Below are 124,284 nucleotides of genomic sequence, written 5' to 3' on the forward strand. Positions count from 1 at the left end.
TTATTTGTACAGAAGCTTTATCGAAAAGAACTCGAGGTTGAAGGTAGTGCAAATTGTTAACAATATTTATCCTCTTGCACAATTATTAATCATCATTTTCGCCGCCACTCAAATTTATTTGTTACCTAAAGAATAGGATAATTTAAAATATACATTTTAATTACGTAAATTAAAATTTGAATGATTTTATTCAAGTAAAATATAACATTCATTCGGATTGTTTAGTACAAAGATAAATAATGCAAGGATTACTAAAGCTGTAATTAGTAATGTATAAATTATAAGGGCAACTTTTATATATAGTAAATAAAAAATTTATATTTGTATGCTATAACAAAGTTTGCATAATTGCGCTCCATAGCAAATATAAAAACTGTATAATTCGCTATACATATACAGTTGAAGCAAATTGTATAAAACGAAGTGTATAAAACAAGAAAGAGAAAGAAACTTGGGCAGAGAATTGTATAAAAACAAAGTATATAAAACGAATTATATTATTATAAGTGTATAGAACGATTATATATAAGTTGAATTTGTATAAAATGAGAAAGAGAAAGACAAAAGAGACTTGACAAGGAATATACAATTGAATCGAATTGTATAAAACGAGAAAGAGAGAAATTAGATACAATTTGAAAATTATATAAAACGAGAAAGAGAGAAAGGCAAAAGAAACTGGACAGGGGAGTATTTTTACTGTAGAATTATTAGTGTATCGGACGAAAATATATGTACTTGCATGTGTATATACAATTTTCTCACGATTCATACGAACAGAAACGCAATTTATATGTTTCGCTTTTGTTTGTATAAGTGAGAAAGGCGAGGGTGGCGAGCGAGATTTGGGAGAGTGGCGAGCAAGATTTGGAAGAGGGGAGAGGGGAACAAAAATATACGTATTTATACAATTTTCTCTGCTTTATACAATTAGAAACAATTTTTATACACTTGTATTTGTATAAAAAGTGAGGAAGCGAGCGAGAGATTGGAGGAGAGTGGCGAGCGACATATTTGGGAGAGAGGAGCCTGACAATTTTTTGCAAATGTTTTCTATGGAACTCAATTAAATTAAACCCTAGCTATTCCATTTATTTTAAGTTATTAGTTTGCTATTATATACAATTTTCCCAAATTATAAAGTACGAATTGAAAATACAGGGTTTACTTTTACTAATTGTTTAGTTCGTAATTTCCTGACTCGTCATATGCTTGGTCAAAACTTTATAATTTTTTTTTTTCAATTATATCCTTAAAATTATTCTGTAATTGAATTAAGGTAAATAATTATCGGAATAATTGTCGGACAATATTACCAACATGAGAAGAACAAATTTGTCGTCGTGTTTGCCTCTTTTTTCCACTTAAATTATTTGAAGAAAAATAATTGTCCTTATTGATACTTGCAAAATGTAAATTTTCATTTTTTTAAAGAAAAAGTAGAATATTTACTTTTAAAATTGAAAAGACGGCATAAAACAGTAAATTTGAATAAATCATATACACTTACACATAAAAATTACACTTCGTAATTTTAATATATATGCAATTTAATAAATTGTTAGAAATACAATTAATTAGAAAACCACAAAAGTATTTATATATATTCAATTAAGATCATAAATGTTATATGGTGATATTTTTGTCTTTTTTATTAGTTAATGTTAAACAACATATTTCAAATTTTGTATTAATTTATTTAGTAACAAATCATTTTCTCTAAATAATTTGTAAGTCAATCTATTTAAATAAATCTACTAATAAAAATATAAATCATAAAATCAAGAAAATTTATAAAATAATAAAAATAATTTAAAATTACTTTTATCTTTTACCTAAACTTATATCATGATATTATATCTTATATTTTACTAATCTCTCTAAATGAAAGTATTAGTAATAATCCTATAATATCATGTAAGTGAGATAACTAATTAATATATTAATTATATATATTTAAATTCTTATCAAATATAATACTAAATTATACGATACACAAAATATGGACTCTTTATTTTATCGCCACCTACCAAGTAGCAACAACCGCTCAAAGTCACCGACCATTAGGAGCGGACACGTGTAGGTGTGTTAATAGGGAGGATAGCATTTTTGAGAAAATATTCTTATTTTTCCGACTTTTTAGAAAATAAAAGGAAATTGACGTTGGGCTGAAAATATAGTTAAACAATAAAAATATATTATTTTTAATAGATTAAATTTTTTAAATAATATATTCATACACTGTAACAATAATAATGCTGAGCGCACAAAAAAATTGAAATTGAATATCATCGTAAAAAAAATCTCTAATCAAAATTAGAGAATCGCGTTCATCATACAATAATTTTACCCAAAACCGTCTATTCAATGACCAATCATTTAAAAATTATTACATTGCAGATCTGGAGCTAAAGACAAAGTGAATTTCAATTAGTATATTCGTCATCAAATGATATAAAAATAATATCTCAGCTCTTTCTTTTTGACTCATATATCGTCTTGTATATGTGCACACCATATATACAATTTTTTTTCCTTTCAAATTTCTACAAGATCTTATCATTTAGCTGGCGGCTAAAATTGGAAAATAATTGTCAAAGCCATCCAACATGCTAGTATTATTTATTCCCAATCGTGATAATATTATCTTAGTGCATTTCTTCTGCTTATGTTACTTTAAAAAATAAGTTATATATAGAGAGAGAGGACGTTACCTTCCTGTACACTCCAAAAATCATATTACAAGTGATATTAATTTCTCGTATAAACAATGTCTTTTGTTATGCTCAAGAATCTCTTGCTATCCTCTCTCCGTAAATTCATCCACAAAGATTTCCATGAGATCTTTGACAAAATGACTCTCATCGATAAATTATTTTTTTTGGTAAAAAAGAGTTCAACCTAATGCTTTTATTTTATGTCTTAGACTTAATGCTTTTATTTTATGTCTTAGTCGATCCTGATTCGATATTATTTTTTAGTTTATTGTCTACGTACGTAGGTTCTAATAATGTGAGATGCATGCAGATTGTTCATTTTATTGATAAACATAACTTTTGGCACCGGCTACCGGTATTCTTCGGGTTACTTTATCTTGGAGCACGGCGGAGTCTTCACCAGCAATATAATTTGATCAACGTCGGTAGAACACCTACCGGAGTTCGATCAAATCCGGCAGATTACCCTTACAGAACTGCTGATGGAAAATTCAATGACCCTTTTAATGAAGGAACAGGCAGTCAATTTTCTTTCTTTGGCAGGAATATGATGCCTCTTCATCAGAATAATAAGGTACTCCAATTTGATTTTTCTCTATCAATATAATTAGTTAGACGAGATAAAAAAAAATGACCCTCATCAATATATGTTTTATTTTAAGTGTCTAATTAAGAAACAAAGAGAAAATTTTAAATCTTTCATATGGGCTTAAATTAAAAATGTGTACTTCTTCTATAAACTTTTTGCTATTAAAATAAAGAAAATGAATTTATATATGAGGCCCTCGGTAAATCATAAATTGATATGTGTCTAACTTTAACACGAGGGGTCAAACATCGATAAATCATAATTTTATTTTGATTTTACGTAAAAAAAAAAGTCAGCTTCAAATTTAACACTATCCTAAAAGTTTTAGCGCATTAAGTCATACTTGACCTAACAAACTAAAAAGAAAAATAAAACAGTTGAATTAGGATTAGGATGGAAGACTAATTAAATTAAAAAGAAATCTAAAAATTAAGAGAGGTAGGAGATGATAAAGGACAAGTAACTACTATTTTTTTTTAATAGACGGGTTAGCTTTTAGGTAATATAATGACGGCAAATTATTTAAACATATTCTTTTTACTTTTTTTTTCTAATAAAAATAAAATGACACGTGTGCAGTTAAAAAAGCCAGATCCAATGGTAGTAGCAACGAAGCTTCTAGCACGAAGAAAATTCATAGACACTGGAAAACAATTCAATATGATAGCTGCTTCTTGGATACAATTTATGGTTCATGATTGGATCGATCATTTGGAAGATACTCAACAGGTAAGCCTACTTTAATTTCATATATATATATATATATATATAGTTTGTGAGAATAAAATAATTGGTAAGCTTACGTATATGTACATAGCTAGTTCACCAATATGAGTGTACATTATTTATACACTTAATATATAGTGTATAATTACGTACTGTGTACATAATTTTATAAACTAGATGTCCCAAAGATATTAGATGGTAATTTTCTCAAAAAATATAATTTGTGACAAACTTTGTTGGTACTATAAATTTTGTGCACAGGTTGAGCTAAGGGCACCAAAAGAAGTTGCTAATGAATGCCCACTCAAGTCCTTTAGGTTTAACAAATCCAAAGAAACTCCTACAGATTTTTATGAAATCAAAACCGGTCACTTGAACAGCCGTACTCCCTGGTGGTAATATTTCTAAATATTTATCATAAATAATTCATTTACACAAACTAAATTATTATTTGGTCCAAAATAAGTGTTGCTACAGAATAATTATTTTAATTTTCATATGAAGGGACGGAAGTGTAATTTATGGAAGTAACGAGGATGTTTTGAAGAAAGTGAGAACATTTAGAGACGGAAAACTGAAATTAGGTGAAAATGGACTCATCCAACAAGATGAAAATGGAAAAATTATCTCTGGTGATGTTCGTAACACTTGGGCTGGACTTTTAACGCTTCAAGCTCTCTTTGTTCAAGAGCACAATGCTGTTTGTGACACTTTGAAGGTACGTACGTACTAATTAATCATATTGGAGTCTAACTATTAGCAACACGAAAAATAATAAAGACAGGTTGTTACCAATACACATTGTTTATATTTGAGATAGTGGATGATCTTGAATCTTTTTTTTTTTTTTAAAAAAAAAATTCGATTATCAATATTTCAGAAAGAATATCCAGAATTAGAGGATGAAGAGTTGTATCGTCATGCAAGGCTAGTCACTTCAGCTGTAATTGCAAAAGTTCACACCATAGATTGGACTGTTCAGCTTCTGAAAACCGATACTATGCTTGCAGGAATGCGTGCCAATTGGTTAGTATTTATCTCTCTATACATATCAATTGTACTATCGTTACGCATGAATAAAATTAAAATTAATTTGTATGATGAATTGACAGGTATGGATTACTAGGAAAGAAGTTCAAGGATACATTTGGTCATGTTGGTTCCATTTTAAGTGGTGTTGTTGGAATGAAGAAACCTGAGAATCATGGAGTGCCTTATTCCTTAACTGAAGAATTTACGAGTGTTTATAGAATGCATCAACTGTTACCTGATACACTTCAGCTAAGAAATATAGATGCCACGCCTGGGCCAAACAAATCTCTTCCTTTAACTAATGAGTAAGTCCTCATTATATACGCTATTTTAGTATATACTGACAAAATAATAATAATAATTTAATTTCTCATCGCGATACTGAAATTGCAGAATTCCCATGGAAGAAGTAGTTGGGAGTAAAGGAAAAGAGAATTTATCAAGAATTGGGTTTACTAAGCAAATGGTTTCAATGGGGCATCAAGCTAGTGGAGCTCTTGAGCTTTGGAATTATCCAGTGTGGATGAGAGATCTTATTGCCCAAGATGTTGATGGAACAGACAGGCCAGATCCTATTGACCTTGCAGCTCTTGAAAGTAAGTTTATTTTCTATTACAATCAGAATATCGAGTTTTACTGTTAATAAATTGGTCCAAAAATGTCTCTGCTATTTAATTGGTTTAACCGTAGTCGTATGAGTATTTTCTTTTTTTATTATTAATTATATTTTGATGGCAGTTTATAGGGATAGAGAAAGAAGTGTTCCTAGGTACAATGACTTTAGAAGAGGAATGCTTCAAATTCCTATTTCGAAATGGGAAGATTTGACAGATGATGAAGAAGCAATCAAAACACTTGGTGAAGTATATGATGATGATATAGAAGAGTTGGATTTATTAGTGGGACTCATGGCGGAGAAAAAAATTAAAGGATTTGCCATTTCAGAAACAGCCTTCAACATATTCCTTCTCATGGCTATAAGGTTTGTAACTAAAACAATAACATTTTATGCATTACTATTATATTTTTTTTTACACAATCAGATGACTTTCGAATTTACAGGAGGTTAGAGGCAGATAGATTTTTCACAAGCAATTACAACGATGAGACATACACAAAGAAAGGATTAGAATGGGTGAATACTACTGAGAGTTTAAAAGATGTGTTAGATCGTCATTATCCAGAAATGACTGATAAATGGATGAATTCAAACAGTGCCTTCTCTGTTTGGGATTCTTCTCCACAACCTCATAATCCTATTCCACTCTATTTTCGTGTTCCTCAGTAGTAGACCTCAAAATCATGTGTGTAACTATTTATTAATACCGTAATACGTACAAGTTTGTATTTAAGGTGTCTTGTTCTATTTCATCAAAATAATATATTGTATCTTGGTCTGTGAAAATAACTATTAGTTAGTAATTCGTATTATATATAGATCATGCAATGTCTTATTACTAAATCGTCGAGGAGATATAGCAATCCTATATATGGACCAGCTTGTTGTATGGAAAAGGCTGAATTCATCCGCAGACCCCTTTTCACTTAGACATTTCAAATAGGCTTTGTTCAGTTTAAGTATCTCAAATAGGGTTTGCTATGCCATTTTGACACCTTGTTGACAATCAACATATTTGCGGGTGACATGTCATGATGACTAATTAAAAGCTGACATGTGGTATTTGAATGTAAAAATAATAATTTTAAAATAAATTACTAAAAAAACAACTAATTTTTCAGCAAAAATAAATAATAAAATTACCTATTTTCTACCATCTCACTCCACCCTATATCACCCCACCCCTATCCCGTCTGCCTTACGTCCCTTTTACCTCCCCAACTCTACGACCATTCTCTTGGTTCTTCTTCCATTTTTTTTTTAAAAATCATTAGATTTTAGGTTTTTTTTAATTGATTTTGAAAATTATATATGACATTCCTCTAATTTTTTTTTGTGAAAAAAATGTGGTCTTCTTCTAAAAAATCTTTTCAAAATTAGTGTGATGATTTTTAAAATTTTTGTTCTTATATAAACGTTTTTAAAATTAGTATGATAGATTTTTATTTTATTTTTCATATTTTGTAATGTTCTTTTATCATGAATTTTAATGGGGTAAGGTGGAATAAGTGGTAGGGCTAAAAAGTGAAGAAGAAGAATAAATTTTTTTTAAACGTCCAAAAATTAATCCTCACGCACTCAAAATGGATACATCACACACAATATGTCAAGTTAGCAAAAAGTATCAAAATGGCATAGCAAAAATCAACATGAAATATCTAAAATAAAAAAGTCCAGTTGAGATTTCTAAATAAAAATCAATGCCAAAAGGGACTATCAATAGGTTCAGCCTATAAAAAAATATTTACATGGACCATGCATCACAATGCTTGAAGATTAATTCAACAAAAAGTAGATATTTATCTTTATGTAGAAGTTTAGAATTAGCGGTAGTGCATTATCTATTATACTTGATACTTGAAATTATCAAACGGTACATGTATGTTTCAATTTGATCTTTAAAATATTATGTACTATTTGATTCTTTGAAATTTTGAACAGCATGAGGCATCGATATAATCACATCGTATATTCCTGCGTGAACACGTCACAAGTATAATTGTTTCACAAATCTCCTTTAACGTACCATACATTATTAATATTATATTATTATGAAATTCACTACTAAAAAACACCGACGACACTAGTCCGTCGCTAATTTAAATTTGTCACTAATTCGTTACTAAGTAGGATTAGCAACAGATTTTGGTGTTCAGTTACAAAATTTTTGTGTCACTAAATCTAGAACTTGATTTTCTATTTTTCCAAAAAAAAATATTCAGAATTGAAGGACGAAGAGTTGTATCGTCATGCTAGGCTGGTGACTTCTGTTGTTATTGCAAAAAGTTCACACCACAGATTGGACTGTCGAGCTTCTCAAAACTGACACCTTGCTCGCCGGAATGCGTATCTCTTGGTTAATATTCTTATAAATTACTTCTAGCCGTTACATGTTATTCTCTCCGTCCATTTTTATTTGTCATGTTGTATTTTTTGAAAATTAATTTGATTAATTTTTAAAATTAAATTTAATTACATTAATTGGATATTTTAAACAAAAAATTAAGATATTCACAAAAATATATGAAAATTACTGTAAATTGCAATTTTTTGCATAGCAATATGATGAAAAAATATATCTTAAAATGTTATCCAAAGTTTATATAATTTGACTCAAAAAATAAAAACCATGATAAACAATTGTGAACGGTGACACTATTTGACTTCGCATAATGCATGTTCAAGGAGAATGAATAAATGAGAATTCTTAAGTTAAATTATATCTAACATTCTTTTGAAACAAAGTAAAAACTAAATGATGACAAAAAGTATCGATTAAAGGAGTGTAAAAATATGGTACGTGAGCTTACCTCAATTCCAAAAGTTAGTTCTTAAGAAAATATTTGTTCAAATCCATATAAGATATCAAATTCCTATCTGCCTTCTTACCGATGCGGGACTCTTCTAAAATATTTATTCACTTATTTGGATGGTACGTAGTTTATAGGGACAGAGAAAGAAGCGTTTCAAGGTACAATGAATTTCGAAGAAGGATATTCCAAATTCCCATCAGTAAATTGGAAGATTTGAGCGATGATAAGGAAGTTATTGAAACACTTGTTGAAGTATATATTGGGTTTTAAAATGTTGTGAATGAAAAATGAAGAGTTGCAACTTTAATAAAGAATTGTGACTTTTATGAAATGTTGCGACTTTTATGAAAAAATGTGATTTCTATGAAAAGTTGCGACTTTTATAAAAAGTTATAACTTTTATGGAAAGATTGTGACTTTTATGAAAGGTGACAACTTTTTTGAAAGATTGTGACTTTTTCAAAGGTTTGTGACCTTTCCGATAGGCACAATAAGAACTTTTTCGCATCATCCTTTGTTTTCTATAAATCGAGGGATTTCCTCTCATTTTAAATATAGAATTCATGGACTTCTTCTTCAACTATTAAATCTAGTATTCTAAGTGTACTTTACTGTCGTTGAGTGGTTCGATGACACCGGAGTTTTTGGTATCTATACTCTGGTGATTGAGATCATTTTACCCTGAGAGGTCATATTCCAAATCAAACCTTGGATACTAGAGGGAAATAATTTCCTTAAGGGGACATTGTGAGTTTAGTGGACTTGATCTTTTTCCTATTAAAATTTTTTCAAATTCTGTTACGTGTTTTACAAATTTTAGATTTGTGAATTAATTTCAGTTCTTTTATTCCTTTGTTCTTCACTGGTTCAATAAACTTGGTAACTTCGTGTTTCTGCAAAGTTTGTTGAAATCAATAAGATTCTTTAGACATATTAACAATAATTCTTCTTTAAAGAAATATTTCGTATATTTTTTTTTAAAATCTGTTTCTGATTCTAGTTTCACTTATAATTTTAATTTTCTAGTTGTGAAAATGTCCGTAAACTTTGTTGTCTTAGAAAGATTTTGTTCTAAGTATATGGCAGGAGGCAGATACATTTTTCACAAGCAATTATAACGAGGAGACGTACACAAAGAAAGGATTAGAATGGGTGAATAAAGGTTTAAAATTAAAGATGTGTTAGATCGTCATTACCCAGAAATGACTGATAAATGGATGAATTCGAGTAGCGCATTCTCTGTTTGGGACTCTTCTCCACAACCTTACAATCCTATTCCACTTTATTTACGTCTTCCTTACCACTACATCTCTCATCTATATATATATATATATAGTATATAATAATAATAAACGTATTCTCCCAAGTTTGTATTGTATTTATGGTTCCTTGTTCTATTTCTAATAAGCCAGCTTGCACTACTGTTTCAGCTTGTAACATTGATGTTCTTTTTTATTTTTTAATAAGACACATATATCAAAGTTTCATGTTTTACCAACATGGATTGTGGTGCAGTGATAATTTTGAATTCAACCTTGAATATAGAAAAATTATATTGAGAGTGCACCATTAAATGGGCGATTAGATTTCGTGCTATGGACATCTCTGGTGAAATAAGAAGCTTCATGTGTTTAACAAATTCTTGTAACATGAGTCTTCTTTAAAATAAATAATAATTGAAACTTAACTGAGCCGAAAAGAAACAAAAAATATTTGAATTAGTTAGAAAAATTAATGTTATATACGATAGTTTAAGCAAAGTAAACTATATGATAAGATTTTCATATAAATAATCAAACCAAACTGTGCGTTCTATAACAGATTTACATTCTAAACTCATTTAGGCCCATTAATTATGGAGGCCGACTTCCATAATTAATTAGCTAATTTCAAAGTTGAGATTTATGAACTTTGTAGGACAATGATGTTTCATTTATATTTAGTTTTATATTATTCATATTCTATATGAAATTAAAATAGAAAATACTAGTACACATTTTCTCTTTATTTTCTATTGATATACAAATATTGAAGGTTAAAGAAAATATATAGTGCCCGTTTGGATTGACTTATTTTAGATACTTTTAAGATAAAATAGTTTTTTAATTATTTTGAAGTGTTTGAGTATAATTAAAAAGTGTTTATAAACACTTATTTTAAAGTTCAAATAACTAAAACAAATCAAAAGTCATAAGTTAAAAATCTTAACTTATGAATTTTAACTTATAAGTCATAAGCAAAAGTCTATCCAAACAGGCTCATATATTATAGGTAATTAATTAATGAGAAAATTGTATAAAATAACAAACTAATAACCTTAATTAAATATAATAGCTAGGGTTTGATTTAATTGTGCTCCATAGCAAACATAAAATTAAAACTTGTCAGCGTCTCTCTCCCAGGAATCTCGCTCGCCACTCTCCATTCTTGCTCGCCTCTCTCACTTTATACACAGAAGTGTATAATTCTGTTTCTGTTTTGTATAAAGCGAGAGAAAATTGTATATACACATGCAAAAATGTATATCTTCATGTTATACACTTAATTATACAATTTACAAACATTTTTACTTCAAAAATTGCAGAGAAAAAGGCCAACGAATTATACAATTGCAGTGAAATACAATTTTCTCTAGCTTTATACAACAGAAGTGTATATATTGTGTTTCTGTTTTTGTATAAAACGAGAAAAACATATATCTTTTTGCTATAAACTTATAATTATGCAATATACATACATTTTAATTCGATTCAATTATATGCAAAGCAAATTATACAATTGCAGCGAAATAGGTCAGTGAATTATACAATTTAGGCCAGCGAATTATACAATTTAGGCCAGCGAATTATACACTTGTATATGTATAGCGAATTATACAGTTTTTATGTTTGCTGTGGAGCGCAATTATGTAAAGTTTGCTATATTATACAAATATGATTTTTTTATTTGCATGGGAGAGTGGCGAGCGAGACTTCTGGGAGAGAGACGTCTGGCAAATTTTTGCCAACGTTTGCTATGGAGCACAATTAAATCAAACCCTAGCTATTTCATTTAATTTAGATTATTAGTTTGTTATTTTATACAATTTTTCCTTATTCAGACCGGGCTATGAAGCCCTTTTCTTAAATGGGCTTCAAAAATCTTAGCCCAGCTCTATTAAATCCCAGGTTAGGCCAGGCCGGCCCAACAGGCCTAGCCATATTGACGGCTCTAATTATGAGTTTATATGATATATACTTTTCGGTTATTATTTTAATGGGAAACGGCTAATTATTGTAAAACTTTTATTGGGTTAAATAGTTCGAACATAGTAAATTTGTCAATTTTTGAACCATCATTTCCACATTCACCAAATAGTGTATACTTTCTATCCTATCAGTCTATGACGACTTACGTAACAGTCATTCTAAATTTAAATACAATTAATAAAATCATTTTTAAGTCAATTGTTAATTGTTATACTCCATTTAAATATTAAAATACTTTTATATTAATAATAGTGTACACCAAAGTGATGAAACGTCAATTTCGTGACCTTTTCTTAGATTCAGAGAACAAAAGAGGTACACTTTGGCACGTCTATCTTCAAAATATTTCCCATTTGGTGCTTTTCAATAAAACATTGGAACTTTTGACTTATAAAAAATAGTTATAATTATTTAGTTTTTCATAGCAATTGATAAATGGGGAATCAAAAAGGAGTTGAAAAACATTATCTATTTCTATCATTTACAATCGATAAACTATTTACTATCTATATAAAATAAAAATTCATAAATATAGACATGATTCTAGAATAATATCATATCATATCTCGCACAAAAATAATGTAATTATGCGTAGTTAAAATAATATATCGTCCCAAATGAAATCAAAGATATGGTCAGCCGTTTTATTTTTGTAAAGATGGCTTTCTAATTTTATACTTAATTTCAATATTTAAAAGGATCGCTAAACTTAAAATCTAGTAGTTTAATTACCAAGTAAATTATTTCTATTAAAAAATGAAATGACTACCAGGTGGTACAAGTTACTTGCCTGTACAAGAAACTAAAATACTTTTATTTATTGATTGAATCATTCAATAACTAATTAAGAAAGTGGAAATAGAAATATCAAAGTTGACTTTATTTATGTTTTGCTCATTCAAAGGATTTAAAAAAGAGATTACAAATAATAAGTGAAAGTGACAATCTTTTATTAATTCAAAGTTTAAAATATTTAATTTTATCATATAATTATATCCAGTATTCGAATCAACCAGCCATAAATATTCCAATGTGTAAATACCATGTTACAAATTTTGAACAAGAAAATATCATTTTCCCCTTCATCCAATCTTTAATGCACCATACAGTAATCAAAAATGAAACTTTTATTTACATAATAAAATTATGATTAAAATGTGTCAGTGTTTATGTTTCCTCAGGAAGAATAAGTTATGTATTATTGTAAGTCAATTTTTAATTGGATAAGCTAGACAAGGAAAATTTCAAACAATTCATACGCGTAAGATCAAAATTCTTATTGTACCATCATAAATTAAATTAATGAAATCCAAACGAGTTTGAATGGGTGGATTAGTTGTGAAGAAGTTAATTAAATGACTACCTAAGTATTTGTTAGAAGATTAATTTAATGCTAATTTAAGTAATTTTCAATTGGTTTCACTCCAAACTTGAGAGTTGAGACCATTCTTGTAATCTAACTGGTATTGAAGACTTTAGATTCCGATGTATTCAAATTCTTTTGTTTGTTATTCAAATTAATACAAAATTCGTTTTCATCCACAGAAATTTTTTATGAGCAATTGGGATCACTGACCAGTACAAATCGAATAGAAAGAAATGATATTTTCGGATCTCTTATAAGTATAGGTGTATCAAGTCTAAATTTGATTAGTAAAAAGGAAGCGAGAGAGTAATATATCTATTTTAAGAAAAAATAATGATTGGTATAGTGAGTTTATTATTTAACCTTATTAATTAATAGAGTCTTAAACATATATACTCACTAAGTTTTTTAAACACATTAACTCAATGTTAATAAATTAAGGATATAATAGAGAAAAAAAACGTTCTTTCTTGATTTGATTTGTAAAAATAAAAAACAAATTAGCAAATATTTGAGAAGTAAATAGGAATGGGGAGGGTATATTGATAGGAAATTTAATGAAGCAAATGTGATTGGCTTATTAGGCTGGACCGATCTCTGTTAATATTCTTCAACTCTATTATCATTTTATGGCATTTTTTTAATTTGGTATTCGATATTCATATTGAAATAAAGTGTTTCTAGACAAAGGTGAATCTATATTTAAATGACTCAAACCAAAAACTCTAACTAAGAAAGGTTATTAACTACTCCATCACAATCCTATATGACACACTTTTTATTCCATATAATTTATATTAATTATCCACAATTCAGTAGATCTAGTTTTTTGTTGGTATAAATCAAATTATTATTTATAATATAATGAGTACGTACAAGGCGTAGTTGAAACTGCAGCATATACAAACATTGACTGGGTAGTTAGAAAGTGTACAAAGTCACACGACATGATTTCATTTCTATATATGTTATTTTTCTCTTACACAATTTTAAACTGTGACTATATATAAGTAATTTTAAAATATTTCGTGTATCTCATGATTATGAACATTCAATCGTTGTTCACATTTGACACTTCCATATTTGAAGTATGACGAAGCAGATTAGGTCACTTTGAATATGAATGTAAGAAATAGCTTTAGATTTAACCTAGCTAGCTGCCTGCATTGACTAACTCATGAGGTGCCATACTATCCTACAATTTTCTTAAGAAATCTACCTAAATAAGTAGTTCATCCAATCGATCAAATTGAAAATAGATGACACTTATTCACCTGTATGGTCAATATATAAATCAGGAGCGGCTCACACAGGCCTAAAGCAAAAAATCAAACAGGGCCTTAAACTTGAATTGTTGATAAATTCTTTTACAATTGATTTCTTCTAATTTCCAATTGATAATATAATCATATTCTTATTTTAAATTATTTTTCATGAGATATAGTTCTCCAAATATGTCAAATAATTTCTAATAATTCTTTCATTTTTCATGAGAAGTTTACTTTTTCTTCTAATAGTATTCAATATTTGTTAAAAAATAATAACTTATTACCTATTATTTTTAAAAATGAGGCCTCTTAAATTTAGGGGTCTAAGGCACATGTTTTTTTTTTTTAACACCGTCGACGAGCCACCTGTGTATAATCTATGTATATTAACTAGAAAGGTAAACATTGAATTCAACTAACTATTTGTATTTTGTAATATAATCATATGATATTTAAAATTCAGTAGGTCGACTAATTAAATTTCACAGCATGAATTAAGGGAAAATCTCTACTTATCAATAATTTGTGCATTTACAATTTGAACCCAAGGCTTTTGAGATACATTTCACCAGACGTCAAAAGTAAAGTATAATTTGCAAATTTCATGTTGATCTGCTTCATTTAATTTGGAAAAACAATAGAATTGTCAAAGGACCATATCCAACATGATTTTACTTTTATTTGGGGGTCTCTGTGTGTGGGGCAATCGTGCCTTATGCATCTGTTACGTATCTTACTATAAAATGAGGAGTTGCCTTCATATATACTACAAAGCGTATCACATTACATACATTTTAATTACTATCATATATATATATATAAAGTAGGAAACATGACTATGATTATGCTGAAGAATCTCTTGTTCTCCCCTCTTCGTGGTTTCATCCACAAAGATTTTCATCAGATACTTGACAAAATGAATCTCCGCGACAAACTTTCATTTCTGGTAATCATTTATAGTCACTGAACCATTGATATATATATATATATATATGTATGTTGTTTTTATTGAGAAATTAAAAATGTGTCTGAAGAAAGAAAGATCAATATTATTAACCATATTCTGTGAACATGAATTTGCAGATAGTTCATATCATTGATAAACATAACTTGTGGCACCGGGTACCGGTGTTTTTAGGGCTAGTTTATCTTGCACTTCGTCGACATCTTAATCAGGAATATAATTTGATCAACGTGGGTAGAACACCGAGCGGAGTCCGATCGAATCCGGGCGACTTCCCTTATAGAACAGCAGATGGAAAATATAATGATCCTTTCAATGAAGGAGCAGGAAGTGAATTTTCTTTCTTTGGGAGGAATATGATGCCTGTTGAGCAACATGACAAGGTACGTACGTACGTACTATAACACTCACGAAATTCTATGGCATATTAATAAATGTTGTGTTTTTCAAATTTATAAAATGCATATGCATGCAGTTAAAGAATCCAGATCCAATGGTAGTGGCAACAAAGCTGCTAGCACGGAGAGAATTCATAGACACTGGAAAACAATTTAACATGATAGCTGCATCATGGATACAGTTTATGATTCATGATTGGATCGATCATTTGGAAGATACTCAACAGGTATAATTCACAATTTAATTAATAATGACAAAGTTTTGTTAATTGTAACCATAAATTTTGAGTACAGATTGAGGAGCTTAGGGCACCTGAAGAAGTTGCAAGTCAATGTCCTCTCAAGTCCTTTAAGTTTTACAAATCAAAAGAAACTCCTACCGGATTTTACGAAATTAAAACCGGTCATTTGAATAGGCGTACCCCTTGGTGGTAATAAGAATATTTTCCACAAAATATAGTATTATACTAATATGTGTATTTAAACGTTAAGTAATTTGTGTGTGTACAATACATGAAAAGGGATGGAAGTGTTATTTATGGGAGCAACGTAGAGATCTTGAAGAAAGTAAGGACATTTAAAGACGGAAAATTGAAACTATCAGAAAATGGACTCCTTGAACAAGATGAAAATGGAAAAATTATATCTGGTGATGTTCGCAATACTTGGGCTGGATTTGTAACACTGCAAGCGCTCTTTGTACAAGAGCATAATCTTGTTTGTGATGTCTTGAAGGTACGTAAGATTACTTTTAAAATTCAATATTTCATACTTTAATTTAATTTTCAATGTTGTTGCAGAAAGAATATCCAGAATTGGAAGATGAAGAGTTGTATCGTCATGCAAGACTGGTGACTTCTGCTGTTATTGCAAAAGTTCACACAATAGATTGGACTGTCGAGCTTCTTAAAACAGACACCTTATTTGCAGCAATGCGAACCAATTGGTTAATATTATTTATTCTCATACAAATTAGTTAGTTTTTTTAGCTACTTAATTATTAATGATATTATTTGGATACACAGGTATGGATTGCTAGGGAAGAAATTTAAAGATACATTTGGGCACGTTGGAGGTGCAATTTTGGGTGGTTTAGTAGGACTAAAAAAACCCGAAAATCATGGAGTGCCTTATTCCTTAACTGAAGAATTTGTGAGTGTGTATCGAATGCATCAACTCTTACCTGATAAACTTCAGTTAAGAAATATAGATGCAACTTCTGGACCAAATAAATCTATCCCTTTGACTAACGAGTAAGTCATATATATATATATCATTGTGATTTTTGTGTATATATGATAATTATTTTACCTAATATAAAATTACAGAATCCCAATGGGAGATTTAATCGGAGGCAAAGGAGAGGAGAATTTATCAAGAATCGGATTTACTAAGCAGATGGTTTCAATGGGGCATCAAGCATGTGGAGCTCTTGAGCTTTGGAATTATCCAATATGGATGAGGGATCTTATTGCTCAAGATGTTGATGGAACAGACAGGCCACATCATGTTGACCTTGCAGCACTCGAAAGTAAGTTTTTATTTTTATGCTAGAAACTTCAAATATGATTTCTCAAATCCTGAATCCATGTGATTTGCAGTTTATAGAGACAGAGAAAGAAGTGTTGCTAGGTACAATGAATTTCGAAGGAGAATGTTGCAAATTCCCATCACTAAATGGGAAGATTTGACGGATGATATGGAAGTTATTAAAACACTTCATGAAGTTTATGGTGATGATGTAGAACAATTGGATCTGTTAGTTGGAATGTCCGCGGAGAAAAAAATTAAAGGATTTGCCATCTCTGAGACTGCATTTTTCATATTCCTTCTCATGGCATCAAGGTAATTGGTATTTGCTACTTAATTTATAACTTTCAATTTTAAACGCAAAGTATGTTGATTTTATAGAACTTATTGCAGGAGGTTAGAGGCAGATAGATTTTTCACAAGCAATTACAACGAGGAGACATACACAAAGAAAGGATTAGAATGGGTGAATACTACTGAGAGTTTGAAAGATGTGTTAGATCGTCATTATCCAGAAATGACTGATAAATGGATGAATTCAAACAGTGCCTTCTCTGTTTGGGATTCTTCTCCACAACCTCACAATCCTGTTCCACTCTACTTTCGTGTTCCTAAACATTAAACTAATAATACCTAATTTATTTACTTATCGAAAATGAAATATGAAGAATTGTGTGGTATATTTCCGTTTTTACGTAATTGTTTCAGTTTGTTAAATTAATGATGTGTATCTATCTATCTTTATTTAATGTTTCTTGATAAGATAATTGTAATCTTTATATTTTATGTATAATGTTCTTGTGTTACTCTTCTTATTTAACGTCAAAAAACTTTTTTTTTTATATCAAAATTTAACTAAAACTAAGATGATTGGAGAGTTTAGAGTATTTTCTTTCTTTTTTGAACAATAAATGAATTGGAAATTTTATTAAAATCAAAGAATGATTTTGAAGTTAATAAATAAAAAGTTGAGGCACATTTTAAATTTTTAATAATTTAATCGGAGCTAAATCACAACAAATCATTTTTACGCCCATTTACTCTCCTAGGTCTCAACTCATTTCTGCATCACAACTTCACAAGTTATAACTCGCTCTTAAAAGAATTTATGTTTCGTTAGATTTGTAAGGACCCAAATTAATATTTAACTAATTTAAAGGACAGGGACCAATTACAACATATTTAAATGCAACGTTTTCTTTAGATATTCTTATCTAAATACACGTACAAATTATTAACAAAATTAGTTGATGTTGTTCATATATACTCTATACCTATGAATCCGATAACTTAATTTATATGTTCTATTATTCTACTATGACAGAGTCTCCATTATTTTATCTGTTTAACCTGCAAAACTTATAGGTAAAAATTAAAATTAGTAGCATAATTTTTTTTAAATAAAGTGAAATAATTGTTTCGAACATAAAAATTGTACACTATTTATTTTTTTTTCTTTATAAGCATGGATACACAGTTTATAGTTAAGTTACATTATTTGTCTTGAGATTTTCATATTTTGACCAATAAAATTACCAAATAGGTTAAATCAATTTTTTCTCCGAACTAAGTAGAACATTTATTAACCTTTCCCCCCTAAAAGTCCAGTATTCACGAGTATCAAAAATAAATTACTAATACTCATTTTATTATAATACAAAATCTAAGTTTACTTTTAAATAAACACAATTCTAAGCATACGAAACATAAACAAATAAATTAAAATGAAGAGACTATAAATTCAAAAATTGTCTTTATCGGGTAGGTAAACTATGTCACTATTAGTGTTGTGGATTATTATATAGGTATAATATATAAATGCATCATTTAATTTGGCTTCAAATCACATTTATGTCCTTCAACTTTGGATGTACATAAATAGATATTTAAACTTGTATAGAGTAATAAATAAACACACATGTCATTTTTATCCTACGTGATATCCTACATGTATTGTGCCATGTAGGACTCATGTGTTTATTTATTTAAAAGTTAGATAGTTAAAGTGTCTATTTGTGCATTATAAAAATTGAAAATAGAGTAAAAGTGGTAATAGAATAAATTTGTTTGTCAAGATTAGTTTTTTAATTATTTTTTAAAAGTTGACAAAGGAAAATAATCACATACTTTTAAGGTAAAATTATCATTTGTCTCTTATAAGCTTATAATTACAAAAATCCCTTAAATTGACACAATAATATAAGTGTTGATACCTTAATCTGATACTCGAGATATATTAATCGTTAAGTCACTAAGTTGATATACATTTTATACATGACCCACTAATTTGATACGCGAGATACATTAATTTGATGTGCGAGATTCATTAATTCGATGCGTGAAAATAAGGGATTTTGAAAATTTGTAAAACTAATAGAGAATAATGGTAATAAGAGAACTTAATTCTGTCATTTATTCATTGGGTAAAGGACATAAATCATTTGTCCCTTATAAGTTTATCATTACAGAAATTCCTCAAACTGATATAATAATATATGCATTTATACATTAATTTGATGGGCGAGATATATTAATCGTTAAGTAAGATACATTAAATTTTATACATGATACACTAATCTAATGTACGTTTTATATATGATACACTAATCTGATGCACGAGATACATAAATCTGATACGCGAGATACATTAATCTATGCGCGAGATACATTAAATTGATGTCGCTGATCCATTAATCTGATACATGAAAATGAAGGATTTTGGAGATTTGTAAAACTATTAGGGAATTATCCAATATGTTTGGAGATGGTTTCAATGGGGCATCAAGCATGTGGAGCTCTTGAGCTTTGGAATTATCCAATATGGATGAGGAATCTTGTTGCTCAAGATGTTGACCTTGCAGCTCTTGAAAGTAAGTTAACGTTATTGGAATTTATCTCTTCTTTCGAATTTTGTTTGGATGGCATGAAGTTTATAGGGACAGAGAAAGAAGCGTTGCTAGGTACAATGATTTTCCAAGGAGAATGTTGCAAATTCCTATTTCAAAATGGCAAGATTTGAGTGATAATGAGGAAACACTTGGTGAAGTTTATGGTGATGATGTACAACAATTGCATCTGTTAGTTGGACTAAAGATAAAGGAATTTGCCCATCTCTGAGACTGCATTTTTCATATTCCTTCTCATGGCATCAAAGTTGGTACTAAAAATAATAAAATCACACTTTGTTATGATAAAGTTGGATTTGAAAAGCGAAGAAAGGACTTAAATGGGTGGTGAATACAACAGAAAGCTTAAAAGATTCACTTGTTTAATTTCATCTGCTCTGCCAACTGTTCAGCTCGTAATAAGTATGACTTTTCAACGTTAGTATTAATCAACAAATTATTGGTATAGCTGATCAAATACATAATTTGCCTTGCAAATTTGATCACTTATTTAATTTGCGTGCTTGCAGCCGCCGGCTTGACTCGTTTGAAAATATTAAAGGTATAATCGTATTTCATATATTTAGCAGCAACCCCTCATTTCCCTTTGACCGTACTTTTTTTTTTTTAAAAAAAAATGATTTAATAAAGTAAAATGTATATTAATTCTTAAGTAAAATAAACTATAAATTAAAACACATATCATGTATCGATTGAATTGGTATAAACACCCAGATAAATTTTATCTAGATTTAAATCGTAGATAGAGCAAGAGAAAATGAATTTTGATTACACTACTACCTCTTACCTCATAAGTTTACAACAAAACTAATGTTTTTAATTTCTTTTAGTCGGATTTGATGTTGTCATTCATACTCGATGGTAAGCTTAACATATATCGTGGTTGCCAAATGAACCGTTTGCCCTAAAGTTGGGATCGGTTAAAATGGGCTGAATCAATAGATAGGTTAATGTACAGCTCCATTTAACACTTTTTAAGGCCGTGAGCAATAATTTAATCCGTCCAAAATTGATTCAAATCTGGCCCGCTAATATGTCAACAAAGCTAATATTATGATTTACATATAGAATTTACTAATAGATGGTGTATTAAAATCTCTTTTTCGCTAGTTTTTATTTTATTCGTAATATGACTTTTCTGATTTAATCATTTAAAGATGATGTTGCCTATCCTATCATTCATCCAAACCTTATTATTTTTTGTTTTATTTTTAAATACAATATAAAGATAAAAAAAACTTTTATTCTTCGCAAATTACTATCATTCAAACCTTAAATTGCAGACCTAGAACAAGGCAAAGTGAATTTCGATTACAGTATACATCATAGCATCACAATTCACAACACGTCAAATGTAATTAATTTTGTCTTGTCGCATTTGATGTTCTCGTTCACATATCTTACCATAATCTTTCCTTTTCATCCATCTGATATTTTTCTCATCGTGGTCCTATCCTCCAATGGCACGTATGGTATAATTTTCACATAGAAAATGTTAAAGAATGACAAAAGTCTCACATCGGTGGTTAATGAAATGGGTGAACTCATTATAATGTTTGGGCAATCCTCCTCCTTTTGAGCTAACTTTTGGGTTGTGAGTTAAGCCTAAGACCTAATTTCACAGAACACTCCTTTTTTTTCGTTTTATCTTTGACTAACTATATTAGAATTGTCAAAGCTATAAAACTTTCTATGATTTTTAAATTTTATAAAACGTGCTAATACATTATTTACGAGTATTATTTTTGTAGGATACTCGTGCCTCTCTACTCCATCTCTATATATAGAAGGATGTGTTCCTCCAAAATCAAGCATTTAGAACCAACCCCATATATATTTCTAGCTTGTAGAAAATTAAACTAACAACATGTCTTTTGTTAATCTTTTTCTATTTCCTCTTCGTTGTTTCATTCACAAAGATTTTCATGATGTTGTTGATAGAATGAGTCTTCTCAACAAACTTTTGTTTATGGTAATATATATATTCTTTACTAATCAAGTTAATTTTTTCTTTGTTTTCCACCCAAAATAAGTTTTTTAATGCTATTGAATTGAAGAATAATTTTTTAGATACCAAACATGAGCTAGTTGATTAAGAGGCCCATAGTTTTACAAAAATAATGACCTCTTTATCTGAATTTTTAACCAAATTAAGTCATTATATAAAACAATTTACCAAAGTAATACATTTTTCTAAATTTTTACAAAACTAGTATAAACGTATTTCATGGTAACGTTTTAGGGTATATTTTATTTTTTAAAAACTAACAACATTAGGTTGATACACGGTACTGTATAACGTTTTACTTTTAAAACGTTATTTTCAGTAACGTTTTACTCCTAAAACGTTACTGTGAGTAACGTATCAATCTGACGCCATCAACTTTTAAAAAATAAAATATATCCTAAAACGTTACTATGGAATACGTTTATACTAGTTTTGTAAAATTTTAGAAAAATATATTATTTTGGTGAATGACTTTATATAATGGCTTAATTTGATTAAAACCTCTCTTTATCTCCACTAGGTAGTGGAGATAAGATATCTACGTACTGATCATTCCTTGTCATACCTTAGTTATGAGATTACATTGGATTTGATGTTTCGTAATTGGTTGCGTTCCTCGATTGTTCTGTTAATAAATTTATTTAATTTGCTATAGAGTCAAGTTATCACAATTGTTTTTAATTAAACCTATGGTGTACGTACGTAAATTTTAATTTAAATTGTGACATGCATGTAGATGGTTCACTTGATTGATAAATTGAACCTGTGGCACCGGCTACCAGTGTTCTTGGGGCTACTTTATCTCGCAGCACGGCGACATCTTCATCAGCAATATAATTTGATCAACGTCGATAGAACATTTACTATCGATGTTACATCAAATCGGGTCGTCGAAAAATACAACGACCCCTTTAATGAAGGATGTGGCAGTGAATTACCTTTCTTTGGTAGGAATATGATGCCTGTTGTTCAACATGAAAAGGTATAAACATTTTCTAATTTATCTACTCATTTCATAAATACTTGTAAGCTAAATTTTAACCAAAAGTTATATATTAGTCATCCCCAATTTATAGGGGCCTGTTGATATAATTGTTTGTGTTTATTTAAATATATAAATAATGAGTGTCATATTTACAATCTAAAAAATTGAACTCATTAGATATAAAATTTGGAATCCACCTTGCTAGACTTGGTAACGATTTTGATTTGATCAAGGTTTTACTTATTTAAGCGTTAGAGTCTGTTTGACATACTTATTGGAAGGTCAAAAGTGATTCTTTTTTTTAAAAAAAAAACATAGTATTTGACAAATCTTTCGAAGTGCTTTTAAATGAAAGCAAAAATTATTTTTCTGTTGGTGTAAATTAATAAGCTAAAAATTTCGTCTTTTCAACAAAAATAGGTTAAAAGCAGAAGAAGAAACTATCTTTTCCATATATACATATTTATGAATATACCCTTATTGATTAATTGACATATCTCATAATTTAATTAAGTTTCAATCAAAAAAAAAATATTTTATTTTCATTACCAGGATACTATTAAATTTACAAGTTTTATAAAATTAATTAAGGGTACATACTTCAATCATTCTAAGAAAGACAACTTATGGCACTTTTCATTTTTCCAAACACGTCATTATTGTTATTGAAAGGTTTAACTCATTGGTGGCCTCTTAAATTTGAAGCAAACTTTCACTTAGACGTCTTAATTAGATTTTATTTATTTTAGACACCTATATCATATTCTATTGTGTCATTTTGACACTTTTTGCTAACATGATATGGTGAGTATAATAAAATTATAAAAAGCACATGAAAGACATTTTAAACATATTTTTATTTAATTTTTTCCTTATTCTTTCCTATTTTTGGGCCACCATTTTCTCTATCTTAAGGTCCTTCACTGGTTAAAAGAGTTGAGAGTGATTTTAGAGTTGAATAAACCTCTCTACGTAGATTAGGTTTGATGGTTAAATTGGTGAAGAATTTATTGTTAAATCATGTCAGTTTAGATTATTTTGTTGAAAGTCAATATTACGACTTCACTAACAAATTTTTTTCTAGATTAGACAATTCATTGTGTGATATTTAGCCTTAATTACTTTCTCAAATTCTTCATTAAAATAACAGTCCTTAGTTTAGAAGCTGAATAAATGACCACTTTGTTAGTGTATAATGGAATCCTCTGACTAATAAAGCTAAAAAGCATTGAGATATGACGATCAACGGAGAAGACGAAGGGGGTTGGGTTTAATTCGTTAGAGAAGACGACTAGGGTTGGGGGTGGGGGGGGGGGAGTTATGTAAAGTAATTTCTTTTTTGAAAAAATAATTTATTCAAAGTTCATAATTAAAGAATTGTTTTTGTGTTAAAGAACAAACGTTTTCGTTTAATTTGGTATTTTGACACATCATCAGCGAGTGAGTTATACTCACTTTAAATTTTTGTTGACTATGAAAAAAGTATCAAAATGACACAATACAACATGATATAAAGCGTCTAAAATAAACAAAATCTAGTTAAGATGTTAGTCTAAATTTAAGAAATCACTGATGAGGTAGGCCTTATTGAAAATTGACAATATATACCCTTGATTGCCCGGCAAAAGGAAAATGACTGTGAGTACGTCTTTTTAGTAGCATCGTTTTCCTTGCTATCGACCGTTTTATATATATATATATCCTTGCATTGCATGTATGGTCCCAATTCACAAAACTTCATTTATAAAAATTGCAAGAAATTAAATTATAAATATGAACTAATGATAACTTTAAAGATATCATATATACAATACAAAAAAAATTAAAATTTAAATCCATAATAATACTTAAATTTGCCTTTGGGTGAATGCCAGGCATGACTAAAACAGTACTTGCAATGCACCATCTCATGATCTTATAAATAATTTATGTTAGTATAAAACTTAAATCAATTAAGCTGATTTGAGTCCCTTTTTCTTTAAAAATAAATTAAGCTGAATTTTCAAATGCTGAAATCAAATCAAACTAATTACATTAATTTTTAATATTTTATTTTATTTTTGTTTGTATTTTTGGTTACTTAACTTTTATCAATTTTTTTTAAAATATAAAATCAATGACTTTTTTTTGTGTGTGTGCGTGTGTGAGCAAAATTTAAAGATCTACTTGTGAGTTGTGATAATTTGAATTAAGCATTAATGATGAATAGTTTATCAAAAGAGAAATATGTAATTTTCTTTCTTAAATTACAGTTAAAGAATCCAGATCCAATGGTAGTGGCAACAAAATTGCTAGCACGCAGAAAATTCATCGATACTGGAAAACAATTCAACATGATAGCTGCCTCTTGGATACAATTTATGATTCATGATTGGATCGATCATTTGGAAGATACTCAACAGGTGAGCAATGAGTTAATTAGCAATTTGGTAATCACAATTAATGATTCGTTACGTACTGTAATTTAATTAATTTGGTGCGCGCGTATATATATATATATAGATTGAGCTAAGGGCACCTGAAGAAGTTGCAAGTGAGTGTCCTCTCAAGTCCTTGAAGTTTTTCAAGACCAAGCAAACACCTACGGGTTTATGTGATATCAAGACGGGTCACTTGAACATACGTACTCCACAGTGGTAAGATTTCATTACTAAAATTTTAACGGTCGATTTGGAATTGAAATTTGTACTTGTAAATGAAGGGATGGAAGTGCTATTTATGGGAGCAGATCTGAAGTTTCAAAGAAAGTGAGGACATTTAAAGACGGAAAATTGAAACTATCAGAAAATGGGCTCCTTGAACAAGATGAAAATGGAAAAATTATATCTGGTGATGTTCGCAATGCTTGGGCTGGACTTGTAACTCTGCAAGCGCTCTTTGTACAAGAGCATAATCTTGTTTGTGACACCTTGAAGGTACTAATCTTAGTGATCTTGGATTATTTTATTTTTTTCGAGTATTTTTACAACCTGAATTGATTTTCAAATTTTTCCAGAAAGAATATCCAGAATTGAAAGATGAGGAGTTGTATCGTCATGCAAAACGTGTCACTGCTGCTGTAATTGCTAAAATTCACACCATAGATTGGACAGTTGAACTTCTCAATACAGACACCCTTCTAGCAGGAATGCGCGCCAATTGGTCAATAATCTCAAATTAACACAAGTTATTTTCATTTTGTCAACTACGTAGTACTGAGCATGACTCAAATGAATTAATTTTATGTTCGCAGGTATGGATTGTTAGGAAAGAAATTCAAGGATACATTTGGTCATGTTGGAGGTTCCATTTTAAGTGGTTTTGTGGGAATGAAGAAACCTGAGGATCATGGAGTGCCTTATTCCTTAACTGAGGAATTTACGAGTGTCTATCGAATGCATCAACTCCTGCCTGATACACTTGAGCTAAGAAATATCGATGCCACGCCTGGACTAAACAAATCTCTTCCTTTGACTAATGAGTAAGGCATCGCCCCTTTCAAATTATTGTAAGTAGCTCATTTATTCCTAATCTATTTAATTGCTTATTGAAACTATAGGATCCTGATGGAAGATCTAATTGGGGGTAAAGGAAATGAGAATCTATCAAGAATTGGGTTTACTAAGCAAATGGTTTCAATGGGACATCAAGCTAGTGGAGCTCTTGAACTTTGGAATTATCCGATATGGATGAGGGATCTTATTGCCCAAGACGTCGATGGAACAGACAGGCCAGATCCTATTGACCTTGCAGCTCTTGAAAGTACAGTTTATTTCTCAGGACTAAAACTACTTCAAAATAAATAAATAAAACAGAGTATATATAATTGATATTGTTGTTTGGATGGCAGTTTATAGAGACAGAGAAAGGAGTGTTGCTAGGTACAATGAATTTCGAAGGAGAATGTTGCAAATTCCCATCACTAAATGGGAAGATTTGAGTGATGATATGGAAGTTATTAAAACACTTAATGAAGTATATGGTGATGATGTAGAACAATTGGATCTGTTAGTTGGAATGTCCGCGGAGAAAAAAATTAAGGGGTTTGCTATCTCTGAGACTGCTTTTTTCATATTTCTAATCATGGCATCAAGGTTCGTACTAGAACTGAAAAAAAGAAGCAATTATCATTTATGCATAACAATATTATGCCTTTGTAGATTGACTAATATTGAAAGTTGATTTATAAATTTACAGAAGGTTAGAGGCAGATAAATTTTTCACGAGCTATTACAATGAGGAGACATATACGAAAAAAGGACTTGAATGGGTGAATACAACTGAAAGCTTAAAAGATGTACTAGATCGACATTATCCAGAGATGACTGAGAAATGGATGAACTCCAACAGCGCCTTTTCTGTTTGGAACTCGCCTCCAGAACCACACAATCCAATTCCAGTCTACTTTCGCGTTCCTCGGACATAGGCTCAAAATCAAAATAAAAAGAAGTAATACGTGTGTTGATTAGTTTTTACCTGCAAATGTGTAATAAGATTCCATGTACTATCCTCACTACCTGTTTCATTCAGTGAGCCGTTTTATGAAACTATTTCAGAGTGTATTATATGATATTTTTGTCCAATAAAAGAAGAGAAACATGTGGTTTTGTTGCATATTTTTCTACATTTTTATTGTTTCAAACACATACTTTTTAACCTACAAACTTGTATAATTGGCTTAATTGAACAATTCGCATTATTCTTGTATTATACAACATTAATTTAACATCATTTACAATTATTAATCCATTTAGGCCGAAGGCCACTTCCCCATAACTCAGAAGAAAATTTTGAATTGAATAAAATGAGGATGTTATTCTTTCACTAAAATCAATGAAAATTGGGGAATTTTCTTCTAAGAATTTCCTGTAAAAATTCATTCCATGTATCAATCGGCCCTGGCAAACACCAATGTATACAATCACTGTAGCCCTTCATCCATTTATTGCCCCAATAGGCTCCTGGATGTCCATCTGGTCTCATTAACATGGCTCTTGTCACGTCCATAAGTTCAAACATGTTACCAAATTTTTCTCCATCTTTTCTTGCTCTTTCAATTTCTTCTATTTGAATGTTCCGAAATTCCCAATCTTGATCACCAATTTTAACTTCATCTCTAGTAAACGGTCTTGTTCTGTTGCAAAATCCTCCTTCATTCCATGCTCCTTGCTCGAATTGACCGGCGGAGAATGTCCTCAAAAGCACAACAATACCTGAGCATTCCACGCATTGGTTTATGTAGTTGAAAGCAGCTTCAAATGCTCTTCGAATGGCATAACCAGGGCCAAGATCTTGAACCCCTGCTTCCCCACAATAAACACATCCAATAAGGTTGCCATTTTCGTAAAGGTAATTAGGCCGAAGAAACCAATGTCCATCTGAGAAAATAGCATAATCTATGTTGGGTAAATGTTGAGTCCAATTCCCATTTAATTTGTCTAAATGCAAGTCAAATCCGCCTGTGAACGAACCATTGATACTTCTCTCAGTAGCAAAGACAAGAAACTCTGTGCGGAGGACCATGAGAGTGAAGTTATGACGAGGAAATAACCATGTTCTGAATTTGTCTTCAACATCCTTGTACATGTCTCTTGGACTTTCTTCCTGCAAGTCTTTGTACCAAATTAAATCTTACTATTATTGCTGCATAATTCTCTTTTGTACCAAATAAAAAGATGATGATAGCTTAGTGCTTCTTTGCGGCAATTTGTGTAATAATTACTAATGTGAAGATAAATCTGAATATAAAATCTTTGTTGCATGTGAAGGGAGCAGTTGGAGAACATAAATTTGACATATTGCTCAAAGTCAATTTTTTTTAACACTTCTACCATTTTAGATAAAATAAAAATGTAAAGATGTTACGCCTAGCCTAAGCCCTGCTAAATCTCAAGAATTAGCTTCGCAAGGATTGTTTAAGTACATATAAATAAATTAGTAAGTGCAAAAAAAAATTTTAAAATTGATAAAAATAATTAAAAGTGTTTTCTATATTTCGATCCATGTGACACTTTTTATTTTTTAAATAAAAAATTAAATTTAATAAAAGAAATTATAAAATAAAATCTGTAATTTTTTTTAATAAAATTAATATATTTATAAATTACATTAAAAAAAAATATTATAAATCAAAAATAACATTAAGGTAAAGACGGGAGCGTACCATAATAATGTGTTAATTGCTAAATTAGCGTTCGAAATAAACGGAACATGGGGAAACGATTGTCCTCCAAGTTTCAAAGTCAAACTGACAACAGAAACCTACTCAGTCACGTCTTTTCATAATTTACCTCATTTTAAGACCTTTGGAAAAAGAGCAAAGATCACGCATCTCTATGCAATTTTAATCGTTTCAATAATTATTGGTGCACCAAATTACGCAGTCCCTAGAGAGATAACACCAATAACTATGTTCATTCTTTGTATTCTATTTTTATAAAATAAAAAAATTAGCCTGAATTTTGACATGTAACTAGTTAATCTTTATAAATTATGCGTGTATCGAATAATTATAAATTTAGTTACGAATAGCTAAGAAGAAAAGTAGAATAACTAACCGAAGATAATATACAGAGTAGGGACTCCATATGATTCCTTGCGAGGGAATCGCCTATAAACGCCATCGTCTTCCCTTTAACAAATGTTAAAAACGTTTTAGCATTGAATCGCGGAAGCGTACATTCTTCTGGTTTCCATCTCCACTGCATAAATCCTTCATCTGCCCTTCCGTTCAACAAACAGTTTTTTGAATGCGGAATTGTTGGACAGCTAAAGTTTGTATAATACAGAGAATAATTACCCTTCTCCTCTAAAACCCAATTACCATTCAACAAGTCACAATCGGATGTAATGTTGTTGTGAACTGCCAAAAATATGAGCAAAGACGAGGTTGACATCCAATGTAAAACTAGTGAGAAATACGTACAATAAGTGATTAAAAAACTTACTTACCTGCAGGTTGAGAGTGATTTGTAACGTGTGAGGATTTAGTAGGAGGAGCTGAATCTTGTTTGGTTATGAAGTTAACGTTTGGGCTGAAGGAAAAATGAAGCATGTAGCAGCTGAAAATCACGGTTAGAAAGAGTGAATAGATCAATAAGAAACCTGGGCTACGAAACTTATCCTCTTTAAATAGATTATAATTGTGAAAATTCATCTTCATTTGATATACATTAACAACAAGGAGAAGAGAGAAACAGAGAGAAATGTGGTGCTTGTTCTACTTTAAGTGAAGAATGGGTTAATTTTTCTAGAGTAGGTGATGGTTAGGTACACTCCTCACTGAACCCATCTGCACGACAGGTCATAATCCATCTTATACACACATGACCACTTCAGACCAAACATATATATAGCTGCATAATCCTAGCTGATACACATATTTAGCAATTTATCATTAATCTTCGCCACGTGAATTTAATTTTATATATTATTAATGTTATAGTGGAGTGGCAAATACTTATTCATTTTTAATTAAGAGATCTCGTCGAGTCTCCTTAAATATGAAATCACCTTTCAAGTGCGAATCTAAATTTAATTAAGCTTCATATATTTATAATATTGAACACTAAAATCTAAATGAGAAAAAAAAAAGAATTTTAACATATAAACTACTCTATGTTCATCTTTATTTTGACTACTATAGCTCTTAACTATTTGAAAATATATATTTTTATAATTTATAAGAAATTATTTTTTCACCATGAGAATTTTATCTATTCAATTAATATGATTTGGGAACCCTTTATGAAATTTACAGCTTGAGTATAGCGAGGACCTTTTTTTATTATTTGACTTAACTTTTATATATGTACATTGTTCAATAATTAAGGAATTTGTGCCAAATACGATTTGATTTATGATCTGATAAATTTCATTTTATTTTTATGAAAAAGTAATTTTAATTAAACACTAGTAGAATGTGTTGATTGATTATCTAAAATTTTATCATAATAACGAACATTCGATTCTCTATCTTTGTAATTCCCTTTTCCACACCCACAATTTGAAGAAATTGAAGAAAAATCACCAAGAACTTCACATTAGTCAACTTTATTTTATGTTTTGGTTTGGTATGTAATATGTAACAATAAGAAGAACTACTAAATGATTTTAAATATAATAAACAAAATAAAACAATAGATAGGGACTTGATATAGCCCTTAATTTTGTCATTTAGAGGTAAGCTATTTCTCTTAATAAAAATCATTTATAGTTACTCTTTTAATTATAAAGATGACTCACATATACCCTTCATAAGAAAAGTGAAAATAATAATTTTAAATTGTTTTTTTCCATAAAAATTAAAAGTTCAAAATGATTGTGTTATTTGGGCTCATTATAAGTAGGAAAAATTGTGTTTTATAGCAAATTATTATTTTAAATAGATGTTATAGGTACAGTTTCATTTAGTTTTAATTCGTAATAAACACTTTGATATTCTCGAATCTCACCCCGGAATCTCGCTCGCCACTCTCGATTTTCTTTTCGGCTCTCTCACTTTTATACAAACACAAACGTATAAATTGTGCTTGTATAAAGCGAGATAGAGTACTGATATACAAATATACATACATATCACTCTGTCGTATACACTTATAATTATATAAATATAAATCTTCCCCAGTTCAATTTTCTTTTCCCTTTCTTTCTTGCTTTATACAACACAAATTATACAAATATAATATACAATTGTGTTTGTATTAAGCGAGAAAAAATTGATATATAAATACAAATGTTTTAGCTCGATTCAATTGTAAACAAATCTAAATTTTATGTGGATATACAAACACAATCATTATACATAGTAGTCACATATATACAATTATCTAACCGATATACATATACAATTTACCTCTCTACACTCTCCACCCTCTGTCCTCTCTCTTCTAATCTCGCTCACCAACCTAGTCTAATTATACTATTTGTTAATTTCTAAAATTTACTCTTATAAATACTAGGATAGTTGAGGAATATTTTTGCTTGTGGAGTAGCCTATGGGCCGGGCCGGTTGAAAATAATCAGCCCAATTGATGTTTCCGGCAAAACAGCCCAAATATGCAGTTTCGGATCAAAATTAGCTGAAATATTACACGACTTCCCAAAATGAAACTTGAGAGATCAGCTACTGACAAAGACAAAACTCCATTAAAACTCCCTTTCTTCACCTTCCAACCAACTACACCCTTCACTCTCCTCTTCCGCTCGGTAAGAAGTTTCCTTCTTTTCACTTTTCTCTGTTTTCGAATAAATCCTAATTCCATATATCTGTCGGAATTCGGGTCTATTTGAAAAAAAGTGTGAAGAAAATGCCCTAAATCATATAGTAATAATACGTAGACCGTACATTGTTCTCTGAGTCTTCAAATCGTTGAGGAAATTGGGCACTTGTAGTTGTTGTTTCGTTTCGTCTTTTGCTAAAACTTATGATTGTGTTGATACAGTGCTGGAGTTACTTGCAAAGTCAAGTCGAAACGTTGGAGTTGGAAACATAAAATGGGGGACGAGAAGGATGCGTTCTATGTCGTGCGCAAAGGGGATGTGATCGGGGTTTATAAGAACTTGAGCGATTTGCAAGCTTTGCTACGAACATCTGTATGTTTCTTTTACCTTTTAAGGTTTAAATACTTTTCTGCTTTTGGGCCAAAGACAGTTTCCTTTATAGTCATTGTATCTATTGTACTGCTACTTTTTTTTTTTTTGGTCTTTTATAGCTCTAGTATAGGAAGAGTTCAATTATTCCAGCTTTTGAACAATGATGAAGAAATAGTTGGATACATTATAGCCAATCCCATTAGTGTAGTGTTGATTGATTAATTAGACCAAAAGTAATAATACTATCAGATGTTTCTTTTTTTAAATGTATTATTTTAATTCTAATCTTTCAGATTGGTGAACCAGCCATAAGCGTTTTTAAAGGGTATCGCTTGACTAAGGAATCTGAAGAGTATCTGGCCTCTCATGGACTCAAGAATGCAATGTATTCTATGGATTTCAGTGATGTTCGAGACGATCTCTTTGGGACTCTCATCCCATGCCCATTTCGGGTTAGAAAGTTAATCATTCTGCTGTTTTTGAATTGGCATTAGATGCAGTTGTCTTATCTATTTGGTAGTAATGTCAATTTGATGATAGTTGGGTCAAATTTTGGCTATTTTCCGGCTTTGAAAGATATATATAAATCCTTCATGATTTGGACTATAGTACTGCGCCACTAGCTTGACTGACTGCGTGAATTTCTCGGTCAGGCTGATCTCCCCCCCTCCCCTCCCTTTTTTTTTTAGAATGTTAGGCCAGTGTTTTAGACGGCGATAGGCGATAAAAGGCGACAAGGGTCTGCCTCGCCACAAGGCGAGGCGAACGGCGAGGCGCTCGCCTTTTTGAAGTGCGGCACCTTTTAATACCAAAATATTTAAAATTTTAATTGCATATGTAAATAATCAAACAATAACATATTAGCAATTTTTTCAAATTAAAAACTAAAAATAGATAGTACGTACTAAAAGCCTAGAACATGAAAGAGAAAAAAAAGAACAAAAGTCAAAACAAAGGTAAAAGTGACCAACTCTGAAGAAGAAAACAAGAAATATGTATTGGTTAGACTTTGGAGTCGCCGGAAAAGCCTGGCAAGTTACCGGAGGAGTCTAGTCGAAAATCCTAAAATTACCTTTTAATTTTTAAAAAATCCTAAATTTGTCGCCTTTTTTTTTAAAAAAAAACACAAAAGGCGACACCTTCCTAGCCTTTCTCGCCTCTAGCCTTTTGTCGACATGACGTCGCCTTTTGAAGATTGCCTCGCCACAAAGCTAAAAGGCAATGAAGGGTCGCCTCGCCTCGCCTCGCCTCTTGCCATTGGCGACGAGGCAATCGCCTTTCACAATACTAATGTTAGCTTTTCTACTATATATCCACAGGTACTAGAAAATTGAAATAATAATAATATTTACTGGCGACGATTTTTTTCGGTGATTTTTGAACGGATGACACATTAAATAGATGTGATTGGATAAACTTTTACCAAAAGAGAACTTTGAGTTAAGATGCATGAGAGGGGAAGTGAAAGTTGAGCTAGATTTATATGTATATATGTACATGAAAAGTAAAATTGACTGGTGGAGAACTGGGAGGAAATCGTTTCTTTGCTGCACTGGATAAGAGAGCAAAGCGATTGAATACTGTTGAAAAGCTAGCAATTAAAAACAACTAAATACTATTGAAAAGCTTAATGTGAATAAGCTGAAGAATAATTTTTTGAAGTATTATCTGGTTATGTGATACGTAGTAGCATTTCAAAGAGAAAATGTGATACTTGCCTATTCTCGTGGCACACACCTTCCTGGTGATAATGCTACTGCCATAAGTTATACTGCTTCAAGACTAATTTTCATATTTGGGGGAGGGGGTCTGGATCTGTCTCAAATGCAGAACTGTACTACTATTTCCTCATGGTCACGAAAGCTTGCTAATAGCTGTTCAAATGTGATTATTGGGATCCAAATTTGATATTGATGATAGGTTTTGTCTCTTTGGATTTGTTAGCTTTTTCTTGCTTTGTCATTGCCATCATGTCGAACTACTTCCTCCAGTGTGTCTTGCAACCACTAACTGGTAACTAGAAAGTGAGCATAATACTGCTTTTACAATTTTCAGCTAGACCCAACTTGAAATGCTAAGATTTTTTTGGTATCCATTATTGAAATGTCTGTCTCCTGTTGCTCTATTGAATACATTTTGTTCCATGAAAAGAAACAACAGTAGCATGTTTATTTAGTTATAATTTACATCAAACACCATTCCATGCTGATGGATTTTAATGTTTCATGTTTTTGCAGCAACCCGGCTCTTCAAAAGATAAAATTGTGGGGAAGAATGTTCAGGAAAAGAGGATGCAGGTTATCTCTTAATGGCCAATCCATATATTCTTGCATTTATTAGACGGGGCATGTCTTTCTTGAAAATCATAACTGATATACTTCATTTAGGCCCCAGCTTAAGCCATCAAACTATATCATCAATTATTGCGAAGCATTAATATATTCTGAAGTAGGATAGGATGGAAATTTTGTACACGTTGTCAATTATTAGGCTTTTGCTTTTCCTGGAATAGGAAACTAATTGTCTGGCCTAGTGATGGTGGTTTCCTTAATAACTCTTTTAGTGTAATGAGAACTAACATCTAGTAGTAGAATAAATGTCGTGGATAAGTCTTTGATATTCACTTTGTTTTATTCCTTCGTTCAGATGGAGTTGGTGGCATCTCCTTCATTTGCAGCTGCTGGTCAGCAAAAACTTGCTAAATTGGACAATTTCCTAGAAGCTCCCCCAATTTCGTCATATCCTGTAAGTTAAATTTTTGTTGTATCAAGATATGCAATTTTTTTCATTGTCTGCTTTACCTATATGTTGATATTCTGAGGGATAGGATCGTGTTAGCCTGTCACAACAGAAACCACTCAGTGTCCTTCATCGGGCAAACAAACAAAAAATAATTCTTCAATCACTTTGGCAATAAGAGGTAATAAGAATGTAGAACAGTGAATATAGCATAAATATAACAATATCTGATCAGCCTCAGGAACTCATGTCACAACTCACAAGTCATGATCACTAAGAATATGAGATACAATTCTGTATGAGACTAATGCATAATCAATCTGAAGTACAAATCAGAACAAAAAGACCCTAAGTTACCATGAACAAGCTGATAGCTCAACAGCTCACACTGGGATGTTGATAGATCTTGAGTGCTCACTCACGTACTCTGCTGAAGCTTGAATCTATATCTGCACACTCGGTGCAGAAGTGTAGGGGAGTAAGAGTACTCAGTAAGTATCTTTGACCTCTCCAAATAAGATAGTGGCAAGAGACAATATAGAAGGTTCTCACTTTTAAACCTGTGCAATTACTATCTACAATAATTACAGAAATAGTAATGTGCTTTGAACTTATATTTTGAGCCACTGTATTTATTTTGTGGTACTTCAGTTCCAAGTCAAAATATCATGTCTCTGCGACATATGTAAGATATTGTAGCTGAGTTGGTCTTATTTCGCCAAATAGGGTGGTGTGACTCGCTTGTAATATGATGAACACACTGTTTTCTTTAAGTACTAGTATCTTTATGTGATCTTTGCTTGAAGCTTGGAAGAACAATTTTGTAAATAGATGCCTTCAGTCTCCCTACATGCAGTGTTCATGCATCCTTGAGTTTGATGGGGCTTCAAAGGGGAATCCTGGTCTAGCTGGTGCTGGGGCTGTGCTGCGTGCTGCAGATGGAAGTATGGTATGCTCCCTATCCTTTTAGAAGATGTGGTTTGTCACCACAAATTTACAGGTTTTCGACTTTGTGATTCTTTTCTGTAGGTTTTCCGGCTGCGTGAAGGTGTAGGTGTGGCAACTAACAATGTTGCTGAATACAGAGGCGTAATCTTAGGACTAAGATATGCTCTTGAGAAAGGTTTCAAACACATTAAAGTCAAGGGCGATTCGAAACTTGTCTGCATGCAGGTCTTCTTTCTCTACTTCTTACAGCTGTTTTTTTTAGTTTTATTCATTTTTAATTTGCTTTTAGTAAATTAGTCAATTTTTCTGCTTTCTCACTTTAAATATCCTGTCAAATTTGTATATCTTCAGTAATTTATTGAAATCACTGATTTCTAAAACAATTGCTGAAGAGTCTTTTCAATTGAGTGTCAGAGACATATTCATTGAACTGGGCTACACCAACAGAAAGTGGACCGTTCAATATAAGGAGACACATGGTTTTTAACCAACTAGTTTTTGGACATGTACATCCCAAATTAACTAGAATATGATTTTGCATAATCACATAAAATTATTGAAAAATATTTTTGAGTAACAAAACACACATTAATTAAGATTCATGAATGTGATTCTTCATTTGGGACTTCATGGTTGAGCCCCCCTCCCCCCCCCCCCCCCCCAAAAAAAAAAAAAAAAACCACCATACACACACAAAGATAAATGAATGTGTGTGTATAATTCATTTAATCATAATTCATAGTCATAGCAAAATCAACCGAATGTAACATCAACAATACTTTCAGTTCTATAAAGGTCTCTCCGGCTGCTTTTTAATGCACAATGTTATCATTTTTTTTCTTGTTTTTTCAAGCACTAACCATGTCTTCACCTCAACTTTTTCCTCACGAATTGTAATTCTGCATATCATCTTTTTCCTTTTGATGAGTCAGTTGATTAGGCCAGCTACATAAAAACATGAAATACTATGATAAAAAAGAGAGAGAGATGATCAAAGAAGGCTTTTAAACAGAAATGACAAAACCTAAGCAATATCCACCAAGTTTTGAATTGTGCATCACTGGCCCTCGAGGATTTCTCGGTTATAATTAGAAAATGGCAAAGCTAAGAGCTGTTGTGGCATAAAAGAATGCAGCAGCTGGCTAGCAGTTTGGCAACCCGCATTGTGTTGTGAAAACTTGCTTCTCAATATCCCAATTTGAATCCCGGAGAACATATGGTGTAGGTTAATGATTAATTCAAGAAACTTATTTTACTTGGCTTTTATTTTGGCTTTATTACCAAATGCCTAAGATTTTACAGTGACAGGTTTAGGAGCGACTATAAAGACCCTATAGGATTTGAGACATATTCAGCCTATATGTAATTTGATAGGAATTATGGGATGGCATAGCTTGCCTTCTTGATGGTACCTCATCCTATCCATCCCAAGAGACACCTAAACCAGTTTAAAAGTGAAGCTATTCTTCCCTTGCAACCTATGTGATCTTACGCTGAGATCATATGTGCTTTTGCCGTGCTATTTATATTTTTTTCAGTTTTATGTTTTAGCTGGAACTGCTTCTGGGCCGGTCTCTTGTTTTTACAAATTTCTTCATGGAACAGACTCAAGGAATCTGGAAATGCAAGAATCAGAACATGGCTGAGCTATCCAAGATTGTTAAAGAGCTTAAAGATCAGTTTATGTCTTTCCAGATCAACCACATGGACAGAGTATGGCCAATTTTTCCTCTTTTGCTAATTTGAAGCTCACTGAGCTGGTCTATCAGAATTTTGATTTTCGAAGTCCTTATTATATCTTGCAACTGCATGTTGTTTTTGTGATAAATATGGAGTAGTGTGGTCTCCTGTGACCAAAAGAGGTGCAAGCGGTGGTACCTGGACGTCATGTTTAATTTATGCAATATATATAGTTTCTCTTTTCTTGCTAAGCTGTTCTTCGAAATTGATTTTATCACCTTGTTGCTAGAAGTGAATAATCATGCTTCCCTAGTCAATCAATTCACTCTGTTCTGGTTGCTCTGCATGAACAGTTCAGAATTTTTCTGCACATAATTGTTCCGTTCTTTTTAATCATTTAAAGCCTTTTTTCATCCAATTCCAAGGGTTTTTACTTGTTTAACATATCAGGAATCCAACACTGAAGCCGATGCCCAGGCAAATTTAGCCGTGTATCTCAAGAGTAAGGGTCTTTTGTCTTGTGAGTTTCTCTTTTTCCGTGAGAAATCTAATAAGAAATATTTTGTTGCAGATGGCGAAATTCAAGTGGAATGTGACATGATAACTTAATTAAGTCACCAACTACTACCTCAACTTGTTGGGATTTAGGAAATGATGAATGACCGCCAAGACAGACCAATTTGGATATTCAGTTGTCTGAAACTACACTTGTAACATGTAGATATATGATCTGAATTATGTGCATGTAACCTAATTATGTATCTGGATTGAAAGTAGCTTCTGCTGTAACCTAATTTGCAATGAAAATTGGTTGGGACAAGTACACCAGGCTTCTTCTTTATAGTACGTTGAAACCTCTCTTACTGTTGCTCTAATTAGTATCACTGACATTCATTCACACACACAGTTGTGTTTTAACATTGAATTATTATGCGAAGAAAATTCAAAAAAAGCTTTTATATGATTTTTCTTTTCCAGATCTTGCTTTTCATGGGGAAGCTTACCAATTGAACATATAAATTAAGTACACTAGTTGTTTAGATAAAAAAATAAGTAATTACTGTGTAATTGCGCAAGTACAAGGACAGAACATTAATTAAATATTCAGAAATTATAACTGGACAGCCCAAATAAGTAGTTTCGGACCCAAATCAGCTGACCCGTTTACCCGGGACTAAACGAAATTGAAAGTATTGAGACCTGAGATGAGCTGCTGGCAAAAAAAATCCAATTCTCTCTCTCTTCCCAAGTCCCAACTACTCCCTTCACTCTCTTCCTCTGCTCGGTAAGAATCTTCATTGTATTCTTTCACTTTTCTATGTTTTCAGAAATCCTAATTCGTTTATCTTTGTGTCTAAAGTACGATTTTTATTCAATACAAAAAAACCCTAATTGAGATGGTAATTGAGTATCATTGCTACTATATTAACTGCAACTGATCATACATGCAGGGTAATATGTATACTGAAAATTGTTCAGTGAGTTTAGAATGTAGTTTTTTTTTTTTCTGGAACTTGGACTTTAAGTATTTGTTTCTGTGTTTTCACTAAGTAATACTGTGTTGTGTTGATACAGTGGTGGAGTAACTTGCAAAGCCAAGTAAACGCGTTGGAGTTGGACACATAAATGGGGGACGAAAAGGATGCTTTTTATGTCGTGCATAAAGGGGATGTGATCGCTGTCTATAAGAACCTCAGTGATTTACAAGCTCTGCTACGATCTTCTGTACGTTTCCTTTAATGTTTTTTCTGCTTTTGGGCCTTAGACGGCCTTATCTGTTGGACTACTTTTTTTGGAGTCATGTAGAGCTCAAGTATAAGAAGAGTCTAATTATTACAGCTTTTTAACAATGATGAAGAAATAGAGCTTAGTTGATTTGAGCACAAGTAATAATATTATCAGATGCTCTTTTGATGTATTTTCTATTATTTTCTGTGATCTTTCAGGTTGGTGAACCAGCTATAAGTGTTTATAAAGGGTATCACCTGGCTAAGCAATCAGAAGAGTATTTGGCATCTCATGGACTCAAAAATGCAATGTATTCTATGGATTTCAGTGATGTTCGAGATGATCTCTTTGGGATACTCGTCCCATGCCCTTTTCGGGTTAGAAAGTTTATCATTTTATTATTATTGAACTGGTGGTAGATGTAGTTGTTTAATCTATTTGACAATTTTGTCTTAACTGTTTAATAATAGCTGGGTCAAATTTTGGTTAATGTGGATGCTAAAATTTGTCCGGCATTTAAGTTTCATACCCATCCTTCTGTTATCATGATCTAGACCCAGTAGTGTGCTGCAACCTTGACTGACTGCATGATTGTTCGCGATCAGGCTGAACTAATCCTTCTCTTGATCTTCCAACTATGTTATCGGCAATTGAGTAGGATCAATTCTCCAATTAGTGACCTTTTACTGGAAACGGAGTGGTAGTGATTACCAGTCGTATCTACTCCATTTAGTGACTAGCAGTTGTATCTACTCCATTTAGTGAGTTTTTATGTCTTTAGGTGTATGTCTTTTGCGTAGCTTTGATATCTTCTTTTGCGTGGCGCTGGTGCTTCCGTGTAGCTCCTTTTTCTAAAGAAAATGGACAAATATTGAATGCAACTGTTATTTACCGCTTTGACATGATATCCATCTCATTTTTCCTCTTTGAAGCACTTTCATCTGATTGTTGAGATAAGAGATAGCTCTTCAGCGCTCTCTATTGTCTTTTCCTTCCAATTTGTCTCATGACACATCATTTTGGCGCTGCAGAAATGGTTTTGAGCTCATGAGATTAATTTTTCCTATGTAGCATAGGTTCTAAATAATAAAGTGCCCTTGTGTTTTGGAAGAGCAAAATATCGCTCCATCTTAGACCATCATAATAGGACAATCATTACTGGAAGAATTACTCTGGGATGATGTGTCTTTATATCTTTGCTTATACAGTTTTTATTGAATTCATAGCTGAGGCCCATATTTGGTAGAGATTCTGATTTTTTTTTTAACTAAAATATATTTAGGTATATAGAAAATAAAATTAATATTGTTTTGCTAGCATTGATTCTTTAATGGTGATTTTTGAATGGATGACACATAAAATTGATGTCATTGGATAATTTTGTACCACCAGCAGATGCATGAGAAAGGAAGTGAATATTTACTTAGATTTGTATGTATTGAAATATAGAAATTGAAAGATGTAGGACTGGAACTGGGAAGAAATCATTTATTTTTGCATTAGATGAATAAATACTGTTTCAAAGCTAAAAAAAACGATGAATACTATTGAAAAGCTTAATGTGAATAAACTGCTGTTTTTTTTAAAAAAATCTTAAGTGTTTTTCCGATTATGTGGTGCGTGGTAGCATTTCAAAGAGAAAATGTCATACATGCCTACTTTTTGTGGCGCATACTTCTTTTTGATAATGCTACTGCCATATGTTATATTGCTTCAAGGCTAATTTGGTTCATGGGTGGAAAGGGGTCATATATGTCTCTGACGCAGAACTGACTACTGTTACTTGTGGTCACACAAACTTGTCAAGTAGCCTTACATATGATATTCTTGGGATCCAATTTGATATCTTTGATAGGTTAATTCACTTGGTTGATTTGTTAGTTTTTCCTCGCTTTGTCATTGCCATGACACTACTTCCTCTATTGTGTCTTGCGACCACTGACTGGTAATTAAAGAGTGCACATAATACTGCTTGTACATTTTTCAGCTATACCTACTTGAAAAACTTAGATGTTTTAACATTCAATTATTGATATGTTTGTTCCCGTTTGCTCTGTCAAATTCAGCAGTCTATGGTTTATAATTGTGCCTTGAAGAAAACCAAACTTTCAGCATGTTTTCTAGTAACAATTTTACATTAAAGACGATATCATGCATGCTGATTTTTCATTTTTTTTTTCTGTTTTTGTAGCAACCTGGCTCTTCGAAAGATAAAATTATGGGGAAGAATCTTCCGGAGAAGAGGATGCAGGTAATTTCTTAATGGTCAATCCAGATTATTCTTACATTGATAGGATGGGGTATGTCTTTCTTGAAAGGTTCATAACAGTTATACTTTCTTTATGCCCAACTTCAGTCATCAAAAAAACTATATCATCAGTTACTACAATGCCCTAACATGTTGTGAAGTAGGATGGCATGGAAATTTCGGATGGTGTTTATTATTAGGCTTGTGCTTTTCCTGGAATAAGAAACTAATTGTCTGGTCTAGGGATGGCGGTTTCCTCTATAGCTCTTGAAGTAAAATGAGGATACTCATCTAGTGGTGGTATAAATGTCAAGGATAAGCCTGTTTGCTGCATGTAGTTGCTCTAATAACGAAGTTGTGCTTCACATTTATAGTTTCTAGTATAAAACTGATTTATTGTCCTAAGAACTCAATTTTGTCGATGGTTCAACTCACAGGTTTTAGTTAATCTTGTCTCGCCTTATGATAATTTGTTCGGTCCTCTATTTTGTTTAATATACTTTTCTAATTTAATTGAGTCAGCATGTGAAAGTCTTCCTATTATGAAAAGGTGTGTGTAGTGTATTTGATATTCACATGATTATTTTTCTTACATTCAGATGGAGGTGGTTGCATCTCCTTCGTTTTCAGCCGCTGGTCAGCAAAAACATGCCACATTAGACAATTGCCTAGAAATTCCCCCGATTTCGTCATATTGTGTAAGTATATTATTTTACCTAACAATTCTTTGTATCAATACGTTTAAATTCTTGTCATTGTCTGCTTTATCTGGATGTTGACATTCTTGGGGTGGGGTGAGGGTGGTGATTTGGTGGGTGGTTAGCCTTGGAAAGGGCTTGCTCCTATGTTTTGACTTTATTCTGCTGCTGGCCGAAACTAGTGAGGATAGTGATGCGTATTGGAGCTGATTTGGAAAATAAAAGGTTGAGAAGTCCTGATTCGGCAACCACTGATCCAAGGGGGACCAAGTGATTCTTAAATCAAACTGTAAGGGCAAAGTGGAACATTGTTGGTTAACGTTGCGCAAAAGTCCAAAGTTGGAAGATGGTGACAAAATTTATATGTAATCTATGTTGCTGGGATTCTCCAAGAAATAGTGCTGCACCCATGCTAGATCCTCCAAAATGCACTACTTTTGAAGGATTCGACATGCTCTCATCAACATTTTAGAGTCCGAGCAACATAACTTGTATTAAGTTTATTTTAGAATGTAAGGGGTCGTTTGGTACAAAAATTAATGACACACTGATTAGTAATGCAAGGATTACTAATGCAGGGGTAAGTAGGGGTTAGTAGTGCAGGAATATGTAATGCAGGGTTTACTTTTACCAAATGTTTGGCTCATTGTTTCCTACCCCATCTTGTGTTTGGATTAAAACTCTATAAGAAGTTTTTTTCCAATTATACCCTTGAATTATTATGCAATTGGGTCAAGAAAGATAATTCCCTGCAGTCTTTTGTAACTTCTGGTTTTGGTACCTTTTTGGTACTTTAGGCAATAAACCTTTACCTTATAAACAAAAAAAAAATATTTTTCTATGGCTCCCTAACTTGCTAGGGGTTGAACAATTTTGTTGTCATGTTTGCTATTTTTTCTCTTGAATTATTTAAGGATAACTAGTTGTCATATTAATGAATTGATCACTCACAAAATGTCAATTTTCAATTTAAAAAAGATAAACCCCATCTACTTTTAAAACGAAAAGACGGTAAACAATAAGAAAATTAAATAAATCATCTACATTTATATATATATATATATATATATATATATATATACACACACACACACACATAGATGATTGAAGAAACAGCGTAAAAGAATCTATTTGGACTTTGTTCTTATGTGCTAAAAAAAGAAAAAAAGGTTCCCGTTAAACTTATCTTTTGAGACATTTTGTAGTGTATCGGCACTTCAGTTCCAAGTCGATATCATTCTACTATCTGTATGTGATCTTTGCTTCTAACTTGGAGGAACATTTTGTAACTTGATACCTTCAGCCCCCCTACATACAGTGTTCATGCATTCTTGAGTTTGATGGGGCTTCAAAGGGGAATCCTGGACCAGCTGGTGCTGGTGCCGTGCTGCGTGCTGCAGATGGAAGTATGGTATGCTCCCTTTCCATTTAGGAGATGTGGTTTGTCACCATAAATTTACAGGTTTTCGACTTGTAGTTCTTTTCTGTAGGTTTTCCGGTTGCGTGAAGGTGTGGGTGTGGCAACTAACAACGTTGCTGAATATAGAGGTGTAATCTTAGGGCTAAAATATGCTCTTGAGAAAGGTTTCAAACATGTAAAAGTTAAGGGTGACTCAAAACTCGTCTGCATGCAGGTCTTCTTTACTCTTCTTACTTCTGTTTTTGTTTTATCTTGATCTTCCCTTAAGCAAATTAGTCAATTATTTCTGCTTTTCCACTTTTAATATCCTGTCAGATTTATATATTCCAGTAACTTGTTGAAACAACTGAGTTCTAAAGCAATTGCTGAAGAACTTTTTCCGCTGATGTCCTAGCAATTAAGAGTGTCTGAGACATACTTATAAACCCCAGGCTACACAAAGATGCCCCAGAAAGTAGACCATTCCAAATAATGATAAAGTTGATCTCTGTTTATGGACTATGGTATTAAGTATTATCATCTTAAGTCATCCCTAGTTAGCCTGGGATGGAATAGCCGAAGTATTATCTTTAGTGTATACTCCACAGGTTGTATATGTATACTCCAAAATCACACAGTGGAATCCACACTGTGGATAACATGACTGGGTATGTTAGGGAGTACTAGATAGTTTAGAAGTGCACTCGAATAAGGTGAACTACAAAAACTAATTTGAGTTTATTATTATGTAATTCTGCATATAACTTTTTTCTTTTTATGAGGCAAAGTCGGTTCAGCTACATAAATCTAGAAATCAATTAATACTATATTACATTCAACACTTGACAGTGTTTTAAGAAAAGAAGAGAGAGAAATGATCCAAGGAAGCTTTTAAAAAGAAATGGGAAAAGCTAAGCATTATCCACCAAGTTTTGAATTGTGTCTCATTGATCCTCGGGGATTTCTGTTATATTAAAAAATGACAGAGCTAAGAGATGATGTGGCATAGAAGAATGAGCAGCAGTAGGCAAGCAGTTTGGATCCCCACATTGTCTTCGGAAAAATTGCTTCTGTTCATCCCAAAGTGAGCTGGAGAATAAAGGTATAGGTTAATTTGATTGTTTTGCAGAATGCCTAAGAGATTTTGCAGTGACAGATCTGGGAATGAGTATAAAAACCTTATATGATTCGGTATAAGCTTCCTTCTTGATGGCACCTTGCCCCTTCCATTCTAAGAGACACCCAAACCAGTTCAAAAGTGTAGCTATTCTTGCCCTTGTAACCTGTGTGACCTTATTCTGGGATCATGTGTTCTTGCGGTGCTATTTATATTGCATTAAGTATTAAGTTATTGCTGGAACTGCTTCAGGGATGATCTCTCATTCTTTAATTTTTTTTTTAATCATGGAACAGACTCAAGGAATCTGGAAATGCAAGAACCAGAACATGGCTGAGCTATCCAAGATTGTGAAAGAGCTTAAAGATCATTTTGTATCATTCCAGATCAACCATATTTACAGAGTATGGCCAACTTTCTCCTCTTTTGCTAATTCAGAGCTTACTGAGCCTGTCTATCAGAATTTTGATCTTTGAAGTCCTTATTATATCTTGCATCTGCATCTTATTTCTGTGGTGAAAATGCTATAGTGTGTGTTATGTGTGGTCTCCTGTGACCAGAAAAGGTGCAAGTGGTGGGTGCTTGAATGTCATGTTTAATTTATGCAACAATGAGTTTCATCCATCTTGCTTATGAGCTCTATGAAATTGGTTTCATCACCTTGTTGCTAGAAGTGAATAGTCATGTTTGTCCGGTCTATTAATTCACTTAGTTTCGCATTTCTCTTCGTGAAACGTTTAAACTAAACTTGTACATATGTACTAAACTCATGATTGTTTAAAAAGCCATCTTCTCATCTCATTCTGAGGGGTTTTACTTGTTTGACATATCAGGAATTCAACACTGAAGCTGATGCCCAGGCAAATTTAGCCGTGTATCTTAAGAGTAAGGGTCTTTCTTTTGGTAGTTACATACATCTCTCTTTCCCGGTGATAAGAAAAATTTCTTGCAGGTGGTGAATTTCAAGTGGAATGTGACAAGAAAACAACTTAATATTGTGAAGTCACCAACTACCCCAACTTGCTTGGGGGATTTTGTGAAGGATGAATGACACTCAAGACCGATGCATAATGGATCTTCTCTGGTCTTGTTTTTTTTTTTTGTAGATATATAATCTGAATCATCTGGATTAGAGAAACTTCTGTTTAGGGGCCTGCTCGAATCCATTATTCTCTTCTCACTTGCAATGGAAATTAATTAGTTCTCTAAAGCTAACTATTCTAGCACTTTGAAATCTGTCTTGCTGTTACTCTTCCCCAGTATACATACTTTTTAAATTTAAATGGGATATCTTGGATTGCCGTTTCTACAACTGGGTTTCAACAATGTCAATAAAACAAGCATTATATTTAAACTAACAATATCACGATAACAACCATTCAAACGAGTGATTTCTTGAGTGAGAATAAATATACTACTTTAGTAAAATTGGAGAAGATATCACTTTAGCTCAAAAAAAAAATAAAAAAACTACATTGTAAGACTAAAATTGTTAGTTATTTTTAATGTTACTCTATTTTTTAAAAATAGTTGTGATAAATACAAATAATTGAATAAATTATACTTATATTTATTATATAAAAATATCATAGGATGAAATAATCTACTATCAGTAGTATAAATTTACTGACTTCAACATTATTTTGTCCCAAATATCCATAGGTTCCTTCCATTTGTAATCTGGCTTCTGGATAAGAGTGAAAAATCACTCTGAGGAATTTGCGTCGGAAAAAAAAAATATGGCGACCGTCTCAGCATTTTCCGTTTGTAGAGCCAAATCTCATTCTCGAATTCCCCATTCTTCATCTAATGCAATTCCCCAGCTTTTCCCAATGCAATTTCTTCGGTGTCAAAGCAACAGGAGCATTGGCGGTGGTTATTCTTGCTCTTCAAGTTCGGTGAAAGCGAAGGTACCTTTGAGAACTACCAGGATATGTTCTGCAACTGAGGAAGATGGTGCTACTGCTGTTGCCGAAGAAGAATCTGCTGCTCCCACTACATCTGATCAAACTGTTTCTGTTTCCGTCTCCCCTTCCGACGTTCTAACTATGTTCTTTCAGGTTAACCCCTTCTTTTCTATTTTGGTAAAGTTTCTAGTTTTTTCATTAAAGAACTCAACCAATGTGAACCCGAAAGGGTTGCTGTAGGTTAATAACTAGTGTAGGAATAGTTAATTGTGGTTGTAATGAATTTCAGTGGTTTGAACTTGGTTCTTGTGAAGTTTCTAATATTGTCAAAAAAATCAACCAGTGTGAATTTCTGATTAAAGTGAAGAGGGTTGCAGTAGGTTAATGCCTAGTGTGTACGAATAGTTTATCTGGTAGTAATGAATTTCAGTCTGTGCTCATATTGGTATGAAATGGGTTCTTGTGAGGTGAATTTTATCCAAAAATTCTAAGTAAGTGAATTCGCTAAGTTAGGATAATGGAGGAGGAGGAGGTTAATTCTCAGTGTAAGGCTGTAAGCATAGTAAATTTATTAAGAATTCTGATAGTACTGGTATTTGATAGTGCTTGCTCATATTGGACTATTGGAGTGAAATGGGTCGGATAAGAACGCATATACAGGATTGGTATAGCCCAACTCCAACTAGTTTGGCAGTGAGGTTTAGTTAATTTATTGATTGATTGTCTGATTAGTGCTCAATGTGCTAGTTTTGCTTTATTTTTCTTTCAAATTGTTAGTTGTCTGTAACCCTTAAACTTCTTGTGGATTCTTCTGTGAATGGTAAACTGAACTTATACCTTTCTTATCACAGGCAGAAGGAACAATGAATGAAGCTGCTATTCCTTCCGTGACTAACTCTTTAGAGGTAAATTGAGTGTGTAAAATTCAAAGCTTCTTCTGGTACATGCTAATTTGTTGACACTTCACAAAACACATTACTTGTCTGCTGCATTTGAGATACAATGTAGTAGCAGTTGCAGGGACTCTGAGTTTTTATTTTTCTGTGTAATATTAATGCTACTTGTGAATCACCAGAAGACTCGCTATTACATTGAAGAGTGAAATAAACAACACAGGTTGTTTACACTTTAAAGGACAAATTAAAGAAAGGAAAACGTTCTGATCTTTCTGAGGGATTTAAACTCTTTTTTTCTTGGAACTAGGCATATCTGAGATCTTATAATCTAGAATCAAAGAATCAGATACAGATATTCATCTGATTCTAGTTTTTCAGAAGCTGCAAGAGAGAACTATTGATTTTGTGAATGTTTGATGGAGAGCTATATCTCTTTCTCCACCTCTATCAAAACATCAGATTTTAGCTAATAATTGGAATTGAAGAATAATTGCAGGTTGCCCTAATTAAAAAAGAAAACAAGTAGTTGTAGTTTGACCTTTATCGTCTGTCCATATGTATACAGGATATTGAAGGCATTACAGGTCTCAAAATTCAAGTTGTCGAGGGCATTGCAAGTGTCGAGGTGATTCACATATATAATGCTTCTCTTACATTGACTTATTAGCCTATTCTGTTACAGGAAATTTCTTTGTAGAAAGTTTACAGCTCAATCAGCATAATGCACCTTAGAGATATATTAAAGTACTAAATTCTGAAGCATGCTTTAGGTTCCTTGTAGTTTCCTACATTCAATATGCAATATAGTGGACAACTTCCAGGTGGACTATCTTGTGCTGCCTTTTTGTGTTTGGAGTTTCTCTATAAATGATAGGAACAGTCTATCTAAATGAACGATATCCTTTAACTTTTCATGGTGAGGGAAAAATAAACTTTTAGTTCTTCAAAAGTAACCTAAAAAATTATTATTTGTGAAAAGAAGGCTGTTTAAGTACTTATTACATTTTAATCTTTAAAATATTCTGTAGAAAATCTAACAGTGTCAAAGCGCTATCCTTTGAAGTTTCTATTTCCCCTAGCATACAAATAACCTCAAATCCCAAAAAGTGTAAGAATTTCATTTACATAGATCAAGCATATAAAATTGGAAAGTAAAGTTGCCATCTATTTCCATCAGGATTCAATTCTGAGTTCCTTATTTCAGCTTATTGCCTGATCTGCATATTAGTATCCTTGGTGGCATGTAAGTGTCTAGGATCTTGATCATCTAATTGTGCATCCAATATAAGACCTTAGGAAATTGATGAGATTAGGGCTAAAGGTAAGAAAGAACTCCCAGTGTTGTCCTAAATTAGGAGAAATCACCTTCCCTTCTTATGAATAGAGAACGAGAGAGAACCATTATTGTGGTGAAAATTTTCCTCTAAACTTACTGTTACCTAAGAATATAAGAAGCATTTAAGGACATATCAGATGTCTCTATTTTCTTCATTCAGAACTTCAATAAGGCATTTGAAGAACCAAGAAATGAAACATGGTATGTCCTTGGTTCAGTGTTAACCTCTCTTTTTATTTGATGTAGTTAACAAAGCAAACGACAATACAAGCTACAGGGGTGGCTTCAAGTTTGGTTGAAACAATACAAGGTTCAGGCTTCAAGTTGCAAACATTGAATCTGAGCTTTCAGGATGAAGAAGATATTAGCTAAGTGGTGGCTTGTAGAATTCAGAGACATGATAGGCTGATATCTTTCACGGGCATCCTGAGAGATCTCTGTTTATTTGTATGCCAGTAGTTTCAGTAAGCCTATATCTGTAACATTTTTGTGTTATGCAGTTCTTTGATCTTTTTCTTCCTTAGCATATGTTCCTTTCCGCAACTTATAAAAATACTTGTGAATTACTAATGATCAGCAGAATCATTTTGTTTACTTGTTGAAACAAGTGGTATACGATTGGAAAAGGTACTTCTTATGAGCTGTCGAAGTCATAATACTAGCAAGTCAGGCCCAAATAGGAGGAAATGACATGTTAAATTAGATTATTCCTGGATGTATCTTGATTTGAATTTAAGGTCAAGAGCAAGAGGATAAACTTGATTATTGAAAACTGACCCAAATGGACAACCCAAAATACCAGTAGCAACTGTACCAAATTACTCTATGGAATCGATCCAAATGGTAACCAGTAGTAGCTCATTTCTCAAATTGTTAATGAATCTATGACATCGATCGATTAGAAAGGCCAGTAAACAGCCTTGATTAATTGATAATTCGATATTATAAGTCATCAGCTTCTGCCACTTGGTGATTTTTTTGGTCTGTTATCAAGAGTTTTACTGAATGCAACTATCGAAAAGGACAATAAGAATTTGTTAGGAATTGTCTATTTCTAATGCCAGCAACTCCATTAATTAAACAATTGTGAATGACATGCATTTTCCTATAAATAGCTCGTTTGAGAACCTGGGAAAAGCAGATTTCGAACAGCTACCTTAATTTCCTTCAAATAGACAAAGATGGCCTTCCAAAGGTTTGTTTTTGTAGCAGTAATTATGCTTGTCTTCATGGCTAGTTTATCTGTGAGAGCACAACAAGTAGAAGCACCTACTCCAACTCCAGGGGGTTCTTCAGACAACTCTAATGCATCACCAAATGGACTCGTTTTGACTCAGCAAATATTGCTTGGTTTTGTGAGCATTGGCATGTCCATGTTTCTTTTTTTCCTCAAACACAGAGTTTGACACTTGGATTTTCGATCCTCCAATGTTTCAAGATTCACAAGTTAATGTGTTGCTGTTAAAGTGTTACCTATGTCTGTTTTCTTGTTATCAGTTAAGGTGTATTTTGTATCATTTCAATTTAAGTTCACTCAATGTTTGATCTCACGTTTGGTTGGGTTAAATGTTTTCTAGTGAAAGCCATAGTCATTTTGCTTGTGTTTTTATTATGTCTATGAATACAAACACACGACATTGCCTCTTATTTGAAAAAAGAACTTAAATCACCTCGAACTCGTGGACAAGATTGTGGTAATAAGTTGATAAAGCTAGTGTAAAATTGAGCATTCTCCCAAAGTAATGCTGATCTTTTTTCCTTAACAAAACAGAACCCTTTTATTAACGAAGTGACTAGTTTAAATATTTTTTTTTATCCAACTTGAGAGAAACTCCTCCAAGAGATTTTATTCAAAAAAGAGATAAAGTATCGAGCAAAAGTATTAGCTATTTTGTTTCACATATTAAGAAATATGTATAAATTCAACGTGGTTGAAAGCTTCCAAATGTCTTATTGATAAAAAATAATAATTTGCGACAGTTTTTATGTCTAACTTGACAACAGAATCTCCCAAATTTGTCCTCTCTTTTTATTAATATTTGAGTTACCTAATTATATTAAGAAAAAAGACATGGGTCAAACCAGACCCCTAATACTAAAGGTTTTGATTAAAAAAGAGAACAGAAACAACTGCCATAGATCGACCAACTTGGAAATTGGAAGACGGAGAAGTGATAGTAGATACGCAGGTCATGAGGACCGATGGGATCTTGGGAGCCGGAAAGAGAGATGGCCGGAGATCCGCCATTAATACTGCTCGGAATAAGCAGAAATGGCTCAGCAGAAAAGAGAAATGGCTGGTGGTTCTTGGGGTTGTACTTCATGCAGTCTACATGCTAAGTATCTTCGATATTTACTTCAAAACCCCTATTGTTCACGGAATGGACCCTGTCCCACCTCGTATGAGTGCCCCAGCTAAGCGCCTTGTTCTTCTGGTTGGTGCGTTGTACTTGCACACAACTTGCTCGATGATTTGACACAATGAAATATTTTCAGCTCATGTTTTTATTTTTCTTGCATTGAATTGGCCAGTGGGTGATTTTTTTTTTCTTTTTGGTTGATAAATTGCAGCCGATGGTTTACGGGCTGATAAGTTTTACGAGCCAGATTCAGAGGGAGGTTACAGAGCTCCGTTCTTGAGGAACATTATTAGGAAAAAAGGTCGATGGGGAGTGTCTCATGCTCGTCCTCCAACCGAATCTAGGCCTGGACATGTTGCTATAATTGCTGGCTTTTATGAAGATCCTAGTGCTGTCACTAAAGGTAAGGCTTTTATATATTTCTTGTTTAACCAACTGCCTCTCGACCTCAACAAGCTCAAAATTTCGCAGGTTGGAAGGCAAATCCGGTTGAGTTTGATTCAGTATTTAATCAGAGCCGGCATACATTTTCCTATGGTAGCCCAGATATTGTTCCCATTTTCTGTGGGGCCTTGCCTCATAGCACTTGGAATTCGTATCCACATGAATTTGAGGATTTCGCAACTGGTGCGTTACAGTTTTAAGTTTTAAGTATCCGTTTTGATTAAATATATATTACATGCTAGTAATTTTAACAAGGTTATGTGGTTACGAAAATGATATTATGTTTCATTTGGTAGAGCCCTGATTTCCTCTCCTTGGAACAATCAGTGTAGCCACCAACTTTTTGATTTTTGCTAGTTAGTTAACCAAATACCAATATATCAGTTCGATAGTGTTTACTTGCAGATGCTTCTTTTTTGGATGAGTGGTCATTCGATCAATTCCAGAACCTCTTGAATAGTTCCAATAAAGACCCAAAATTGAAGCAGCTACTACAACAAGACAAACTTGTTGTTTTTCTTCATCTGCTTGGCTGTGATTCCAATGGTCATGCACATAAGCCGTTCTCATCCATCTATCTAAATAATGTTAAAGTGGTTGACAAGATAGCGGAAAAGGTTTACAATCTTGTGCAGGAATACTTCAAAGACAATCAGACTGCATATATATTTACAGCAGATCATGGAATGAGTGACAAAGGTTTGAATTGACGCTCAATTGTTTTTCTGTTGCCTAATGAGTGTAAATAGACATTTGACCATGTAAACACTGCACACAAAACGGTATATATATATATATATGATCATTTGATAAGTACACTATGCACACAAGATAAGCTGTTTTCATGATAGAAAAATTCTTCACCTTCCCAGCAAGTGATGTTTGTGTTTAATTACTTGGATCTTTTACTATGTTTGTTTTTGAGATTGAACAACTACAGTGTAATATAGCATATTTATTCATACCAATTTTTGGTACAGGGAGTCATGGAGACGGACACCCAACAAACACGGACACACCTCTTGTGGCATGGGGAGCAGGTGTCGGAAAACCCTTGCCAATTTCCCGCAGTGACCATCACGAGAATACTGCTCGTTTTATTGATGACCATCTGCATGATACAGAAACACCTTCAGAATGGGGCCTCAGTGGCATGACGAGGTTGGATGTTAATCAAGCTGACATAGCACCACTGATGGTCGATTACCTTGTCCTCTTCTGACAGTCCTATCTTTGAAGTGTCTTTCTATCATATCAACTTCGTCTAAAGTCTGACTCTGATATGATCTCTAAAAATTGCAGTCCACTCTTCTTGGTCTGCCATGTCCTATCAACTCAGTTGGCAATCTGCCTCTTCAGTACATGAATCTGAACAAGGTAGCTGCATTACTATAAGTTCTCTGTCTATTTTGCACTGTACGACTGTGTGATGGATTGGGAGAGATATACTGGTTTGCTGGTTCTTTGGGGCTATTTTGTTCTTTGTATTGAGATAGAATGCAGGTCTTAAAATCACTTTTATGTCCAGGCAGAAGAAGTTGAAGCTGTGCTGGCCAATACGAAGCAAATCCTCAATCAGTTCCTTCGAAAGTCACGTATCCTTCCCTATAACTTAGATTGTTTTTCACTTCTAATTTCATTCTGCCTCACTCATCTTACATGTTATTTCCTAATTTTCTTTTTGTTGCAATTCACAACTTTCAGAGTTTTAAATGTCAGTTAAGATAGAACCTTATTAAAAGAAAATGTCAGTCAAAATAGAAGTAACTGGTAGAACGATTTAAGTATAGCATATACCAGAATTAGGACAAGTTACCAATTATTAGACCAATAGAGGGGCAAAGTGATAAAATTAATTCCTGTGCTGTCATTCCAAACTGCTTCATCAATGTAACTGGGTTCTGGGGCTTGTCCTGTTTTCACATTCTAAATTGATTTTTGGTTTCATCTTTTGAGCATCCTTGACAAATATGTAGAGTTAAAGCAGTCGACCTCATTATACATCAAGCCTTTCAAGCCCTTGGCTAGTTATTCATCACTATTGCGTGAAATTGAGCAACTGATTTCTCTCAAAGAGTATGAAACTGCAGTGAAATTATCTGAACATCTTAGGAGCTTGGCACTTCAAGGACTTCACTATTTTCAGACATATGATTGGCTGATGCTGATGACTGTAATCACTCTTGGCTATGTTGGTTGGATGATCTATGTCATACTCCATATCTTGCAATCTTATACATCCCTACCTGCAAATATTTTTAGCAAGGACCAAGTGCCTAATCCAAGAAGTACAGTTAAGGTACCTGTTTTGCTCTATATGCACGTGCTGTTGTGTATTTCTTTGTCTGTGTTGGTTAGAAGAGGGTTGTAAAGGGAAGGTTCAAAATAAATTATATGTCTGTTTGGTGTTGAAAGTGTGATAGATTAGTAGGAAAAAGGGAGGAGGAAATTGACATATAAAAGCATTTATGTATGAAAAGTACTCGTGTTGTGCAAGTTCAAGTAATTTTCTCTATTTATACTAAAACCAACAAAAATATCTTGACTGTTGATATATGATTTTAATTCGAGGCGGAGATATACAAAGGGTTGTCCCGTTGTTTTGCTACCTCTTTGAGATAGAGTACATCTAGTGACAAATATTGATATGCCAAAATTACACATGTTCCTAAATCATATAATCTATTTCATAGCTCCAGAAAGTTCAAAGGTGAGACCATAATCAGTTTATCTATGCATTGTAAGTGGGAGGAGCAGGTTTTCCACCAAAACTATAGAAAGTAAAGACTTACTAAGGAAAGAAATTGAAATGTAAGAGCAAAGTGGGAGTAATGACACCTGATGTTCATTTGGACATTAATTCTCTAGGTTTTTTTTCTTTCAACCCCCAAAGGTTTCTCCTTTCTTCTTTTTCTAAAATGTCCCATGAAAGTCATACCCATCTTGGAGACCATATTTGGTTATATTTTGTCTCTATTATGCCTGATCTCCAAAGCTATTGTATCTAGTGTTGTCAAAGGCACGCTAAAGCCTGATATGAGGCTCTAAACGTGTTGAGTGCTTCGCGTCACTTAGTATGTGCTTCACTGTCGTCATCAAGGTTTTAAGACATACAAACCTTGCCAATGAGTGGTTCTTGAAGAGACGGCACTAAAAAATTAATCTTTCAGTGTCTTTGTATGTTATATATGTTATTTGTGCTTATAATATTAGTCTTGGACTAAACATATGTAATTTTGTATCCATTTGCGTCTTTTTCATAAAAGCCACACTTTATTTGCGCTTTGCGCTTAAAGACCCAACAGACGTTAGAGTTATTTTTGTGTTTTTTGCTTTTCATAACACTGATGAATCAAGTGTTCATCTGGGACTTCTCATCAGGGAAATTCTTAAAAACTTATATTATCACGGTCCTCTATTGGCGTATTCATGCCTCTTCTTATTATACTATTTTGGCATTTAGAAATTGATGTTATTAGCACAAGTGTCTTCCTCCCATAAAAATAGATGGATATTCTTGACCGTCATTCGTAAGGTGATACTAGAAAGAATTGCTATCTGACCAATTGATTCCCATGTTCTTGCTTATATTCTTTTTCTATGGCAGATACATCTTTTAGGAGGGTTGTTGATGGGAGTAGCGTGCACTCTTCTGTTGGTTGAAAAATCTCCTCCCCTTTATCACGCATACGTAGTGACGACAATGTTTTTGTGGACACAAATATTTAGTGAATATCATTTTCTCAAGGCATTCTGCAGATACTTGTGCGGGAGAGTTAATGATTACTATCTTAAACTCATTGCAACTGGTGTTTTTTCCGTCATCATTCTTGAGCTTCTGGTGAGGCTGTATTCCTCGTCTATATATGTTCCTTTATTCAGCAGTGGATTTGTCCTTTACCATCTGGATTCTTTAATCATTATGTGTGGTTACCTTACAGGTGAAGAGCTTCACAGATAGAAAGCTCTATACTTGGTGTTTCTTAACTACAGGGATTTCTGTTCCTTTTTATCTGTATAGATCATTACCTATGAGATCCGGAGTACCATTCTTTGTATGGCTGGCATGTTGGTTTTTGTCGGTTTTTACTCTCATGCCCCCACAAATTCCAGAAAATACCCTGCTCGTGTAAGTAACTTCATATTGAATATCTGAACTTGCAGATCCACTTGTAGTTGGAGGATTGAATTTGATGTACTGAACTCCTGTATGTAGGGTTGCTGGGGCGGCGATGATTATCACAATTGGCATAGCTCTTCGATATGTGGAATTGCATGCTAAAGATAACAAATACTGGCTTAGTCTTGTTGCACAAGACTCGAAGAAACTCAAGTTCCCCTTGCTCTTTCACTTGCAGGTAAGCAATGTCGTTTATGAGCAATCTTGTCTAAATTATCTTAAGCTTTTACTGAGAGATTTTGGAATTTTTTTTTCTTCGTCGGGAGAAGATCCTTTTGGTTGGCTTGGCATCTCTCATGGTTTGGCTTTCAACTATTCATAGAACAGAGAAGCAGGAATTATTAGTCCTCCACCAACTGTTGAATTGGTCCATAGCTGGTATTCTTTTTTTCTTTTCTCCGTATGCTAGTGTAGCTCAGTCTTAGAATTGTTCTCGGATGTCCTATGAACAGAATTGATGTAGCCTTTACACCCATTTATTCCTTCAATTTTTTGTTTTGTTAATGCAATGGGATGTTAAACAGTGAATTCGAAAATGGTGAGATTTTACATTTTCTTAATAATTGTTCTAGTAAAAGGCATGCTATCCAGACTTACTTTTCAAAATTTCTCTTCTCCTACTGGGTGTCTTACAGTTGCCCTCCTCACACAGCTGCTTGTCTTCATCAGCATTGGTGTCCCATGTCAAATGTGTAAGACATGAATATGGCATTAACTCAAACAAGAGTCTGTGTCATGTAGGTTGCATCCAGTCATACAACAGCTACACCTCAGTCCCAATCAAAATGGGATCGACTATATGAATGCTCACCGATTATGTTCCTCATTCATGTTCATCTCAGGCCAACATTTTACAAAATTTCAAATAACTAACTAAAAGTTTTCTATATTTCCTACTGGCATAAGAATCTCTAATAGGGCTTAAAAAACTCTGAGAAAGCACAAGACCTAAAAACTTGATAACATTACTAGAATAAATACTCAACTAATTGGTATCACCTATATAGATCATTTTCTTCTATTGTGCCCATCCACAAATTACAAAGAGATTGTAAAACTTCATTGACTCCTTCCATGTGATTTTATGAATAATTAGTAGGCTGTATCCCTTCATAAAGAAATAATATCTTTGGTAGACGTCAACTAGTTTATGGTAATGTATCGCGTTGTTGCATATCAGACTGTCCTTTGTTACTCTTGCCCTCATTTTCGGGCTCTTTTGGTTCATTTTAGTGATAAACTTTTATGAAGCTTTTCCTGACTAATTTTGTTTCTTTATAACTATTTGTTTCACTATTTTCTGTTCTTCAGCCTGAAATTTCACATATTTTGTTTTCTTTGTGAACATTTTAACAACCCTGTATTCATCATTTGACTTGTTTCTTTAGGCTTCTCGATGATACTCCCACTCTTTTCAGCTACTGGTCTCTTATCCAGGCTGACTTCCATTTTCCTTGGCGTTGCACCTCCCTTCCTGCTTCTATCAATCGGGTATCTCCATCATTTTGTTGCTTAGGCTAGGAGTAAATTCAATTTTATAACTTTATGAGTCAGAATCTATAAGCTTTTGAATCTCCTGCAGTTATGAAGCAGTCTTCTATGGTGCTCTCAGTCTTGCACTTATAGCATGGATACTGGCGGAAAATGCTTATCTCCATATAAGCAAGTTCAGATCATCAGCTCCAGTCAAATCCATGGAGGATGATAATAGGTGTCTGGAGTTATCCGATATGAGGATCCCATTAACTTTTGTAAGTTTTACGTTCTGTTTAGCTTAATGATGTTCTACTTATGGAAAAAAGAAAGACAGTGACATTGTCTTTAGCCTTGTTAATTTAACACTTTTGGGGTGTAAGCATCTAGCTCTGTTGTCTTTCTATATATCCAAATAGTGAAGTGTCTTAAATTGCTGATGAAATTTCTTCTTTTTAGATGGTCTTTTTCAATATTGCATTCTTTGGAACTGGTAATTTTGCAAGTATTGCAAGTTTTGAGATCTCCTCCGTGTATCGATTCATTACAATTTTCAGTGTAAGTGGAACTGAACATCCTTGTTTATGAATCCTTTGTTTCTTATTTTGCCTTTCATTTGCATATGGTGACAGATGCGATTGTTCCTTTTTTTGCAGCCTTTTCTGATGGCGGCATTACTTATTTTCAAGCTGTTGATACCATTCATACTTGTCATGTAAGTACAACTTGCAAATTTTCCTTCTTAACAGTTCGAATGGAAAACTACTGTAATTCAATGATTGTGGTGGAAATCTTTTCTTGGAGTTTCTAGGGCTTGGAGGTTGTTTTTCTCCCTCAAATTCATCCAAATTAGATGTGACAATTACCGACCACTCTTACATATCTAAAATATTGGTTTGAGGGATTGCCTGTTGCAGCGCTCAACTTTCACCTGTTGAGACACTCCTCGCTGCCTGGAGCAACTAGAAGATATTGTTAAAGCGTTGCAGCGCCCAAATTTCGACCGGTGCTACGGTGGCTGCTGTTTTCCACGAATATATCTAAATTATTTCCAACTCCAAATTGTTCTCCACTTGCTTCAATCCACTCCTCCTCATTTCCAAACATCCATATTACTTTCCAAATACAACTTTTGAGTGCTGAACACTCTTGTGGCAACTTAACCGCGTTATTAGTTGTGTTAGCCATAACTAGAGTGTAGAAATCTTCAGGGTATTTTACCATCTTTCTGTGTTGGGTGGTTGGGTTCTTCTTGGTATTACCTTGCAGCCTTTACATGTAGGCTGTAGCCCTGCAATTTCTTCTAGTGTGGGTGAAGTTCATTTGGTCATGATTACTCCTCTCTTAAAAGTTATTCAGTGCATTCCCTGTTTTAAAGTAATTGTTGGCTAATTCAAACTTTTAAGATAACAAAGTGCAGAGCACAAGAACTACCTGATCTTCACTGAGAACAAACTGCAGTATAGGAACCTATATTTATACGTCAAGAAGCCTTTAGAATTTTTGGAGACCAAGAAAATTTGTATTTGATATGCAAGTAGAAATATTTTGGAATTCTTGGTCTTGCTGAGATCAGTTGTGTACCATGGATGACTTTTATTTTTTTGTTGTGCATTAACTGCAGATGTGCGTTCAGTGCAATCACAAAATTGGTGCAAGTTCCATTGTTGGGATGCTATTTTCTGGTGATCTTGTGCTCTGATGTAATGACAATCCATTTCTTCTTCCTGGTAAGACACTATTATTCCTCCTATGGTGCAATTCTCATATGTTTCTCCACCTACTTTCCATCCAATGTGTCTTGTTTGAAAAACTTAGGATTCCAGTATCAATATGCTCTTCTCTGTCATAATCTTCAACAGCTTTGAATTTTTCTGTTTCATGCTTCCGACTGTTTTATCTCCAGAAACATGATTCAGGGGGTTCATCATGGTTAGGATTCATCTTACTTGTTTTCTGATTGGTAATAGGTCCGAAATAAAGGAAGCTGGATGGAAATTGGCAACAGCATTAGCCATTTCGGAATTATGAGTGCTCAAGTTGTGTTTGTCCTTATGCTTTTTGCTGTTACAAATGTATTCACGAAAGACATCCAAGTTGGATCAGCTCAGCAGTTTTCTCGTAAAAAAATGTGATTCGTTTGAAGCTTCATCCTTTTTGAGATCCCACATTTCTGGGTTGCAATTTTGGTAGAGTAGCAATTAGTTCTCACACAAATCGTTGTATTGGGCGATGCTATATGAAGTAAATCATTCCTTTGGATATCCCATATTTTAGGGTGGCAAAGCGTATAGTTTCTTGCCAAACCAGAGTGGATAGTTGTATCGAATATATGATGATGAGATGAAATGGTGTTGAGCTGCTTTGTTGGATGTATTAAAATTGGTTGCTTCTTGTTACTTTGAATTTCGAGATGTGAAATCATTTCAGCAGCGAATGCATAAAATTATCAAAATTCATTGATCCGACTAATATAAATTTACCGAGCGTTTTCCTCTCTCCCTCCGTTTGGTTGGCAGTGGACAAAATTTATTCTCTCCTTCTATGCCTCATACAAAAAGAAGTGGAACATCTTTTATTTCTTCTCAAATTGTAAAAATAAATTCCCAATCCAATGCTATTGTATCTTTTAAATTCATTTAATGACGTCATATATTTCTTTATCAAATACTCTTTTCAATATTATGGTGCTTCGTTAAAGTACGTCTAATCAAATCACTTTACAATCCAACTGAATCATTTTTGGCTCATTGGTAAAGAAAAAACAAGAACACACATATGTTTACGAAGCCAAAAGTCACTCATGTAAGCTAGCGAATCCAAATTCTACTCATTTTACTTTTCAGGTATATCATATAACAATATTTTATTTCATGTTTTAACTATATTTTTCTGAAATGTGCTTTATAATAAGGAAATGTTTACCAACTATATATTTTGCATGTTGGAGTTCGATGTATAATTTAAGCAAGAAAGCTGCAATCAAATAGGATTATACCGCAGAATTAAGGGTTAAAAGAAGATGTGTGATTTATGTATATATTGGCTAAATAAAAATAAAAATAAAATAGTGGATTTAAGAGGCCCAATTTAAAGCCGTTCCAAGTCCGACTTGTATCATTCGCCAAATTTAATCCGTCCTTCAGATCTCCCTCTCCTCTGTGTTAGGGCAGAAAAATCTGAAGCTGATTCCTCCATTTTCTTCCACAAACGAAAGGTATACGCTCTATTATTTTTCTCCTTCCTTGTACGTTAACTCTATTTTCCCACTGTTTCCAGTTCGACATTTGTAGTTTCTTATCTCTGTTTGTTTCAGTTAAGTCCCAAATATATGATGGGTCATGCGATGCTTTCTGCATTTTGCGGTTGTTTTTTGGGATATATAGATGTTTATTACTTCTTTTATTTGCCTTTGAAATAAAATAATTTGTAATTTGATGGTAAAGATAAATACTCATTGTAATTTGTAAAACTTACAGATTCCATACATTGAATCTAATGCTTGTTTCTAGGAAATTGAATGTTGATACTGAAAAATTGCAAGTTCAGTGTCCATTAACTTTAAAGTTTGAATTTTTGAAGTATTTTCTCCTTTTTCGCATGTGTATGTATGCTTTTCCCTCGGATTGCTATTCTTACCATCGTTTAGTAATATGGTGATTCATGCCTAATGTTGTTTATTGATTTTATTTTATTTTTAACTTTTACCATTTCTAGTTTTTTCAATCGTGGTCTTTGAAGATGTTACAGAATGTTCAACACCAACTTCTGCAATCGCCGGCACGGCTAGGCCTGCCAACTCCCAGTTCACCTTCTCTACAAAACACAACTCCTCCTACTAAGTTCTCCTCGCAAGCGTCGCAACCCAATCAACAGGCAAATATATTAACTACCACTACCACCTCATCAACGCTCCTTCCTCTTCTCCCACCTCTCTCTAGAGCTCAGTCTCTTCTCATTCAAATGGCGTCTCTTGCGTCAAGGCTCTTTGAAGTCTCACCTAACCGGTCCCATTGGCTTAGTGCTTTTCGTGGCTCTTTCCCTTCATTTCTGCCTTCTACAGCACCAGTTCCACAAGATTCCAGCCCATCGTCCTCAAAAGAAATCCTCTCAGCGTTTACTTCTCTTCAGACACAGCTGTTTGAAGCAGTTGCTGAACTACAAGAAATACTTGATCTTCAAGATGAGAAGCAAAAAGTCACCCGTGAAATTAGGTTAAATGATTCTGCAATTCTTGCCTTCGCCAACAAACTCAAAGGAGCTGAGCATGTTCTTGACAATCTTGTTGATGACTATGCTGACTATCGTCGCCCCAAACGGGCCAAGTTGGAAAACGATACTGAAGAATCTTCATTAACATCTGTGGCGACCCAGTTGAAATTATCTGACGTTTTGTCATATGCTCATAGGATAAGTTACACTACTTTTGCACCACCTGAATTTGGTGGCGGACAGGCTCCTCTCCGGGGAGCTCTCCCACCGGCTCCACAGGATGAGCAATTGCGTGCATCACAGTTATATATTTTTGCTGATCTTGATGTTGGTTTACCTAAAACAGATGAAGGCAAGGAGAATATTTTGGAGCCACTCATTGAGCCTCCGGCAGAAAGTAATCCACTTGCCTATCTATCATCAATTCAGGGCCTCGTCCCTCCAAATATTGTAGTGCCATCTGGTTGGAAACCTGGTATGCCTGTTGAGTTGCCCACTGATCTCCCTCTTCCTCCACCTGGGTGGAAGCCTGGTGATCCAATTGCTCTTCCTCCAGTGGATTCTCGTCCACCTCAAAAGGTTGAGGAGGCACCTGCACGACCAGTACCTCCTCCGGGACTTTCAAGAATGCCCGAACCTATACAAGTTCGACATGTGCAGCTTGATATTGATGATGATAGTAGCGATTATAGTTCTGATGAGGCCAGCTCTGATAGTGAAGATTGATGTGGTTTTAGCTGTTTTGAGTAGCTAATAAAGGTTTAGCATCTGCAGCTTGATATTACTTCTCCTTGCACAAAGCGATGGTTTCTCTTTTTGCCTCGCTATTGGATAACTTCTCTTCCCTCAAACAAAAGGTACCCTGACTCTCTTCTGTCTGCATAATTGGGGGGCATTTTAGTTTCAATTTTATGTTCTTTATCTTTCTCTGCCGTGTGTGTTGTTTAGTAACAGGTCTTATGTCAACAAACTCTTCGCTGCTAACTGTGTCATATTCGTCCCGACAGTGTTTGGAGAGTCAAGATCAAACTGTGAGCTTCTCTTTTTACGTGAGAAATGTTTCTTGTTTATACTAGTTAACCTGAAGAGTAAGATCATTATGACAAAACAAAAGTAATGCATCTCCAATACTGACTCTATCGGGAGTTGACAAGCACCCTTGGATGTGGCCTAATAGTCACTGAAGTGTGATCAAACCTATGAGGTCTCATGTTTAATACTCAGAGGAGAAAACAAACATTGAGTGATTTCTTCCTGTTTGTCCCTGGTGAGTTACTTTTTATTGGGTACTGGTGGAATGTAGCAAGTCACTGATGGAATAGTTGATTGTGCTCAGGGTGGTACAGAAATGCCGTTATCCGGAAAAAGACTTATCGACTTAGCAGATAGTGAATTTGATATTCAATTTGACCAGTAGGGATTTCTTTTTGTGATACCTTTATTTTGATGTTTTAATTTAGGCTTAGGGAGCCTGGAGCCAAGTTTCCCTGCTTCACTTTTGGTTCGCTGCTCGTGGTGTCACGGTTTCCTACACGTCGTATCAAAATGTCAATCATGGAATTCATGTTTTTACAGTCTCAAAACTAAATTCAGTCCAGATAATCAATCTAATTGTGCATTTGCTGATTCTGTCCCTTTTGTATATTTACAAGCCATATGGTACATTTGTGTCGTGCATGGAATCAGAATCCTTGGTTTGAGAAACCTGAATCAGTTTGGCAACGCAGTTACTATAACATCTTGAATGTAGCATTATGGGACTTCGATAAGTGATTTCAGAGTGGAGTGGAGATGAGTTTACAGCTAGAAGAAGTTGGAATTATATTCCGTTAGACTAAGTCATTAACTTTGAAGTGGGGGTGCTGCTAACAGAGCCCCTTCCTATGCCCTGATCCTCCATGTAATCTTAAAAGTTATTGAAAGAAATAAAAGATGTGACAGACAGTAAATGGATTCTATCATTAGACTTGTACTCAATTCTTTTTTCCAATTAAGATAGCAATACGTTTCATGTACTTTGGAGTAATAATTTTGGAATGATAGAAATCAAAACTTTCAAAAGAAATAAAATTGACCTCTTACTATAATGGTATCCCTGCTGCAACATGCAATCAGTTTGTACCTGTGGGAAAGCAAGCTATAGTTTTTACTCCCCTTTACCTAAGTTAGAAAAATCCCTGCTACCAGATAAACAATAATGTACTTGTGAATTGGCTTTTGGTATTGTTAAAAAGGACTAAAACAGAAAGGAATCTGAACTTATTCAACAAAAGGAAAATATTTTGAATCAAGACAATGAAACAAACAACAGATGTCAGAGGCTGATTTACAGTACTCCATTATTTATGAGTTCCATGAATTCAAAAGTTTCTGTTCTAGCGGTATAATGTATTATAAATTACTATGTACAGTTAACTATGAATTTTATTATTAATATCATATATTATTTAAATTATTGAACAAACTCATAAATTACAAATTTTGAATTCGGGTCATACATCATATTATATAGCTGTCAATAATAAGAGAAAACGGTGCATGAGCTGTGTGATAACTGTTATAGCAGAAATGGACGTTTCATTCTCTCATGGCAATGGGACCAGCCTCTTCATTTCCCCATCGTCCTATCCCCAACACTCTGTCTGTTATCACCTTTCATGCTATCGTTTTTCGTTTTAGTTTATGTGATTTTTTTAAATAAACTATTTTAAATGATAGAGAAATTATTTTTATAAAAAGTAAACCTTACAATTTTTTAAACTACATATGTATAAAGAAACATATATAGTTTTTTTTTTATATCATTTTTGTCCTTAATTTGAAACAAGTGCAACATTAGTTAGATTAACACTATGTTTGGATCATTGTTATCCATTGTATTGTATTGTTACTATACCTACAATGTTTGTTTTGACTGTTACTTAAAATGTACTGTACTGTATTGTTAAATTTCGTTATTAAGTAACAATGGAAACCCCTATTTTATGGAACAACCAATTTGGTGTGTTCCCATTGTTACTTAATTTCTTTTTTCAATTATATCTTTACATAATATTATATTTTACCATTTACCTTAATTATTTAAATCTAGTCAAAACTCCTATCCTAAAATAATTAAGAATATTTAAGTAAATTTATAAATTATAATACATTACGATACAATCAAACCAAACAATTAAAATGTTACCAAACAATACAATCTAGCCAAACGTTGTATTCACCATACAATATAATACATTATGAAACAATGGGTAACAATGATCCAAACAAAGTGTAAGATTAATGACAATTAAGAAGAAAAAAAGAAGAAATAAGGTTCAATTATAAGTCATTTTAAATAAGCTATGAATTAGTTGAAGGTTATGAGCGGAATTAATCAGTAATAAAATAGCACATTCTTTTTGGGCAGTGCCTACGATTATACTATCTAGAGCCACTAATTCGGTGATATGAATTGCTTTTAATGAATCCTACCCCGCAATCTTTAATTTAAACTACAATAATAGGAACCCTAAATGAAGGACAAAACAAAATTAAAGTTTTTTCAAAATAATCCCCGATAACGTGAAAGACCATATCCATTATTTAAAATAGATGAATATATATATTTATCAATGATATATAAAACTAAAGTAGAGAAAATAATAGAAGCAGCATGTGATTAAGGGCGACACATACGGCGCCGACTCCGTCCTTAATTTCTCCTATGTATACTCTGTCCCATATTTGCTTTGCTAATAAAAGAAAAGAATTAATTTGATGTTCTTTTCAACAAAATTCTAAAATTAAAAGTACAACTCGAAAGTCACAAATCACATGTTTACCAACTTTAATTAGAGCTTAACCCCTTGGATTACATTCTGCTAATGACGCCTATCCCTACCCCAAACTCCAAACCCTCAAATGGTTGGATCTCTTTTCTTTTGCCCTCGCCCTAACTTTTTTTAGTTTTTATTTCGTTTTTCGCAAATCGACTCTTTTATTCTAAGATAATATATTTTAAGAATTTTTTTATATCCGAAGTTCAAAGCACTACATTATTAATGATATCTCACTCGACTAGTCCAATATGAAATATACAAATTTTTATAACACGTATATATTGTCGCTTTAAAATTTTACTATGATATACTTTAGTTTATAATAGGGATAAGATTTTAATGGGTAATCAATAAAGATTGCATTGCTATGATTCCTAGGGCTCGTTTGGTCATGCGATAAGGTATCATGATATTGGAATCATGAGATAAAACTGATGTTTTGTTTGAACATGCGATATGAAATTTTAGTGTTGTATATTTTCTCATAAACATAAAAATCCAATAAGTTCTAAATCTATTAAAAATGCCTCCAATTGTTATTCAATATTATTAAATAAATAAAAAATCATAAAATCATATAATAGATTATTACAAATTAAATTTATTTATTCTCCACTCAAGTAATTATTTCATCAATATATTTGAGCAAAAATGAAACACCTTTCACAAGATCTTCAAGATTTTATAACTTAACAATTGTGAAGTGTGAGTTAAAGTTACTATATGTTGGTAAGAATAATACATTTTTAAAAGTAATGATGTGATTATAAATTTTATTTACTTGTGAAATAAATGGTTAGTAGATATAAATGGTAGATTGTTTTAATAAAATATAAATTCGTGGATCAATTTTTATATTAAAATAACTCAAATCATGATATGGTATTTCCATATGATTCCATATCATGGTTTTTGGAGAATATGGTAACACATCTAATGAGATGAAATCAGCTTAAAATCACATGTTCAAATGCTGATTTCATCTCACGACACAATATCGTGATATGGTATCACATGACCAAACGCCTACTTAACTGTTGTATTGTATTAGTTGATCCTCGGAAAAATTTACCCACCTTTAATATTTACATTAAATTAATACAATATCTATTATTACGTGATTAAATAGAGTAACATGAAAAGTAAATTAATATATATATATATATATATATATATATATATATATATATTGATTTAGTATAAACATTTGAAATTTTTGGGGTTGGTCTGATGGCCATGCCATCAAGTCGAGAAAAAACTCAACCCAAAATGCCAAAATGCAGTAACAGCACCGACGAGAGTAGCGGGTTTTTACATGTGGACCCATTCCGTGATTGGTGGTTCATGCAACTCATAGGATTCTCTTGATAAATTTCACATTCATGTGACAATGTCTTCTCTTTCGTTATTCCATCGTTTTAAAAAAAATGACCTAATTTAATTTAAAATGAAGTTTAAGAAAAGTAAAAAGATTTTTTATATTTTTGGTTTAAAATTAAAGTTATGTGAAATATATCAAATTGTTTTTTATTTTTGTGATCTTAAATATGTCATACAAGAAAATTAAAATTAAAATATTACTAAAAAAAATACATTATTTTTAAAACAAACTAAAAAGAAATAGAAATATGAACGGAGGGAGTACTGTTTTTCATTTTTTATTTCTGCTTAATGATGACATTTGAATATGCTTAAACCTCAACTTAAAATTACTTTACCAATTTCCTTTCCTTCTGTCTCATTCACATACTAGAATATCCTTTCATTTTATGATACCCACCATGCCTTTTCTTTATCCTTATATAGGAAACTTTATACAAAACCTAAACCTTTTACAATATTTTAGAGCTTAATTTTATTTACCTCTAAACTCATAGAAACATTATACTTGGTGCACTAGGGTGAGGTTTATTCTACTAAAACATTAAATATCTACGTTTAAAGATATATTCTGAGGATCAATAAAGTTATTGAGAATTCTGATGTCTCAGATTTAAAATTTAAAAAAATAAACATATTCTTTTCTTTTTATTTTCACCTCATATTTTCAGAGCTCTAATATCTTATTATCTAATTATTTTATTTTCAAAGCTTAAAGATAACATGAATTAGAATGAATGAGTATTTAGGGGTTTTTGAATGTAGCTAAAAGAAGAAAATATAGTGAGTTGTAAACAGAAAAGCACTTGGACTTATGGAAGAAAATGAGAGAGGAACATGTTTCATTAAATAAAAAATAAAAACATATATCATTGAATGAAGAGAAGTGAGAAATATGAAGACCCCATTGAAGCCCTCCAGCTATTTCCCATCCCCCATTTACCTATTTCCCTCTCCTTTTTTTAGCCATTTTTTTCTATTAACTTTCCCTTCTCAAACACTGAGCTGAAAAACAGAGCAAATGGGTTTAACTCTTCTGCTTTTTCTTTGCTTCTCTGTTATCTTAACTCCTTCTTTATCACAGCACCATTCGCCGCTAAATACTGCTTATTACCGGAGATCATGTCCAAGATTTGAACAAATTATGCAAGAAACCACTACAAACAAACAGATCACTTCACCTACTACCGCCGCCGCTACCCTCCGTCTCTTCTTCCACGACTGCTTCGTCGGCGGCTGCGACGCGTCCATCCTCGTCTCCTCCACTCCTTTCAACAAAGCTGAACGTGACGCAGAAATCAACCTATCACTCCCCGGCGATGGGTTCGATGTAGTCGTACGCGCCAAAACGGCGCTTGAACTTGCTTGCCCCGGCGTTGTCTCTTGCTCCGACATTCTCGCCGTCGCTGCCCGGAATCTCGTTGTTCAAACCGGAGGCCCGTTTTATCCAGTTAATTTGGGCCGTAAAGATTCTTTTACTTCTAAAGCTTCGTTGGTTGAAGGAAATCTGCCCCGACCCACAATGTCGATGGATCAAATCATACAAATTTTCGGGTCAAGAGGGTTTTCGGTACCGGAAATGGTAGCGTTATCCGGTGCTCACACAATTGGGTTTTCCCATTGTAAAGAGTTCAGCTCAAATCTTTACAATTACAACAAAACTTCCCAATATGATCCTTCTTACAATCCCAGATTTGCTCAAGCTTTGAGAAATGCTTGTAATAATTTCCAGAAAGATCCAACATTGTCCGTTTTCAACGACATCATGACTCCGAATAAGTTTGACAACATGTATTACCAGAACTTACCCAAGGGTTTGGGTCTGTTGTCTTCGGACCGGGGTCTGTTTTCAGATCCGAGGACAAGAGTTCATGTTGAAGAGTATATTAGAGATCAAAATGCATTCTTTAAGGCGTTTGCTTCAGCAATGCAGAAGCTAAGTGATCATGGTGTTAAAATTGGGAGAAGTGGTGAGATCAGACACAGATGTGATGCTTTCAACAATTAAACTATTTGAGGGGTATTGATTATGTTACTGTACGTTCGAATTTTTTGTTGAATTTAATCACTCACAAGACGAAAGTAAAACTTATAATATGTATACAATGTTTTTTACTATCATTTTTATTAAGATTACAAGGCTCTGCTTCAGTTCTGCTTTTAGAACAACTACTACTACTACTACTTGTGATTAGTGTGTGTTGAGATGCAGGTAAGAGGCTGTTTGTTCGTCGAATTTGATTCAATAAGAAATGAAACCGTAAATAAAGTTTGCTACTTTTTCTTCCTTTTGCAGCTAGTTTGAAATATTTCCAGTTTGCATTTGGTTCGTTTCCTTTTGGAACTAACAAGTGTTGAAAATGTTTGATTGCTTTGTTGTTTGTGAGCAAGTGTTGGAAAAGGTGGAATCGTGTTTTCCGGTCTCTGTCTCCTTGGCAAGGGCATTGCCAACTCAAGTTAACTTACTAAATGAACAATAACATAACGCGTTTCGCATTGATTCTTGTAGAGGTGTCCAAATCAAATTCATTTTGGTGTTGATTCGATATATGACTTAAAGAAAGATAAATTAGTTTTAACTCTTTTTCTTTCCAAAAAGCTAAATGAAAAGGAATCATTAATTTCAACATGAAACATAAATTTATCTGAAAAAATTCACGAAAATTGCAAAAACTAGGAGATATGAAGACATCACTTAAAAAAATATTGTGGGTTCAATGCGAAGAACCTTAAATGTTGAACTCATACTTAGTAGAAAATTAGAACATTTGTCAATGGTTAAGTAAAGTTCGCACAAAAATCCTAAATAGCATGGAGATATTTCAGAAGGAGAAGCACAGCACACAGTTGTAAGGTCAATCTTTTAAAGATGAAGATCAACCATCTCACTCAGACAAACATATCAATTGAAGATATAAGGCATAAATAGCAGGGCCTGTTCATATCTTTCATCAATCGAACCAAGTAATTGAAACGAAAAAAATGACAATACAATCTGTAATGAAAAATCTTTCAAAATTGTTGGCATGTAAAAGTCAGCATTAAGGAAATAAAAGAGAATGGAAGGGCTAAGCAGGGTTCAGAAGTTATACATTAACTTATCCCAGTGTAAAAATACTTGAGCAATTGTAGCTATTGCTCATGCACTAAAAGTCCAGTGTAAAAATTTTAGTGCAGAAATTGTAACCTTCCCAGTAGCACCACACATCACATCAGAGTAAAGATTGTGTCAATGGTACACTCTCTTCATTCTTGCTTTCACTGTTTGAGCATCAAGATGCTCAAAAATGAAAAACAACTCTGGAGTTCATTGCATTTGCTCTGCAGCAATGTTTATTGCAATGCAGACCTTAAAGAAACATGAGAATAACAATTCTCTAACAACTTCCGCAGTTGCAGCAATCAATCAACTCCAGCATAAATACCAAATTACTAGACAGCGGCTTGTGGAAGCCACGAACAGTGCATAGAATAAGCCTCAGGCACACAAGAAAGTGAAAATAGCATTGCTTGAAGAGTATTAGGAGACAATGAGTTCATGTTAAAGACAGCCTCTTTTCTCCAAAAACTAAAACACACTGTTCAGAATCTTTCTTTACACCTCCAACATTATTTACCATGTCAACTGTCACATGACCTCAGAAGACACGACGAGCAAAACCAAAACCAAAATCATGCTATCCGAAGCTATGCAAAGAGAAAACCGTGCCTAATTACAAGCCATTTCTCAGAAAAAGGAATGAAATAGCATACAGTGAAGAAACAGAAACAAACAAGAGCTATGAAGAACTTATCCGTGCTTGACTGATATCATCATCCGAATTAAGCAACTTCTCCCAATCAACTTCCTCCTCTTCATCCTTCTGCCTCAAAACCTCCAATATCTTTCTAACTTTATCCTTGGCCCTTTCACTTCCCATTTCCTCAACTTGTATCAACAGCTCCTCCGCAGCAGCCTCTTTTGCCAACCCTTTAAACCTAAGGCCACCATGACTAAGTCCATATAATGCAGCAAGACAATTCTCACGAGTCGACTCCGATTCAAACTCTCCCTTTCTCAACATACATACAAAACACTCCACTGCACCCCCATCAAGCATTGCTGCTCTCCCTTCAGAGCTCGCAGCCAGGTTACAAAGTATCAACAGAATCCGACCCATCATATGACCCGTTTTAACCATGCCTAGTAATGCCTGAACCGCCCCGAGTTTCACCAATTTAGCCCTGTTACTCTGAACTAAAGTGAGGTGATATAGAGCCAGAGCCGAATCATGCCTAGTTCGTTCCGATTCAGATCGAAGGGCATGAAGAAGTGGAGGCAGAGCTCCTAATACCCCAATTGCAGTTTTGTTCTGATCATCTAACGCTAAACTGAAAAGTGCACCAGCAACATGTTCCTGTGATTCTTGGAATCCACTTTTCAACACGTCAATCAAAGACGGAACAATTCCAGACCGTAAAATTTTCACCTTGTTTCGATTCTCTAACGACAAATTTACCAATGCCGCTACTGAATTTACTTGTACAGAAACATACCTTGAAGTGATGAGTACACGTAGAGCTGAAAGTATACGCGGAGTGCATAACTGGAACCGGGTTTCTTCACGGGTTCGGGTCAATTTTCGAAACGAGATGACAGCTTCTTCTTGTTCAGATATTTGGGAACTCTTCAATTTCACAAGTAGTTCATCTTCTTCAAAGGAATTTGGGTTTAGGGTTTCAAAGTCAGAGGCTGACGACGAAGAGTAATAAGTGGGTCCACTTCTAGGAGTCACAGATTCCTCTGAACTCATTGATATGTGACTCGGTACCCGGTTCAGTTCAGTTTCCGTCTGCATAACCCGGACGCCATTAAATCTTGTAGCATCTTGGGGTTTTCGGGTGGCCTTCAATGTGAAAACGAGATTTTCAGCTGTGAGAAAATTGATGGGTTTTGGTGGGTCAAGAAAAGAAGAACGGCAAAAATTGAGGATTGTAGACTTGAGAGCTAAGTTAGGGATCACAGTAGAGAAATCAGGAACAGAGCCATCAGGAAGAACAGGGGTAAAAGAAAGTGATTTGCAGGCATGAACACAATGACGCTCAAAAGTATGGCCTGAAGAAACGATTACAGGGTCAGCCATGAGAGAACCAGAAATAGGACAGACAAATTCTATAGGAATAGGAGGTTGTTTTGATGGAGACTTGTGAAATGAAATTCTCCATCTTTGCTTGCTAGTACCCATTTCAATGAAGAAAAAAAAAAAGAAGTTTCAAGATTCAATCTTTGAGGTTCAAATATGAATGAAAACAAAAGGTTTCAAAAATTCAACTTTGAGCCTGTTGAGGAGATGAGCAAAAGTGTACATCTTCATTATGACAGACTGAGATTTGGAGAGAGGAAGCTGATAGTGAAACAGAAAATTGGATGTTTAGTACTGAGAGCTCTGTACTCGTATTTTCTTTTTCCAACCATTTTTGTTTTTTAATCAAATGGCTCCTATTAAGATTTAGGATTTGGAACATATTGGAATTGAGCTTTTAACTCAAATTACGGTCTTGAGTTTTTACTTTTTAAGCAGGATCATTACATTATTGGAGGGTGAATACTTCTCATTTTTAATAAAAAATGTATAAAATACAGATTTGTTTTCGATATTAAATATTAAATTTGATCGGACTATGACATAAATATAAAAATCTCAATTACGTAAATAGGGTCCTAAGTTTGAAGGTAGATTTCTTTTTTCGTTATTATGTTACAATTATAAATTGAATTTTGTTAATTTTGATCAAAGAGTGGCTACTAAACTCAAACTTAAAAGGATCGTATAATGACCAGGAATTCATGATATAAGACTCTTTTTAAGTTATAAATATTGGAAATTAAGAACTTGTCTAACTTGTAATTTACACTTCAATTTTGAGAAACTAAAAAATAAGTAGTAATGAATAAGTAACTTTTAAGAACTATGTGACGGAGGACAAGCAAATTATACGTTGACAAATATGAAAAAAGAACTATGAACAAAAGTAACTTTTTGAACTTCTATTTTTAATTTTACTTGTCATTGAAAATAAGTAATTCATATTGAGGAAATATAATAACATGAAAAAATTTATCTTGTTCTTAAAATAATAAATAATTAAAAAGTGAATCGAAAAAATAATAAAGTATTTAAAAGGAAGAGCAATTATTTTATGGGGTGAGAGGTAATGCAATTGGTGCAAAGAGATGAGAATGAAAGAGATATATTGGTGTCTTTATGACTATATTTTTTTTTGGTACATTCTTGATGATTAAAGATAGCACATGAAGTTGCTCCTTTCATAGAAAAAACAGCAATTAAACTTTATGATATTAAAAGTCTAAAAAGTGTTAAGGCATTGATATGACACCCTTGCAAGTTGAGTGAAACCTCCAAGAAGAAACAACACTCGTGTAGTCTCATCATTCTTCTTCTTTTCCCTTTTTTTTTTTAATCACTATTAGCATTTACCGAATACTGTTAGGGGTCGTTTGATTAAAAAATGAATAATGCAGAGATTATTTTTATAAAGTGTTTGATTCATTGTTTCTTATATAATTTTGTATGTGGTTTAAAAGTTTTTTAAAAAAACTTTTCAATTATACCTTAGAGTTATTATGAGATTTTGTATTTCATGTAATTGAGTCAAAGCAGATAATTAACGGAGAATATTATTTTCTTTATAACATTTTTAACTAGTTAGGAGAATAAAATTTTTATTGTCATGTTCACTATTTTCTCACTTAAATTATTTGAGAGTAAATAATTGTCATCTTAAAAAATTAGAGTTAATAACTCAAAAAGTCACACAACTATAATGATTATAGAGAAAATTTATTGAACTTTGTTTTGTATCAATAAATTTTAAAAAACTCTTTATCATAAAATAAAATAAAAATATAGAAAAATAAATTAAACTATTTTTATACTCGATATGTGTGTATATATATATACACATCTCTTGTTTTAGACTACTTGTGTAATGTTTAATAAACTTTCATTAAGAGACAATATTTTACTTATGAATTGTTAACATATTAGTCGGATTATAATATTTTATATTAATAATAAATAGATTAAGTCATTCATATTTTAGAAACAAAAAATTATTATCTAAATAATACAATTTGTAAGCTAATTTATTTAAATAACTTTATTAGTATAAATATAAAATATAAAATCAAAAAAATAAATAAAATATTAAAAGGATTTGAGGGGTATTTTTGTCTTTACTTTAAGATTAGTCTCAGCTATTAGAGCTAATACCTCCAAATGGAAGGTATTAGTAATACATCACATAATATCATGTAGGATGTATTAACTAATCCATGGATTAGTTATACATAGGCTCACATTCCTACCAAACACAGTATTAAATTATATCACATCTAATATATGAATTATTTTTTTAAATACAGCCTACCGAACGCCCCTTAGTAATTATTATTCAGAAAAAAAAATAAGAAATAAAACTATTTGATTTAATTCGTTCCCAATAATTATGGAATAATTAATCATTTTAGAGGATTATATATCAATGAATGTTTTTATTACACTTATAATCTTTGGAATATGAGGATTAATTTATATAATATATGCATCGAGAATTCAATAATTTATTTATTAATATTATGTTATTATTATGTGTAAGAAAATTGACCTGATGAATCATATTTTCTTTTCTCCTAGTTGTATTATAAGTTCGTTTAATCAGTCTTGAAAATTAATTTTCGTAGTAAAGTCTCCATCAAGAATTCTTAAAGTCTCATTAATTATGTCATCTAACAATTATTGACAAGTAAAGTTCATATATATATATTATGGATGGTCCTTAACCCTTTTGTCTTTAATTTGCTTTTAATATATTCACGTAAATGTCACAAAATAATCCTCCTTAATTTTGAAAAGCAAAAATGTTCAATTAGTTAACATAACAACCACTAAAATAGAGAGATCCTTTTTGACTTTGTCGTGTATCATATTTACTAATAAATTAATCTATTCTACCACGACAAATGACAATTCATTTTCATAATAATTGTGGGACATTAACCTTTTTCAAAACCACCACAATCTGTTTTAATTCAATCGACAATTAATTGGTTCCAATTGAAATATTGGTTGAAAATTGAAACTTTATTGTGGGATTAGATTTTTGTGTTGGCTTCTCGAGAAAAGTATGACCATAAACTATATTAACAAAATGAATATCAAATCTACTCTTTAATTCACTTTTATGTATCACTTTATTTATAAAATAAATTTTTACTTTTACTTGTTATTTTTGACATAATTATTTTTTTCATATTTTTACCCTTAGTATTAAATACTTATTCTCAAAATATTTCCCAAGATCAAATACTTCAGTATACACATCAATTAATAGGAATAATTTGATAAATTACTTTCTTAATGAGTGTGTTAAGATAAAGAGTAACAAGTAAAAATAAACTAATGAAATATTTAACAAAATAAATCTAATAAAAAATTCGTACTAAACTATAAGATCTGATATTGCATAGACTAATAATAAAGTTGAATCTAGTAATATCATATTAAGAAAATAAAATTGTGAAATTAATAATTCAGTATAAAAAAATCAGTTCATGGGGTGATATAATTATGAAGAAGCATGTAAAGAGACAAAATTTCATTCCCTCAGCTTGGAAAATTTTGTCAAAAATTGTATTATTCATTATTGCTTAATTAATACTCATGCAATAAAAATTTGTTATGCTATAGAGCTAGTAAATAATTATTGATTGACATGAGTATACATATATAAAACTTTACGCACGTTGCTTATACTTTGATAATTTATGAGCCTTAACTGGCTCGCATTTGCTTCATGAAATATATAATAATTACTTACCTACCAATTTATTTTGATTAAAGGTAGTAATAACAATTTTACGCTTGACATCTGGAACAAAATATTTATTAGTAATATTAATCTGATCTACCATATTTGACGATTAATAATAATATTTCCTTTTTTATTATGGATGTTGTGGTCCTTTACACCAAGCTAAAAATTAAAGAAAATATAGATATAACACTGTATATAATAAATAATATACGAGAGAGCATTTATGCTTTAGAAGAAACTTTATAAAAGCAAAGGAATTTCCACTTTACAAATGGGCAAGGGACTTTATTTATTTATTTATTTATTGATATGGAAGAGCTATTATTGACTTTAAGACCAAGAAGGATGTGAATTTTGTCAAGTCAAATGTTACCCTTTTTTGCGCTCTTCAATTGAATTGCTTTTTTTTTTAAAAAAAAAAAATGTTGATAAATTAAAATTTGACCAATGATGTTTCATAGTCACTCCACGTCTGTTTATTATGTTTTATAAATTCCATGAATTTTTTCCAATGATGTCTCGTGCATGATTGCATGTGCATCTTGTCTCTTGATTTTGTTAATTAGAAGTGAACAACACACTAAGGGCCCGTTTGGATGGGCTTAATAAAAGCAGCTTTAAAAAAGTACTTTTGAAAGTGCTGAAATTTATTTTTAAAATAAGCAGTGATGCGTTTGGATAAAAGTGCTGAAGTTGTTATGTCAAACGTGAAAAGGGAAAAATAGAAGAAAGAGATGTTAGGGTTATATGGGTAATTTGGAGATTGTATAAAAATATTAAGGGAAAAAACATAAAGATGTGGTCAACTTAAAACAGCTTATAAGCTAAAAAAAAAAAAAGCACCCGTACCCCAACTTTTAACTTTTGGCTTAAAATAAGTTTTTTTAACTTAAAATGAGCTATTTTGAGTATTGTCAAACAGTTAAATAAGTCAAAAACCAGCTTTTAAATCAGTTTGACCAGCTTTTAAGCTGAGCCAAACAGGCTCTAAATAGAGGAAGGGTGGGAAAATAATTAGAGCATGTATTAAAATACATTAGCATCAAACTTTTTTGGCCTACAAGTGTATGACAAACCTTGGAGTTGGTGAATTTGGACTTTGAAATTACTGTATACAGTGACTTATAATGCAAAACTTATTGCAAACAAATTATTGTTTTTGTATGACAAAAGTTATTTTTTATTTTTAATAGTATTTGATCAGTTAATGGATTCACCTCCTACCTCGTTCAATTTTTTTTGAATTAATCCACCCTTTGGAGGATGTTTTGATAAAATTCATAGTAGTAAGTAGTAATAATCAGGAGTAAAGAAGGTAACTTTGGTAAATAAGTAAAGTAATTTATTTTTCTCCTTTTGATATAAAATATCTTGTTTGATTAATAATTTCTACCTTATTAAACACAAATCTTAGTACTAATGTTGTCATACGCAAAGACGAAAATTTTGTGCCATTATTGGGCCTTGAATGGATACAGGGCTTCGTTCAGGCCCAGAAGGCTAACTTTCCGGATCGTATTGGGTCACTTACATTGACCGACCCGAATCCGATTGATGACGAAAGCGCGTATGCAGCGTCTCCACGGCTTTCACATATGAATTAGGAGAGCCGACCTGTAAATTGTTCTGGCTTATTGCCCAAGCCAAGCATCCTAAAATCTTATATATATATATATCCATGAAAGCTCTATTCCAGGCAACTAGAAGAACAAAAATACACGAAAGAAGAAAATGGAAGGAGGAACAGAAGCCTATCCAGATTTAGGTAGACATTGCCAACTATCTGATTGCCATCAACTCGATTTTCTCCCTTTTACCTGCCATGCCTGTTTAAAGGTTTGCCACTTTTATCCGTCCACCTTCACTTTGCGATTTTGCTTTTGGACATACACTACTGTATAAAATATTCAAAGGTTTTGATAATCATTGTTGCGATGTGCAGGTATTTTGTGTGGAACATAGATCATGCAAGTCTCATGAATGCCCAAAATCTGACTTTAACAGCCGAATCGTTTTGGTTTGCGAAATTTGTTCTATGTCCATGGAAACTACCGGCTGTAAAGTTGAAGACCACAAAGCAATATTACAAAAACACGAGGAATCTGGGGATTGTGACCCTAAGAAGAAGAAGAAGAAACCTACCTGTCCTGTCAAAAGATGCAAGGGGATTTTGACCTTCTCAAACACTAGCACTTGCAAGATATGCCGGATTCAAGTTTGCCTCAGACACAGGTTCCCTGCTGATCACGCCTGTAACCCCACTTCTTCATCATCACAGCTGTTGCTAAAGGAACCCAATAACAAGTTTTTGACTGCTTTGCTTGCAAGGAATGGGAAAGATTGTGGGAATAAAAGTCGTGCCTCATCTCCAAGCCCTGCGAACCCTTCTGTGAAAGCTTGTTGATCGTTTCACAGCACATTACTATTCATTTGTCTTTTGTAATTACATTATTTTATGGAAAACAATGTTGTTCTATTTTCAATTTCTCCCTCCCTTCTATGATAAAACAACGAATTTAAGAATGACATAACAATTCGGAATCATATAATCTTCTCTATATGAATAACTTCAAACCGCATCTCATGTTGAACAGTTCTCTAAAATAAATTCACAAAAAGATCAGCCTCTCCCAAAAACGAAAGAGATAATTTCACTGTTATATACTGTCTATTATACAACAAATATCAGCCAAATACTCCAGCATTATACCGCTACCCTTTATATACATTTCCCAAGAACAGCCAGCTTGATAACTTCAGCTTAGAAACAGGAGCATTGAATTGAATAAATATAACTACCATACTACACAGGTCTTCTAAGTTTGGGAAAGCATAGCCAAGAGAATCTTCTTCCTGGGTCCCTGCAAATCCCCAGAATGCAACAATTAGAGGCTAAAATGGGACAAGCGTAGCAACTATCCAACAGTTCAGTATAATCAAGAGAAGCTTAGCCTTCTTCCCACCCCAACGAGATAATATCCCATTATTTTCAGGGAAGTGAATAGGTGTCACCATGCATAGCAAAATTAGCATATATGAACTTGCAGTAGAATTTGTGAACAGTGTGATCCTCCAAATAAGGTGACTGAAACAACACGTACCATTGGTATCCCCAATTCCTTCAGGTCACGGTCCCCCATTTGCTTCAGTGCAGCCATGTCTACCTGAAATGGGTAAAACAGGCATCACATCACTAAAGAAAGGAGTTGAACTAGGATATCTCAGGTTCTTGGCAAAGTTAACTAAATCACTTAATCAAAAACATTAAGCGAGGCACGTGAACAAACAGATAAAAGAGATGGGCTGATTATTCAGTTGAACCGTGTCACTAAGGACATGGATGGGGAAAATACAGGATGATTGAGAATGTTATGGGCCAATGGTGCAACTTTCAATTTGTGAACAGCAGTGAGGCTACTATCCTTTACACAAGTAATAATCTCATATTAGAAGTCCAAGATGAGCACATGATCAGACAGGAGGACAACAGAAGAGATGAAGGGCTTCGAGGTGACAAATAATACCTCAGGAGGCATTATAAACAACAAAAGACATTTATGTAAAGAATTTGAAAGGCCCGTAATGTATCTATTAACAAGTTGATTAGTTGGGAGGACAGACAAAGAGGTAGATCAAATGGACTAAATAGGAAATGTCATGGGATAAGTAACATGTGACATAATTAATTTGTGATGCAGACAAACGAAGAAACTTCAAAGATTGATTTGGGTTCGAACACGTAAATCTAACCAACTATTAGAAGATTTGTCACATAACATATTCATCACACCAGGGTGCAAGGGGAATCAATTGAACCCCCTCCATTGAAAAACTACACTGTAGATAGGGAAGAACCATTTTTTTGTATATATTTGAGCTGTTGAATCTCTATGGCAAAAGAACTTTCTTTGAATTCCTGGCTCCTCCGCCACCGCACCACATAACAGAAGGTACTTCTCTAAATAATGAGCAGCCTGCTAACTGTATATATGTGTGCAATAGGAATCAAGTACACCAGGAGAAAAGATTTAATGCAGAATATTAAGTACCATTTTATCTTGCTCCTCATAAAAAATAATCCTTTTATTGTGAAGACGAGAAGGTTCTCTATTCAACATGAAACTACATGCCATGACCTTGTTACTTTTTGCAGTGAAATCTAGTTCAGCCTTGAGACTTTTTCAGCCACAGTACCAGAATTGATATTTAAAATGCTCATAATGCTGAGATAATGTAATAACAAAGAAACGATATAAAAACTAAAACATGTGCTTCATCATTTAACAATAGTACTATTCACCTCCTCGGCTTGAAAGTGGATAGTGTATTTCCCCAAACCGAGCGAATTTAATAGACTGGCAACGGTCAAAGGAGGTTGATCCTGTACAACACCAGATAGAACAATGTTTAAGATATTCATATAAATTCTGTCCATTTACAAATATTTCTTCCCTTCTCCTTCATACCAGGCATAAAGGGAAATGAGACAAAAATCCATAGTAGCTAAGAAAAGATGGTGTTATGAGAAAGACATTAATTGTGAGAACTAACAACTAATTTGGACTTTGTTGACAAGCAATGCAGAAATATTGACATATGAATAAACATAAAAGTTTTCAATATAACTCCCTGAAATTTCAATATCATTCAAAGGAATGCAAAGAATGCTATGTTGCAGGAAGGAGAAATAGAAAAAATTGTAGGAAAATCACACAGATAATAGTAAAACAACGCAGACAAAAGAAATTTCCAATGAGCATTAGCAACCAAGGCAATTCTTGAACATGGTCAAACAATGCCATAGTAATTTAACTTCCATCAGCAATCTGTCATTTTAAATATAAGCAGTGCTAAAGTCCAGCATACAGAGAAAATATAGGCAACAATTTGGCTTGACAAAAAATAGCAGGAAGCATGTCAGGGTGGAGTAGAGCCAGAAAAACTATCTCGAGTAAAAACTGATCTGCTAGTTTAAGTAACACTGTCTGTGTTGTTCCCCAGAAGGAGAACAACTAAAGAGGTTACAGCCGAGCTCATGATCTTGAGTGTCACATAAAATACTAAAGAGGTTACAGCCGAGCTCATGATCTTGAATGTCACATAAAATACCTACTTCAGTTATCCAGTTCAAGATAAGACAAGAATTCTACCAGCAATGATTCAAGATAGAAATTCAGTAAGATGAACAATAAGTAGGTTCGTACAGGATATGGTCTGTGTAGCATGCCTCCATTTGCAGAGGGAAGACCTGTCAATGGATTCCTGGCACCCAGTGCTGACCTCATGGTCACAGGGGTAAGGACTTTTAGCTGAGAAGAGTCGATGAGGTCATATCCTGCCATATGAACCATTCTTGAAGCTTCGGCTGGCCTTACTGACGGTACATGCTGAGCTGCAGTGATATTCCTTGAAGAAGAGACTTCTTTAGAATCGTTTGCAAGTCTATAAGGGGATCTTGATCTAACACCAGCAGCAGTTTGTGATGTATAGGAGGATCTAATTGCCTCTATCTGAAGCAATTCGCTAGCTCCTGACGACGGTTGGCTGCTGGTGACAAGCCTCTTGTGAGATTGTTCTGCAGATTGAACACTTCTTGTCATCCTCTTATGCTGCTCCTTTTTTCTTTCTTCAATCTGCAGATGAATTTCCCTTTGCCTTCTTCTGTGCATTAGTTTCAGTCGGAGGTCATTTTTCCCAATGCGTGCACCTTTACATCACAGTAACAGTACCAAACATGAGCTAATATGCTAGACCAAAGAATGACACAGGAAACTGGAATCATCCAAAAAACAAAACAACATGTAATGACAAATATTTCAGATAATACCATTCTGTCTGCCATATCTGGAACCTCCTGCATCTTTATCCCCTCGCACACTTGCAAAAACAATAGCAAAACTTCCACTATCAAATAAAATCAAAACTACCACTCTAACTTTGATAGTTTTTTTATATTCCTTCCATTATTCTGAAAACAATAAATTAGATACAACCTACATTAGCTCAACCAGAACAACAAACAAAAGATTTTACCGTTTACGAAGGGATTTTGTAGGATCCTCAGAGTCAGTCCTATAGGTCTCTCCTAATGACCTTTTGCCTCTTGACAATGTCTGTTGACTAAAACCATTACCCTGAGAAGCTGATGATCGCTTAACCACTTTCTGCAAGTTTAACAGTAACAAATTAAGAAAAAATTGAACCCACAATTAAGAAACCTCCAAACAGATCCATAAAGCGAAAAACAGTGGAGAAAGCTTACTTGACCCGAGCGTCCCAAAGTGATGGTGACCTGTGGCCTTGACATTTGAGATGGTCAAAACTTATGCACAGCTAAATCTGAAAGGATTGCAGCAACAAGATGCAACAATCGATAGTCAATAGAAATGAAGGAACCCTAAAAAATGGGAGGTGAAAGAGAATGAGATACCTACCTGGTTATACTCCATATGTCTATACTCCAAAACTCAGCGAGCAAGGTCGCTATAAGAATTGTCCCTCCTCTTTTTCCTCATTTATTTTGTCTACTGGTCTCCATGACACGTCATCCGTAATCTTCACTTGCGCAGAGAAAAAACTTGAAATACTCCCTTATCTTTTGGTTTAGATTCAAACACATCCATATTTTTTTTCACTTTCAGCACTAATAGTCCTTTTTATTTAACTAACTACGATAAAATTGTATGTTTGTTTGTTCTTTCTCCCTTGTTATCTTAAAGATGTGATTTCTATAATTTCTTAATCACATTAGATTCTAACATACAAAGAGAGTATTATTAATTTGTAAATAAGTGAAAGTTGAAGTGATTTATGATCGAGCGAGCATTACTATTAATTATGAAATTGATTAAAATTAAGGATTAATAAAAGTTCGTTTAATATGCCTCTTTTTATGTGTGAGTTCTTGCTCCAATCTAAAGTGTTAGGCTCAATCTTGTTATGTTACAATACTTTCAGTTTGTTCATTCTTTATGTATGAACTTTTGAATCTAACCGTCTATTATACTTGTAAAACATTCATATGATTACTTTTAAAGCAATATTATAATATCTTGAAAGTGCTGGAAATAATCCAAAGACAAATATGGATTCTTTATTTAGCTGCAACGATGTTTAAATTGAACAAAATAAGAAACATTTTTCTTCTCATATTTTTCTCCTGGAGAGTTTTTTTTTTTTACTAAATGAAAAAGACGATAACTGAAAATTTCTTAAGCTAAATTGTTGACAAAACCAATAATTAAAAAAGATAAAGTTTGGAAGAGGACAAATGATGCACTAATATTATAAACCATAGAGATTATTAATAAACAATGAAAAATAAAAGATGTTCTTAAATCTCAGCCCAAAAACGAAGGGACTACTTTAGGCTTTTTCTCTTTTAACAGTCATACTTGGCAATATTGTTCTAGACTTCTAGTACTTACAATTTCAACTCCTACTCCCACTTGGCTCCATGTTCTTTACTCCATTTTGATCCCATAAGCAGTTAGATTTTGGGTGTAATTTCAGAGACATAATCCAGATGGTCCCTTATGACTACATTGGCCTTTTAACATTTATTTTTAGATACAGATTTTTTATCTTTTGTAAAAAAAATTTAAGTTAATAATTAATAAGGTAGGGATCAGTGTCAAACCCTCGTTTATACAAACAAGCATAATATTCCTTTTTTGTAGTTCCTTTGATGATTAATTCATAAGGTAAGGTTCAATATCAAACTCTTGTTAATACGAACATGATAGTGGAATTGATCTAATTTTTTTTCCCTTTCATAAATTAATCTTTAATATTTGCTATAAATTGATACGTCAAGGCGATCTCTAGTTCTCTCTAACTTCCTTTAAGTAATGGTCTATCCAAACCTCAACAAAAGGAAAAAGTCATTATATTTACAACTGTGAGAAGTGTTTTTAATTTCAAATGCAAATATTTGATCCTTAGGGTGAAAGAACTCCAAAGTGTCTTAACTAGATGAAACAATTTTCAAATAACTCTCAAGTAAAATTTTACAAGACAGGTTTTCATTTTGTGAAGCTCATTTCAAATAAAGAATCATTGATCCCGATTGTTCCTTTTTGATGGATCCTAAATTTTCATCATGATTTGTACCTTATTTTCCTCTTACCTGGTATCAACTTTTTTACCTAATAATTGGTCGCTTTTTTCCCATCAGAAAATCAAACTAACTTGAAAATGATTACACAGAAACTTCTCTCCCTAGCCTCGCATTTGGGATTACATTTCCCGAGTGCAAACCGGTAAAATTGTAGCCCATGTTCGCCAGTGTGTATATGTAAGAGCCAATGACACAATGACAGACGTCATTGCATATAAACAGGCTTACATTGCGAAGGTGAGAGATGTCTCCATTTCATTATTAACACGTCAGACGACTGGGATTGAACTTCACAAAGCAGCTTTTGGAAATTGATTCCAGTTTTATACAAAATCAGGATTTGCATTAGCTGAAGCTGAAGCCACCCAAAATCCCCTAATATGAGTTATGACTCATACAATCTAGATGCATCACACAACAGTTAGCATAATTGCACTGTTATTCACCCACCCAATCTCACTAGACGAGATCAGAATCACAACAATGTAATGGATGGGGTTTCAGCAACATGTCACATCAGAACTGGATTGTTGCTCTTCATCTAATACTCAAATATACATGTACAACAAAAACGTAATGTTCATAGCATGTATAAGATGTCCGAGCATCACATGTTGGCTGTTGTTTCCTTAATCTCCTCCATAGTAATCGTCTGTGAAACAAAAGACAGAAGAGTCGCCTTAGTAGCAGATATAAGTGCAAGACACACGCTAGGCAATGACAGCATATAATAGTAATCCTTTGTTTTTTACAATACCCTTAGGGAGTCAGATAGCCAAAAGAGGAAAAGGGCTATAGACCAAATACTCAAATCTAAGAAGGTAACTATAAATCAAGCTTCGCATATTTGCATTTGGTTTACCTGTTCTTCTCCAGCAAAATCATTATCAGGGGTCAGAAAAAGCATGCAGTGACACTCCTTCCTGTAATGCAAGTTTATAAGAAAGATACGGAGCCTTATTTTGGAGATTTTATAAATGATAAAATATTACTATCCATGATTACTTGGATTCAGAGAATGCAGACTAAAAGGGTGATACCAGATATACATGATGGCACACATAATTGAGCTAGAAACACTAAATGGCTTCTCCGGTCAAGGTTTCCATTTCTGGTCAAGCAGACAATTTTCTTTGCAGAATCCAAACAGAAACCACAATATATCAAACCCTTCTGTACAATTCAGACCTTAGCATGTTGAACAACCAAAGGACACAAGGGCAACTGACAAGTTATCTTTAAATTCATGCACCCATAACTGTAGTTGCTGACCACTGTCTCTCATGCATTACAAAGATTTATTATTCAGATATTCAAGGCCTAAAAGCTCAAAGTAAAACACTTAATGAAGCCTTATCTTACCAAAAAGCTAGCGGCAAACCTAAAAGAAAGTATCTCCAACAGAAAGGAGGAAAAATGCCATCACAGAATACAAAGAATTTATATTGATTTCGATTTATTGAATCCCCTATTTCTGGTACTGTTTTTACTCTCAGCAAGACAAAAAAAAAAAAACATGACATGACATGCCCAAAATACAACCAGTTCTGAACACAAGCAAAAACAGCTTACCTCTCTCTCATTGGTACACACGGACAATTCCAGAAGCCCTGCTGCGCTTCTGCAGCTTTGTCATCATAATGCCTGAAAATTAAAATGACAACAATATGGTATAGTTTCATGGTAATGATGAAATTACAAAGGTACTGCGGTAACTGGGAAGGAGCAAAGCATGAAAACCATCAAAACATATGTGTCAGGAACGAATATTTACCTGCAGGGGCAGAGTGGAGCACCCAATGTATCCTTGTGCTCTGCCAAACCCTAAGCATAGGTCAACGAATACCATTAATTAAATTCCGCCCTCGCTGTAGGAATAGATGTTTCAATAATAAGGAATATAGAAACCACTGTGAGTAGGGATTAAGACATCATAACAAGAGCAGTACAAAACTAGAAATCAACTAAGCTCCACCAAAGTGAATGTCTTTCTTATGCACATAAATCAGTCAAACGTGATATGCTTCTGATATGGATTTCTAGTAAAACATCTTAATAAGTTGTGAAAGTAAAGGAGTTCCCTAACCTAAAAAAACAGTTACCCATAAAATTGAACGGATTGCTGTAGCAAAACTGCTTTTCAAGGATAAGGATATGCCAATTAGTCATAGAGTATTCTTTGAATCTAGACTTAAACTTTGGTCCTATACTTGACTAATCCCTCCGTCCCATATTTTTATTTTGAGAAGGTAACATTTGTGTATATTTGACTAAAACAGTAGATAGGTTGTACTCAAACCATATTTACCTCCGTCCCATATTATGTAACACACTTTCCTTTTTAGTTTGTTAAAAAAGAATGACACATTTCTCTTTTTAGAAACTATTTAGTCCATGTATCCTCGCTTTACTCTGTCATGTTGGAACCCTCGCCGCCATTAATTTAAAACGAAAAGATATGTGGTAACTCTAACCATTACTCATTTACAAGGATACTTTTGGTACTTTGCATGCATGTGACTTGTAGTTTCTTCTTCGGCGATTTATACTACTATATGCTATTTCTTGTACTTCGACTGTAGTATTATTTGTTATAGCTATTGTTCCTTTTCTTTTAAGAATGCTTGTAAGGTTTGCATACACACTACCCTCCCCTGACCTCACCTGACCTCACTTGTGGGATTACACCAAGTATGTTGTTGTTGTTGATAGAGTCTTTGTATAACATACATACATTCATGTCCAGCCCACAAACTCCATTAGTATGTTCTCGATTCAAATTTCTAAAATGTGATAGCTCTATTCTTTGTACAGCAATATAATTTGGAGAACCTCATAAGACACTAAGCATCCAACATCAAAAGGGAAAAGTCATAATGACCATTTACAATCACTATGCATCAAACCAATAAAAGATACTAATAAGCCACGTTCTGTCACACCCTTGGATACATCCTTATGTTTGATTCTCTATCAAAACCCAATAGGATACTTATCATAGTAGCATATAAGATTCACTTCTTTCTATAGGGTACTTTTGATGTGGATAAGGCTTTAAAATCATTTTCATGGAAGTTGAACAGAGTCAGTCCTAGGGTGAAGATCATCGGATGGAAAAATGGATTGAGCTGGCTGTAGTTCTAAAGTTAAAGCAAGGAGTGCAGAAACTGAGGGAAAAAACCTATGTTCTTTTGGCATCAACTTCCCATTCACCTCGGTTGTTATTTCTAATGTTTTTGGTATCATATCGTTATCATTATAGTTGTTTATTGGTGGGTAGCTAATAGCTATTATCAATAAGTAATTGCGGAATGTAACCCAACAAAACCAAGAACACCAAGAGGATCCTCAACTACCTAACACAGTCTAGAAGAGCACCTTCCACATTATCACAAGACTTTCCCTTATGTGGGTGCGCCCATTGGTATTGATGCTTCCAGTGCCTCTTCACAAAGAAAGGATTGAATTCTGTCCTGTTCCATCTCAAAAGAAGGACAGCATGTTGGATTGATCTTTGTGATTGGCTTGTATTTAGCAATCTATTAACTCCGTCACAGTCACATTCTCTGAAACTTGAGATAAATCTATTCTTCTATCTTGTTTATGAGATGATAAAATCTATTCTTCTATCTTGTTTATGAGATGGTAAATCTTGTACTCACATTATTAAAAGTTTCTCAATTCTTATTCCCTTCTTTGTGTTAAAAATTCCTTGTATAACTGTCCTTTATTATATAATTAGCTTTGTGCTATTGTTTATCTCTCATTATAAGTCTTTGATAATTGATATCCCCTCAGTTCAAGAGTTTCCACAGCTCCACAATTTTAAATTCATACTTTCACGAACTTACATAGAAATATGCTTCTAGAAGATACACGAACACACACCTAAACCTGAAATATAAAGTGAAGGATACCTGGGAAAAAGTGATTGGCTATTCAAGCTCTAAACCAAAGGTATCACTTTTTTTTTTATGAGGTAATAAGACCAAAGTAGAACTTCTGAGCAACAAAATACTATTCAACAATAATCAAGCAGCTATAGTATAGAAGCAACTTTTTGGAACTGAAATGACATCACACACTTGCAGCTTGTCCTAAACTTCAAGTATACAGAATGCCATTATCTTGGAGTTAGTAAAACGACAATACAGTTTCCAAGCAGATACGATAAATTCTCACTTTATAGCCTAGGAGGGAGTATCCTAACGTTCAAAACATTTGTATAAGTTGTCGTACTCTGACTGCACTGTGCTTACTGATGACTTTTGGTCAATTTAACAGCATAAAAACAATATCTGCATGAAATGGTAAATTTTCAACATTAAAGTTATTACTTTTACAGTAACTTACTTACCAGCTAACACAGAAACCACGAGCTGAAATAGTGAGTTAATAACCCACTCTGTTTAGTGCTAATGCAGCAGTCACAAAATTATAGCGGCAATACAAAACAAAATTAAGAAGCTACCGAAGACAGCTTTCATGGAGACGAAAGGCCCCAGTCCCAATTCAATCCCTAAAACATATTCTCATTAAGTAAAATAGAAAAGAACAATCAAGTGTCAAACCTTGAGATTAAATGGAAAATATGATTTGAAACACATACTAAAGACGTAAACATATGAGTGTGGATAGTAAATGCACAATATATCATTAGATGAGAAAGGGAAAAGAAAGTACCTTGATGACCACAGAAGTAACACCTTTGTCCATGCAGAAATATGTTTCTGACCTGCGAGCATACTGCTCCGAGAATTTCCTCATGATTTCAACAGATTTCTCTGATGGCTCCACTACATATGCAAACAACACACCCATGAAATTAGCCATTTCAGTAAAATCAATAGATCAACTTCTACTGATTTCGTTGATTTGATCTTCCCAATTATATTTGATCTAGCTGAATAAATACTATTATCATTTCTCGGAAGAAATCACAAATAAATCTATAGATGCTTATCCCTGGTAACTATAATGAGCCTTCAAGATCTATAACAGCAGTATATACACTCTAAACTCAAGACTAAATAACTATAATGAGCCTTCAAGAGCTATAGCAGCAGTATATACACTCTAAACTCAAGACTAAATGTGAAGAAATTAAAGCTCGAAACGCTTTTAACATCCAATTAGTCTCCATGGATCGAATTTCAGGATCTTATCGCCATACGCAAACTAACAACTCAAAATCGAAAAGAGAAAACACTGAAATCGAAATAACATTGAATACAAAAACAGAATTCACAGTTGCACGAACTCAATAAACACAAACTAGTTCAAAGCATTTTATTTCCAAAAATATGGCAACTGAGAGGAAATCAGAAGAAGAATCTATAAACTGTAGGAAGTTGATCAATGATTACTTTTGGCTACGGTGAGGCAGCGATGAGTAGAAGAAGGCTTAGGACGAGTAGCAAAAGATGAAATTCCAAAGCCAACGCTGTAGGAGGTGGAAGCTTGAAGAGTTCTCATGGCGGATTCCGGTAGTTGTTGCTTCGTTGTCTCGTTTTCTGCTCCGACTTTCCGATTGAGTCAAAAATGTGATTCTGTTAACCACCACAACTTCGGAAAGGAAAAAATCTCTTTCGTACAGCGTTGATATTTATATATTACTATCCGTTCTCTCCTTTTCTTTTCACCTAATATCTGAAGAAAAATTATAATTAAAATAAATTAATAAACGGGTCTCGCGTGCGCCACTCGTTGCAATATCGTCGGAGAAAATTACAGAGCCACTTGTTCACCCGCTTCCGTTACTTCACTACGTTACGCCAACTTCGCGTGGGCTTTTGGACATCTTCTCTATGAATGGGCTTTTCGACTTGGTCCATACTCCAACTATTCTTTTTAGGGTCATTTGTACATTTTTCCTATTTCATGTTAGGTCTATAATTAATGTCATTCATAACCAAAAAAAACATTAATTTACTCATATATTTTGTTTCTGCATGATTTTAATTTCTAAAAAATTTATGCTCTATTCCTATAAGTTCAATTGTTAAAGCATAAAAATGAAAGATTAGGTCATTTAAAGGTAGAAAAGTTTAAAAAAAAATCATTCGAAGAACATATAATTCTATAGACAGTTTCATAGATAAAATTGCACATGATCCTTTATAAGAGGGATATTTATTTATGTAGTTAAGAATATTGATAGAAACAGTTATAAAATCATTAATAATCATCAGTTCAGTAATAAATTCATCTTCCATTAACGAAAAGATATATTATGATTTGTAAAACTAAAGAAAAATGTATCTTTGAAATTTTGAAAGAATTTGTGCCAAAATCTTTAATGCATTTAGGTGTGTTTCGAAATACTTTTGTTCCCTTATATCGGAATCGTCATATTCATTGAAGCACATTATAAAAGTTCGGCTGCACAATTTCTACTATAACGGGTAAATTATACTACAAAAATTGTCATCTATAATTTATCTCTGGGAGATGAAGATTTAGCTAATTGCCTCGTCCAATATTTGGATGAGACCTGTTTTCGTACTCGTCATAATATGCAATCATTGTGTATCAACGGCATATTTTGTTTATAGAATTAAAATGGAGATGTCGCGATTCGTAATCCTTTCATAAAAAGAACATGTATTTCTTCCTAAAGTACCAGACATTGAAAAATTTTCCCAATCAATAATTATTAGTAGTTACCTCTTCGGTTTTAATTTCACTGACTATAAACATAAGTATTAATGAGGTACATGGTTTTCTTTCAAAATAGGTTAGTACATGAGATTAAATACTTAATTTTTACCATATAAGTGGACAAGTTGTGGAGGGTTATATCCGAGGAGTGGATGCCCAATTTTTGTACTACAAGTAACTGTGTTTGTATAGACGGAATCTATTGTGAAAATTGATTTAGACCTAATATTGTTGTGATTAATATTGTTAGAGAAAAGTTAATTAGAACAATATCGTTCCCTAATGAAAGAGTATTTACATTAACGGGAATGATGAATACAATAGTAGAAATAAAGGGACAAGTTGCACTAGTTGTAAATGACAAGAATGATGTTGATGAATGCTTCAGTAAAATTTGTGTGTATATTTTGAAAAATATTATTTTGTATTAGGTATGCTAAGTTATACTTGTATGAGGTATTATTTAATTAATAAATGGGATTAAACTATCTGCCAAGTGTCGAGTGACATCTATTAAGTCATTTTAATTTTTTTTTTTGTTTTTTACTTATTTCAATATGTTTTTACTTTTATTTGTTTAAAATAATTTTTTTAACCAATCTAATTAGTTTATATTTTTTATTTTTTGTTTTACACTTATCAACATATTTTTTGTTTTTATTTTTTGAACACATTTTTTCTTAACTAATCTAATTAATTTGTGTTTCTTTTTTAGTTTTGCACTTATTTCAATATATTCTATGTTTTATTTTTAAAAATGTTTTTTTCTTAACTAATCTAATTACTTTATGCTTTTCTTTAATTATTTTTTATTTTACACTTATTTCAATATATTTTTTGTTTTCATTTAAAATGTCTTTAACTAATCTAATTAGTTTCTGTTTTTTCTTTTTTATGTAGTGAATTTTGATTTGATTTTTTATGTTGTACAAGTTTTTATTTTACTATATTATTTTTTATTTATTTTATGTTATTTATTCATATTTTAATAAAGAGTTGTTTGTATTTAATTTTTCGTATTTTAATAGTTTCTTTAATTCTAATAATTATTTTTTATCAAAAGTATAAATAAAATTTTGTAAAGTTGAAAGAAGTCTTTTAAGGAATAAAATTATCATTTTATTAACTCATTTTCTAATAAACATGCAAGGAAAGTAAATAAATAAAATATTTATTAAATTTCACCTGACTTGAATTTCAAAATTTAAAAACATTGCATAAATTGAAAGAATGATTACGTATTTATATTAGTGTTATGAACATTTTTTAAAAATTATTAAAATATGAAAATGCAAATTTGTAACAATGGTTGAAAGAGAAATCAAATAAAAAAATAAAAAATAAGAGAGAAGGAGGGAAAAACGTCACAAAAGGAAGAGAGGGAAAAAAAGTTTGGGCTATTTTTTTTTTGAAATAGGACCCAGTTAACTACTTGTCAAAAAATAAATGAAGGATCATACAAATTTTGTCTACCACATAACACTTGTGCCTCATTCGTCATAAAATTTTTAGTATATTCTCAAATGGTACTAGTGAAACAGAGGCATGGGTAAAGCATATAATTGAGCTGCCATCATTGTCAACAACAACATCTCTATTTACAACAATCATAAAGGAGAGATTGTATGGATTCCAGATAGTAATTAACACTTTGCACATGTTCTTATATGACAATGGATTGAAACAATGGGGAAAAGTTTGAGATACAAAGGAATTATGAACAACAATGTATCACGGATCCGTATAGTGTTTTTCTATATCTTGTAGAAAGTATTAGGCCAAGAGTTAATCTAGTATTGAACCACCTACGAGAAATATGGTGGACTCATTTATCCTTAATCAAGACGTGGTGGATTTAGGTAACGTTGATACATAGTCATTTTTTTTACGGAGCACTTTATTTTTAACGTAAAATTTTTCCGCACGAATTTAAATTTAGTTGGACTTCAATGTGAATATAAACACCGGTGAAAAATTAAAAATAAAATTAGTATCGAACAAGGATTGATTCTAAGCACATGTATGGTTTAATTTTATGTCTCTTGTTTAAAATACTACGTTATCATTACTCTTCTATTAACTTATTTTTCAATTCTACTACTATTTGTTGTTTTCTCTGCATTGGTCTTAGTTTTTTTTATATGTTTTAGCTTAGTCGAGTTTTTAGCAAAAACAACATCTTACTTTTTTACGATAATAATAAATTATTTACACACCACTCTTACGATTATTATTATCGCATTTAGAACAATTTATTATCAAATGTTCTAACACACGCGTGTGTATTGAGGATTCATTAGCACTAATGGCTTTGTTTTTAGATGATATTTAAATTTTGTCTATGTACACATCCAAACCTAACATTAACCAAAAGAGTAATTTTTCAAGCTATATCTGTTAACTTTTAAAATAGGGAAAGAATATAATATTTGGGTATATATTGGACATTAATGGCAGACGATAAATGTATATCACTGGTATACATGATTTTTGCATATTTCGATCATATTGGTACATTAATGGCAGACGATAAATCTTTTAACTTTGGTGTCACTAAGGCCCATTACGACATTTCCTGAACACTAAGGCCCATCATGATATTTCATACCCATCAAGCCCACTACGTGGACCGTCATGATTCACAAATCGCAACAGCTTCATTTTCCCTTATTTTTTTCTTATTTTTATGAGAAAGAGAGCTTCAATCTCACCCTAATCTGCTGGAGAATCAGCTGAATTTCGTCGATTAATCACATTTCTGCTTCAATATTCATGGTAAGTCCCTATCTTCGATCTGTAATTTTTTTGCGCCACCAAAATACAAATGAAAATTTGTTGTGAGAATACGCCTTACGTGCATTTTGATGCGTCCTCGGTTTGTTCGTTGATTACTCTTTTGGTACTCTTCATAGGATATTTATTGCAAATTTATATTTTCAGAGATGTGGCTTAATTTTAACTGATTCGAATGGCCATGGTATTCCTAGAAAGATGAATGATGAGGAACCCTAAATTTTATTTGGCTAGCACATGTGGGTATTGCTTTTGATCTTTTTTGATTCCTGGATAAGTTATTCAGGAGAGGTGTTGCTTCATTGATCTGCTTTCGTTGAAAAAAAATGGGTTATTTTTTTAGATTGGAGTATGTTATAAGTTATGCAAGTTCATATTTTGAACCTAACCTCCTTATCAGAACTCTTTAATTCATAGACTCCGTAGCTTCTTTTCTTTGTTTGTGTGTGTTTTCAACTTTGTAATTTAGAATGAGTTATATGTATATAGATTAATAAGGAGTTAGTGTAGTCTTCCGCTGTACTTTGAATTAAGCTCTTTCAAGGTAAGCTTCTTTTTTCAGGGAAAGAAAACCTTCATACTCTATTACTTCGGAAGGCTTATGTATTTATTTTAGAGAGGTAGATGTAAATTAAATTAGTACCTAAACTTTGAAAACAGTTAGTTAGAGATGTTTTGCGTAAGTGTTTCCTCCCCTCCCCCACCCAGACATCAAAAGGAGGGTATTCTTTTTGTTTCTTCCCCTCTTGTGCAATTCCCTTAGCATCAGGTATTAACAATCTATTTTGGGAATAATTTTTTTGGAAATGTTACTGTTACTCTCTCGATCTTATGTTTCTATTCAATCAACTCTGCTTCGGTGAGTTTAGCAAAGTGTACCCCATCTAAAGCCTGGAAAAGAGTTGTGTTGTGGTTGGTCTCCTAGAAAAAGAGAGTATTTTGCAATCATGATGCATAGACCCATCGCTTAGTGCAGTATAATACAATCTTTTACCTTTGTAATTATGCTTGCTCAGTCTCGCCTCTTATGAGGCTAAAATTACTGATGTGTGGCATGTTCTTCTAACAGGCACCTATAAAGGGCCTTCTTTCTCTACAACGAACTGCATTAGCTCAGCGTTCTAGTGAAAGATGGGGCCAATATGGTAGGTTATTTAGCACTCAGGCTGCATCAACTGCTAGCACTCCCCAACCTACACCCCCACCCCCACCTCCCGAGAGGACTCACTTTGGTGGCCTTAAAGATGAGGATCGTATTTTCACAAATCTCTACGGATTGCATGACCCTTACCTCAAAGGTGCCATGAAGCGAGGAGATTGGTACAGAACAAAAGATCTTGTCATCAAGGGTTCTGACTGGATCGTGAATGAAATGAAGAAATCTGGTCTTCGAGGACGTGGTGGTGCTGGTTTTCCATCTGGTCTCAAATGGTCCTTCATGCCAAAGACAACAGATGGCCGTCCTTCATATCTTGTCGTCAATGCTGATGAAAGTGAACCTGGAACCTGTAAAGACAGGGAAATCATGCGGCATGACCCACACAAGTTGTTGGAAGGCTGTCTGATTGCAGGAGTGGGGATGAGAGCTAGAGCTGCTTATATTTATATCAGGGGAGAGTATGTGAATGAAAGGTTGAGCCTTCAGAAGGCTAGACAAGAAGCCTATGAAGCTGGATTGTTGGGGAAAAATGCTTGTGGATCTGGTTATGATTTTGACGTATATATTCATTTTGGTGCTGGTGCCTATATTTGTGGTGAAGAGACAGCTCTTCTGGAGAGCCTTGAGGGCAAACAAGGCAAACCAAGATTGAAGCCTCCATTTCCAGCTAATGCAGGACTATATGGATGTCCAACAACTGTTACAAATGTTGAAACAGTAGCTGTTTCACCAACCATCTTAAGGCGTGGTCCAGAGTGGTTTGCTAGTTTTGGCCGGAAGAATAATGCCGGGACAAAGCTGTTTTGCATCTCAGGCCATGTTAACAAGCCCTGTACAGTTGAAGAGGAAATGAGTATTTCATTGAAGGAGCTGCTAGAGAGGCACTGTGGTGGTGTGCGTGGAGGATGGGACAATTTGCTTGCTGTTATACCAGGAGGTTCATCTGTTCCACTGCTTCCCAAGAACATATGTGAGGATGTACTTATGGATTTTGATGCACTCAAAGCTGTGCAGTCAGGGTTGGGAACTGCTGCTGTAATTGTCATGGACAAGTCAACTGATGTTGTAGATGCAATTGCAAGGCTCTCGTACTTCTACAAGCACGAGAGTTGTGGTCAATGTACACCATGTAGGGAAGGCACAGGATGGCTTTGGATGATCATGGAAAGAATGAAGGTTGGCAATGCAAAGTTGGAAGAGATTGACATGCTCCAAGAGGTGACAAAACAGATTGAAGGGCACACTATTTGTGCCTTGGGTGACGCTGCTGCTTGGCCAGTACAGGGTCTTATTAGGCACTTTAGACCAGAGCTAGAAAGGAGGATCAGGGAGCATGCAGAGAGGGAGCTACAACAGGCAGCTGCTGCTTGATTCTTTTATGAGGTTGGTTCTTAAACTTTTGTTACATTTACATTGTAGTGTTTGATACTTGATAGTAACCATGAATCATCATCTTAATAAAACATTCATCTAAAAATTCGTTGCATGCTGTAAACTTTAATAAAGTGAAATTGGTTTCCAAACTCTTTCTAGTTCCCTTTTTTTGTTCGGATAATGGGTCTTTTTTTATCCTCTTGTTGTTTGGATTATCAAAGATCATAGTAACATGTACAAAATACTCCAAGCCCAAGGTACACCTCTCAGGAACTTTATCTCCTGCCCTTTTGTAATACTGCTGACCTCTCGCTAGGTCAATGCAACTTCAATTATTTCTGTCATGACAAAGAATTACCAAAATTTCCTTCCAACCGGACTCTTCTTTTGACCAATATAGGAGAAACCAAAAAAAAAAAAAAAAAAGAAAGGAGCAGGAACAGTCATAAAACTGGCGACTTTAGTGGATGTTGCATGACAACCCTGTGCATGGGAATGTGTTCTTTGATCACTGAAATTGAGGGACACGGCTCTCCAAAAATTAAGAAATTAATGAAAAAAAGCTTGAAAGGTGTGCCTGTAGTTATAATCTAATTGAATATAGCAAAATGATCTAAACAGCTCTGTGATCTTCAACATTTTGCATATTCCATCTTCATGTATGAAGTTAAATATACTTGTCAATAGTCATCCTATTGAATTGCTACACAGAGTCTCTGTAACCAGCCCTGCCTTTGACAAATTTAAGCACTGATGTCTAATCTTGAAGCATACCGACTTCACCACTCTGATCATTGTTGGTACAATGCTATAATAGATTGATTCCTCCCCACCACCCCTGCCTTCCCTATTGGTCATGTCCCTCAAATATTGATTTTCATACTTGCTGAATAATTAAATTACTTGTATGTATCACGGCATGGCTATTTCATAATCGTTTCATGTCTCTGCCTTTCAGTTTGCTGTTTGATACCATGGGAATAAATTTTGAGAAGTACCAGAAGTATGAATGTGGGAGGGGAAAGCAGGACGCAGAGCTTCCCTATATCCAGCCACTTTTTATTATCAAACTTGTGTAGAACTATTGTTACATTGTTGGCCCAATGGGTAATTTATGTTTCAGAGCTGGTACATCTAATGTCTTAATGTTTCCTTACATTATCATTGCCATGGTTTTGGTAGTTGAAAGATGCTTTAATATTTGTCATGTTGCGTTAAATAAGATCTACACTTTGGCAATTCCAATTTTCCCATTAACAGCTTTTGTACTTTTTTGGCCTCGAAATTCCTTTGTTGCTCAGGCATGTTATCTGCTCATAGTCTTGCGCTCTTTCTCCAACTTAGATTTCACATCTTTTGAGAAATGATCAAATACTGCAGCGAATGCTGTGAATTAATCCACCAAGGTATTAGATCAGCCGCTTCGTAGCTGACAACTCTATTTTCTCACACTTTGCGGGCGAGATTCAACTAAAAAAATTTGACCAACATTTTAAATTTATTATTTTTCAAATTTGATATGAAAAATAATTATGTATGTTTGAATATCTAGCTAGCGTTTGGCCATAGATTTCCAAATATTCTTGGCAAACATTATTTGAGTGAAAATTTGGGTGAAATTTCACCATGTGTTTGGCCATAAAATTTGGGAAATATATTTCACCTTTTTAGAAAAATTTGATTTATACGCACAAGTTTTAAAAACTATCAAAACTAACTAAAAGTTTGTATTACAAGTCAATTGAATGTTCGTTACAACAATAACAAATAATGTCCATGACACTAAAGCAATGTGGTGATTTGGAGTGAGTGCAACAACAATTATTCCATACATCGTGAAGTAGACAAAGTACATGACTTTGTTACCTAAAGCCAATTTTTAATAATTTTCATCAACAATCATATCATTATTTAATATTCACTAAATATTTTATCACTATTTTGGTGTTCACGTAAAAAATGATGTAATACAACGCAAGCAACAACTAGAGAGGGTGTTTTTGTAAAAGATAAAAGATTGGGGTAAAATTTTAATTTTTAAAATATCCCAAATAATGAGATTTGGCCCAAATACTAGAAAAAACTAGTATTTGAAAATTTGGAATATTTGTCAAAAATATTTGCCAAATAATGGCAAATTGTATGGACAAACATTATTTGCCAAATTTTTCCTAAATATTATTTGAAAAATTTATGTCCAAACGGGCCCCTAGTGTTGATTAAAAAGAATGTCATAAAGACAATGTCATATATTAGATTTTTGGTGAATTTATATGTTTACATACTTGTTTTGTCATGAACATAACTAATCTAAAACCAGTATGTAATCTAAAGGAACATGTGCAATGTGCATCAGTCTTTTTTGTTTCTAGGGAAAATTAAAAAGATGACATGGTAATAGATGCGTATTTTTGAATTGAAACTTCTATTTACATAAAATGTAAATTAGCAGCGCCACTTAACTGACATACAGAATCTCTCCAGTTGATGCACAATGACCATGAGACAGGAATTATCATGTGGAACTTATTCCAGCTACTGAAATTCTGCAAGGAGAGAAGTTTGGTGGAAGCCGATTCCCTTTCATTTGTATGGGAGAGGTGATGCACAATTTAGATTCCAACTCCACACCAAGAAAGCAATTGTTAGATGCATGCACAGACAATTCAGAGACCATCATCGGGTGCACAAAAGCGTTGTTAGATGAGAGCTCAAGGCTTTGAACCTAAAAAAACCAACTGGTAACTTCCCTTTTACCAAGGTTGTTGCCTATGAAGCAACTTCCATATCATTGTTGGACTGCAAGCCACATTCAAGTCTGATTGCTGATATAAGTTCAGGAGATATTGACATTAGTTCCTTTTGCTCTCTGCTGTTTTTCGAATTACTGGTGTCATTTCCATTAGAAGCACCACGCTCTCCACCTGGTCCCCAACCTCTATACAATATGACTTTGCTTGGCTCTTGAGAAACAAGAACAGCACCTGTAGCTTGCTGCAGTAAGTGTCAAAAGATAGGCTTTCAGTGAATATGGGGGTGCTGCCAAATTAAACGAGCAACTAAAATAGCCAATAAACAAACCTCCAGCTTAAAAACCACCTCCCTAACTGAAGTCCCTTTTGCCCTTCCTTTGACATTCACAATCGCAAGAGGATACTTCTTAAAGTGTTCTTTGATATTTTTTGCAACTCCAGTAACAATATTGCTCCTCCCTGATATGAAGGTGCAAAGGAAGACAAGGTTTAAGGTCAGGAGTCGCCAAGACTGCTTAGGGTGGGGAGAAAGATCAACAGCATGATATGCAGAAAACGCGGAATTCCCAATCGCATCAAATAAATTTATCCTGCTCTTTCAAGGTGAAAACTACAACTAAATGCATTCCAGTTTACCATCAGGTCCACCACAAGTGAAATATTCTAATATCCCAAAACCAAATCTCATAACAATGAAGATTTGAGTGAATACCCAACTCAGTGAAAGCTAAAGCTTGCAGTGTCATCTCGCTTAAGATGAAAATGCCCCGCAGTTGGCAAAAGGTTAATTCTTTGTTTTCAAAACTAGCAACTCTATACAACAAACTACAACACAGTAGGAGGAATATAGAGAAAATAAAAGAGGTTCTCATTACCAACAGCAAGCACTGGTTGCTTCTTCATCTTGAGGGCTTGTTTTCTGAGAAGCAGCCTCTCCCTGTTGGAAAGCTGTACTCTTCTGGTAGACATCCCTTCGGACCTACTCCGGGTGGATCTAAGTGTTTGTTGAGGTTTTACAGGAGGAGGTTGAGACACCTCCATTTTATTGTTAACTTCCCGAGGTTTGTTGAAACTTCTGGTCTCAGAAAAGTGGATCTTAACTTCTCCCTAGAATCAATGAGAAAGACATCCGAATTTTTTTAACCATTAACCTTGTGATGGAAAAGAAATAGTGTAATAGTTGTGAAGAGAAAATGAACTTTACCCTGGAAGACTTAGAAACAGATTCACTCACTGCACTGCCGAATGTTTCTTGATCCACATTCACATTGAACATACTTTTCGACTCTTTGATTGATGAAATAGATTGATGCTGAGGTTGAATTGTATCACCCATAGCCTCAACCTTGCCCTCATATTGGAAAAACGGATTAATTGGAAATTCTTGCTGCGAATCGTGGTCTGTGTCCGAGAAATCATTTGATAATTCTTTCTGAGAACTGGGGTCAGTGTCTTCTGCAGCATCTCCAGAATCCTGAATATAAAAGCTAAATAAGCTTCTCTCTCTATCAATACACACTGCAAAATAATAAAAAGTGCAAGAAATGATACAACAGAGTTTGAGGACCACATACATTTAACCATTGATTGATATCAACCATTTTGAACATATTTCATAATCAGCAGAGCCTTTTTTTTCAATTTTGCTCAGTACTCTATGATACAGAAACTCATATAACAATGTTTGATTCTAGAAGGATTGTTTTTACAATGACATTCAGCATGCAGTTGGGAAGCAGAAAAACCTATCCCAGATAGAAAAGGTTACGAACATCAAATTCCTTAAATTACAAATTTGGGTCATGTGGGCAGCAGCTATTTTGACTTATCATTAATTATGATGACTAAAGAAGACAATGACACAGGATTCTACAACCAAGTTTTCATACATAAAAATAAGATGCAAGTGGTTATATGTCCACAAAACTCCAGATCCATCCATCTCTTAAACATAGGTATTAACGATACATGCTGTCCTAATAAATTTAATGAAAGCATAAAGAATATGCATAAGACTTGAAGGCAAGTTGTTTGTGCCTATTGGGGTATCTGAAAGACTTCTGAAGGTGACACACTAGCTTGTACCTTATATATGGTTGATAAAGGATCTCGAATCCAACAAGCATCAAAGATATGAGAAGCAACACGAAACATAATTGTTCCTTCAACAGTGACAGAATATTGTACAATAAATGGATTAATTTTCACCTCAATAGGACTTGCTACAATAGACTGGTAATTAGTTCCACCTGCAGCATCTGATATGCCCATCACGGGTACCTGCCTATCAACTATATCCGGGGACTGAATATGACTTATCTCCTCATTCTTGGCCTGAACCAAAGCAAATCGTGCAACATTTCAATATAATTTAGAAATGAGCTAGTAACTGGAACACAAAAATCAAAGCAACTCAAATAAGGTAAGATAACACACCAACCGTGACTGCAAAGCCTCTATATTTTGTGTAAGCTTTAAGACATGTAATTTCAATGACTGCATCAGAAAACAAAGTAAAAGAAAGATTAGCAGTGGAAGAGTTTTGGCAGAAGCATCAGAAAGAAAGACGAGTGAAAAGAAGAGGAGATAAATGGAAATCTATAGAAATAAGAAACCTCACAAGGTTAGAGAAGCTTACAGACTGTCATACAAAATGGTTCACCAGCACCTCAACTCAAATGTGTTGCAGAAATACACTGACACTTTTTTGTTATTTCCCTTTCTATTTTTTGATGGTAAAAGTACAGTGATAATAATAGAAGGAAAACCATCTCTAGAAACAAGTGCCAGCAAATTTAACTAGTTGTGAGAACAAGAATTAGAAACAGATACATAACAAATGGAAAATGCCCTCATTATAAAAAAAATTTAAAGTACCAACACATAAGCTATTCCTTATGTTGAGTTATGTAGTTAAATGTCTAGATTGGTTGAAGGCTTCCAAAGTGGTCTATCGAGGTCTTGGATTACTCCAAAGTCTAAGCATGACCATATGATTTTGGGCTGAAAGCTCAAATTCTTTCACATATACTAGAGCTAACCTTTGTAAGTCTATCATTGCACCCAAATCAGGTTACACATGCAAGACGGTGTTGAATTATATGGTTGTCGCACTTGGGTAGTGCAAGAATTTCCAATGGAGTCCATAAAAGGATGGGCTAGATGTTGGATTCTTTCACAGCTAAACTTACCATGGTTCCTTTTTAACCAAAACCCCCCATGTTTATGCCTAGACGTTTAAATGACTCGACGTACTTCCACGAACAAAAGTGGATCACACAAAATAATACGATTTTGATACTGAGTGACAAAGTTGGCTATTCTTCAGACCACATGAGGAAAGGCCTCTTTGGAGATTTTCCTTTTCTCGAGTAAAGTTGGGTTTTTTAATACATTCTAACTCTGAAATTGGCTGGGATAAGTTACATTTCAATTCTGCCACTCTTCATATAGTCTTTTAGTAGAAAGTGAGATGTATAGCTGCAATCATATTTAAGTGGGTAAATCAGAACGTTAGATTTTTTTTATTTTTTTTTTTGAGATACACAAAAGAATCAGAATGTTAGATTTTGAATGGAAGGAGAGAAAAGTATAGTTGATAAAGGGGTCAAATCTACTTCAAAATTTTAAAACCAAGCCAAAGTCAATTACTAAAATAAAGAGGTATTATATCTGGGAACTTCTAGATGCATTTACTGGCACCTTAAATACTACTTAAATACTACAACATTACCTGACGTCGCTGAGCCTCTATAGAGCGCTTCATTGCTTCTCTTTTACTTAGAAGAGTCTGAGGCCTCAATGAAGCAGGCCTTTCGTAGTTCTTTCCTCGGTATACAATGATCGCATAACCCTTATTAACTCGCTCAACAGCAACTAGTATTCCCCCACTCTCTGCCTCTAACATCCTAGCTATTTGGTGGACCTCTTCAATGTTTTTCCTCCCCGTTATTACCTTCACCAATTCCCTATACTTCCAATGAAGGTGCATGTTCTCGACTGTTCCATCAAAGACTCCCCGCCTACCTGAGCATGAGCAGAGAAATAAATGAGTCAACTTCCATAAATTTGTTGGCAAAACAAATAGGCTTGCAGTACAGAGGCACTCACCAAGAAGTAAGAAAGGCTTCATTCTCAAGCCAATCTTCCTCAACATGAATCTTTCTTCTTCAGTTATTCCCTCTTTGTCCATATCAGATTGTTGAGGCACCTCATCCTCCTCAAGCTCCAGAAGGAGCTTCTCTGCCTCGGCTTTCTTTTCTAATGCCTGGCATGAAAACATAAAACATTCAAACATAAATATTAGAATCTCGAGAAAGTGGACAGGCACAACCATTTTGAACACGTACAGTGGTTAATTTATCTGCAGTTCTCTTGATAGCAGCTTCCATGGAAGTAAGTTTCTTTTTTTCTTGGACACCTTTCTGGTTATTTCTGTGTGCATGTCCATCATCAGAAACACTTTCTGTAGTGGATTGTTTCCTTTCCTTAGCATTTGCTACTGATGAATTAAAACCATTCCGCTTTTCCTCTTCAAAAACTTGCTTTCTCCGTTCTTCTATTGCTGAAGAGACTGCAGAGGGCAAGAAGTCCTTCCCTCGGTAGAAGACAATAAATTCCCTATCCCTCGAGAGCAAGGTTCCTCCAGTCAGCCACTGCAAAGTTTACTTTTATGTGAAACACATTAGGATAAGTTTTACAAAGTATATTCAGTTTCTGGAGAAGACCAAACTGTTGCATAAAAACAAAAAAGTTTCATCAAAGGACTAAACTAATTTCACAAACCTTTAGCTCTTCCACCATCAGTTCACTGTTAGTGTTCTGAACTCCTCTTTTGACAGCAACTTTTGCAATTTCACATTTCTCCCATAGCTTCACAATTGCAGCAGCCAATCCTTGAAGTTTTCTGTTTCTTCCTGATAAAGATACACGAGCAAGTATAACAAGTGTTTTCTAGTTAAATAACACTTTGAAATCAGATTAAGCTTACCTAATACAAAATGGCAAGGCAAAGGTCGACCAAGTCTCCTCAGTGTTGTCATTTCGTCATTTGTCAATTTAGGTTTTACTCCATAAGGAAGTAGACGGAAAGGTCTCTTGTACCCGGGGACTATAGCTGGCAAAAGATCTGCATCAATAGGCAGTGGCTCACAACCCCACCAATCGGTAAAGCGAGGACCAAGTCCTTCCAGCAACTTGTCTGCTTCTTCAGTATGTTCTGCCTCTCCAGGCAATTCAAATCGGACTCTGTCTGGAGAACCTACACCCTGGATTACACGTGGAGGAGATTTTCTGTCCGATGCATCAGATTTTACCGCATCTATGCCAGATGAGTTAGTCATGTGCTCTTCCGCACCCATGAACAAGTCAGGGTTAGCATCTTGTGCACTGTTATTCTCGAAGCTATTCTCAGAGAAATAAGGATACTTGTAATCAGCTCCTCTATACAAAATTATATTACTTCCAGATCTCCATATAACAAGACCTCCAGTTTTCTTCTGTGAATATTTAAATAAGCCAAAGTAATGATAAGAATTATGGTAGAGGTGTACTGCACATTAAAACTAACTTACGAGCTATGAATTCTACCTATGAAAAAGCAATACGGTTAAACACCAAACCATTATAATTCTTGATCAGGAAACTCATGTCATATAGAATATAACATATCTGAGACATCTAAAGGAAAAGTAAATTCATATACTCAGAATTAGTGGTATAGAGAAGTGCAGGGCAAACAACCATAGGATCAGTAAACCAGTTGCATACATTCTTCTGGTATCCATGTCCTCTAAGGCAATTAACTCACTTTCTTTAATTAAATATGCAACACAGAGGGCTGAAGAAATTGCCAAAGTGAAGCTGTTTCATATTGTTTTCTTACATTAATCTACACAGGAAAATCCAAGAATGCAGTTTCAATTTCTTTAAACAATGACAATTGAGTATTGGGGTGTAAGTATTATTAACCTCTAACAACTCATGAGTCCTCTTCATATTCAACCTACATATGTCCTCGCACGTAATTTTAACAAGCTCGATACGCCTCCATCTTTCATGAATACCATTCACAATCCCCTCAGTAATCCCAGCCTTTCCAATCTTTAACTTTTTCCTGAGCGCAATCCCAACTGTCCTCAGCCTCCTCAATTCCTCAGCTGGCAAAGTAAGCTCCGCCAAACTAGGCGCTCTCTCTTTCTTATACTCCTTATTCTTCAACCTCTCCTTGTCCTTCTCCTTCAAGAACTCATCCCTCAATTCATGAAACTTCTGTATAGATTTCCCTAAACCAGGCTGCGGTACTGGGTTTTCAGGCGTACTCCAACTGGTGTCAAGCGTGTGACCCACGCGGTACTTGGGTAATTGGGTAGGCAAAGGAACGAAAATTTGACCGGGTGAGTTTGCAGTGGGATTAGAACTCAAAGCATTTTCTTGGGTTTCTTGATTCTTGGGTTGTTCAACAAATCCAAGACTGCGTAGCTTGTCGGCGATTCTTCGGATGGCGGATTCCGGTAAAGCTTCAGTATCAGGGGATGCGGCGAAAACAGGAAGGGAATCACGAGGAAAGAAGGGTTTTGGAGAAAGAGAGGGTGTACTAGAGAAGAGGGAATGTGATGGTGAGGGTTTTAAGAGGGTTTTAGAAGGGTTTATGGGATGGAAGTTGCAGAAAGGAAGCAACATTGGTGTTGAGGAAGATGATGCTATCCTTACATTGACAATTGATCAAAAATGAATTCTGCCTCCGCTATATTTTAGCCCCAATGCGCTGGGTACCTATTTATATTAAGTTACTTAAAATTAATGAACTGGTATGATTTTTAAAACTTAATCATAATCAAACAATATGCAATTTTATTTTAATTTGTTGAATTTTTTAAAAAGCCTATTTAATGTGTATGAACGAATCAGATCTGTAGAACACTCTTAACATTAATCAGGTGTGTAGTACACTCTTAACATTATTCAGATCATCTGTTTTGGTCGTACTTTTTATCTCATAACTAAAAACTTTTTTTTTCTCTTTTCTCAATCAAACACCATTTTTTCTCTATTGAACTGATAAGTTTTCATAAATCGTATTTTTTTTATATTAATAATTTTCTTGGTGTATTGTTATTTATCAAGGTTTTTGAATGAAAAAATAGTACTTCAAATCATGATTACTAAAACTTTTTTTTTATCAAAAGTGATATATTTTGTTGAAATAAAATTTTAATAATAGTTTGTTAATATAATATTCAATTTCACATGCACATTCACATATTGAAAACAAACAGTATTTGATTATTTAAATATTTAATGTTCAGATTTAAAGACTTATTCTTAATATTCAGATGTGTATTTAGATTAACACCTAAATCTTAATACAAATTTTAATATTTCAAATGTATATTTAGATTCAAATCTCTTAACCTTAATAGAAACAAATGAGGTCTAAAGAAATATTTGATAAAAAATTAATTTTCTAACGTCCTCTATTAAAGCAAATTCGCAAAAGTAAAATCTTCTTATCAAAGGTTACTTTGTTTCCATAGCTTAAACTTCTGCTATGCAATTGATAATATAGAATGAATATACATAAGTATAGTTTATAAAACAAGATTGTGATAAATTGTGCAAATTTAACGAACATCCTTCTTAGTATTAAATTTTTTAAGGCTGGCCCCAATATCTGGAGACTTGTGGAATAGTTAAAGGGATGTTGCATCCTATTATTTGCATACAAGTTTCATTATTTTACAAACCAGAAATCATACAAAATGTCAAATGCACAAGTGAATGAATGATAATGAGCTTCACAAGTATCTCCTATTTACAGTTGAATTTCATTGATCACTAAAATTGATACCCTTTTTTCACATTCCAAAACCACTTTCAACCTTCACTTGAAAAGAACTTGTCAGCAGATTGTATACATAAAGGCGTTCATGCAATGGTCATGTGACTATCCCTGCGTATGGATCGTGTGTTAAGTAAGGAATGACATCAACGCTGAAACTAATGGTAGTAACATTTTATTTATTTTTTCAATTCATTGAGCATCTACAATATCAGATTTTTTCTTTAGCAACTTCCTTACAGCTCTTAAGTCTAAACTTACATTTTAGCCTGCAAATACTGATCCACGGTGAGAGGTTTGGGACCACCAAACCAATTGATCATAAATATCTCTTCAATCTCTAATTTGTATATCTGGAAATCGTGACTCTTGGGCCAACCTGCCATTAGTTACATGTGAGGGTTGTTGTTAACAAAAGTAAACATAGGACGACAGTAGTAGTTTAGAATGGCAGATCCAAGACATTTACCTTCCATCTCAGGGTGTTTTGTAAATAAAGCAGTTTGAGCAAAGCTAGTTTCCTTTGGATCTCCAGCAACCACTTTCAACTAAAACAGCACAGACACAAAGTATGATAATGTTAGCAAGAATGTGGACGATATACTTACACTTAAGAACAAAGGAACTACAAATCAACTCTTAGTTTTCTGGACATCCAAGCCACACGTTTGCATATCAGCATGTACTTCATATGCTTAACGAGTGAACCCATCAACGTCGTAATTGCTTCAATTAGCACAACATATAATGATAACAACCATGGTGAAAACAGATTCTCCAATTATCCATATTATGTTTTTTAGTTTCCTCTTTTCTTTTCTACATTGATGCAGACCGACTACAGTGTCATAGTGAAAAGTTGAGGGCAAATGATTACCAAGGAACCAGTTAGTGGAAAGTTCAGACTACCAGTCTGTTTCAGAATTAAATGTGTGCAGCAATATGCAAGTATACTTTCTAACTTCTGCGAGCAAGCATAATATTGAGTTTCAGGATGACTCAAATTACCATAATACCTGAAATGTCTTTTATATCCTCAAGTATTGCGTGAAAAAATTAACTTTAATAATATATCCTCATGCATTGCATGAACATCTGAGAAACTAACCTCGAATATATCAATATTTGGATCAAAATCCAATTAAAGTCAAGCTTACTACTAGCTAACCTTGCATTTAGTATGTCCAGTTACGTGTCAAGATCTCAGAGCTCAAATTTTTCTTAGAGATTCTCATCCGTAGATGAGTCTCCCTAATTATCTTTTATAAGGTTTGGCAAGAGGGCCCCTTCCTCATTATCCTTGTATAGAATCCACAACAAAAAGTGGGGCTCCATTCTCCCTAAGGTCTTTTATCCTCCTTTGTAAGTATTTCCTCTTTTACTGTTCATTTCTAAATGTAGAACTAAGGGGGATACGCTGAACTTTGGAGTGAAAATATGCCCTGAAAGAGTGGGATACAGAATATTCGGCATGATACAAAAAACTCTTGTTTAAAAGACACCTGCATCAAATTAAATAAAATCTCTTGTATAAAGGAGAAGAGTTGTTAGTGCAACCACCTTTCCTACGAGGGTAATTTTGGCACAAGATGGGTTCTCAGGATCTTTCTTGCCGCAAGTTCCAATGGCGTACTCACTGATTGTAAATGATGATCTCTGGTCTTTCAATGCATTTCTAGCAGTGGGATCAAGCGTTGTTAAGTAGAAGTATGGTATACCACGGCCTTTGTCCGGTAACCCATCACTAAATGAGACAACATTCCTGCACAACAGAAAGTACTTCAAGATAAGACTACTAAAACAAGCTTGAACAGCATCAAATCCATAAAACATCTCATTCCACAAATCCTCCATCTCTTGTCCTAAAATTTATCGGGGTTCAAGAAACATGAAATTCTATGTTGATAGATTTCAAAGAATTCAAAGTCCAAACCCCTTCAAAATCGAACAAAGAACTATCACCTGAATTAAAATTATCACCATTCCACTTTCTTATGTAGACATTTCCTTTTCCTAAAGTGATACTTGACTTACGATCATGCAGCTTCAGAATGCACTAAAAGAAATACTGTAAATTGTATGCTATAAGAGTAATGGCAAAAACAAATACATTTCTAATACCAAATAACATGATGACAATCAGGTTGACCCCTCCCTTATGAAGTTAACATTAAATAAAGGACATCCCGAAACCTTTTTCTTTCCTTTTTGGTAGTAAAATGAGAATTCTGAGCATCAGGAAATACATGACTGCAGAAAAGCTTTCCAAAAGAGTCAACTTTTAGGACTATCAGATAATCTCAATCCATCCATAAGCAAAACTTAAAACAAACAAAATAGCTCCCCAAACAATTTACAGAGATATAGGCTAACATACATACCCGAACGGTGCTCCTCCCATATCACTTGCTATAGTACTGCAAAAGAAAGGTCACTGAATCAGCTTTCAGGTAAAATTATCAGTTATTATTTATTTAGTCAGTACAGTTATCTGTTATAGGCAATAAGTTGACTTTAGCTGCCACAAATGAAACATCTTTAATGCAGATCCATTTCAATTTGTTTGTTGTTTCAAAAGAAGTTCTCTTCCTTTTTTGGGCACTCTTCAATCCAACTTTTCACGTAGCATGTCAAAATACTATACATTCTGCATATCTTTAGTTTAACACCACAATATTCAAATTTTTCTTTACTTTTAAACACTCCATATCAAGGTCAAAATTAGACAAATAAACTGAAACAAAAGGAGTAACTGAGAAGTTGTGCTACACAAGAAACAAGAAAAATTATGTCTTTACACTTACAGCAATCAATCAAGAATCTCGATCTGTCTAGGTCATGAACTATGAAGCAAAATCAACAACAATCAATATCCCAAACCAACTGGGGTTGACTAAAAATAACAAATCGAAGTAAAAGATTCGATCTTTCAGTTAGAAAAAAGAGAACTACTACATACTTGAGGACACCCCAATAATTCTGAGAAACGAGCCATCGAGCAAATAAGGCAGCATCATCCGGCTTGGGTCTGGACATTGACAGTAAAAGAGGGCGCCCATGAACAGAATCTTTGAAAAAAGCCAAGAAGAACACCAAAAGAAGAAAAATCGAAGCTGCCCTGTTGATGATATTCATGATGTTTACTGTACAAATGTAGGAGTGTTTGCAGAGTACTGTCTGGTATTTATTTATATATAATTGTTATATGTCTAGTACAAGATAAGGATTTTGAAATTATGACTTGCATAATGAGTAAAGCCAAAACGGAAAGTGCAATTTTTTTACTTAAACAGAGCAAGAAGTTTCGGAGAGGAACAGCCTAAAGGATGCGTGCACACGAGAAGTGCAATATTAAAAACAAGGTTCCTGCACCAAAATGTGATAAATAACGTGTGTGGTTTTTAAAAGAAAGTGCTTATTCTGCTATTTTAGTTATTTTATATGCGTGCACACAAGAAAGAAATGACTTTTTTAAATTTTTCACCGTTAAATTAAGTCTTTAAGTCTAACTCACATCTTTAGTTGAGTCATCTATTAAAAGTATATTTTATATGACTTTTTCGAATGAAAATTATAAGAAGTTTACCTATCTTGTTAATCATGTCATTCTGTTGAAATATACTTTTTGTTTTTATAAACACACTAGCAATCTTCTACTATTTTTGTTTGTTTATAAAAACAAAAAGTATATTTCAACAGAACTCAATTAATTAACTAAAATAAACATTTTATTATTTATTTTTTAAAAGACTAGTTTAATTATTTTTTGTAATTTTATAAAATTTAACGAAAAATTTAAATTGATTGAGTAGTTTTATAAGTGAAATCACGGACGGCTAGAGCATATTAGTGGCCTAAAGCAAAAATCAAATGGGACCTTAAACTTGAATTGTTAACAACTTTTATATAATTGATTTATTCTATCTTTTAATTGATAATATAATCATTCTTATTTTAAATTATTTTTCATGCGATATGGTAGTCCAAATATATCAATTTTTTCATAATATTTCCTTCATTTTTCATGAAAAGTTAACTTTTAGTATTTAATATTTGTTAAAAAAATAATAATTTATAACCTATTATTATTAAAAATGAGGCCCCTTAAATTTGGGGCCTAAGTCACATGTTTTTTTTTAAATACTGTCGAGTCACCCCTAAGTGAAATATTAATAATTAAATGACTTTCAAAATGAAATATCAATAATTGAGTGATTTTTGAGTTATAAAACAAAATTGAATGACTTTTAAAATGAACTATTGAAAGTTGAGTGACTTTGAAAATTGAGAGATCATCTGAGGTATTACGCCGACAAATATTATTTTGAGATCTATAACTAAGATGGATGAGTTTCATCTTCTCACCAATCATTTGGGGTATTTTGATATATATATATATATATATATATATATATTTTATTTTATTTTTATTGTCAAGTTCATCTCATATTAGTTTGGCTGTTTTTGGAAGGTCAAAAATTTGTTTTCTAGGAAAAAATAAGTTTTTTAAAAATATTATTTTTCAGGAACATTTTAAAAAAATATAGTTAAGGCACTTTTTAAAAAGTTTAGTCCGATACTAATAGTTGCAAATAAATTTTATTAGTTAAATTAGCTAAACAAATACTATTTCTCATTCCTTACCAATTTTTTTTAAAAAAAATATCTATTTTGAAAAAGAATATACACTTTAAAATAAATTGATATTATAAATTTAAGCTTATAAACTTAATCAAACAAGTTATAAATGTGTCAAAGGGTCGGTAGGAGCCTAGGGTCCGTCTATGGGCGTGTTAAGGAGCATGCGTCTGGGGGTTTGGACATTGATTCGGCCTACTATCCGTTGTTTGTATTATTTTTAGAGCAGTAACATAATATTGATCTGGGCCTAAATATTACCTAACGTGATTAGTGGTGACAAAATAAGTAGATTGAGTTAAATTTAGGTATGGATCAACATAAAATGAATAATAATTCAATCTGTTCATATTTGATGTAGGTAAAAATAAGTTGGATAATAAATAAGTGGGGTAAAATTAGAGGTGTCAAAAGTGAATTCAAACATAGGGTAATCCGTTCAACCCGCCCACTCAAGATAATTTGAATTGGGTTCATTCTTAACTCATTCAAGTTTAACCCATTTGAAGAGAATTTTCTTTTGAGCCCAATTAAATCTCCAATTTCTACCCGTTTTAAAATTGTAGGTATGAATTATTATCTATTTAACATCTTTTAGGATTTATCTATCCATTTGTTACCTTTTTAACAAAAAATTATTGAGATGAGATTCAAATTGTGATTATAAAAGTTAAATATTAAGATGTTAAATTATTGAGATTAATCGGATCAAATTGGACGGGTCAAGACCCAACCCGTATTTTAACCCATTTGAGCCCAAAGTAAACTTGGGAGGGGGGGTCTCGATTTCTATTGAACCCATTTTAATATTTTCAATTTCAACCCAATCCGCCCATTTGACACCCCTAGGTAAAATACTGATACTATATTTTAGAATTTAATATAGAGAAAACATTTTTTGTCTTTTTTTAAGATAAAATATGACTCATATGTTTCACTTAGTTTTATTGTATCATAAAATAAAAAGAAAAAACTTCCAAAAAATTTTCAGTGTTGAGAGGAGAAAATGTAACGATTCAAAAAAGAAAGAGAATTATGTAAATAAGAATAAATAGGTATTTAAGTGCATAATTGTCCTTTCACGTTTTAAATGAATAAATAAATAAATAAATAAATAAAACAGATTTGTATTTATTTATTTTAATGTTATTTGACTAATTCTTGAATTAGTCTCCTAATCCAATTAGCCCTCTCTCTCTCACGCTTCTTAACTCCCTCTCTCACGTTCTCCATCTTCCTTACATTATTTCTGCCAGAATATCAACAATTTTCATGCTTGAAGAACTCACAAAAAAAAATTTTAAGCAAAAGAAAAAGTAATCAAAACGTCAAGGCTAAGAGAGGTTTGTTGAGTGAGGTGTACGTTGAAGTGAATTGGGAGTGGTTTGGAGGAGTTTTCCGGGCAGCAACATTTAAAGTTTGAATATCGATTAAGGTATGGGTTTCCTTCTCTCTTGGATCCTTTCCCAAGAGGTTCCTTACGATTCAAACTATTCATCTCGAAACTAAGGTTGTTTCCCCGTTGCATGTCCCTGTCACTAGCTCCCTATGATCTTAGGTTGGGTATTCTTGTTGATAGAATTTTAGGGATACTTGTTTGTGGTGATAATCTCGTTTCGAATATGTGTTCATGATGATGTGATTATATTTTATGTTTTTCAAAAAATATGAATGTAAATATGTATGTATTTGTGCAAGATTTTGATCATGACTTTGAGTTTTTCTTTAGCATGTTAATAGATTTGAGATTACTCGTGTTTTATGTGCAATTAGAGGCTCTTAAAATCGTAATATTCGTAATATTCACATGGTTGAAAGGCTATAAATTCTAGTCACAATAAATGATCAAATCATCCCCCTAAATTTGTCTTAAGAACATTAATGAATGTATAAGAAAAAAATGCTAAATTAACCCGTAAAAAGGATGTGAAAAATTATGGAGTAGTGCCCCAGAATCTGGAAATAAGTTTTAGACACATTCTGGAAAATTTGAGCAAAAAACGAATTAAAAAAAAATAGGTGAGGTCTTCAGGGATCGAACCCGAGACCTCACCAACACATGCCTTGATAAAATAATTAAAAAGGAATGTTGAAGACGGGGCTCGAAATGGGGGCTGGGACTGGCGAAATTCGCATGGAAAAAGAATGGAGCAGGGGGGATTCGAAATCGGGTACTGGGAGAGGAAGAAAAGAAAAAAAAAGAGATGTTGGGGGCGGGAATCGAACCCCCGACCCCCAGTTCGCGAAAAAAGGGAAAAGAAATGGGACTGAAGGGAATCGAACACGCGACCTGGGGAAAGAGGGGAAGGGAATTAATTCAGTAAATTAAATGGGAGGCGTGGGATTCGAACCCACGACCTCCAAGTGCGCGCGAGAGAGGGAAAAATGGGAAGAAATAAAACGTGAGGCGTGGGAATCGAACCCACGACCTCAAGGACTGTAGCAGTGTATAAAAAAAATATATATATATATATGAGGGACTGTGGGGGTTCGAACCCACCACCTCACAGTCTCCTCTTCAGCGAAAATGAGAGGAAAAATAAGGGGGCTGTGGGGGTTCGAACCCACAACCTCCCTATTCAAGTGAATTTAATTAAAAATAATAATAATAGTAAATTAAAATTCTAATTAAAGTTGGAAAATTAATTCTTTTATGTAAACATTGAGATTTAATTTAGAATTTTAATTAAAAATAGAATATTAATTCTTTTATGTAAATATTGAAATTTAAATTGGAATTCTAATTAAATTAGAAAATTATTCTTTCATGTAAATGATTGAAATCTAATTTAGAATTCTAATTAAAATAGAAAATTTATTATTTCACGAAAATGTTGAGACTTAACTTAGAGTTCTAAATTTATGAATATTAGAACAAAAAATCAATGAAAAATATAAATGATATCCAAATAATTCAAAATTTGGGTTCTCGTGTCCAAACCTCCGTATTGATACATAAGTCATACGTGAGTGAAATATTCAAGAATAATGTCATCTACTTAGATAAAAATCAAAGATCCTGGCATATATACAAGATACATAAGTCTTGTAATACATAATCTTAGAAAAACAAGAATTCACTTAACGAACTATAAATGAAGCCTCATGGCTTGTATGTATAGATGTACAAGTTTAACATACGTTCAAGAATAAGTGAACCTAAGATATACGTAATGAAATAAAGAATGTGGTGACAATCATGATGTGAGGTTAATGCATATGATGAGAGCAACCTTAAATGAGCTTAAGAAAATGTTACCGATACATACTCACCAATGAGAGTGTAAGATAATGAAGAGACCAGTCTCTATGAATACTCTAATAAAAATATTGAGTTTAAAACACTTAATACTAATGATGAGATGAGAAATCATCTATTGAGCTATGATGTCTTCATACTAGAAGCAAACTTCTATGATGTATGAGTTGCATGTAATGGAACTTTATACCGAGCACCGATAGACTAGCTATGAGTGGTGATGCCTTCTTTCGGGAAGGGCGGAGGTTCACGTAATTCTCATGAGATGAGACTGTCCGGCTTGCCGGGTATGGGTCTCCACACATCTCCTAGTCTTTGAACCTATATTGCCACTATAGGGATCTGGCGGGGTTAAATTCCCATATACGCTAGCATGTTATTTGAATCGCTTTGGCCGGTGATTCCACCTCTTTTCGGTGTGGGGAAGACACTGGATTTCATGATGCTCACATGATCTATGTCGGTTAAAGTTGAAGTTCCCAATGAATGAATGAGGCCAGCCTCAAATGAATCATATAAAGAAATGAATGATACCGAAGGTGTTAGGATAGGATAATCAAGAGGTGAGCTAGATTCAGGTAATGACATTAGGTCATTCCTGATCATTGCACAGCAAACCCGATGAAAGTCTTAAACTACATCCTAGGTATAGCTGGTGTTCGCACTGGCCTATGAATGAATTGAAATGAAATACGAATGAATGAGTGAAGCAGACTCTGTGTTTGCTAAAGAAGGCTCCCTAGTTGAGGTCCCATATGTTGAGCCCTCATTTTGGAAAGTCTTAAAGTTAAGTCTATGATAATAAGGTCTCATGGTATACGAATGAATAATATGAGAGAAAGTATGTGTTATATGTTATGTGCTATATGAATATGTTATGTTTTGTGTGCCATACGATAATTATAATGATGCATGTCACTCTCATGGCATAACTTTCCCAATCTCAATTTGGCAAGTCCACTGACTTGACTTCCAAAAATCATGTTGTTAGGAAAGAGCTATTCTTTCTCATGTATGTCCCTGGTGTGTACTTGCATATACCCATACTTAGTACAAGTGTGTACTAATTCCATACGAACATCTACTTTTAGGTGCAGGCACAGGTGGACGCTAGAGCTACAGGTTCGTCGTTGCAGCTATCCGGACGTCAGTATTCATCCGGAGTTTGGTAGGTCCTCATGCTTTCGAGGATGCTACTGTTTTACATTCTAGCGTAGTTTTAGAGTTGAGCTAGTGGAGCATGTTCCACTAGCGTTTCTTTCCTGTTTTGGTTCAAACTTTGTATTGGTGCTATTGTGGCCGACATACAATTAATACTTAATGAATTATTACTTTCAGTTGCTTCTCTCTTAAATGTTAGATGGTTGATGATGAACGATTACGAAAAGTTAAGAATGTTCAGCAATTATGATTAAAGAATCAAAAATTTCAAATTTTCCGCTAAAATTAATCTATGTAAAGTAAGAATGACGTAAGCAGGCTTGTCTGCGACCTCTGAGAGGTCAACGACGCCGGTCTCGTCTGGGGTCTAGATTCCGGTCGTGACAAAGTTGGTATCAGAGCGCTAGGTTAAATTCCTCGAATAATGAGTTCACATCAACCACATTGAGTAGTTTCTAAGTCATGGTAGTGAAGTGCACCATTATCCTGGATTAGAGACTGCACGATGCGTAGGAAAAACTTCCCTTCTTCTTATCTTATTGTGCTTTTCCTAATGTTTAAATTCTTGGTGTTACGAACGTGTCTAACATCAACCTTGCTGTTTTCAGAGAATGAATACCTGGGGAACTAAGGGTCTGAGGACGGGAGCAGCAGCAGCTAGGGGTAATCAGAATCCACCCCAGGCTCCAGCTGAAGGAGTGGCCATGCCAGTGAACCCAGCTGGGTTGACTGATGCGGAGGTGAGGGCATCTCTAGCCCAGATGGCACAGGCCATCACGATGCAGGCCCAAGCTATGACTGCCCAAGTCAACCGGCAGGATGTTCTGAGGGAAAACCCACCGGCTCGCAGCATAGCTGACAGACTGCGAGACTTCACGAGGAGCAGGAACCATTATGTAAAAAATTTCGGGGGGTTACAGATCTCTTATACTACCATCGATCGACAGGGGCTAAGACTTCAGAAGATCCCCAGGAATTTATAGACGAGTTGCATAAGATACTGGTGGCCATGGGGGCCACTGATATTGAGAAGGCTGAGTTGGCTTCCTACCAGCTCAAAGATGTTGCACAGACTTGGTGCAAAATGTGGCGAGATAGCCGTGTCCTAGGAGGGGTGCCAGTCACCTGGGAGCTGTTCAAGACAGCATTTTTGGAAAGGTTCTTCCCTAGAGAGATGAAAGAGGCCAAGGTTGAGGAGTTCATCAACCTCAAGCAAGGATCCATGACTGTCAGGGAGTATTCCCTGAAGTTTGTGAAGTTATCAAGGTATGCACTTCCCTTAGTATTTGATAACAAGAATGATGAGAGTACTTAACTTTGTTGAAATCATCCAGGTATGCTACTCCCTTGGTTTCTACCAGCAGGGAGGAGATGAGCAGATTCCTCACAGGAATCAATGGAGACCTGGAGGAAGATTGTCGGGCTGCGATGCTCCATGATAATATGGACCTTTCTACATTAATGATGCATGTCCAGCAGGTAGAGGACAGCCGAAAGAGGAGAGGTGTACGTGATGTTAGGAGGCCTAGGCCTCAAGATCAGGCAGGTCCCAGCCATGGAGGCCATAGAAACAATTTTAGCGTCCGCGAGCAGCCCAAATTCAAGAAGGGGCAACAGAGTGCTGGAAATTCTGACCCTCAGAGAAATACAACGCCTAGAGGAGGCAGACCCGAACCCAAGAGGGGCAATGGAGGTGAGATGCAGCGTCCAAGGAAGACTTGTACTAAGTGTGGCCGAATGCACCTTGGAGAATGTAGACAGGGCACTAATGCCTGTTTCGGTTGTGGTAAGAGTGGACACATGGTCATAGACTGTCCCCAGAACAGAGGTCAGGCTGGGGGTAATGCTCAGCCTAGGCCTACCCCACATAATGCAGCAGCAGCCGAACCTCCGAAGAGGAACAGATTTTATGCCTTGAAAGGTAGGGAGGAGCAGGAGAAGTCCGCTGATGTGGTCACAGGTATGCTGCAAGTATTCTCAACTTCTGTTTATGCTTTACTTGATCCAGGGTCTACGCTTTCCTTTGTAACTCCTCTGCTTGCCCTTACCTTTGAAATACTACCTGAAGTTCTGCATGATCCTATAGTAGTTAGTACGCCTTTAGGAGAAAATGTGAGAACCGAAAGTTTATACAAGAATTGCCCAATAGTTGTGAGTGGCAAGGCTATGTGTGCAAACTTGATTGAGTTACCCATGCATGATTTTGATATTATTCTTGGCATGGACTGGCTTCACGGCCATTATGCTTGCTTGGACTGTCGTAGTAGAGTGGTGAGGTTTCGTTTCCCTAATGAGGAAGAGTTAGTCTGGGAGGGGTACAATCCGATTCGTCCTAACCCCTTGATTTCAAATCTTAAGGCCAATAAAATGATGGCCAAAGGGTTATTATGTCATCTAGTGAGTGTTAATGATTTAGATCATGACGTTCCTTCCATAGACTCGGTGCCTGTAGTAAATGAATTCCTAGATGTGTTTCCTGAAGATTTGCCCGGAGTCCCTCCCCTTCGAGAGATTGACTTTGGTATCGACTTAGAACCTGATACTAAACCAATCTCAATTCCTCCTTATAGAATGGCTCCAGCAGAACTCAAGGAGTTGAAGCTGCAGTTAAAAGATCTCACGGATAAGGGTTTCATTCAGCCGAGCATATCCCCTTGGGGCGCTCCAGTGTTGTTTGTAAAGAAAAAGGATGGGACCCTTAGAATGTGTATCGATTATCGGCAGCTCCACAAAGTCACTATAAAGAATAAGTACCCACTTCCCAGAATTGATGATTTGTGCGATCAGCTCCAAGGGTCTAGTTTCTTCTCTAAGATTGATCTTCGTTCAGGGTATCATCAGCTTAGAGTTAGGGATAGGGATGTCCCAAAAACAGCTTTTCGTACCCGTTATGGTCATTATGAGTTCTTGGTTATGTCATTCGGCCTCACGAATGCACCTGCTGCATTTATGGACCTCATGAACAGAGTTTTCCGTGAATACCTTGACTCTTTCGTCATAGTATTCATTGACGACATTCTCATCTACTCTAAGACCAAGGAAGAGCATGAACAGCATTTGAGACTAACCTTGCAGGTACTTAGACAGCATCAGCTGTATGCCAAATTCAGCAAGTGTGAATTCTGGCTGAGATCAGTGACCTTCTTGGGCCATGTTGTGTCCGATCAAGGTGTAGAAGTGGACCCCAGAAAGACTGAAGCAGTTAAGAAATGGCCAAAGCCTCTTACACCCACCGATATCCGTAGCTTTCTGGGATTGGCTGGTTACTACCGCAGGTTCGTGGAGGGATTTTCTTCCATTGCTGCCCCACTTACAACCTTGACAAAGAAGAAATCCAAGTTTGAATGGACGGACACTTGTGAGAAGAGTTTCCAGGAGCTCAAGGACAGACTCACTTCAGCCCCGGTGCTTACTCTGCCTAAGAGTGGCGAGAATTACACTGTCTATTGCGATGCATCTAGGGTCGGTTTGGGATGTGTTCTTATGCAGGCTGGTAAGGTGATAGCTTATGCTTCCAGACAGCTCAAGGTTCATGAAAAGAATTATCCCACTCATGACTTGGAGTTGGCAGCTGTGGTGTTTGCGTTGAAGTTATGGAGGCATTATCTATATGGAGTACACGTGGATGTGTTCACGGATCATAAGAGTCTCCAGTACGTGTTCACGCAGAGGGAGCTGAATCTACGGCAACGCAGATGGTTGGAGCTGTTGAAGGATTATGACATGAATGTGCACTATCATCCAGGTAAGGCTAATGTTGTGGCTGATGCTTTGAGCAGGATGAGCATGGGGAGTACAGCCCACGTTGAGGATGAGAAGAAGGAGCTAGTGAAAGAGGTACACAGACTGGCCAGGCTGGGTGTACGGTTGGTTGACTCTACTAGTGGAGGTGTATCAGTTCACCCTAGTTCTGAATCATCCCTGATAGTGGAAGTCAAGAAGGGTCAGCATCTCGATCCTGTGTTGATGGAGATGAAGGACTCAGTGTTGTTAAAAATGAATGAGTCTTTTGCTTTGGGAGATGATGGCATACTTAGATACCAGAACCGGTTGTGCGTACCAGATGTAGATGATTTACGGACCAAGATTGTTACAGAGGCCCATGGTTCCAGATATTCCATACATCCAGGTTCCACAAAAATGTATCATGATCTTAAGCAGATTTATTGGTGGGACGGCATGAAGAAGGATATTGCAGACTATGTGGCTAAGTGTCCTAATTGTCAGCAGGTTAAGGCAGAGCATCTTAAGCCTGGTGGTCTGACTCAGATTATTGAGGTTCCGACTTGGAAATGGGAGGCCATTAATATGGACTTCGTTGTTGGTCTTCCGAGGACTAGGAGGCAGCATGATTCTATATGGGTTATTGTGGACAGACTGACTAAGTCTGCCCACTTTATCCCTGTGAAGTCCACTTACAGGGCCGAGGATTACGCGAGACTCTACATTGATGAGATTGTGAGATGGCATGGGATTCCTTTGTCTATTATTTCAGATAGAGGAGCTCAGTTTACTTCGCATTTTTGGAGATCTTTACAGAAAAGCTTAGGCACGCAGGTGAAACTTAGCACTGCCTTTCATCCTCAGACAGATGGGCAGGCAGAGCGCACTATTCAGACATTGGAGGACATGTTGAGAGCGTGTGTGATTGACTTTAGAGGTAATTGGGATGACCATCTACCTTTGATAGAGTTCTCGTATAATAATAGCTACCACTCCAGCATTGGGATGGCACCATTTGAGGCATTATATGGTAGGAGGTGTAGATCTCCAGTTGGGTGGTTCGAGGTTGGAGAGTCATCTATTTTGGGTCCAGAGATCATTCATGAGGCCTTGGAGAAAGTTAGAATGATTAGAGACAGGTTGGCTACCGCTTACAGCCGACAAAAGTCATATGCAGACAACAGAAAGCGACCCTTAGAATTTAACGTTGGTGACCAGGTTTACTTGAAGATATCGCCTATGAAAGGGGTGATGCGATTTGGTAGAAAAGGGAAGCTTAGTCCGAGGTATGTGGGGCCATATGAGATCCTACAGCGCGTGGGTGAGGTGGCCTATGAGTTAGCATTGCCTGCGGAGCTAGCTTCTGTTCATCCAGTCTTTCATGTCTCGATGTTGAAGAAGTGCCTAGGTGATCCAGCATCAATCCTACCTGTAGAAGGTTTGGGGGTTGGTGAAAACTTGTCCTATTAGGAAGTACCTGTTGAGATCTTAGACAGACAGGTCAAGCGGCTGAGGAACAAGGAGATTGCCACAGTGAAGGTATTGTGGAGAAACCATCTTGTTGAGGGTGCTACGTGGGAGGCTGAGGCCGACATGAGATCCCGATATCCACATCTTTTCAACTCTTGAGGTTAGGCTTCCTACTCGTAAGGCTATAGTTCCTTATCTCTTCATATTTGTTGCTATTGGCTGATTGTACATAGCAATTAAGTTATGATCTCATTGGCATTATGGGGTGAAATGGTAGTGTCATTCGGGGACGAATGTTCCTAAGGGGGGGATAATGTAACGATTCAAAAAAGAAAGAGAATTATGTAAATAAGAATAAATAGGTATTTAAGTGCATAATTGTCCTTTCACGTTTTAAATGAATAAATAAATAAATAAATAAATAAAACAGATTTGTATTTATTTATTTTAATGTTATTTGACTAATTCTTGAATTAGTCTCCTAATCCAATTAGCCCTCTCTCTCTCACGCTTCTTAACTCCCTCTCTCACGTTCTCCATCTTCCTTACATTATTTCTGCCAGAATATCAACAATTTTCATGCTTGAAGAACTCACAAAAAAAAAATTTTAAGCAAAAGAAAAAGTAATCAAAACGTCAAGGCTAAGAGAGGTTTGTTGAGTGAGGTGTACGTTGAAGTGAATTGGGAGTGGTTTGGAGGAGTTTTCCGGGCAGCAACATTTAAAGTTTGAATATCGATTAAGGTATGGGTTTCCTTCTCTCTTGGATCCTTTCCCAAGAGGTTCCTTACGATTCAAACTATTCATCTCGAAACTAAGGTTGTTTCCCCGTTGCATGTCCCTGTCACTAGCTCCCTATGATCTTAGGTTGGGTATTCTTGTTGATAGAATTTTAGGGATACTTGTTTGTGGTGATAATCTCGTTTCGAATATGTGTTCATGATGATGTGATTATATTTTATGTTTTTCGAAAAATATGAATGTAAATATGTATGTATTTGTGCAAGATTTTGATCATGACTTTGAGTTTTTCTTTAGCATGTTAATAGATTTGAGATTACTCGTGTTTTATGTGCAATTAGAGGCTCTTAAAATCGTAATATTCGTAATATTCACATGGTTGAAAGGCTATAAATTCTAGTCACAATAAATGATCAAATCATCCCCCTAAATTTGTCTTAAGAACATTAATGAATGTATAAGAAAAAAATGCTAAATTAACCCGTAAAAAGGATGTGAAAAATTATGGAGTAGTGCCCCAGAATCTGGAAATAAGTTTTAGACACATTCTGGAAAATTTGAGCAAAAAACGAATTAAAAAAAAATAGGTGAGGTCTTCAGGGATCGAACCCGAGACCTCACCAACACATGCCTTGATAAAATAATTAAAAAGGAATGTTGAAGACGGGGCTCGAAATGGGGGCTGGGACTGGCGAAATTCGCATGGAAAAAGAATGGAGCAGGGGGGATTCGAAATCGGGTACTGGGAGAGGAAGAAAAGAAAAAAAAAAGAGATGTTGGGGGCGGGAATCGAACCCCCGACCCCCAGTTCGCGAAAAAAGGGAAAAGAAATGGGACTGAAGGGAATCGAACACGCGACCTGGGGAAAGAGGGGAAGGGAATTAATTCAGTAAATTAAATGGGAGGCGTGGGATTCGAACCCACGACCTCCAAGTGCGCGCGAGAGAGGGAAAAATGGGAAGAAATAAAACGTGAGGCGTGGGAATCGAACCCACGACCTCAAGGACTGTAGCAGTGTATAAAAAAAATATATATATATATATGAGGGACTGTGGGGGTTCGAACCCACCACCTCACAGTCTCCTCTTCAGCGAAAATGAGAGGAAAAATAAGGGGGCTGTGGGGGTTCGAACCCACAACCTCCCTATTCAAGTGAATTTAATTAAAAATAATAATAATAGTAAATTAAAATTCTAATTAAAGTTGGAAAATTAATTCTTTTATGTAAACATTGAGATTTAATTTAGAATTTTAATTAAAAATAGAATATTAATTCTTTTATGTAAATATTGAAATTTAAATTGGAATTCTAATTAAATTAGAAAATTATTCTTTCATGTAAATGATTGAAATCTAATTTAGAATTCTAATTAAAATAGAAAATTTATTATTTCACGAAAATGTTGAGACTTAACTTAGAGTTCTAAATTTATGAATATTAGAACAAAAAATCAATGAAAAATATAAATGATATCCAAATAATTCAAAATTTGGGTTCTCGTGTCCAAACCTCCGTATTGATACATAAGTCATACGTGAGTGAAATATTCAAGAATAATGTCATCTACTTAGATAAAAATCAAAGATCCTGGCATATATACAAGATACATAAGTCTTGTAATACATAATCTTAGAAAAACAAGAATTCACTTAACGAACTATAAATGAAGCCTCATGGCTTGTATGTATAGATGTACAAGTTTAACATACGTTCAAGAATAAGTGAACCTAAGATATACGTAATGAAATAAAGAATGTGGTGACAATCATGATGTGAGGTTAATGCATATGATGAGAGCAACCTTAAATGAGCTTAAGAAAATGTTACCGATACATACTCACCAATGAGAGTGTAAGATAATGAAGAGACCAGTCTCTATGAATACTCTAATAAAAATATTGAGTTTAAAACACTTAATACTAATGATGAGATGAGAAATCATCTATTGAGCTATGATGTCTTCATACTAGAAGCAAACTTCTATGATGTATGAGTTGCATGTAATGGAACTTTATACCGAGCACCGATAGACTAGCTATGAGTGGTGATGCCTTCTTTCGGGAAGGGCGGAGGTTCACGTAATTCTCATGAGATGAGACTGTCCGGCTTGCCGGGTATGGGTCTCCACACATCTCCTAGTCTTTGAACCTATATTGCCACTATAGGGATCTGGCGGGGTTAAATTCCCATATACGCTAGCATGTTATTTGAATCGCTTTGGCCGGTGATTCCACCTCTTTTCGGTGTGGGGAAGACACTGGATTTCATGATGCTCACATGATCTATGTCGGTTAAAGTTGAAGTTCCCAATGAATGAATGAGGCCAGCCTCAAATGAATCATATAAAGAAATGAATGATACCGAAGGTGTTAGGATAGGATAATCAAGAGGTGAGCTAGATTCAGGTAA

At 33.9% G+C, this 124,284-nt stretch overlaps 17 protein-coding genes across 34 annotated transcripts; 11 read left to right on the top strand and 6 right to left on the bottom strand.

Moving 5' to 3' along the window:
* Nucleotides 1-2,649: 2,649 nt before the first annotated feature.
* LOC543895 (alpha-DOX1) lies at nt 2,650-6,469 on the top strand. Its single transcript, NM_001247481.2, is given in 10 exon segments — nt 2,650-2,884; nt 3,028-3,291; nt 3,886-4,035; nt 4,294-4,427; nt 4,537-4,750; nt 4,913-5,058; nt 5,145-5,369; nt 5,458-5,660; nt 5,803-6,046; nt 6,127-6,469. Coding segments are annotated over 10 exon segments (1,920 nt in total). The 5' UTR covers nt 2,650-2,770; the 3' UTR covers nt 6,353-6,469.
* An 8,741-nt stretch (nt 6,470-15,210) lies between these two features.
* Nucleotides 15,211-17,892, top strand: LOC543896 (alpha-DOX2). Its single transcript, NM_001247485.1, has 10 exons — nt 15,211-15,324; nt 15,462-15,725; nt 15,818-15,967; nt 16,035-16,171; nt 16,262-16,475; nt 16,541-16,686; nt 16,766-16,993; nt 17,069-17,271; nt 17,342-17,585; nt 17,664-17,892. The coding sequence occupies exons 1-10, from the start codon at nt 15,211-15,213 to the stop codon at nt 17,890-17,892; spliced, it is 1,929 nt and encodes a 642-aa protein (NP_001234414.1).
* A 4,093-nt stretch (nt 17,893-21,985) lies between these two features.
* LOC101246396 (alpha-dioxygenase 1-like) lies at nt 21,986-27,762 on the top strand. Its single transcript, NM_001346573.1, has 10 exons — nt 21,986-22,148; nt 22,921-23,166; nt 25,422-25,571; nt 25,672-25,805; nt 25,871-26,084; nt 26,165-26,310; nt 26,402-26,629; nt 26,708-26,910; nt 26,999-27,242; nt 27,346-27,762. Exons 1-10 carry the CDS (start codon nt 22,044-22,046, stop codon nt 27,572-27,574), a joined length of 1,899 nt encoding a protein of 632 aa, NP_001333502.1. The 5' UTR covers nt 21,986-22,043; the 3' UTR covers nt 27,575-27,762.
* Nucleotides 27,763-27,821: 59 nt separating this feature from the next.
* Nucleotides 27,822-30,471, bottom strand: LOC101250187 (xyloglucan O-acetyltransferase 3). Its single transcript, XM_004233650.4, has 3 exons — nt 30,100-30,471; nt 29,706-30,010; nt 27,822-28,752 (listed from the first exon to the last, which is right to left on the bottom strand). The coding sequence occupies exons 1-3, from the start codon at nt 30,308-30,310 to the stop codon at nt 27,979-27,981; spliced, it is 1,290 nt and encodes a 429-aa protein (XP_004233698.1). The 5' UTR covers nt 30,311-30,471; the 3' UTR covers nt 27,822-27,978.
* A 1,657-nt stretch (nt 30,472-32,128) lies between these two features.
* On the top strand, nt 32,129-38,932 carry LOC101055521 (Hop-interacting protein THI034). 3 transcript variants are annotated; one of them, XM_010317557.3, is made up of 10 exons: nt 32,129-32,355; nt 32,592-32,742; nt 33,036-33,194; nt 34,980-35,039; nt 35,389-35,487; nt 36,323-36,430; nt 36,511-36,654; nt 38,035-38,142; nt 38,560-38,611; nt 38,681-38,932. In XM_010317557.3, exons 2-10 carry the CDS (start codon nt 32,644-32,646, stop codon nt 38,716-38,718), a joined length of 867 nt encoding a protein of 288 aa, XP_010315859.1. In that variant the 5' UTR covers nt 32,129-32,355; nt 32,592-32,643; the 3' UTR covers nt 38,719-38,932. The 3 variants fall into 3 exon arrangements, with proteins under 3 accessions (XP_010315859.1, XP_010315860.1, NP_001265956.1); XM_010317558.3 differs by having other exon boundaries at nt 36,338-36,430; NM_001279027.1 differs by lacking the exon at nt 32,129-32,355 and having other exon boundaries at nt 32,644-32,742; nt 38,681-38,718.
* Nucleotides 38,933-39,254: 322 nt separating this feature from the next.
* On the top strand, nt 39,255-46,509 carry LOC101245603 (uncharacterized). 4 transcript variants are annotated; one of them, XR_011214937.1, is made up of 11 exons: nt 39,255-39,394; nt 39,685-39,834; nt 40,056-40,214; nt 42,029-42,088; nt 42,685-42,783; nt 44,087-44,194; nt 44,274-44,417; nt 45,032-45,284; nt 45,596-45,703; nt 46,133-46,184; nt 46,252-46,509. XR_011214937.1 is itself a non-coding variant. In XM_004232230.5 (10 exons), exons 2-10 carry the CDS (start codon nt 39,736-39,738, stop codon nt 46,290-46,292), a joined length of 870 nt encoding a protein of 289 aa, XP_004232278.1. In that variant the 5' UTR covers nt 39,255-39,394; nt 39,685-39,735; the 3' UTR covers nt 46,293-46,509. The 4 variants fall into 4 exon arrangements, 2 of the variants coding, with proteins under 2 accessions (XP_004232278.1, XP_004232279.1); XR_011214938.1 differs by having other exon boundaries at nt 44,102-44,194; XM_004232230.5 differs by lacking the exon at nt 45,032-45,284.
* A 156-nt stretch (nt 46,510-46,665) lies between these two features.
* LOC101245116 (uncharacterized) lies at nt 46,666-50,032 on the top strand. Of its 2 annotated transcripts, XM_004232228.5 has the most exons (4): nt 46,666-47,359; nt 48,058-48,111; nt 48,668-48,727; nt 49,685-50,032. In XM_004232228.5, the coding sequence occupies exons 1-4, from the start codon at nt 47,039-47,041 to the stop codon at nt 49,808-49,810; spliced, it is 561 nt and encodes a 186-aa protein (XP_004232276.1). In that variant the 5' UTR covers nt 46,666-47,038; the 3' UTR covers nt 49,811-50,032. The 2 variants fall into 2 exon arrangements, with proteins under 2 accessions (XP_004232276.1, XP_025885353.1); XM_026029568.2 differs by lacking the exon at nt 48,668-48,727.
* Nucleotides 50,033-51,502: 1,470 nt separating this feature from the next.
* LOC101244825 (uncharacterized) lies at nt 51,503-60,373 on the top strand. The gene is made up of 18 exons (XM_004232227.5): nt 51,503-51,877; nt 52,010-52,201; nt 52,270-52,425; nt 52,648-52,941; nt 53,223-53,440; nt 53,545-53,619; nt 53,771-53,837; nt 54,219-54,541; nt 55,850-56,083; nt 56,184-56,371; nt 56,459-56,600; nt 56,692-56,800; nt 57,811-57,913; nt 58,005-58,173; nt 58,355-58,453; nt 58,552-58,610; nt 59,520-59,625; nt 59,866-60,373. Exons 1-18 carry the CDS (start codon nt 51,631-51,633, stop codon nt 60,028-60,030), a joined length of 2,946 nt encoding a protein of 981 aa, XP_004232275.1. The 5' UTR covers nt 51,503-51,630; the 3' UTR covers nt 60,031-60,373.
* Nucleotides 60,374-60,624: 251 nt separating this feature from the next.
* On the top strand, nt 60,625-64,071 carry LOC101244543 (mediator of RNA polymerase II transcription subunit 4). Of its 12 annotated transcripts, none has more exons than XR_739779.4 (3): nt 60,861-61,112; nt 61,613-62,964; nt 63,568-64,071. XR_739779.4 is itself a non-coding variant. In XM_019212444.3 (2 exons), exon 2 carries the CDS (start codon nt 61,637-61,639, stop codon nt 62,831-62,833), a length of 1,197 nt encoding a protein of 398 aa, XP_019067989.1. In that variant the 5' UTR covers nt 60,625-60,741; nt 61,613-61,636; the 3' UTR covers nt 62,834-64,071. The 12 variants fall into 12 exon arrangements, 5 of the variants coding, with proteins under 5 accessions (XP_019067989.1, XP_069150006.1, XP_010316275.1 ...); XR_739777.4 differs by having other exon boundaries at nt 60,940-61,112; nt 63,056-63,733; XR_011214940.1 differs by having other exon boundaries at nt 60,979-61,112; nt 61,637-62,964.
* A 3,934-nt stretch (nt 64,072-68,005) lies between these two features.
* LOC101244246 (peroxidase 63) lies at nt 68,006-69,585 on the top strand. The gene has a single exon (XM_004232225.4). It carries the CDS (start codon nt 68,330-68,332, stop codon nt 69,314-69,316), a length of 987 nt encoding a protein of 328 aa, XP_004232273.1. The 5' UTR covers nt 68,006-68,329; the 3' UTR covers nt 69,317-69,585.
* Nucleotides 69,586-70,843: 1,258 nt separating this feature from the next.
* LOC101243948 (U-box domain-containing protein 40) lies at nt 70,844-73,456 on the bottom strand. The gene has a single exon (XM_004232224.5). It carries the CDS (start codon nt 72,531-72,533, stop codon nt 71,088-71,090), a length of 1,446 nt encoding a protein of 481 aa, XP_004232272.1. The 5' UTR covers nt 72,534-73,456; the 3' UTR covers nt 70,844-71,087.
* A 4,413-nt stretch (nt 73,457-77,869) lies between these two features.
* SAP11 (stress-associated protein 11) lies at nt 77,870-78,705 on the top strand. Its single transcript, NM_001319992.1, has 2 exons — nt 77,870-78,021; nt 78,128-78,705. Exons 1-2 carry the CDS (start codon nt 77,917-77,919, stop codon nt 78,587-78,589), a joined length of 567 nt encoding a protein of 188 aa, NP_001306921.1. The 5' UTR covers nt 77,870-77,916; the 3' UTR covers nt 78,590-78,705.
* Nucleotides 78,706-78,719: 14 nt separating this feature from the next.
* LOC101268634 (uncharacterized) lies at nt 78,720-83,008 on the bottom strand. The gene is made up of 8 exons (XM_004232222.5): nt 82,620-83,008; nt 82,448-82,524; nt 82,219-82,349; nt 82,013-82,062; nt 81,390-81,892; nt 80,486-80,566; nt 79,287-79,349; nt 78,720-79,046 (listed from the first exon to the last, which is right to left on the bottom strand). The coding sequence occupies exons 2-8, from the start codon at nt 82,490-82,492 to the stop codon at nt 79,002-79,004; spliced, it is 918 nt and encodes a 305-aa protein (XP_004232270.1). The 5' UTR covers nt 82,493-82,524; nt 82,620-83,008; the 3' UTR covers nt 78,720-79,001.
* Nucleotides 83,009-84,557: 1,549 nt separating this feature from the next.
* Nucleotides 84,558-90,126, bottom strand: LOC101268336 (ferredoxin-thioredoxin reductase catalytic chain, chloroplastic). Its single transcript, XM_004232221.4, has 6 exons — nt 89,671-90,126; nt 88,988-89,100; nt 86,079-86,128; nt 85,877-85,948; nt 85,167-85,227; nt 84,558-84,956 (listed from the first exon to the last, which is right to left on the bottom strand). The coding sequence occupies exons 1-6, from the start codon at nt 89,777-89,779 to the stop codon at nt 84,912-84,914; spliced, it is 450 nt and encodes a 149-aa protein (XP_004232269.1). The 5' UTR covers nt 89,780-90,126; the 3' UTR covers nt 84,558-84,911.
* A 3,464-nt stretch (nt 90,127-93,590) lies between these two features.
* Nucleotides 93,591-97,529, top strand: LOC101268050 (NADH dehydrogenase [ubiquinone] flavoprotein 1, mitochondrial). The gene is made up of 3 exons (XM_004232220.5): nt 93,591-93,739; nt 94,827-96,299; nt 97,249-97,529. Exons 1-2 carry the CDS (start codon nt 93,737-93,739, stop codon nt 96,285-96,287), a joined length of 1,464 nt encoding a protein of 487 aa, XP_004232268.1. The 5' UTR covers nt 93,591-93,736; the 3' UTR covers nt 96,288-96,299; nt 97,249-97,529.
* A 976-nt stretch (nt 97,530-98,505) lies between these two features.
* Nucleotides 98,506-105,806, bottom strand: LOC101267759 (CRM-domain containing factor CFM2, chloroplastic). Its single transcript, XM_004232219.5, has 12 exons — nt 105,014-105,806; nt 104,034-104,541; nt 103,829-103,959; nt 103,393-103,698; nt 103,154-103,310; nt 102,777-103,069; nt 101,480-101,539; nt 101,252-101,377; nt 100,248-100,517; nt 99,919-100,150; nt 99,372-99,502; nt 98,506-99,284 (listed from the first exon to the last, which is right to left on the bottom strand). Exons 1-12 carry the CDS (start codon nt 105,722-105,724, stop codon nt 99,060-99,062), a joined length of 3,150 nt encoding a protein of 1,049 aa, XP_004232267.1. The 5' UTR covers nt 105,725-105,806; the 3' UTR covers nt 98,506-99,059.
* Nucleotides 105,807-106,664: 858 nt separating this feature from the next.
* On the bottom strand, nt 106,665-110,291 carry LOC101267469 (uncharacterized). Its single transcript, XM_004232218.5, has 6 exons — nt 109,843-110,291; nt 109,265-109,300; nt 108,444-108,645; nt 107,353-107,431; nt 107,145-107,262; nt 106,665-106,994 (listed from the first exon to the last, which is right to left on the bottom strand). Exons 1-6 carry the CDS (start codon nt 110,016-110,018, stop codon nt 106,970-106,972), a joined length of 636 nt encoding a protein of 211 aa, XP_004232266.1. The 5' UTR covers nt 110,019-110,291; the 3' UTR covers nt 106,665-106,969.
* Nucleotides 110,292-124,284: the final 13,993 nt, after the last annotated feature.

The sequence above is a fragment of the Solanum lycopersicum genome, chromosome 2 (assembly GCF_036512215.1).
Source record: "Solanum lycopersicum chromosome 2, SLM_r2.1".
Taxonomy (NCBI): domain Eukaryota; kingdom Viridiplantae; phylum Streptophyta; class Magnoliopsida; order Solanales; family Solanaceae; genus Solanum; species Solanum lycopersicum.

Coding starts and splice junctions, on each gene's coding strand:
- LOC543896 (NM_001247485.1), top strand. CDS start 15,211: ATGACTATGATTATGCTGAAGAATCTCTTGTTCTCCCCTCTTCGTGGT. Junction 15,726..15,817: donor CTGTTGAGCAACATGACAAG/GTACGTACGTAC, acceptor ATATGCATGCAG/TTAAAGAATCCAGATCCAAT. Junction 16,476..16,540: donor TTGTTTGTGATGTCTTGAAG/GTACGTAAGATT, acceptor ATGTTGTTGCAG/AAAGAATATCCAGAATTGGA.
- LOC101246396 (NM_001346573.1), top strand. CDS start 22,044: ATGTCTTTTGTTAATCTTTTTCTATTTCCTCTTCGTTGTTTCATTCAC. Junction 23,167..25,421: donor CTGTTGTTCAACATGAAAAG/GTATAAACATTT, acceptor CTTAAATTACAG/TTAAAGAATCCAGATCCAAT. Junction 26,311..26,401: donor GCAGGAATGCGCGCCAATTG/GTCAATAATCTC, acceptor TTATGTTCGCAG/GTATGGATTGTTAGGAAAGA.
- LOC101250187 (XM_004233650.4), bottom strand. CDS start 30,310: ATGAAGATGAATTTTCACAATTATAATCTATTTAAAGAGGATAAGTTT. Junction 30,011..30,099: donor AAATCACTCTCAACCTGCAG/GTAAGTAAGTTT, acceptor TATTTTTGGCAG/TTCACAACAACATTACATCC. Junction 28,753..29,705: donor TACTCTGTATATTATCTTCG/GTTAGTTATTCT, acceptor AAAGACTTGCAG/GAAGAAAGTCCAAGAGACAT.
- LOC101055521 (XM_010317557.3), top strand. CDS start 32,644: ATGGGGGACGAGAAGGATGCGTTCTATGTCGTGCGCAAAGGGGATGTG. Junction 33,195..34,979: donor TCATCCCATGCCCATTTCGG/GTTAGAAAGTTA, acceptor ATGTTTTTGCAG/CAACCCGGCTCTTCAAAAGA. Junction 36,655..38,034: donor CGAAACTTGTCTGCATGCAG/GTCTTCTTTCTC, acceptor TTCATGGAACAG/ACTCAAGGAATCTGGAAATG.
- LOC101245603 (XM_004232230.5), top strand. CDS start 39,736: ATGGGGGACGAAAAGGATGCTTTTTATGTCGTGCATAAAGGGGATGTG. Junction 39,835..40,055: donor AAGCTCTGCTACGATCTTCT/GTACGTTTCCTT, acceptor GTGATCTTTCAG/GTTGGTGAACCAGCTATAAG. Junction 42,784..44,086: donor CCCCGATTTCGTCATATTGT/GTAAGTATATTA, acceptor TGATACCTTCAG/CCCCCCTACATACAGTGTTC.
- LOC101245116 (XM_004232228.5), top strand. CDS start 47,039: ATGGCGACCGTCTCAGCATTTTCCGTTTGTAGAGCCAAATCTCATTCT. Junction 47,360..48,057: donor TTCTAACTATGTTCTTTCAG/GTTAACCCCTTC, acceptor TTCTTATCACAG/GCAGAAGGAACAATGAATGA. Junction 48,112..48,667: donor CCGTGACTAACTCTTTAGAG/GTAAATTGAGTG, acceptor ATATGTATACAG/GATATTGAAGGCATTACAGG.
- LOC101244825 (XM_004232227.5), top strand. CDS start 51,631: ATGAGGACCGATGGGATCTTGGGAGCCGGAAAGAGAGATGGCCGGAGA. Junction 53,441..53,544: donor CTGACATAGCACCACTGATG/GTCGATTACCTT, acceptor TAAAAATTGCAG/TCCACTCTTCTTGGTCTGCC. Junction 56,372..56,458: donor CCAGAAAATACCCTGCTCGT/GTAAGTAACTTC, acceptor TCCTGTATGTAG/GGTTGCTGGGGCGGCGATGA.
- LOC101244543 (XM_019212444.3), top strand. CDS start 61,637: ATGTTACAGAATGTTCAACACCAACTTCTGCAATCGCCGGCACGGCTA.
- LOC101244246 (XM_004232225.4), top strand. CDS start 68,330: ATGGGTTTAACTCTTCTGCTTTTTCTTTGCTTCTCTGTTATCTTAACT.
- LOC101243948 (XM_004232224.5), bottom strand. CDS start 72,533: ATGGGTACTAGCAAGCAAAGATGGAGAATTTCATTTCACAAGTCTCCA.
- SAP11 (NM_001319992.1), top strand. CDS start 77,917: ATGGAAGGAGGAACAGAAGCCTATCCAGATTTAGGTAGACATTGCCAA. Junction 78,022..78,127: donor CCTGCCATGCCTGTTTAAAG/GTTTGCCACTTT, acceptor TGCGATGTGCAG/GTATTTTGTGTGGAACATAG.
- LOC101268634 (XM_004232222.5), bottom strand. CDS start 82,492: ATGTCAAGGCCACAGGTCACCATCACTTTGGGACGCTCGGGTCAA. Junction 82,350..82,447: donor CTTTGGGACGCTCGGGTCAA/GTAAGCTTTCTC, acceptor TTAAACTTGCAG/AAAGTGGTTAAGCGATCATC. Junction 82,063..82,218: donor ACAAAATCCCTTCGTAAACG/GTAAAATCTTTT, acceptor TGTTTTTGCAAG/TGTGCGAGGGGATAAAGATG.
- LOC101268336 (XM_004232221.4), bottom strand. CDS start 89,779: ATGAGAACTCTTCAAGCTTCCACCTCCTACAGCGTTGGCTTTGGAATT. Junction 89,101..89,670: donor CTGCCTCACCGTAGCCAAAA/GTAATCATTGAT, acceptor TTGCATATGTAG/TGGAGCCATCAGAGAAATCT. Junction 85,949..86,078: donor GCTCCACTCTGCCCCTGCAG/GTAAATATTCGT, acceptor TTTAATTTTCAG/GCATTATGATGACAAAGCTG.
- LOC101267759 (XM_004232219.5), bottom strand. CDS start 105,724: ATGTTGCTTCCTTTCTGCAACTTCCATCCCATAAACCCTTCTAAAACC. Junction 101,540..102,776: donor TAGAGGCTCAGCGACGTCAG/GTAATGTTGTAG, acceptor TTTCTGATGCAG/TCATTGAAATTACATGTCTT. Junction 100,518..101,251: donor TTGTAGCAAGTCCTATTGAG/GTGAAAATTAAT, acceptor TTTTATATTCAG/GATTCTGGAGATGCTGCAGA.
- LOC101267469 (XM_004232218.5), bottom strand. CDS start 110,018: ATGAATATCATCAACAGGGCAGCTTCGATTTTTCTTCTTTTGGTGTTC. Junction 109,301..109,842: donor AATTATTGGGGTGTCCTCAA/GTATGTAGTAGT, acceptor TTTCTTTTGCAG/TACTATAGCAAGTGATATGG. Junction 106,995..107,144: donor CAGTATTTGCAGGCTAAAAT/GTAAGTTTAGAC, acceptor ATCCATACGCAG/GGATAGTCACATGACCATTG.